Below are 129,968 nucleotides of genomic sequence, written 5' to 3'. Positions count from 1 at the left end.
GATCGCACTTAATCAACGCAAGTGCCTGTCGTTACAAGATGAAACATGTGCACAGAAAACCCGCTCAAAACATCCACTATGGAGAAAATATCATATGAATAACAGATTCCACCCAACGAAGTTCATTAGCACACCAAAATAAAAAAATAAATAAATGAAAAGAAGCTGAAAGTTAGAAATTGAGAACTTGGATTGGACATCTACTGTGATTTCAAAGAACATAAATAAAACTAGAGACGATATTGATGCCCATCCATTATGCTACAATGAACCGATTGCACAAATGATAGAAAAGTAACCCCATCCAAAAGAGAACCAAAATGTGAAGGAGCCCGACAATCATGTTGCTAACAAGGCTCTGATACCATGTTGAAACTGGAGCCCAAAAATCAATGAAGATAATAACCAGCAATAAGAAAGAGAAAAACTGAAACAAAGAACACCAGAAATATCCTGGGAAAACCTTTCGAGAATGAAGGGAAAAACCCAGCCACACAACAAAATATATCTTTATTGATAAAGTACAATGCTCATCGCTTGATGCGAATATATAACAATAGAAGAGACTCTTCATATTCTAACCGAAGGTCTCTTGAGTTTTTCAGAACTCCTATAATTAAATATGACTCTTCGAATATTCATGCCTCAATGCATGTGAATGACACATTTCACTTACATTTATAATATTACAAATTAAACTTCAAGTATCCTTTTCAGCTAAAGATGACAATAACGATAATAACGTTCATATTTCTAGAGATAGAGATCTCTATCGCAGCTACTGTCTTCAACATTTTGGAGGCAGATTTAAGGATCTGTTCTCCATGTCCCAAAAAGTACATTTGAGTATAAGGCACTAAGAGGATTTCACCATCTGATGTGAGAACTGTGGTCGTGAAAGAAAACTCAAAATTTTTGTTGGTAACTGTAATGACCTGCATCATCAGTAGTTAAAAATGCCCACTCTGTTTTTGGCCTACCTGCGATATAAAACTAATAATAATATTTATAATATTATAATACCAAAGTCTTTAAAATAAATAAATAAATAATAATATGATAGTGAAACTATAAAATTAAGTTAATAATCATAAATAACAATGTTAATGTATTAAAGATGAGGCTGACCGTATAATAATTTGTAAAGACATCAATAATAAAGATAAACTCTTTTATTTTGACCCCATAAATCTAAATGTGCAGAATTTACATTTAGAAATGGAATCAGAAATTCCGATCACTTGATGTGAGAGGAGTAGGAGACGTTGGAGCACACTCTAGTGCCAGATCTTTGCTATTTGGAACATAATGCATTTGGTTTACGAGAAAACGTGCACTTCCTGGAACTTTAAGGGGCCTTATATCATATCTAGGAACTATGGGGAATTGTAGAACAAAGCTTCTTTGCAGGTGAAAACATGGCTGCCAGTTAAGGCTTTGGGATGTTGATCTTAAATGAGCGCTGCACCATTGTTTTTTTAGGGCCTTTAGGGCCTTACTCATCTAAAGTTGGCAGAGCTGCTGGGATTTATGAAGTGACCAAGTCTGCTGAAGCTTGAACAAGTTCAGACTATCTACAGAATTTACAGAAAATACATCCAGGGTTCATAGAAACAGGGAAATTTGTTCCAGGTTTGATCTGGGTTTGAATTGGATCGGGACCAGGGGCCTGGACCAGTGAACTAGACAACATGGTGCTTGGCCCATAGTTTGTAAACTCTGCGAGTACTCTCTGAGTTGCTGAGTGCTTTATTCTTTTGCTAGGTGAGCTTTCACAACTTTTAACCTTGCCTTTTTGGCCTAAGTTACTGGTTTGAGTTCGGTTTGAAGTTTGAGAACCGGTTCACAAGTTCGTCAAAATTTTGGAAAGGGGTTTGGGTTCATAGTACAAAAACATGTAAAAGTTACCTATACATATACACTTATTTATGAAACATGAACTTGAATATTTTATTTATTATTTGATAACATAATAAAAAATAATTTTACTCTTGCATTTTTTGCCTAAGTTCCTGGTTTGAGTTTGGTTCCAAGTTTGAAGTTTGAGAACCGGTTCGTAAGTTCATCAAAATTTTGGAAAGAGGTTTGGGTTCGTAGTGCAAAAACATGTAAAAATTATGATATTGCTATCAGGACTTAACTATGTGATTTTGAGTCAAACTCATTGACCCATGTTTCATTAGTAGTGATTCAACATGAATCCATCTGTCATGAGAATAAATGGAACACTTAGCACTCATTGGATCTAGGTGATGTTCACAGGGGTGAAGCACCGGGACTTCTCGGGAGGTCACCCATCTCAGTACTACTCCAGCCTGAGCACACTTAACTACAGAGTTTCCTCCATGATTTAAACCCGAAGCTTGCAACCCCATTTGCAAAACCTTCACCAAGTGTTGTGCCTTATGAACCATTCATTAGAAAGCCCCTTAAGCTCATCAATTGATAAGTAGGAGGTAATTTCCACAGCAAGTTAAATTGTGATATTGCTATCAGGACTTAAATGTGTGATTTTGAGTCAAACTCATTGACCCATGTTTAATTAGTAGTGATTCAACATGAGTCCATCTCTCATGTAAAAATTATCTATATATATACATATTTATGAAGCATGATTTAAAATTAGAATGTAGCATAGTAGTGTAAACACATTTAAACAATAAAAACACCATAAACTTGTAATCATAATGATCATACCATCATATAGTTCAAGTAACAAGTTCAACATCAAAGGTCGGATTAAATCATCACTTGAATATTTTATTTATTATTTGTTAACATAATAAAAATTAATTTTACTCTTTGCATTTTTGGTCTAAGTTACTGTTTCAAGTTTGGTTCTAAGTTCGAAGGTTGGGAACCGATTCACAAGTTGGTTAAAATTTTGGAAAGGTGTTTGGGTTTGTAGTACAAAAACATGTAATTATCTATATATATACATATTTATGAAGCATGAGTTAAAATTAGAATGTAGCATAGTAGCATAAACACATTTAAACAACAAAAACACTATAAACTTGTAATCATAGTGATCATACCATCATATAGTTCAAGCAACAAGTTCAACATCAAAGATTCAAAACATTAAAGGTTCTCTTTTAGAGCCGTGCCAGCTGAAAGGATAAATAAAACAGGGATGCCCATTGGCTCTTGCTATATTTGTGATTGCTTCAAACAGTAATCTTTTACTTGTTGAGAGATTTGACTAATGGAATGAAAATCAATGATCTTTATCTTCCCAGTAAGGATAAATTCTTGAATTTTCAGGTTGCTGATAATACTACATTTTTGGTGATTTTAGAGCAATGAAAATTTGAGAACCTAATGTGCAAGCTTGATGGTGCTAAGAATTTCAAAAGCAAGTCTATGTTGCTAAGCTGGATCTGTTCACCTCTTGACTAGTTTAAGAAGTTTGAGCTGAATCGAGAGGGTTCCAACATGCAAGATACCTTGGCCATCACATTTGCTATCTATCCTTCTCTTAAATCAATGTGGGATTGGATTAAATTAAAATTGAAATTAAATCCTCAAATGGAATAGACACACCTCTTCTTAGCCTGTACAAGCAAGTTAAAAAAAATTATGTTCTCTTATTTTCTGTATGAGGTGTATGGCTACTTTGCAATAGCCAACTTATGAAATTCAAAAAAGAATAAGGAAATACCTCTGGTTTGATGAGGATTAACTGCATGGTTAGTCTGGATTCGAACTTGTTTCAAACCCTTTTGAAGCCAAAAACTTGCACCCTGCCTGAACCAGACTTCGAGCCAGATCCCACCTTCAAACCAGTTCGAACTTCTGCTGGTTTGTGGTCTGCAGGGACGAACCATGGTAACTTAGTTTTTGGCTGGTAAAATACTGTTAAAATGCCCTTCTCACATGTTTTTGCTGTAAAATCATGCATTTTCTCTTTTAAGGTGACAGTTTTTAGTTTAATACATTTTATAATTGAAATTTACAAAAAATATATATATTTCTTTAAGAGATTTTACTTTTTAGTACTTTCTAAGTTGCTGAGGGCTTCCCAGGTACTCTCCAAGACCATAAACTATGGTTTGGCCCATATCTTCTGCCATAGCTTTCAAATTTGAGATAATATACTTTTTACAGTACTGTTTTCTCAGGCATCAAGTTTCACAATTTCTGGCACTAAACAGGGCTTAATTTAAATTTAATATAAATAATATCATTGATATGATTTGAAATGGCATTCCTCGTAATTCTCTCCAATTTACTGAAGGAGTAGTCCTCTGTAAATTTTATTTCTAGGGGACTTCCAACTCTTAATATTAGGACAGAATGGATATTCAAATTAACCTGTGGGACCTAAATATTTATAGCTAAAGTATTCTAAACTTCCTGGTTCAATCCCAGTCTGGTCATAGTATTTGATAGAGACATTCTTCTTGTAGTTTACAACCTTTCACTGAGAGGAATGCCCGGCCACATAGCAGACAGATTCAATCACATTACCTATTCCTAGATTTAATACTTCTTTGCCATGGTGTAAATAACGTTAGGTCGTTCTGGCGACTGGAAGGATGGTGAGTGGGTTACAATACAATTATCTGTCTGTGAGCGAGCATAAAGAGTTTGCGAACTGCAGTGGAGCAGGAAGAACAGAGGGTAATACAAAATGAACCAATAGATAGTAATAGGTGAAAAGATATGTGCATCATTTTTTGTTCACCTTCAAGAACTTTCACATGTGAAAGTAGAGATAGAAAGTGGCCAGAAACACTGACAATCTGCAGTCTGCTCAATATCTTCTTCCACAGCGATATAAATAAGTTATACCAACTTCAAGGTGTCCAATGACAACGTGTTGCATTTTATCAGATCCACAGCATAAAAGAATGAAAATCAGGTGTTGCCTCTGATAATGAAGCAAAACACCCCAGCACTAGTTCCATGTTCACCATCAATTGTGCAATAGCATCATTTGTATTCCATGTGAGCTGCATATTACTAGCTCCAGTCAAAGAATTGTATGACCAACAACATGAAGTCTTCCTTTCACCTTACTATCTTAATCCTAAGCTTGAAATCCTTGTTTGGCAATCTTTTTAGTTTGTCATTGGATTTGTGTCATTTCCCTGTTGCAAGGGAGGACTTAAATCCATTAGAAAATTGTCTTATATATAAGACATCACAATTTCTGAATATGCTGCTCCAGAAGATGAAGTGTCAAACAATATTTATGCGTAACCATATGGACAGCAATTGTCCTCCCATGTATGATAAGATGATCGATATATTAGAAAAACATATATTAATAATGATCGGCGACTTTCTTAAATCATCATCTTCAAAGAGAAGGATGAGTTAGTTTTAACAAAGCACAGTTAAGTGAAAGGATGCAACTTAATAAATGAAGGGATGCATTGGTTATGTAAAGAGATATCAAGTTTGAAAAGACATATCCTAGGCTGGGAGGAAAATGTATAAGTATCAAAGGCTAGCTTTTAAGAAAGTGTTTAGAGTTTTGTCTACAATTCAGGAACTCTAATCATGGGAAGTGGATAAGGGTGGAGATGGAATGGGGGGAACAGATCAATCAAGCATCAGCAGTGATCCATCCAAAAGGACACATACCTTGTCAGAAGCATCAGTTAGTTTGGAAATGCAGCAATTAGGTTAAGAATGAATACTTCTCATCCCAAAGGCTCACAACTTCAAGAAAAGTCGTATCTTACAGGGTGATGGAAGAATATAAGAGAAAAACCAACCATTCAATGAGAACAGGGATCAATGGAGGCAAACATATACTAAACAGTGATCATTATTACAATCGTGATAGTTACTTTAGTCCAGAAATGATGGAAGCATGAAGAGGTGCCATCCTTGCTTTGGGAGCAACTCCTCCCCAAGGGCCGCCACTTAATTGTAATATTAAGATATTTCAGGGGTAGCACCACTATGGGAGAGAGCATCAATGAATAGATTCAATTCTATTTGCATAGGGACTTGTAAGATGCAGAACAGTCCATTAGATATCACCAGTCAGGCATATTGATGGAGGAACGAATTGGGGATTTCTATCCATTGCACGTAATATCATTCCAGTTCAATGATGCTATGCATGAGACACATGTACTTGTAAGATCAGAACAGTCCATGAGTCATCAGCAATTAGGCTTGTAGATGGATCAAATTGGGGATTTCTACCTATTGCAGTTAAGATTTTTCTTGTACAATGATGTTGTGCAGGAGATGCGTGCTTAGTATACTGAATTTATTGTTGCTTATCTGAATCTGCCAACATTTATGTATTCTTAATTTAATGGATAATGGACTCATTTAGGCACACACCTCTCATATAGATGGGAAATAGCCACGGTCCCAAGAGGGATACTATCGGCTGTTGGGCCTAGGGTTGAGGATTAACGGATTGTGGGCTTCTCACTAAGCACACCCTCTCATGTGGATGGCGAGAGCTACATGAGATTGAGAGGGATGGCTCCACTTGTGGGCCTATGATAGTGGATCATGGAAATCTCACAAGGTAAACCCCCTCATATGGATGACAAGAGCCACATGAGGTCAAGAGATAACATCGGCTTTTGGGCCTAGGGTAGATGATTAATGGATTATTGACTCCTCACTAGCTCCACTTCCTCATCTGGCTGCAAGTGCCACATGAGGCCAAGAGGGATGGCATGAACTCACGTCTATGATAGAGGATTGATGGTTATTGGTACTTCATTATGTACGTTCCCTTATAAGGAAGTCGAGCCATGTGAGGTCAAGAGGGATATTATTAAGCTCTTGGGCCTAGGGTAGAGGACTAATGTACTATGGACGCTTGTTAGGTACACCACCTCAACTATTAGAGTTGGCATTAACATCTTTGTTATTTTTAGTAGTGATAGAATTAAATGGTTTAAGTAAATAATTGGAATCATATGTCTTTTAGGCCCAGACATGCATCACTACCTAATAGAACTTGTTATAATGAAACAAAATAGGTAAAATGCAAAAATACTATAGTATAAGATAATAAATTATCAGTTGCCTCTTTTTGTTTTTGTAACAAGTGATATAGTTTTATTAATATTAATGGAATAAAGTACAAACCAAAGATTCGCATCATAACCAATGACAAAGCAAGCTTAAGACATTAACATGCTAGCCCAGAAAATGGACACACTGAAATTTTGCCAAGCAGATGCAGAGGATCCAGCATTGTGCCCCCAACGACGCATCATCTTTTCCTTGGTCTCATTAACCATGATTTCTCCCGTCTCCACTTTCCCTTTTTTTCTGCCCAACACTGACAATTGCCGCAATGCTGAGGAGACCCCGTCTTGCTCAGTGTGTGCTTCCTCTTCCTCTGTCGTTGCGGGTGTCTCTTCCCACTGCTTAACAAAATGCAATAACTCCACCCATGCACGACCAGTTTCTCCCCCGCGCTAGATAATAATCAGGATAGAGGAGTTGATCATTATGAATGACTGGACTTCTTCCCTGGCACCCTCAAACTGCTTCCACATTCTTTTATTTGTGCGAAATCCAACACCCATTACAGCAATCTCTAACCATTTCGACACTACCGACTCTACACAAATATCGATCATTCTCCTTGCTTCTTTCATACTCTCAGAGAGAAGAAAAGCCCAAGCGTAGAAGAGGGAAGAGATGTTGACATTCGTCCTTGGATGAAAAGCCTTGCTATTGTACTCATTCCCAAAAAGCTTGCGTGGTAAGCGATAAAATTTGCCTTTGTTTATCTTAAAGACTTCCGCTAATCATCTCTGAGAAATTTTGCCACGAAATCCTTGTCGATTTCTTCAGAGTCTACAAATAGAAATTGGCCTCACTATTCACACTGTCACTATTACTAGATGAAGACATGCGACTGTGGACCTTTTTAAAATATCCGCCCAATGTAGAAAGTTCTGTTTCCATTTCTTGTGTTACAAGGCAAGATGCAACAGAATCGTACTTTGATTTACATCTCGCCTCTAATTTCTTCGCACACGACCTCTATCACCTTTTCACTTTCCTTTTGGGTGTTTTCTTCGGTTCATTAGCACTCTAATTGATCCCTCCAATGTTGGTCATGTCAATTACTTGGGCCCATGTTGGAATTTAAATCCCTCCAAAATTCCTTTACTATCTCAACTCGATGATGTAGACTAACACCCACAATGGCTATTATGTCGACTATTACATTGTTCTTTGGTCACACTTATTAGAAAAACTGACTACCAAACAACCTGCAACGTTATTAGTTCCAACTAGGAGCTGTTTTGCATCTAACATTAGCATATTGTCCTTAGTATCTCAAATTACACAACCTACATGACATGTCGGATTTCCTTTGGAAGCCTCGTCAAAGTTACATTTCACCACCCCTCTCCTAAGCTGCCAACTCAAGCTGTTTGTCATTTGTAGGAAAATGATTAACCCTTAAAGGCCAATGAATGGGCGTAAAACGGATCAAAGGCCAATAGGATTGTATTCTCAAATCATTCCTAGTAAAAGGAATCTTAGAAACATTGATTTGAGATGTTGAATTACTTACCAATTATGATATTCTAGAAATAGAGAATACTGAGAGGGAGGAGTGAATAAATGTTCCACAAACTTTTGCCCAACTATGGATATCTTTAACAATTTTTAAGCATGTAGATATGATCAAATTGAAAATTAAGCATATCTTTAACACAATGCAACTCATAACGCTGTTATTTGTTAACTAGGGAAAATTTGGCCGAGGGAAAACCCAGGTGGGGATGGTACCCACAATTGATTCAATAATCAAAAGTATCTTGTGAAAAATATTGACCTTGTTAGGAGTTTATTATAATTGTATATCTCTGTTTGTTAGAAGACCAAGCCTTATTAGAATCTTCAATCTTGTTAGGAGTTGTTATTACAACACAAAAGTAGCAAGTTGAGCCCATTGCCCAAATATGCATATAAAATAGTACAATTCGTATACAAAAGTGTAGATACAAAAACGTTTCTAATAGGGTTGACTTCAATAACTGATTTGTCCTTTGTAGCTCTCCTTACAATAGTGATCATACATTTGTACAATATTGTACTATCATCAAGTTTGCATTAATATTGATTATATAAAGTGTGAATTTAAACATTATATTACAATTCCATGCTTATTACAAACAAAAAGTGTCTTCCTTGTTACCAAATTGCTTAACCAGTCGGTCTTCAATATTTTGCACGTTTCTTGAAACTAAAAATAACTTCTTGCTGAGTGAGGGTTAACATCTAGGGTGTCATCCTAACCTTGTTATGTCGTCGTTTTGGTAAACCAAAATAATCCCTTAACCAAAGTGCCTTTACTCTGTCATTTGCTCTATTCAGCCTGTTATGACATGTACTTGGAAAATTGCCCATAACTCTATCCGTACAAGGAATCTCCTTGAGCGCTTTTAACCACGTGCTCATTACATAATGTACTCCCTTGCCTCATCTGTGCATAGTCTGAAGTGCCTCTAGTGAACTGAGCTAAAACAAAATGTGTAACTATTCCTGGTTATCTTGAATAATACTTAGACAATTGTCTAAGTCCAAGTATCCAAAACTTAGTAATATATTTTTCTTTTTTCATAGGAGGTACAAGTTGCCATCAATGACAACGCTATATCATCCTTATGTATCCGCCTAGCCACATTGCCAACTTTCTCCCCCTTTGGCATTGATGGCAACATGTGAGAAAATTGGTTAAGTTACACAATTCTTCAAACTTGTGGTCTTGTGAAAATTTCTAAATTCGTGGATCATCTTTGTCTTATACATAAGATAGTGTACATTCATACTGAATTCCTATACTCTTCCTTTTACTATATTTATAACTCCTTACAATAAAGTATACTTAAAAATTAACAATTTTCCTCAATACTCCCCCCCACCCTCGTTGATATCAATGACAAAGGTGAGTCAAAATTTATATACATATCAACATTTTGTTACCTTACTTTTTTCAAGCTTGTTGCATGCTAATGAGTGCCATGCACTCTCCAAAGCTTTGCTTTAAGTTGGTCAACTCTTTCTCAGTCATCGTCAGAAAGATATCTTCATTGCTGTTTGTTACTTCCCGCTGATTACCTCACCTTACGCCATTCATAGTGTTGAGGATGGGAACCCTTTTTCAGACCTATTCGAGAGCATCTCCAAGTTTGGGGGCGACATCATCATCCTAGGAGATTTTAATGCATGGACTAAAGATCTCTAGACCCCCCAATATGACCGTGGGTCCGATTTGATTTGTACTACTGAGAGGGATCTTACCAGTATGGGGCTTCAGCGTTTATCCGAGGATCACAATGGACCTCTAACTTGTTATGGTCGCCACCTTCTCCAGCTCTATGAGTCCTCCAACTTGGTGATTCTGAATGGCCTCTCTTGTTTCTTGGGTTCTGAGCTTTTTACGTGTTGGCCTCATAGTGGGGGTGCGAGTGTGGTGGATTACATCCTCGTTGTTGCTTCCTTTCTCCCCTCCATCCAAAATTTTACTATCTCCCGTCTTCCCTTGGCTGATCATGCCCTTCTTAGCCTTTCAGTCCGTGTTTCTTCCCACCCTTTATCACCCATCTCTACTCACCCTGCCCGGTTCCACCCCCACACTCGTTTCTGTTTTGAGGATAGTGATCAAGACCTCTTCATTTTTCATTTGAGAAGATTCCTCTGCCCAGCTAGCTTCACGGATCACAATTAGGTGTCCACCATGTTTCACTCACTAGCTACCGCGATTTGGGAGTCGGCTCTTCTCTCTATCCCTCACCGCTCCATTTCCAGCACTCATAGATAAGCTCGACGAAATACTTGTCCCATGAATCAATGGTTTGATGATGACTGTAAAACTTTCCACCACTCCTTGTGCTTGGCTTTTGATACTCATTCCCCCGCTTTCACCAATTTACGACTCTCTTACAAACGCTTTCTTCGCCATAAAAAGCGATTATTTATTGCTTTACAGGGCAGATCCCTCTGAGACATGCTTATTCAATATCCCAAGTTGTTTTGGCGCATCATGTTCCCCAAGCGTAGCCAACCCCAGTCCACCTCGAATTTCATCTCCTTGCTTCCCATATCTCCACGTTGTATGACATTCGGGTCAGCTTGCCGCCCTTCCCAGCCTGCTCCCCCATTGTCACTTATTCTCCACCTCTAGCATTTACGAGGCCATTAGACTTATGAGATGCAGCAGGGCGGTTGATGAGGAGGGTTTTCAGGCTAAGCTCGTCAAACTTGGTACCACGATCTTGGGCCCTTATCTCTCTACGCTCTTTAATAAAGTGGTTTGTTTTGGTTTTCTGAACTCTTGGTCGAGACACATTATTCACCCGATCCATAAGTCTGGGCTGACCTCTGATCCCGGAAACTATAGGACCATCATGATTCGGCATACATTTGCCAAACTTTATGCTACAACTTTGAATACTATTTTATCCAGTGAGCTTGATAAGAGGAATTGTAGGGCTAAGGGTCAAGCAGGATTCATGATAAACTACCAAACCATAGATCATATCTTTACACTACGAGCTATTATCGAGGAGGCTCGACATCACTCGAAGAAAGTCTACTGTTGTTTTGTGGATTTTCGTAAGGCTTTTGATTCCATCCCCAAAGCAGCCCTTTTTCAGAGACTGAGAGATATTGGTATTTCTGAGATCTTATTGACGACTATTATGAGGTTATATGAGACTGTGACTCAGGACCACAGAGGGCCTCTCTGATCCTATCCAGAGCACCATTGGGGTGAAGCAGGGCTGCCCTCTCTCGCCCACCTTGTTCGGGATCTACATTGATAAACTCGAGGTTTTTCTTAGTGACTCCTCGCTTCCAGGTGATGGTTGTCATCTACACTAGGTATTGATCTCCATCCTTCTCTTTGCTGATGATGTGGTTCTTCTTGCTTCCTCTCTTGAGGGTCTTCAGAGGCTTTTAGATAGACTTGCATCTTTGTGTGATATGAGACAACTGGTTGTGAACCTTGAGAAGACTCGGGTTATGGTCTTCAACGGTTTGAAGACTTCACATCTCCATTTTCACTTCCAGGGGCGGGAAGTTGAGATTACATCATCTTACACATAGCTTGGGGTTAAGTTTTTTGGATCTCGTTTCAGCCTTAGATTAGTAAAGGGTTGGGTTCCCTTGCCATGTTCGAGAGACAGTGCTTCAGACACCACTTTCAGGATACATTGTCTAAGTTATCCCTCCTGGATTCCTTGGTAAGACCCATAGTGCTCTATGGTTAGGTGGTTTGGGGTCCTTCTCTTTTAGACTCGGATTGGGCCATGATCGAGCGTACCCAGATTATGCTCCTTTGTCGAATTATCAGATGTCACGGTTCTACCCCCCATAGTATTATTTTGGCCGAGTTCGATGCTCACCCATTCAGACTTGCAGCCATTTTTGACTTGATTTGGTTTTTCCACCGTCTTCATGGCTTTGCTAACTCAGAGGAAGGCCAACACAGATACCCTTATTTAGCCTACTGCTCCTCAGTTGCTATTGCTGACTTCGATCTTGCCACTAGAGCCCGCAGTTGGTATGCTCAGGCTACTATCCTACTGAGTTCAGTGGGGATCGACATTGATCATCTTCCTCCCTACCAGTTCTCATTGGATGCCCTTGCTCATCTACTCCCTTCTTGGTAGGAGTTGAACGGGCATGTTAGACATTTACAGGAAGTATATCACACAAACCTGGGTGGATCCTCTAGGGGGACTACGTCCAAGGATGGCTTTCTACACTGAGCACTTCTTAGTTATCTGAGATGAGATTATTGTACGCCTTGAGTACTTACATAGATACTGGACTCACGCCTTGCGTATCTCCCTTGGCTCCTTTAGGGTGGGCTTGGACAAACTCCGGATTCAGGTCGATCACCATATTGCTAGAGAGGATCGAGTGTGTACACTTTGTACCTTAGCAGAGACAGAATCTGAGATTCATTTTCTTTTCAGATGCCCCATATACTACGAGATTAGAGGGGGATTTTACTGTCTGTTTAGAGATTGCAGATCCCTCTCGGATTTTTTTAGGTACACCGATCAGCGTTGCATTGCACTCTATCTCCGCGAGTCCTTATAGCTTTGTGACCATACTTTACAGCTTTCATTTCCCAAGAGTCAGACCTAGGCACAACTTATTACGACCTTCTTCTCGCCCTTAACTCTAGCTCGAGGTGTGAAGCGACTATACAGTTTCCCTAACACGGGCTGTCCCAGATCGGTGAGACCCCGCAGGGGACCTTTTTGCGAGCAACACTCCTCTCGTAGCACTCAGCTTCATCACAGGGCTTCTGGTAGCCGCACAAATCAATCACTGTTGGACTTTTTCCCTGTGAAGATGGATACCTAATCTTTTTCGTGATGTTTCTTGCTTTCTTCTTCTTTTGTTGTGCTTGTTTTTTTTTGGACACCATTTGGTGCTCTGTTTGTTTGCTTTTTCCTTGTTGTAAGCTTATAGTCCCATAGACTCACGTTGTGGTCTTTTGTTGGACATTAATAAATTTATCTTATCTTATTTATCCATCTTATCTCTCATATATTCTTGACTGCTTCTAATATGTTGATCAATGCATATAAGTCACAGGACGCTAATTCTATTGTATTAAGATTAGAACAAACAAATCTAGCAAAGATTTCTTTTGTATCTATACATTCCTTAAGCTATATCTGCACATGATCAATTTTCAATGTGACATGTTCCCTTAAGAATGAAAACTTCTTTATAGTCCTTTCCTTTTGGAACTCAAGTAACTTTAGCTCATCATGAGCATTGCTGATCCTTTTCTCCAAATCTATGATATGTGCATTTGGATTTTTCAGTTCATCCACAATGTTCTTTAGTTTTATCTCCTTTTTGATCTCTTTCTCAATGCCTTTTGTGTACTCAAAAGATAAAGCACATTTAGCATATAAATCCTTGCCTTCTTGTAGGCATCTTTTTAGCTCCTTGATGCAAGTATCAAGTACTTATAAGTCAATAGTAATATTGTTACACACAGTGCTAAAAAAGTTACCATCATGAATGGCTTGAGCCTTCACTATTACAACTTCCACTAGTATAGAGAAATTCTTGTCAAATTCTCCTATTGTCTTTTTTGCTCTCTTCTCTACATAAGGTTGATTGATTTGTATTTGAATTGTAATCTGTATCCTCTCTGTCATTTCTCAAGTGTGCATAGTGCAATCTTGCTCATCTTGCCAGATTCTTCTGCTATTTTTCCAAGTGAAAATGTTGCTAATTGAAGATAATTTTGAATGTCCATTTTACCATCAAACATTTTGGTAACATCTTGTGGAAAATTTGTAGTTAGTTCTTAAATAGGTGATCTTGAAGTACTAGCTTGTGTAGTATTTTCTGCATTAGCAGATGTTTGCAAAACTGTTATCTGCATTTCCTCAATTGTGGGTGCTTGAACTTCGGGGGGATGTGATGGTTGGGTGTCCATCTGACCTTTCTGTTCATGATTTTCATTGTTCTTCTTTTCTTCTACTTTCTTTTTCTTCTCTTTAAGTCTTCTTCAAAGAAATAGTTATGGATGTGGCTTTCTCCACTATGTCTGACCAATTTGCTGTATAGTCAAACTTTGCACTTACAGGGGTAGGTATCAAGGACAATTCTATAGGTGTTTCCTATCTGCGCACATTTGTAGAGTTTTGTTGACTAGCCTTATTATCTTCTTCATTAGAATTAGGGTAATCCACTATATTATCCGTGACCAAATTGCCAACTTCATAATCCTTTTGTTCTGCAAAGGGGTCATCAATGTTGCTAGCAAAGTGGTCTTCAGTAGTATCAATAGTAATGTGGCTCCCCCTATCATCATATTGTCATCTTTCACATTAGGTGCATCCTCAATGTTCATCACTATATCATCTTGGGGCTCATCTTCTACTGTTGTGGCTACTGGAGTAGAGTTGAACGCGTCACTACTCTTACTACTGCCTCCTCTATTTCCTTGATTACTTCATCATACAAGCCTCCCATTATTTGAATTGCTCTTGCTTTCTTTCAAAATATGAGCCCCAACTCTGCCTTAATATTCTCTATTTGATTTTGTCCAAAGTACATGGTTTTTGAATTGCTTGCTCTTATTTTCTTCTCATTCTCATTACCTTTCTTCGTCCTTATTTTCAACCTTTCATATAATTCATTAGGTATGTTTCCAAGTACATGTATGAAATGTTGCTTGAAATCAACCATATACAATGTGACCACATTCTCCACTTGTCTCTTTTGTAATGGATCATGCAATTCATAATACTTCTTTAGATGTGTTAAATTTAAATCTTTAATGATCATTTGATTCATTCTACCAATTTCTGGTTTCCAACTTTTTCTTTTCTTTTCACTCCCCTCTGCTTGCTGTGTCTGTGGCTGAGTTTGTGGTGGGGTAATCTACCTTCTCGTTCTCTTTGGTGGAATATCTTCCTCTTTTTGTTATGTGGGCTTCCTCCCAACGTATGCCATTAACACTTTTGGCTTCTTTTTAGGTCTTGGCCTACTAGCCATTTTCTTGATCCTTTTAGATATTATAGGAGTTATTTCTTCCTTTTTCTCTTCCTCTTTTTCCTGTTTAACAAGTGCTAGTGTCACTAATGGAGAGGTCCTTGTAGGCCTTCTTGAAACTGCAAAGGCATTGATCTTACTAATTACTTTCACATCTTCCTCTTATTCTTCCTCAACTGGCTGAGCTTCTGCCACGGATGGTTTTGCACTGATAGATGCTACAGAGGTAGCTGGTGGTGGTCGTGGACTACTAGGTGCAACATACAATGGTTGAACTATTAGCATGAATGTTGATGATATTCCTACGGGGGAGTATATTAGCATTTTTGGAGAGATGATTCAGAGCTTTTGTGTTGCATTCACGATTGTATTTGTCATTGATGTCATATTGATTATTCCTTGAACACTGTTAGAGTTACAAATGTAGAGCGTTTGACATGATTCATGGATTGAAGATCAACTTATGTACAATTGAGGTTATGTTCTATAGTATGTCTAGATGCTATAGCTAAGAATGCATACAAAAATATGAATACTTGACAAAGTTATGCATATTTTAGTGAAGGTAGCTTCCAGACATCATTTTTGGAAAGTGAGTACTATTGTTTTCATTCTATATTGTCATAGGGATGGAATTGGCTTAAGCGAGCTAAGATAGAGGTTGAAGGCATGTTAGAGATGCCTTAATTAAGAGGGCATAATCAAAAGATCATCGAGTGAAAAATTATGAAGACTGTGAGTTGACAATTTGTTTGTAATCTTGGATAAAATGTAAAAATGTAATGTAACATGTATTATAATATCTTAAGATGTTCCTATATTATTATTGTAAATTGGGAAAGACTCAAGGCCGAATTAGTAACTTGTTTTAGGACTTGGTATAAAGGAAAGATGTTTTTCTTGGATGTAATGTAATGATATGTATTCATATCTTTGTAATATGTATTATGTGAACTTGATATGAAAAGTTGTGAAGATCAAAGTAGACGAGCTTATAGGGAACAATATTTGGCAAGAAAAGTTGTTGTTTGGACAACAGTTGTTTCATATTCATATCATTAAGAAGGAATGGTACTGAGGCTATTAGGACAATAGGTTTAGGTGTTATCCTTTCAACTCCTAATAGGGTTGGAATCTCCTAACATGATTCAAAGTCTCCTAGTAGGGAGTCATGTACCGATTGTATTTCATTGACTCCTAACATGGTCTATCCTTTCACAAGGAAATTTTATATTAGCACATCATTTTGTGGGTACCATCCCCACTGGGGTTTTTCCCCTGATCAAGGGTTTCCCTAGTTAACATATCTGGTGCTATTGTGCATGGTTGTCTTTCTAAGGTTGTCGCATCTATTTTTTATATGTTTTAGAATTAATAACGACATTGAGAGTTGTTTTAAGAGTATAATTGATTCTCCCCCCCCGCTCAGTTATCATGGTGGACTTTACTTGCAAACGTGAACTAACAAGATGTCACTCTGAGTGACTGCCTTCATTTGTTGTTTGCTTATTCTCAATATCTTTTTCCTTTGTCATCCTAGTGTACTTCAATATTTTCTTTACAACACTCTCAAATTCCTTCTTAGCTGCTTTCGATATCTACAATTGTTAGGCTTCAACGAATCTCTCTCTAGTTGTACCCTATCTCTCACTATCATCATCCATATGAGATCCTAGTAGTTCTTTTGCATAACTCTCAATTTCCTCTTCATTAACTTCATAACATAAGGGATCTGCAAACTTCAATCTAGTGTCAGCTGCTTTCATACATGTTTTATCAGTTTCTCTCATAAAGCATATTGTCTCCTTATACTACTCTACAACTCTTCTAGGTATCCTTATTCTTTTCTTCATCTCATATTCGAATGTTCTTATCAAATTGTTTATATTACTAGTTATGTAGTCTTTAAAAGTTTTCCTATAATAGTGACTTATCAATTCCATTGTGCACTTGTCTGATTTCCATTATGATTGTGGCATGTTTGAGAATCTCTTCATGACATGAAAGAATAGCTATGTTATCAGTGATCCAAATCTAAAAGTCACATACTGTTGGATACAATCATTCAATTGTATGTTGTCTTTGATGTTACACAAATGTCAAATATATACTGAGCAATCAATATATGCCGAGCTCACTCAAGAGTCAAAGGAAGTTCAAGTATATGACAAGTGTTTCATTGTTAACCAAGCTCAGAGTGAGTGTCTACTGAGCTCACTCGGTCACCTAGGAAAAGTTGGCATGGAACAAGTGTCTATTGAGCTCACTTGATTATCAAAGGAAGTTTGAAGGAAAGCCATTTTCTGAGTTAGTTTTGACCGAGTTGGGTTGGCTAACAAAGGATTTTCCTGTATCAATTTTGTTGGTTAGTTCAAGCCGACTCATGGGATGAATTTCATTTGTTTGAAATTATATTCAAGCCTTCTTGACAACATATAAGTATAAGGTCAACTCGAGGATTGAATTGTGAAGAAGCATGGGATTGAAAGATAAATTAAAGAAGCGAATTGGAAGGTTATCAGAGTATCTGAGTTGATTGAGCTACAAAGAACATTCTAATCAAGGAGGATCAAGTATTCAAGCCAGAACAAAGATCTGAAATCAACAAACACAATTGCATCATCATTGTTACTCTTTAATAATTGTAGCAGTGAATCAAATCTTCTAACATCACTGGAATATCATCCAACCAGGGTTTACTTTTGCTTTTGCTTTTGTGTCTACAAGATTGCCTGCAAACCGTTTGATTGAATGTTAGACCTTTGTTTGGACCCAATCACATTCCAGTAGGTACTTGACCGCATGACAAAAGTTGAGATTGATAGTGCAACCCTAAAAGGCATTGCTATTGCGACATCCTTGCTCTCTTTTAAGCTTTGTAATTCGTTGAAAGACGCTGAATCTAAGAATCAAACTCTTCGTGATAGTGTGCAGTCCCTACGTGAGACAATAAATGATTTGAAACAAATATAGACAACTCTCTCACAGGTATACAGATAGATTTGAAAGATCAATTTGACTGTTGCCTACAATGAAACCCGGTCATTGACCTCGATAAAATTCAAGATACACTCGAGCACACAATACAAATGATGGCTATCCATGATTCGAAGATGAAACAAGAGGAACTCGATAAAAAACAATGCTCTCTATAGATCGAAAGAGAACAACAGCTGAAATCATGTGCATCTATTTGCAAAAACCTCATTTCTTCCTCCCCTCCTCCTTTTTCTACTCTCTCTGGCATTGAGAAGCTAGTCTATACTAAGATAGCAGATAAAAGGGTCAAGCATTGCCTGTGAGCTAAACTTGAGGGTCCGCGGTCTCCCTCTTCCTTGCCCCGAGCCTCTTGCAGTAGGCTACTCCTTCCTTAAAGACCAATTGGATATCACCGACATCTCATTGGATTGTGCTTGGGTCGGACATGACAATACCCTCTTTATTTGGTTCCCTTCAATTGTTGATTGCCTTCGAGCGCTTAGGACAAAGAGGAAACTCTTCTCTCTTCCCATCAAGATTTGTCTTGATGAGGATCTTACCAGATCACAGGTGGCAAAACTTAAGGAGGCTCAGGCTCTCGTTGTGGCTACCAGATAGGAGGGTAAATGGGTAGTGATCAGAAACCTCAAGGCTATGATTCGTGACACTTTCCTTGCTAGTTGGGAGCCGAGATTGAAGTAGGTTCTAAAAGGCTACTAACATTTCTTAGGTGGTAGCATCTTTGCCTTTTTTCTTTCTTTCTCTTCTCCCTTTTCTCTCTCTTTCTTTCTTTGAGCTTGGATCCCTAATGTTGGCCATTCTAGATCTGTGTGACCTTGCCGGGGATCTCCTCATTAGCGACACTCCTCTCGTAGCACTTAGCTTCATCACAGGGCCTTTGGTAGCTGCACAAATCATACGTTGTTGGACTTTTCCCTACGAGAACAAATACCTATTCTTTTCCATGTCGTCTCCTGCTTTCTTCTTCTTTTATTGTACTTATTTTTTTTAAGACATCGTTTAGTGCTCCATTTGTTTGATTTTTTCTTGGTGTAAGTTTCCAGTCCCATAGACCCATGTTGTGGTCTTTTGTTGGACATTAATAAAATTACCTTATCTTACGCTATCTAACAGAGTTAGTTTAACAACTATTTGCCAAATCCTCTAACAAGGTGGCATTTCTAAATTGAAGTCTCTAAAGACCTCTAACAAGACAACTCCTAACAGGGCGAAGTAAATCCTTTAATAGAGTCACACCTAACAGTGTGTTTTGTAACCTTTAACAAGGTTGGCTCCTAACAAGGCTCACTTTAGAAGAGTGAAAACCAGTAATTAGTTGCAATTGGTGGTTTTTCCCAAATTGGGTTTCCACGTTAAATCTTGGTGCCTCTTGTGTTTATGTTATTTTCTTAAAGATTATGCAACTAAGTTAATTAAGGTTAATCACACTAAACATTTTAAGAAGCAATTATTTTTAGTGTTTGCGGAGTGGCAGTAATTTCTAGTGTTAACTGAGTGTTCCTGTGTTAACCTAATTACAATAGTATTTCAGTTTTAACAAAGTTTGATTTTGAATTGTATTGACATCTTAAGGGATTTTGGATTTATTTTTGTGGTAACCAATTGACCCCTCCCCTCTCAGTTACTCCTCTTATATTTCCAACAATTAGTATAAGAGCTTTTGGTGTTTGCAAATAAGGTTTCAAGGACCTAAGCTAAAGATCAAGACGTCTTACAAAAGGGAGATCCTGAAGTTGAACAGAGATAACTTTTAAGCATGAAATGAACTGATGAAGCTACATTTGACAACAATTAGAGACCTAGGCCTAAAATGTCTGAACACCAAGTATGTGGCATCTACTAGAACTATGACTGTGGAATAAATTATAGGAAAAAGAACCATAAGATAATGATGATTGACATTGCCTCTACTCTCAATTATGCTAAATTTGATGAAGTCAAAGATTGTGCTATTGCTTGTGAGATGTGGATCAAGCTGAACGCTATCTATGGAGGAGATGACAATGTAAGGAGAGCTAAGGCAAAAAGTCTCATCGGTCAGTTTGAGCAGATGAAGATGAAAGAAGACAAGAACATTGCACAGTACAATGAAAGAATGAAAGCTAGTGTGTGTGCAATTAGAGCCCCAAGTGGGAAAATTGATGGTGTAACAATGGTAAGCAAGGTACTCATAACACTTCTTCCTGTTTATGCAATCAAAGTGTGAGCTATTCAAGAAATGAGATGTGATCCTAAGGATGATATAACTTTGGATGCACTAGTGGGAAGGTTGACATCATTTGAGTTAGATAATTTTATTCCTAACTCTAGTAACCTTGAGTCTGCATTTCAAGCCAAACTATCACTCAAGAAGAAAGCTGCAAAATCTAAAAGTAGGAGGTTTGATAGTGAAGATGAAGATGGTTCTGATGATGAATTTGAAGTTGTTGAAGCATTTCTTGCAAGAAGATTTTCCAAGGGCAAAGGAATGTACAAAGACAAAATTCCTTTGATCTTCTTTTCTTGTGAAGAAGTTGGTCACATTACTACAAGGTGTCCGAATAGAGAAGGCAAAGAAGAAAAGAAGCATGACAAGTACAAAGATAAGAAGAATTTCGAAAGTTACAAACACTAAAGGACAAAGGTAAGAAATCTTGTTACATAGCTAAAGATTCTATTAGTGGTGAAGAAGATGAAATGGTTTATTTTGTTGTTAAGGATGAATTAGATGATGAGAATGATAAAATGACCCTCATTTCGCATGTTAGTAAGAATGATACATGGATTATTGATAATGGTTGTTCTCACCATATGACTAGTGATAAATTTAAATTTGAGCACTTGGAACACTATGATGGTGGGAGTGTCAGATTTGGAAATGATGAACCTTGTTATGTGAAGGGAAAAAGTTGTATTGCACTAATCAATGAACTTAGATGTGACAATGCTTATTGGGTTGAAGGACCAAAGCATAAACTACTTAGTGTGACACAATTGAATAACATTGGATTCAAGGTAGAATTCATGAATAGAAAAGCCAAGCTATTAGATGGAATTGGAAATCTAGTTAACATTGGTAATCAAGCAAGAGGTAATCTATTCTAACTGGATCTAACTGTAAATTCATGTTTCACAGCTCAAGTAGAAGAAAGCTAGTTATGGCATAAAAGGTTATGTAATGTGAATTTTGATAACTTGGTCAACATAAGCAAGAATAAAAGGGTTAGAGGTATTCCAAGACTAAAGAAACCTAATATGGGTATGTGCAAGAATTGTCAAATTGGAATGATGGAAAAGACAAGTTTTAAAAGCAAGAACTATCATTCGGAAGAAGTTTTGGAGCTGATTCATACAAACCTTTGTGGACCTATTGGCATACAAAGCTACACTGGAGATAAGTACTTTATTTTATTTGTTGAAGATTATTCTAGAATGATGACATGTATTTAAAGGATAAATGAGATGCTTTTTAAAAGTTCAAATGGTATTTGGCTAGAGTTGAGAAAGAAACAAGAAAGAAACTGAAGTGTCTAAGGTCATATAGAGGAGGTGAATTCATCTCAAATGAATTCAATGAATTTTGCAATGAAAGAGGAATCAATAGACATGTATTTGCACCTAATATATCTCAGTAGAATGACATTGCTAAAAAAATGAATAGATCAATCATGAATTGTGCAAGGATATTGATGATAGAGAAGAGTGTTGCTATCAAATATTGGAAGGAAGCAATCAACACTACAGTTCATACCTTATATCGAGTTCAGTTGAAAGACCCAGATCAAACACCTTTTGAATTATGGTATGGCTATAAACTTATGTGTGTTATTTCAAAGTATTTGGAAGCAAATGTTGTATTTTGAAGGAGTCAAGAAAATGAAAATTTGATGTGAAAAGTGATGAAGGCATATTGTTGGGATACTTCAATAAGAGCAAAACATACAAATGTTTGATTCTATTCACTCACAAAGCTATAGAAAGTGTGCATGTAAAGATTGATGAATTTGCAGAAGACTAACGAACAAAGCAGGAAAGAATCTGAAGACTACAAAAACTTTGTTTACTATGAGCTTGATATTTTACCCGAAGTTCAAGCAACTGATAGTCAACAATCTTCACTATCCGAGTCCCCAAAATCCCCAGTTCAAGCCAAGTTGTAGCCAGTGAAACTTGACTCACAGTTAGAAGGATTTGAGTTGCAATCAGAAGGACCCGAGTTTCAACTAGTGCAAACCAAGTCATCTAATGGATCCGAGTAATAGATAGTGGGACTCGAGCATGATTCAAAAGATCATGGTGAACCTAGTGAATTAAGAAAGGAGCCCAAACTTGTTGGATATGTCAGAACACATCATGCACTCGAGCAAATCATTGGAGATCAGTCAAATGGTACAATGACAAGGAAAAAATTAAAAGGTACATGTTTTCTTATTGAGTTTGAACCTAGAATTGTCAAAGATGCATTAGAGAATGAAAGCTAGATTGAGGCAATGAATGAAGAGATTGATCATATTGAAAGGAACAAAACTTGGACTCTTTTTCTTAGACCTAAGGACAAGAATGCAATTGGCACAAAATGGGTATTCAGAAACAAGCTAAATGAGAATGGAGAAGTTTCAAGAAACAAGGTAATGTTAGTTTGCAAGGGTTATGCTCAAGAAGAAGGTATTCATTATGGAGAGACTTTTTCTCATGTTGCTAGACTAGAAGGTGTTAGAATACTCGTTGCATATGCATCACACAAAGGATTCAAAGTATATCAGATGGATGTGAAATCAATATTCTTGAATGGAATCTTAGAAGAGGAAGTCTACATTGAGCAACCAGAAGGTTTTATTGATCTTAGCAAAAGTGACAGTGTTTGCAAACTACACAAAGCTTTGTATGGTCTCAAACAAGCCTCCTAGAGCATGGCATGGAATGTTACATAATTATTTCATAAGGATTGGTTTTCAAAGAACTAATGATAACAACCTATACATCAAAGGACTTGATAAAAAGATTGTGTTGGTAGTAATCTTTGTTTATGATACATTATTTACTAGAAATGAGTTGTGCAAATCTTTGTCTGTACAAATGATTAAGGAATTTGAAATGTCAATGTTTGGAGAGATTAAATTCTTTGTTGGCTTACAAATTCAATAGATGAATGATGATATTTACATTACTCAACCAAAGTACATCAAGGAGATACTAAAGAAATTTGGAATGCAAGATTTTAGACCAGTTGGAACACCTATGTCTACTGGACATAAGCTTCCCAAAAATGATGATTTCAAAGAGGTAGAGCATACTACATATAGATCAGTGATTGAAAAACTTCAGTATGTAGTGCACACAAGACTTGATATAGCATTAATAGTTGGTATGGTGGCTCGATTCTCTACTAATCCTAAAGAAAATCATATGATGGCAATAAAAAGAATCATGAGGTATTTGGAAGGTACTAAAGATTATGGTTTGTGGTATAAGAAAGGAGGAAACTTTGAATTGAAGGCATTTACTGATGCAGATTGGGCAAGAAGTGTTGATGACAGGAAGAGCACTAGTGGTGGAGCACTTTTTCTTGGAAAAGGACTAGTATCTTGGACAAACAAGAGGCAAAACTGTATCTCTCAGTCTACACCAGAAGCATAATATGTTGTTGTAGCAGTCAATTGTTCCAACATTGTGTGGTTCAAACGACTGTTGTTGAGTATGAAGGAGGAGATCAAGGACTCAGTTGTTATATTCTGTGATAACACTAGTGTAATCAACTTATCCAAGAATCCAGTGATGCATACCAAGACCAAACACATTGCAATAAAATATCATTTCTTGAGAGAATTGGTGTAACAAAGAGGTGAGATTGGAATATGTGAAAACAAAATAACAGATTGTAGAGATATTCACCAAGCCATTGCTTAAGGATGCATATTTGTATCTAAGGGGTAAGCTAGGGGTCATTCCCTTGTCTCAAGTCACTAATATGATTATAGTGATGCATCAAACAAACATGTTGAAGATCAAGCAAGTTGATGTAGTATTGTTAGAGCAGATTGCATATGAATCTGTACATCAGGTACATGGAAACTACATCGATTGTTTTCTTTGGCATACGATGTCAAAGAGGGAGAGTTTTGCTGTCATATATCAGAGAAATTTTTGTGAATGTCTATATATCAAAGATTTTTTTTTGAATGTCTGAGATGTCAAAGAGGGAGAATTTGGCATATCAGAAATTATGAGTTGATATCAAAGAGAGAGAGTTTGTTATTGCAGTCATTGTAATCAGAGATTGATGACAAAGGGAGTTCACATCGATAGAGGGGGTTCTCATGGATGAGAATTTGAATGAAACTAAGGATATTATCCTTACTTCTATTTTGTTCTAAAATTTTTATGTATCATGACATGTTGTGTTGCCATCAATGCCAAAGAGGGAGATTGTTGGATGCAATCATTCAATTGTATGTTGTCTTTGATGTTACACAAATGTCATATATATACTGAAAAATTAGTGTATGTCGAGCTCACTTGGGAGTCAAAGAAAGTTCTAGTATATGACGAGCGTATCATTGTTAACCAAGTTCAGAGAGTGTCTACCGAGCTCACTCGGTCGTCTAAGAAAAAGTTGACATGGAACAAGTGTCTACCAAGCTCACTCGGTTACCAAAGAAAATTTGGCATGGAACGAGTGTCAACAGAGCTCACTTAGTTGCCAAAGGAAATCTGAAGGAAAGTCATTTTCAAAGTTAGTGTTGATTGAGTTGGGTCAGTTAACAAATGATTTTCCTATATCAATTTTGTTGGTTAGTTCTAGGTGACTCATCGGATGAATTTCATTTGTTTGAAATTATATTCAAGTTGAATTGAAAAGGTAAAACATATAAGGTCAACTTGAGGATTAAATTGTGAAGAAGCATGGGATTGAAAAGATAAATCAAGAAAGCGAATTTGAATGATATTAGAGTATTTGAGTTGACCGAGTTGCAAACAACATTATGATCAAGGTGGATCAAGTATTCCAGCCAGAATAGATATTTGCAATCAACAAATATAGTTGCATAAAAAATCAGGTCATATCATTATTACTCTCTAATATTTGTAGCAGTAAATCGAATCTCCTAACAGAGTTAGCTTAACAACTTTTTGCCAAATCCTCTAATAATGCGACATTTCTAGATTGAAGTGCCTAAAGGCCTCTAACAAGGCCACTCCTAACAGGGTGAACTAAATCCTTTAATAGGGTCACACCTAACAGTGTGTTTTGTAACCTTTAACAGAGTTGGCTCCTAATAGGGCTCACTTCAAAAGAGCGAAAAACAATAACTAGTTGCAATTGGTGGTTTTTCCCAAATTGGGTTTCCACGTTAAATCTTGATCTCTTGTGTTCATGTTATTTGCTTTATGATTCTGAAACTAAGTTAATTAAGGTTAATCACACTTAACATCTTAAAAAGAAATTATTTTAGTGTTTTCCGAGTGAGTAATTCTTAGTGTTGACCAAGTGTTCCTATGTTAACCAAGTTATAGTTGTATTTCAGTTTCAACAGAGTTTGATTTTGAATTGTATTGACATCTTAAGGGCTCTTGGATTTGTATTTGTGGTAAATGATTCAACCCTCCCCTCTTAGTTACTCTTCTTACATTTCCAACTTATACTTGTTCTTTTTAATTCTCTCAAGGTTATCAAAAAGTTGTTGCTTGAAAATCTCACAAAGGTTAACTCCAATTTTATCAATATACATCTTATAAGTTGCATTTATGAAGCCTGCAAAGACTTCATCTTCTCTAGAGCTGGAACTCATTTTGTAAGAAAAGATTTTACTGATAATCTTGACATCATCTTGTTCAATCAAACTCAACATCATGCCTCTACCATTCCACTTTGTCTTAGTGTTTCCTAGCACTAATTTCTTCACATTCTTCTCATTGATAGGTATTTTGCCCTTGTTTCTTAGGCATGTCACCTCATGATTTATGTTACTTTTTATTTCAACTACTTAGTATCATAACCAAAATTAATTATCATGGATTCTTCTTAGAGCGATTTTTTCCTTCTCTATTGTCAAATTTACAGTGAAAAAAAATTGTCCACTCTTTAGTTGACCTAATTGGTTTAATTCATCTTTAAGCTCATGTCTTTGTTGCAAACCTTATCAAATTACTTAGAAATATTACTCTCTTGGGGTTTCAAATTTATAGTGGATGTAAGGTTGCACATCATCTACAACTACTACACCGTCCAAAATTTGCGGGAATGCCTTGACATGGTCATCATCCAGATGTGCAATTGATCTTCTTTTGAACTTATACCTTTGTTTCTCTATAATATCATGTAGTAAAGACACATCCATTTTACAAATTTCAAATGACTTTATAGCTTATCCTTAACAATGCAGACAAATACCTTGAAATCATAGAATTATGGATTTTGCATAAACCAAGTTGAATTTGCTTCTAAAACACTATAATTCTCATTAAAATCACTATCAAATCTACTACACAAATTTCTCTTGGATGTAAACATTCAAATGATAATTCATTACTTTTAGTTTAGTCCTTTTATTTACCAGAAATATATTATGCAATCTATTGTGCTAGTATGCAAACTAAAAAAGCTTATAATATATCTAGTAAATTGAATTTTTTTGTCAAGCTCACATATGACCAATTTTAGGTGCTATTAGCTATAACTTCTAAACATAATTTCCATGCTTCTCCTAAGTGCACAAAACTTTATTTCATCATTTTAGGGTTTGATGAATTTGTGATGTGTTATCCCCTATTTTATTTAATGAATTGATTGCTTAAATCGATAAGGGTTTATCAACTAATACAACTTATTTCAACTTCTTCTTAGATGTGTCATTTGTCTTCTCAACTTGTACTTGTGTTCTTGTAGGTGTCTTTGTTTTAATAAATATTTTGTTGAATTTTTCTACTTGCTCTTTTAAATTTTCTTTCCCTTTCATTACTATTTTCATTCATTCTTATATGGTTTGCACTCCTATAGTTCATGTTCTATGATCTCATATTTGGTGTTCTCATGTTGTTCACTCTACAAAATCTTGTTGTATGTTCCAAACACTACTAAATTTAGCCTTAAATTTCAATGAGAAAAGGTCAAAATTTTGACCAGAGTTGGTCGAATAGATGACTAAACTTGTCGATATTTTTTAGTCGATTCTTCGTCACAATCATTATGCGTCAAAATTTTGACTTAAAAAAGGTTGACTTATCGAATTTAAAAAGGTCGATTTCCTTAGTCCAACTTGAACTCTTATATCCTCATTTGCGTCTGTCACTGGTTGAATCTTCAATGACAAAAACGACCAACCATCGTTGAAATTGTGACCAAGATCCCTTCAATCTTCTATGGTGGTGCCATACCATGGACGGTAGAATCGACCAACTGTCGTTGAAATTGCAACCAAGATCACTTAATTTTCTATGGTCGTACCATACATTCAATGACAAAGGGAAGACATGTTTGTCTAAATTGAGACCAATGCTTAGTAGAAATTTAGACAGGTTGTGCTAATTATTGCAAAAGCTTTGCTTTCATAGGAGCCTTCTAAACTGCACAAAATTTGATTCTAAAGCATAATTGCTCAGTGCATGAGACTTAGGGTATCGTGCACATTTCTACCTCCACACCATTGTTTCGTTCATCACATGAGTGATACAAAACAATGAGGAAAAAGAAATGTGTATGATATCCTGAGTCTCCACTGAGCAATTATGCTTTAGAATCAAATTTTGTGCAATTTAGAAGGCTCCTTTGAGAGCAAAGCCTTTGCAATAATTGGCACAACCCTTCTAAATTTTGGTTCTTGAGACACCAGTGCTTGTGAAGACTGCAGGGAAAAATAAAATTAGGAAATAATTATTTATCATGAATGAAAGCCAATAACACTAACTAATCTCTAATTTTCAAACAGATAAATGTGACAAAAAAACATACAGTCCCAATCACATCATCATGAGAGTGCATATATAACTATAACCCCTTATTTGGCTGCTTGTTGATCAATTCCTTGGCAAGAGCATCCAAGACATAATGTTAAAACACAATCAATCACTGAGCCTATTAGCTCTTTCCTACCACCAAGTTTGGAACATAGTAACTTTGTGGATAGAATCAAAGAAAAATAATGCCATACATATGGATAACAAAGACTGCTAAGGAGCTAGAAGCTTAAGTGGCATTTTTAAAGGATCAACTCAAGGCAGATTCATGGAAGATCTTGGCTAGCCTAGTCTCAATTTTTTCAACCTTGGCCTCATTCATGAATGAAAATGTTTCAGGGCATTAGAGACTTCTATACTAGAAGTGTTGTGCATAGTCCATAATATCATAGTCCAAAACTCAAATGTGATAAGATGTTTTTCTTGGAATCACAATTTCTTGTGTCTTGTCTCCAACAAACTTGCCAAAAACTGACAGTGTTTTGATTTGTCACTTTCATAACAAAACAAAACAAAATAGTATGAAAATTCTTCAAATTTTAGAGGGAAGCTACTTAGGCTCTAACTGTCTAAAACCAACATAATTTACAAATATCCACAATCCAGATATTATCCCTTGATGTTTTTTTTAATACAAAGTTTTAACTCAACTATGTTATTGCCTTGGATGTAATACCAAACTATCATTAGGCTAAAGACAGCAACAAGATTTACAAATCCAAGGAGAACTACCCAACCAAAGTAGAAAATGACATGAAAAGTTAACAATCTATCAATTGACACCTCTAGATGAAATATTTCTAGCAATTGAACTGTACTATATAAATAAAAATTACCTTAAATTGACACCTCACCAGTTGTAGTTCATTTGCATCTATAATGGCTTCACAAAAGTTGAAAGCTTACCATTTTTCAAGAACACAAAAGGCACTTGTAGTTCAGCTGCATCAAGAAAAGTAAAGTTATTTGAATGTTCAAAAAATATGAAACTTCCACTTAATCGCTAGAAAAGCCATATCCTTAGTATACATAATCTTTGATGGAATGTTCATAAGTGAATGATTTTCTCTAAAAACTCAAACTTATGCACAAAGAAGCACCATGCTCTTGAAGATATATATATATATATATATATATATATATATATATATATATATATATATATATATATATATATAGGTTACATGACTGATATATCGAAAGGAGCACAGTGAGGGCAAGAGACTGTCAATATCGATTATGGAGTTATAGCTAGGTAAGTGATAAACATAAAAAGGTAGTACACGACACCATTTGCCATGTTCTAATATGATGAACTACCTTGGAGCTGGTTTTGAACCTTGATTGCTTAATGTTGGATTTGATCCAATGGTACCATTATCTGGTGGAGGTCCCACACCCCACTTTCCTTCTAATTCTGAAGGCTCAATGACATAAACTCCTCTGCCAGTCATTCCAAGAGCGAACTGATTTGATTCAGATGGATGTGATGCAATTACTAGAGGATAGACACTACATGAATAATCAAAGGATACATTTTGAGTTAAATCATAAAATACTTGGGGATCCATTTATCCATATATAACATAACTTTTGCCTCCTTGGGCCAACTTACCTATTCATGCCTGAAGCTAAATATGCAGAAGGTGCAATACAACATCGTGGCCTCAAGTTCTCTGCATCAAATACTCCAACGACACCATCACAGTAGCCTACAACTATGAGAAGGCTATCGCATGAATATATTGCACTTGAAATGGTAGCAGATATGGAATCATGAGTTGTCCACTGTAGTACAAACAAATGTGATATTAGTTTACACTCATATAGAGAAGGTAACTTATATCATTATCACTTACTAAATTTGAATTCTAAATTGCTGACAAAGACTTACATAATGCAAACGATCAAACTTAGAAGCATCATAAATAGCAAGTTGGCTCTTGTGAACAACCAACAAGTGAACTTGATCATTATGGAATTGTACTCTTCTATCCCCAACCGGTGGTGATGACCTTCTTCTCTCCACTTGTAAAATTTTTGACTTTCGCTTCTCCCATCTAATGCTCCAGAAACAGAGCTGCCAGAACATTGGCCAAACATTTACTAATTTGAATCTATAAACATGTGAATGTAAAAAATGAGATGGCAATGGATATACAAAAAAAAGACAAACTTGGGCATCGACCCTAGAAGATACCAATACATTCAAAGCGTGTGAAAATGCCAAGCGTGTAATTTTCTTTTGATGGCCTTTAAGCTTCATTTTTACCTGGTTAGTTTAAACAAGTTTTGAAAAGACACAAGTTAGAAGTCGCCATTTTAATGATGCACTAAATGAGTGAGCAAGAAAGAGACTCATTGATCACACCTAATCTACTCAGACATTGTATATCTAGATTGCTGAATCTTCCATCCCAATTGCAATGATATTATTATCCTTAGGGTGAAAAGCCAAAAAAGTAGCTGCATGAGGAGGTGCCATGAAGGTAGTCATAACCTACTATAAACACTCATTAGCAAGCATGCCACATAATATTTTCTTAAAACTTTGGTTGAAAAAAGGAAACAAAAAACTTGATAAGGAACCCAAGTAAGAATATAACTTCTAAATTGACTAGCTCAGCAGTCATGTTGAAGAGGAACATATTTACAAAAGATGCACCTTGAATGTCATCATATTGAACAAGGAGACCTTTCCACCAGAGGCAAACATTACATAGGAATCATTCTTAGACAAAGCTATGCAAGCATCAACTTCTTCTGGATTCGTAGCATCAATATCATTAGTCATCACAATCCCACTAGCTGGCTGCCACATGTGCATTTGAAGATTGGCAGTAGACAGTAGAGAAGATCACTCTCTTAGTCACTTAAAAGACAATTTTCTAAGAAGCACACAAAAATTCTTTCCAAATTAAGAGCATCACCTTTCTAGATGGATTCCACTCATTCCGTGGCCATTTCCACAATTTGTGGAGTGCATTTAATGCCAGTGCTAAAAGAGAATGTAATGGGCATCCCTGAATGTCCCAAAAACTAAACCAAATTGCTGAAAGGAATTATGTCAAACAATTTGCATTCAACCTCTTATTTCTCCGTTTAATGTTTTAAACTCCTTATAACTCCAGAAATCAAACATTTATTTGTTTGTTGTGTTTGTGCATGGAATTGGTATCATACAACATAAACAAGAAAGAAACTACAATAATATGCAAAGTGAAAATGAACTACAGCCAAATAAATGTTATTTTCAGAATTCATAAAACCAAATACATGGCAGATTTATCAACTCACTAATTACTTCAGCATTATTGACATAATACTCCAGCACATGCTTTCGAACTTGCTGCTACAGTACTTTGTCCTTCAATCAGTCCACTACCTTCGTAATATCATTCTCTCAAAGCGGCATAAGCGTCGGACAAGTAGTGAAGAAGATATGAGCAAAATACCAAATCTGCCTGTAGTCAGAAATGCAACTAAAATGCCTGATAATGAAGCCGATAACAAAGAATTCCAAAAGCCAAACCCCAAGGGAATGACGTCTAGAACGTTTCAAGAGAGGATAAACGTCCTCAAATGCCAAGAACGGAGCTGCAACTCACACACCAATTTCTTCTCATATTCAACCTGCCCAATGAAGCCACAAATGCTTCCTTTTATTCTATTTCCAAGGGTCCGCTCAACTCATATGGGCAATGTGGGATAAAAGATGTGTAATATATAAAACATATATTTAAATACCCCTTATGTCTCCCTTGGGTACACATCACCATAAAATAAATATTAAAGTAACACTTTAATATTTTACAATTAAATTAGACGTTACTTTAATAAAACTTCAGGCATTAAAATGCATTAGCAATTGGACTCCGAATAATGCGAGTGATAGCTCATTGGAAAGCTCTCACCGAGGAGTATCGAATCCAATCACCAAAATTGACCTGCACTGTGTCCTGCTGACTTACTAAAAATAGTAAGTATGCCTGAAACAGAGTAAATCAACTTCGTTTTGGCCCAAACTGGAAATGACTAGGCCAAAACACTCCAGGATCCCTTTAAACCCTTCGTTAGCCCTCAGGACCATGTAGAACAAGGCTAATGCACACACACTTGGTCAACTACTAAAATGGGGACATTACAGTCCGCCCCCCTTGAAATTGCTTGTCCTTAAGCAATCTCAGTCCAGCCTGTTGAATAACCTGCTCACTCTCCCATGTAGAATCTTCCTCCGGAAGGTCTTTCCATTTGACCAAATACTACTTCACTATCCTGTTTCTAAGCTTCCTCTCTCTGGTGTCTAGAATAGCCTCGGGTACTAACACAAGCTTCCCCTCCTCATCCAAAGGGGGTAAATCCGCAGAAGGCACTACACTCTGACCAATGGCTTTCTTAAGCCTAGACACATGAAACACATTGTGCACTCGATTGCCCTCTGGAAGCTCAAGCTCATAGGCGACTTTGCCCACTTTGCGAATCATCTTGTAGGGACCATAAAATTTAGGTTTCAACTTTTCAGCTCCGCTCTTCTTGAGCGATGACTGTCTATATGGTTGTAGCCTCAAGTAAACCATATCCCCTACCTCGAAGCTGCGCTCTATTCGGTGCTGATCAACATACAATTTCTGTTGATTCTGGGCCTGTTGTATATACTCTTTGAGCACTTTCAGGATGTCCTAACTATCCTGCAATAAGTTTTTGGCTTTGGGCACTCTACTGTCCCCCAAAACTAAATCCATGAAGCTAGGTGCTTCATAACCATAGAGTGCCATGAAAGGAGTCATCTTGATGGACATATGATAAGTGGTGTTATAACAATACTCTCCCATATGCAACCATCTGATCCAAACCTTTTGTTGTGTAGTTACATAGTTCCTCAAATATCCTTCCGCCCATTTATTCACAATCTCTGTTTGCCCATATGTTTGCGGATGATAACTAGTGCTAGGTGTAAGATCTGTACCACACAACCTAAACAAATCTTGCCAAAAAACACTCATAAACTTACTATCCCGGTCGCTGACAATGAATTTGGGCAGCCCATGTAACCTGAATATCTCTCTAAAGAAAAGATCTGCCACCTGTGCTGCTGTGTAAGTGGACGGAATAGCAAAGAAGTGAGAAAACTTAGTCAAGCGGTCCACCACCACATAGATGCAATCTCTTCCCTGCACTCATGGTAAACCAGTGATGAAGTCCATTGAAATAATTTCCCATTTCCTATCAGGAATGGGCAAGGGCTGTAATAAACCTGCAGGAAATGTGTGCTCTCCCTTATTCTGTTGACAAACCACACACTCCCTGACATACCTCTAAACATCATCCTTGACCCCTTTCCATGAAAATCGCTCTCAGATCTGCTTGTAGGTCTTGAAGACCCCTGGATGTCCAACTGTGGGTGCATCATGAAATGCCTTCAGTATCGCCTCTCTCAAATGTGATGACGGAATCAAATAAACCCTGTCCTGAACTCTGATCAATCCATCTATCACCTCATAGCGATCATCCTGTATAGTACCTGAAATCAATCCAGAAGCCCAAGCATCTCCGACATACTCTGCTATAATTCGATCTCTCCAATCTCTTGAAATCTCTGCCAGAGCACATAAGTGAGGTCTCCGAGATAAGGCATCAGCCACCACATTTTTCTTACCTTTGACAAACTCTATGTCAAAGTCATAAGCCTGCAATTTAGTCACCCATTTTTGTTGCCGATCATTAAGATCACGTTGGCTCATGAAGTATTTAATACTGTTGTGATCAGTCTTGATCACAAAACATCCTCCTACCAAATATGATCGAAATTTGGCCAATGCATGCATTATGGCCAACATCTCCCGGTCATAGACAGAATAACTTTTCTCAACTCCTCGGAGCTTCCTACTCTCGAATGCAATGGGATGCTTCTCCTGCATCAATATTGCTCCAATCCCATCACCTGATGCATCACAATGAAGCTCAAAAGGCTTCGTGAAATCCGGTAGAGCTAGAACTAGACATGAAGACATTACTTGCTTGAAATGATCAAAACACCTCTGTGCTGCCCCTGTCCACACGAAGGCTCCTTTCCTGGTAAGATCTGTCAAGGGTGTAGCAATCTGTGAGAATCCCTTAACAAACCTCCTATAAAAACCACATAAACCAAAGAATCCCTTAAGCTGTGTAAGGTTTGTGGGAGTAGGCCACTCTACAATAGCTCTAATCTTTTCAGGATCAACCCGAACGCCATCTACACTAATGATATGCCCCAGGTAAAGGAGCTCAGTCATGCCAAACTCACATTTAGATTCCTTGGCATACAATGACTCTCTCTCCAGAATAGATAACACCTCCTCCAGATGATGTAAGTGCTCCTCCCAGGTCTTACTGAAGACCAAGATGTCATCAAAGAAGATCAAGACAAATCTCCTCAGCTGCTTCCTGAATACCTGGTTCATACAACTTTGAAATGTAGTAGGTGCATTGGTTAGACCAAATGGCATAACCATGAACTCAAAGTGGCCATAGTGACATCAAAAGGTTGTTTTCTCAATGTCCTTTGCTCTCATCCTGATCTGATGGTATCCGGACCGCAAATCAATTTTGGTGAAGAAACATGCCCCATGCAACTCATCAATCAGCTCATCAATCCTAGGAATGGGATACTTGTTTTTAATTTTTTTCTTATTCAGTGCCCTGTAATCGATGCACATGCGCATTGTCCCATCCTTCTTCTTTACCAATACTACTGCTGAAGCAAAGGGGCTCTTACTGGGCCTGATATGCCCCATCTCCAACAAATCCTTAATCGTCTTCTCTATTTCATCCTTGTGTTTCTTAGGATGACGATAAGGAGTAATCATAACTGGTTTGGCTCCCTCCTCGAGCTCAATAACATGTTCCATCCCTCTGTTAGGAGGAACCCCATGAGGAATATCACTAAATACTTTAGCGTGTCTATCAAGTATCTTTTGGATATCTGGTGGATGACTCTTTTCTTGTGGCTCTGGTGAAGTTGGCATAATGTAGCACTCTGCCGCCCACTCTATGTCATCATGACGAAAAAGTCTCTGCATTCTCCTCAAGGACACTACTTTGCAACCTTCATCTGAAAGTCCTCTAAGTACCACAGTTCTGCCCTCATGCTGGAATCTCATCTCCAATTTCGCTAGATTGAGTGTGAACTCAACTAGTGAAGCCATCCATGTCATGCCGAGGATGACATCATAATCTCCCATGTCCACAACATAGAACTCATCCTCCAACTCGTAGCCATCTCCAAACCTGATGCGAAGATTAGATATCTTCCGAGTGCATAATAACTTATCACCGTTAGCCACTATGACTCTAAACCCATCATGCTCCTCTATCTGTAACCCTCTCTTGGCTACCAATAGTGCATCTATGAAGTTATGTGTAGCCCCAGTGTCAATAAGAGATATCACTTTCTGCCCCTGGATAGTACCCCTGACCTTAAATGTGATTGCCTTTTGGGCCCCTGTCAAGCGTGCCAACGATCTATCATCCTTAGGAATATTGCTCTCCTCTATAGTGTTACCCTCATCTGAATCGAAGTGCTGATCCTCCCCTTCTAACTCTGACTCTTCTGCTGAAAAATACTCCATTTGATTTGCCTTAGCCTTGAGAGAACATTTATGAGATAAGTCCCAAGGCTCTCTACAATGGAAGCACAACTTCTTCTTTCGAAGTTCATTCAAGGTTTCATTGTCTAGTCCCTTTGATCCTTCTTTGGGTTTGCTATACTCTTTCTGAAACGGTTTTTTGTCTTTGTCCTTGCGGTAGGAAGAATCTGTTGAATGGTTTTTTCCTTTGTATACCGAAGGGGCTAAATCTCGTGCCTTTTTAGTTGCTTCAGCTAAGGTGAGTGGATCATGTCCCTTCACCCAACCTCGTAATGGATCAGCAAGACCATCACAAAATAACACCACCAATCTCCTAGGAGAGATATTAGTAACAAGTACAGACAAGCGTTGAAACTCGGCAATGTAAGCATCCACAGAACTTGACTGTTTTAACTGTGCTAGCTCCTTGAAATGTAACTTGGGATCCTTAGTGTCAAATCTCCCAATCAATGTTTTCGTGAATTCCTCATAGGATGTAATTTGATTATGCCCCAAAGTCACCATGCCATGATGCCACCATTCATGTGCAATGCCATCCAAGTGCATAGCCGCATACTTGATAGCCTCCTCCTCAGGCATAGGATTTAGCTGCAAGTATGTATCTACCTTCTGCACCCAAGCTCGTGCAATCATCTTTCCTGAAGCATCATAATAAGGTAAAGAAAGTTTTCCAACTTTCTTCCTCAGCTCAAAATTTTGATTCCTCCCTCTTTCTTTAGGCATATGTCTCATCCTCAAGTCCATATAATCTCTAAGAGAAATATCCGCCTGAAACTCCGGTCCACTAGCCTCCCAGTCCCTCCTGAACTGATCCTGTAACTCGGTAATCTGCGGTTCGTTTACTGGTTGAACCGGATCTCTGGGTGGGAAAGTGGGTAGAAGAGGTCTCGAGTTCGCAGTCCGCGCTGGGCGTGCAACGTGCCTAAAGTTGTCAGCCTCATTCCCATTGTTGCCGTGTCCATTATTACCATTAATGTTATTCTCAGGACCATTGTTGTTGCCTTGGCCTCCATGGTTATTGTTTCCCCCGTTGTTATTGTTTCCCTCGTTGTTATTGTTTCTATTGTTGGCATCACCTGGATTAATATTGACACCCATCCGTCTAGCCATGAGCTGCAACATCATGTCCATTCACCTATTCTGCTCCTGCTGCATACGCTGCCCCTGCTCTAATGTATCCAGTAACTATCTGAACAATAACTCCCCCTCATCTAGACCAACATTTTCGCCTCCGCCTAATCCTGTATTCCTGTCATCTCAATCACCCATATTATTGTCCTGATCAAAGAATATCTCCTTTGTGTCTGTATGGTTGGATTCAATGTCCACCTGCACGGATGTACTAGACTGTTTGCTTTGCAAGTCTGAAATCCTATTTTGTCTTGCTCTGGTATCGTGGAAATTATAAGACCCCCGTCGCATGCTCAAACATAAATGCTTAGCCTCTGTTTTTATTTATTTTTGATTAAACACTTTTTCCCTCTATCCGACTGTTCCAAATTCCCTATAAGACCTCCACAGGATGGCAGGACTTATAGCTCTAATACCACTGTAATGGGCACCCCTGAATGTCCCAAAAACTAAACCAAATTGCTGAAAGGAATTATGTGAAACAATTTGCATTCAACCTCTTATTTCTCCATTTAATGTTTTAAACTCCTTATAACTCCAGAAATCAAACATTTATTTGTTTGTTGTGTTTGTGCATGGAATTGGTATCATACAACATAAACAAGAAAGAAACTACAATAATATGCAAAGTGGAAATGAACTACAGCCAAATAAATGTTATTTTCGGAATTCATAAAACCAAATACATGGCAGATTTATCAACTCACTAATTACTTCAGCATTATTGACATAATACTCCAGCACATGCTTTTGAACTTGCTGCTACAGTACTTTGTCCTTCAATCAGTCCACTACCTTCGTAATATCATTCTCTCAAAGCGGCATAAGCGTCGGACAAGTAGTGAAGAAGATATGAGCAAAATACCAAATCTGCCTGTAGTCGGAAATGCAACTAAACTGCCTGATAATGAAGCCGATAACAAAGAATTCCAAAGGCCAAACCCCAAGGGAATGACGTCTAGAACGTTACAAGAGAGGATAAACGTCCTCAAATGCCAAGAATGGAGCTGCAACTCACACACCAATTTCTTCTCATATTCAACCTGCCTAATGAAGCCACAAATGCTTCCTTTTATTCTATTTCCAAGGGTCCGCTCAACTCATATGGGCAATGTGGGATAAAAGATGTGTAACATATAAAACATATATTAAAATACCCCTTATGTCTCCCTTGGGTACACATCACCATAAAATAAATATTAAAGTAACACTTTAATATTTTACAATTAAATTAGACGTTACTTTAATAAAACTTCAGGCATTAAAATGTATTAGCAATCGGACTCCGAATAATGCGAGTGATAGCTCATTGGAAAGCTCTCACCGAGGAGTATCGAATCCAATCACCAAAATTGACCTGCACTGTGTCCTACCGACTTACTAAAAATAGTAAGTATGCTTGAAACTGAGTAAATCAACTTCGTTTTGGCCCAAACTGGAAATGACTAGGCCAAAACACTCCAGGATCCCTTTAAACCCTTTGTTAGCCCTCGGGACCATGTAGAACAAGGCTAACACACACACACTTGGTCAACTACTAAAATGGGGACATTATAGAGAAACACCATAATTGGTATATATTAGTCTTGTAACATGTACAAAACAATAGTTGCTTCCTCATGGGAATCTACTTTTGGATTGTTGAAGATACAATATAATGGCATATTACCTAACATATAAGACCCAACTTTGGTGGTAAGACATTTTTGGATTTGTATATACACTGGCAAATGACGAATACAATTTTGATTTCTATTGCATTCATTTTTGGTGCATTCCCTAAGGGGGAATCGATAGGGATAGGGGAAGCTAATGTAAATATTGAAGTCATGAATTGCAAAGAAGGATATGTGGGTCTAGTTATAGATATGACTTTTCGTATTATAGGGAGTAATGTATGGTAACACAAAGTCCATACAGTGTTTTAGAGGACACCCTTTGTCCTTGATGTCAAGGGGGGAATATATGATGTTGTGAAGAGTCCACAAGTGTTGTCATAAATGACGAAGGGGGATATTGATGAAAATATGTATGTTGGGTTGCCATTAAAGTCAAACTTGTCATTGATGTCAACTATGGTCCAAAAGGTGTGTCAACAATATTTCTACCTGTTTCAAAGTGGTTCAGTGACAAAAATGCCTGCACGAAGGAGTTCTGGTTGTCACGATATCATAGCCAAATATCTACTTCAGATTGGCATTGCTTTAGAGTATAGCTCATCTAAATCCTTCTTCAAATTTTGCATGTCTACTCACACAAGGTCCACATGGAGAAAGTAAGCTCTAGAAGTTCATGAACCTTGATCTTACTTATCTCCATACTCTCAATGGAAGATGGCAGACAAATTGATAGCAAAGATGCAGTAATAAAGGGATGATTTGGAGAAACATTATGAATGGATATGGGCTATAAGCATGAATCTAGATTAGAATGTCACATAATATCATATAGACAACAAAAACACCATAAAATTGTAATCATAGCATCATGATCATACCATCGTATCATCATATGCTTCAAGTTCAACATCAAAATAATAAAATGTCAAATGATAAATCATAACATCAAGTTCAAGTAAAGGAAACAGAGCCTGTATAACCATATTTGTTTGTCATACCCTTTTTGCAAGGAACTCATAAATTATTCAAATTAAACAAGTATGAAATGTAAGAGACTAAGAAAGAAGGCAAAGGTATTACCTCACTAGGATGATAGTAATAATGAGACAAAGAACCATGAAGACTAAATCCAAGGAGACCGGATCCGAACATTCAGGTTAATTCAAATTCAAAAATTGGTTTGCCTTCATAGCACTGTCAAGTCAAGAACATGAGCATTATTTTGTGTCTAGAGTGTCATCAATGTTTTAAAATGTAGAATGAAATGGTTGTAAGTATGCATTTCTACCGCATGCACATGATTTTGAGATATAGACCTGTGCAATCCAATCTCCCGAGGAATAGACAACACCACTTATCGCCATCTTTGCCAAAACAGGATTTTTCATAAAACGATGTTAGAATAGTTACTAAAATGGTCATAAATTATGTTCTTTATATATAGTGAAAGAATAATTTGACTTAAGAAAAAACTACACAATATTAAAACATGACATTGTGCTTTAAAAACTAAAAAGGTGTACCTGTAAAGAAGAACTTCATTTGGACTTGCTAATTGGTTGTCACTATTAACTATAAGCTTATCTTTAATGTTTGAGCTTCACTTGGTTTTGAGAATAGTTTAATATTCTCTACTAAACAAGACCAACCATGTGAAGGTGGAAGCTCATCTGGCCACTCGCCCCCCCTTCCCCCCCCAACATCACTCTAAATTCCCTATTAACATTTAATAACATTCATTCATTCATCCATTTTTGAAATATAACATTCAATCACTATAATCACATGATAACATTCATTAACACATAAAATTAATTAACACACAACATTTATGAATAATTCATTAACACAAAATTCATTAACACACAACATTCATGAGTAAGTCATTCATGAATAATTCATTAACACAAAATTCATTAACACGCAACATTCATGAATAAGTCATTAACACACAACAATCATTTCTTTTTGGCTTTCTTGCTATTTTTTCTTTTCATGAAATTTCTAAGAGGAATATCAATGTCCTTGTCATCCTCCTCCTCTACTGGTTCTAATTGCAACGCATGTCTCCTCCTCATTTGTTTAGGAACATGAGGCCATTGCACCAAAAGGGGGTCCGCTGCAATAACAAGTACTTCATGAGTTAAATTCACACCATTTTATATTAGTGAATTATGAGTTTTTATTTAAGTAAAAGAACTATAAATCAAAAAATTAATTTAAAAGAACAAAACATAGATTTTCTTTACCTGAATGTGTGACATGATCTACCCGCTGATCAATCTAAACATCCTTTGACACTTGTTAAGCACGACATGATTCTATATCCTCTAAAATATACACAGAAAGGTTACATCAAGTTCAATTAAAGATGTCAAATTGTATTAATAATTACATAATTAGTTTTAAATAGCAAATGAGTACCTCCATGGACAGTATGATGCACATCAGGGGCTTCATGATGCGACGTATGATCTGTGTCACGATTAACAGGCTGCATTGCAATGTCATGCACATTATTATCAAATAGATTGTTGCTCAAGTATTTAGTTTCTAATATGTTTTTTAACATATTTACCTGTGCACATGATGTAGGAGACTGTTCAGTTGGGGCAATGGAAGCTTGCCGTAGGTGTTCATCCACAGTTACATAGCCTTGCTTGAAGGCAATTCTTTTGTGTTTTTTTGTGGCCTCCGGATTAAAATCAACACTCTACATTTTTTTTATTAATTAACAATTTTTTTGCATTTTATAAATAATTTCTCTGCAATTCATTTACTGCTTCTTACAACTCATGCTTTGATTTTAGAATATCCCTTAGAGCCAAGTTTGTGCTGCTCAATCTTTTCCACCTTGGCCTTTGTTGCCTTTGATGTGTCTTGCAACCTATGAAAAGTTTGAAATATGTTAGATGATATAGATATAAAAATTAGTACTAATTAGTGCATTATTACATTAATGTACTAGTAGTTAATACTATTGCATACCTTCTCGCATTTGTTGGTGTAATTTCTCTTTGACCATCCCCTTTCTCCTTTGCATCCAAAATGAACTCATTCCATTCCCTCACTGCAATAAAGGGAGGACACTTGTACTTCGGGTTTAGGACGATACTCTTTCTATATGAGTCCCTCACAACCTTAAGATGTTTGCAAGCTTTTTGTAACATTTTCTTATGATAAAAAATATTAATACCAAACTCATGCTCTAAATCTTTGATGAGCTGATCTTTTAATTTTTTATCTTGCAAGTTCCACCTTTTAAGAAAAAACACAAAATTGTTAGATATAGCCAGTAAAAGAAAAGACCCGAATGAAAGGAAAAATGTTGTACCAATTAATGATATGAAAAATGAATAAAATTAGTTCAATTATGATGTTCCACCTTGTACGTATGGTGGGCCCAAATGTTTGCAGTGTGAGGTCATAAAGCTTCTTATAAAATGTATTGTTTCCTGTAAAAAATGTCATGGGATAATCAATCCAAAGCTTCTTATGAATAGGAAAATGCATATTACAATATAAAAAATAATTATTTAAAGTACGTAGAATCTTAGGACATTTTAAAGGCATCAATTCATCATTGTTAATCAACAACGACATCTGCATAGCTCCCGTGCTAGAAACACGGGTAGCTCCAAGAAATGATGGTGAATTATCACCAAGACATGGACTATGATTTGTATTTGGCGTAGCAGACGGTGCATCTCCTACCACTAAAAAAAAATCAACTATGTGATGCACCCAAGATTAAAGTACAAATTATCAACTCATAATTAACACAAAACCAAATATAGAAAAACAAAGATTTACCAGCTGGACATCCCCTTATTGTTGAGATTGTAGTCGGCAATCTTGTATGGATGTCCGTCAGCCTCCTGCACTTGATGACCTAAACAATACATTATTAGCAAAGACATTATGAAATAATAAAAGTAAGAGTTAAGAAGTTTTTGAATGTTCAAAATAAAAAATTCCTTGTAACTTGTCAACTAAAAGATTATTTTACCAGTGGCAGTTGGAGCTCTGCTAGTACCAGCCTCACCGCGTTGTCCTTGACTAGGTTTTGGATCAGTTGCCAAAAAATCTTGTAACAAGAACACATATTACATATTTTGCTTCACAACATAAAAGATTATAAAATATAAATCTTTATTGAACTTTTGTTATAACTAAAGATTCATTATTCTAATTTTTAAATTTTTTTTTTCCCTTCAACATAATTGTTACATTAGGTGTTTCTACAATATCATCATTAGAAGGGGTAGCTATTGGCTCTATACTTATTGCAGATGCTTTTCCCTTATCTTGAACATCAAATTCTGAGAGGAATATCAGTAAAACTATCATAAAAACTCAAAAATTGTAAATAAAATAACATAATAATATAACATTTTTCAACTATCTAATTTGTACAATTTCAATAAGGTTTACCCTTTCTGAAGAATGGGTAGGAGTATCATCCTCATTGCCTCTATCATGTGTGGGATCCATATCGTCCTATTACAAAGATTAAACATAAAAACTTCAGCTAATTGAAAGCAATAGACAACAAAATAAAATTTATTAACAAAATGGTATATAGTACTTACAACCCTCATGATAGTAATTTTCTTTGTATCTATGCGATTTAAATGGTAATCTATTAGTAGTTCTTCCCTTGCACTTATTGATTTTATTACACAAACAAAAACTTTATTCCCCTCACGTGCCTCAAATATGCAACTGGGTTGCTTACTAGTTGAGGAAGGTCATGTACTATTTATAAAATTTACAATATTACCTATTTCTTTTGGTCTCCCATCAATGTACATAGCAAATCTTTTACTTTGATCATTTTCTTTCCATTGTATATAATTAGCTGATAGTGCATATCTATGCATACTTTTTACATATTGAACAATCCACATCCAATCATTGTAATTGTAACATGGACCGACATACTTAAACAATTCAAAAATTTAGTTGTAACATACCTTTATCCCATCCATGGAAAATAGGCCCAAACCATGTAATGAGGATGGAGCAATGCAATATATCCTCTCATTAACACAAAAATCGAGGTTAATTGGAGGAAGCTCATTGGGTACCCATTCTTTCTCAATGTGTGTGTACCAAAAGGGCACCTTGATGTCGCCTTTGATTTCATCATCATAAGAATGTGACCTCCCATTAGCAAGAAAAAATTGCATGTGTTTATCAATTTTTTTCTAATCTTTTGACCTCTAGTTGATCTCCCTAGTGTAGCCGTACTACATGTAGAGCTTTCATCTACCATTTCCTCATTTCTCTCATTCGATGTAGATAGATCTAACAAGTACCTATTTGGTGGGTCTTGCAATCCATCAAATGGAAATTTGATAATATTTAAATAATATATATAGAATAATCAAGTCATGACTCATACATGTAGTTCTTCTTTGTCTATATGTGAGAGATATAAAATGTAGTAAGTTGAAAGTGATTATACAATTATATTTCTATACGGACCTTCTTTGTCTATATATACATTATATGATTATATAATATGTCTATTTATAACATACGTTCTCAATGATAAACAATAATAATATAAGAAAATTATGTCTATTTATTGACTTATACCTGTTGATCCATGTCACTGTGCACAATCCACGCCAAAGGGGTCAAAATTTTTGCATATGTTAATCATTTATCTTAAATTAGCTAAAAATTACATGATACACGTATACTACAAATAACTTAGAAGACAACATGAACAATATGCAACATCGTAAACATGAACAAATTTACCTTATATATAGGATGCAAGATCGTCAAAGAAGGGGTGATGATGTCTGTAGTCAATTGCTTGTTTGCAAAAAGGGTGATAATCAGACACAATATAAACATTGGTAATTAGAAATAACATATGTTGTAATCATTAGAATTGAACACAATAAATATGTAATCAAATTTCTTGCATATGTTAATCATTCATCTTACATTAGCTAAAAATTACATGATATGCGTATGCTACAAATAACTTAGAAGACAACATGAACAATATGCAACATCGTAAACATGAACAAATTTACCTTATATATGGAATGCAAGATCGTCAACAGAAGGGGTGATGATTTCTGTAGTCAATTGCCTGTTTGCAAAAAGGGTAATAATTAGACACAATATAAACATTCATGGTAATTATAAATAATATATGTTGTAATCATTAGAATTGAACACAATAAATATGTAATCATTACAATTGAAAGCAATAAATCATGTCAATCATTTCAATTATGTCATTGACTATCTTCTTCATCATTATCTTCCTCCTCCTCCTCATCATCGACATCATCACCATCATCACCATCATTATCGCCATCATCATCGCCATCGTCATCGCCATCATCACCATGATCATTTCCATCTTCACCATCACCATCATCATCATCATCACTATCATCATCATCACCATCATCTTGTTCTTCATCATCTGCTTCTTCATCATCTTCAATATCGTCTTCTTTCATAACATTATACTTTATTGACCTTCCTCTTGGATCATGTCTAACAACAAATGACCAACCTTGTTTATGTGGAACCTCTGAGTAAAAAACTTTCTCACATTGACTTGGAAGAACATAGGGCTTATCTCCAATTGGCTCAAACGACCTTGTATTAATCATTGTAAATCCATTATCATGTTGAATAACCATTCTATCTGGATCATTTTGATTTAGTCGTAACCTGTACCATTTGACGACAAATAGAACTACTTTGAAGGAGTTAAAATCGCACTCAATTATATCATCCAAGATTGCATAGTGTTGATTTTGAGATTTTTGAGGATGTATGTCGTTTCTAGATGATATATTGGTGACCTCGAAAACCGTAGTTATCCTAGAATCACAAGTTTTCTTTGTGTCATCCAACCTTTTTATGCAAAATTTGTGGCCATGATAGTACATAGCTTTGTGGTGCTTGACTTGCAATTTTTGAAGCGTGTGTAAATTATTTGCATCGTGAGTTGATACGAAACATACATCGAGTTATGATCATTAATAAATTTTTACGTACCTCTCCACCTCTTAAACCCTTTACTAGATCAACTACCATCGACGTAACATTGAAATCTCCATTATGATGAGCTTTTGTAACCAATGAAGCAACACCTTCCCATGTTAATGAGCAACCATTTTGTTGACATCGTTCAATCCATACTGTCATCCAATCAAGATTGTTCGCAATATACAAATGTATTGCATCCCACTCTCGACCACCTGTATAAAAAAATACACCAATTATAAATAAATTATATTGAAGATTTATAAGAATTAATTAACTACAATAACATCTTATATTTACCTCTCACTTTTCTCGATCTACCTTTGCCCATCAAGTACTCCCCTTCGAATTTGTTAATTGAGTTGAGATCCCAAATACGATCTACATGGATCTTTGCTGCAAACTTAGGAAGATATTCACTAATGTACACTATGGTCTAGTATACCATATATCCCTTCACCATAGAACCCTCAGGATGTGCTCTCTGTCGAACCAAGCCTTTCAAAAATTTCAAGTGCCTCTCAACCATCCACATTAACTTGGTTGGTACAGGTCGACACAATTCAATCTCCTTAACTTGATGTATGAGGTAGTGTTCTTGTGCATTGAAAAAACTTGGAGGTAGACACTTTTGCATTTCACACATAAGAAGAGGAATTTTTTTTTTCCAATATTTTATATCTTCTTTATTAATTTCTTTAGATGACAACCACCTCATGTATTTTCCAAGATCATTTATAACCTATTTGACATTGTTGGCGAAGCGGTGTGGGAGAGATAGAGGTAGAACGTACTGCAATATTTGTAAAATGATCTTGTCAATATTTTATAAAAGAATGCAATTAAAACTACATGCAGTATACAAATATATAGTGAATTCAAAATAACATGAATTACCTTAATAAATGTATGCCAATCATGTGTTTCCAACCTTGGCCCAAATTCACTTTTCTTTGGTATGAGATTGTTTATGTTTGCAGCAAATCCTATGGGAAATCATATATATTTTTTATGACTTCTTTTATAGCATTTCTCTGCTGCTCTGACAATAACCAATGAAGGGCACTTGTATCAATTTGGTCTCCATTGTTATTTGATCGAATACCATTTTTCATTGCATGGTTGGATTCTTCAATCTCACTACAAGTTTTGACAATTTGGTCTTTGTCACACCTTCCATCCAAGATTTTCCATAATGTCTCTGTTACATTCTTTCCAATATGCATAGGATCAAATAAATGCACAATCGGGAGTTGCTCGTAGTACCACAACCTAGTAAATTGCGTAGGATAAATTTTTAGTGCTTTTGGAAATTGGTCATTGATGCCTTGACAACCTTCACAAGCATCGATTACATCATCAGTAAACAAAACAAAATATCAAAATATAAATTTGAAAAAAAAATGATCAGATGGAATGACATTACCTCGATGATTTATTTTATTGTATGCCAACTTCCATAGGTGAGATGTCATTCTCTATGGCTTTGACGTAGTCTCTTCTTTCCCTTTGAAAAAATATTTTTCAGTAATTCGGTACTTATGATTTCTATGCAAAAAGTGTCTATTCTCATCAAACACCTGCTTTCTTAAACTTTTTGAATGATGAGATTTCATTTTTGGACCACAAACTAGACATGTAAATTTTCCCTTTGTCTGAAGACCTACAAGATCGTGTATAATTGGATTAAATGTGTTAACTTTGTGTTGTTACTATAATATACCAAAAAAGAGGTGTTAAGAAGAGAACATATCACAAAAATGTGTTAGCCCAGGGGAACCATGTATTGTCCATACAAACCTTGCATGAAATTGAAATTGTCTTTGTCCTATTGGTCTACATATGTCATATATAGTAACCCCATTCCATAACACCATCAACTTTTCGAGAAGGGGTTTAATATATACATTGATATCTTTAACTTGGTACTTACCTAGTTGAATGAACAAAAACATTACATAATTATTATGACCATTTTGATGGATTAGTAATAATAAATTAATTTAGATGACTATTAAATCAAAAAATGCCTGGAACAATCAGTGTCAACATTATGTGCTCTCTCTTTATGGACAACTGAGGAGGTATGTTATTGTTGATAATAAAAACAGGCCACATCGAGTAAGTAGATCTCATCTCTCCAAAAGGATTGACACTGTCTACAGCTAATGAAAGCTTGACATTACGAGGTTCTTCTTTAAAGTGTGGCAATTTTTTCTCTATTTCCTTAAATGCCTAACCATATGTAGTCATTTTCATAATATCATCCTGACTTATGTTGCGTGCATGGTAATCCATAAATAGTGCCAAGCTATTGCACCTGAATAATCATTGTAGACATGGAATAATGGAAATATACTGAAGAACCTTGCGAGACACCTTTTTTGTTAATCGATCTGATTGATATCTACTAATATGACAAATGGGGCATTGTGATGCAAATTCATGCTATTTATGACATATAATATGATCGTTCGAACATGCATGTATTGTTTGATACTCCATTCCAATATCTTTCCTGATGGTAGATAATTCTCAGTACGAGCGAGGTAGAATGTTTGATGGTGGTAACAAACACTCACCTATCAACCTACGACTGAAAATATAATTTGTTAATTTAAAGAATATTAATTGCTACACGAACCTAATGTTAATTGTAAGGGAACTGCGATACCTTAACATATGTGTCATTGCTACATTAGATAAACCATTCATAACCTTCAAGTTCACCAACAACAATACAACGACAAGAAGAATTGTTTCAGAGCCTTCATATAGGGATTTGTGTGCCTTCTCAAGTATAGGTACATCAAGCTCTGTGTCAACATCATCATCATCATCATCATCTTGATCATCATGATATTCATCATCGTGGTCTTCTTCCATGGTATCATTACCTTCTACTTCAATATTCACACCTCCATGTTCCCTCATTTGGAAATCCGCATTCTCCAAATAGTCATGGTCCATAACATGAAACTCATGGACATTGACCTATATGAAAATGATGACCTTATATTGCCCATGACCATATGTCATCATCAAATCATGTCTTATGTAATTTATAAATTATTAAAATACATACCAATGGATGATATTCGTTTCCTCCTTCAATGTGACCATGTTGCCTACAATGTTCCTCAACTGTTTTGATTAGATATCTTCGAGTCTTTAAGCCCTTACAAATTTTTCAAGGACAATAACATTTTCCATCACCTTTTTTTTTAAAGTTAGACCACAATCTAACAATCGTCTCCCTTTTTTTTGTGCGTTGATATCATCAGACATGGTCATTCTTGAATGGAATGACTCATTGGTGGAAGAATGATGATTTGTTTGCAACCTGCACATGAAGTAGTAAGAAGAAGATACATATAGAAATGAATATTAAAGCGAGATAGATAGAAAGAGGTATAGATAGAGAAATAGATTGATAAAGAGATAAAGAAATATAAAAAATGAAAAAAACAAATACTTAGTTGACCTTTCATAACTCTACCTCTACATATTGCACTTGCTACATACAAGCACTTCCTGAGAAAATGGATAGTAGAAGCCAAGAAGGGAATAGGAGAGTCCATTTGGCTCAAGAGGAGGATGCATAAAGTGACCAAGGGGCAAGAGGAACTGTTGATCCAAAGAGAGGAGAGTCTCTAATGTTCAATAGAACCCTGTTGAAGACTGTCACAGAGCAAGAACCTCCCCAAAGAAAGACATTATTCAGAATTCTCTGCAAGGTAAGAGGTAAGGTCTGCAAATTTATTGTAGGTTCTAGTTCAACTGATAATATAGCCTCAGTAGAAATGGTAGAGAAGCTTGGATTGAAGAAGTTGCCTCATCCTAACCCTTATAAGGTTTCATGGCTAAATAAGGAGCAACAGGTCATAGTAAATGAACAAGTTCATGTTCAATTTCAAATAGAGGAGTACAAAGACAAGATCTAGTGTGATGATGGTTGGAGAGAAGGAGTTTTTGAAGACCCTCAAGGTGAAAAACACCCTGTGCTTTGCCATAGTAGTAAAGTCAAAACTTGGAGAAAAAGGAAAGGAAGGCAGATCCAATGAAAGGATTGTGGGACCCAAGGAAGTAAGGTAGCTATTGGACAAGTACAAAGAAGTAATTTCAAATTGTACCAAGGGAAAATACACCAAACTCATGATGAGGAAGATGGGACTCTTCCAAATTTTGCAGAAATATGGCACAAATGCATATAAACTTGAACTCCTTGCTGACATTAGTTTATCTAACATTTTTAATGTTTTTGATTTGTATCCCTATAAGGGAACTATTGACTGTGATATAGGTCAAATGGATGGAGTGGAGGTGATTGTGATAAGGCATTTCAATTAACCATTTGTTCATTATTGAACAATTCCATAAGATTGTGATTCCACTGAAACATGATTCTGTTCTACAGATAATTATCCACAACAAAATGACTAACCTCCTCCTCAGAAGAATCCTCACTACTAGAATCTTTTGTTGGTAGCTTCTTTGTGATGGCAAGATTTTTTCATACAGGATGCTTCACCTTTATCTATAGAGCATTAACACAAAGAAGAGTACCATAAAGTCAAAACATATGTTATATTATCAATATGATCCCAAAAAGCAACAAAATAATTGGCATTCTTTAGATCTAGTATTTTTTTCAGCATAAATGTTCTAGTTCGCTCAAAGACAAAGACAAAGACCCTAGGAGAGTGGGTTCCACTTGGGAAGGTAGAGAGCCACATGTGGTAGGGCTTGGTAACACCTATGTACTAATGCATAATCTATGTTGTGCTGTCAACCATCTCAATAAAGAAAAATAGAGAAAATTTGTACTTTAAATTAGATGGAGAAAGATGTAGCACATGACTTCTGAAACCAAGGCTTGAGATCTATAGTATAAAAAGTTGGATTTTCAAGTGTAAAGAATTGAGTTTAAATGCATGCATTTTTTTTCAGTCTATAATGTATGTCAAATTCCATGCTATGCAATCAAGGGTTAAAATTGAGAACAACTCAAAATGCATAAATAAACATTCTTGCATTATCACACACAAAATGAAAAAACAAGTTTGATTCTAGAGAAACCCTCGAATAGGAAGAAAACTCTTGTAGAGTGATTACTATTCTTAATGCCACTAGATTATGGTCTAACAAGAGTAGAGGTGAAGTCTCTTATACCACAGAGGCATGGCATTATTGCCTAAGAAGTTGCTGGTGCAAAGGTGGAGTCTCTTATAACATGAAGGCTTGGCGTGAATGCTTAAGAAGCTGCTAGTGCAACTGATGTTATCTTGGTAGCCATAAAAGATGTTTCTACTTCTTGGGAAGCTCATGATTATGACAAAGATTATCACCATGAAGACCAATCTAGGGCTAGAAAAGTTGAACAGGTATTTTTCACAATCAATGATGTCTATTGTTAAACTTTTGAACATTGTAAAATTTTATTCATCATAAATGTTTTAGATCATACATCATGATCTAAAATTTAAGTTCTTCGATATTGATAACAATCATGATCTAAAATTTAAGTGTGATGAGAAATCGACTAAAAAAGATCGATGAGAAGTTGTCAAGGTTGGCATGTTATTGCAATAGTTTCTTAGGTTTGTCACAATGGGTCAAATTTTGTGTTTGACTAAAACATGAGTAGGAGGGGTCTCAAAATAGTTACATATGTTATTGAAACCAAACTTGACCCTTTAGGAGTGATCATGACTTTCCAAGTCATCAAAGTCAAAAAATTACAAAAATTGTCAATGACAACTTTGATAGTAATATTAGAAAGTCACCAAGAAATGGTTGGGGATCGATGAAGAAAGTTGGTACTTGGACAATAGAGTTATATAATCTCATTTGAAATCATTTTGAGGGGTTGGAATTTCCAGTGTATGAAATATTGACTAATAAAGAAAATTGTTACATTAAAAAACTATCACAATGATCTTGCAACACAGAACTCTATATTCGAATGGATTGAAATGAGTGGTTTGATTACATGGTTTGATGGATCATTCCAAGTAATTTATTAGTGTATTAATTAAGTTCCCATTTTATGTTTTGGTAGTTGTAAATAATTTTCTTCTTCTTGGCTAGCTCATTGGCCTAGGTAGAGTAGTTGGTGCAGGAGCTCCACGCACAACCAAACCAATGGTGCAACTTATGAAGACCACAAAGACAGCTAGAGGAAATTAGGGAATTAATTGGCAAGTTATAAGAATTAGACTAATATGATGATTCAAATATTTGTAATTTCCTTAATAGGACTAAATGAAATTCTAATGGACTGTCATTGTCCAAGCACAAATAACATTGGAGTGTTTAGCGTCTACAAATGCTAGTGATCATAAAAGATCGAAATTTGGTTAATGGTCTTTTTGTTTAAAGGGATTCCATAAAATATATGTTGACATTAGTTTGAGTTTGTTCTATTTTAAAACCAAACCATTCAACTAACCCATGACAGTTGTATTGGTTTTGAGTTAGTTTTAGGCATTTCTATATTTTTGTTTTGAGTCTTTGTTATAAGAGAGATAGTTGGGTGTACAGATAGAGGATAAAGACAACAATAAGAAAACTCTATTCTTTGCAATTGATTTCCATTACTTTGGATCTCCAATTGATTGGTTTGTATTTGAAAGACTTTGACAAGGTTTTATGCATGAACTACTATGTTTTATTGATACGTTTCATAACATTGTAGGCTTGCTATTGTACCAGTCTTGACTTAAAATAATTACTCTTGTTTTCAATTTGCTATTACAGTAACACCTTATGTAGAATGAGGATCATCCCATGAATGTAGAGGCCTAACCTTCATGGGATGAAATTGTTAACATGTATTATAATCTGCTAACAGTGCATATGGAGTTTTCTAGGGTGCAAAAGTGATCATAGGTTGAAGATATATTGGAATTGAAAGTTGTATACAATAGTAAATATTCGTCCTGAATGTGGAGTGAATCCTATGTTGGAAAAACATATAACATATTGAATTTGTGCGTAGAGGTAAGAGTTTGAGGGAACTCTAGTCTAATTAAGTTTGAGTCAAGATTCAGGAACTGTGGTGTTGCAGGGCCCGAGAGGTCAATCATTTATTAAATTTGATCATTTGTAGTCATCTCACAACTCTAGTGTGATTTTGGAGAGATAAGGATACCAGTTGTGATGTCCCTTATTAAATTGATGAATTGTCATGCTTAGATGTGGGGTACAATTATGTATAATCCTATTGGTCTATGGTAACCATGTACAATCCTTTGCTATGTTATAAAATTCTTTAAAAAGGGTATTAGGAAGTGTCTTTAGATTGTCAAACATTTTGAGGAAAACCAAAGTTGTCCCCATTCCAAGCATGAAGCATGATTGACATGTAGGGTATTTTGCATTTGAGCGAAATTTATAGAAGTATGGTATTGTCTTAAAGTCTTAAAGATCCTTGTGCCAGTCAATTGGGTGTTTAACAAACTAAGTCAACATCTAGGAATATTGTGATAGACTTAAACAAGTTAATTCCTTGAAGAATTTGAAGTTGTTGATAGGCACAAGTATCTAAGTCTCTTAAGTTTGCAACTTTTATTGTGTATTTAATACCAACCACCCTTCCTCTACATTAGTAGTTATCATAAAAATTGCTCTAATTTGATTTCTAATTATAGGAACACAAAAACCTTTAGGAATCTATTAGGGAACTATAAATAACTTGGGGTCAATATGAAATGGTCTTCTATTTTTGACATCAATCCCTAGGTGGATCCATGCATACCCGACAAGGTGACTTGATGGTTATAGGGTTTGGATAGAGGAGTAGTTTGATTGGTTTGTGCCAATCAAGGATTGGAGTATGTATAGAAATATCTAAAGGTATAGTTTCTAAGAACTAAGAAGGATTTGAATCTTTTTGTGTTCCTTTTGAATCTTTGTAAGGCTTGTCAACAAGTAAAGTCTTAAAACCCTTGTAAGTAGGCTATTTTATAGGAATGAGTTGTACAAATGGGTTGAAGAACTAAAACCTTGAAAATATTCAAGCTCTCTAAAACCATAACTTAATTGGTATCTTCTTGAGTTTTTTTTGAAATATTTTCAAAATGGAAATTTTGGAGGCCTAATTAGTGGTGCAAGGGCACCAAGATCATCTTATGAAGATGCCAAAACATACCATGAAGACTAGAGGAGTGAGTAGGACAAGGAGATATCCAAGAAATACAAATGGACTAGAATTAAAAGCTATAATGGTTTTCATAACCAAACAATGTACTCATAAGAGTTTATTTTGTAATGTCCTAAAAGGACTGAAAGTCATACTTGTAATGTCCTTAAAGGACCAAGAATTTGTTTGTATTGGACTAATGTTCTCCAAACCTAAGTTATGTTTACAAGAAGTTTAGAATGGGTAGGGGATAGGTATGGGTATTAGAATAAGGGTTGAAGATAAATTAAAAACCATTTTTGTTATTTAAAATTCAAATATTTAAAAACAAATGGCTATAAAGGTATTTGGAGGGAATTAGTGTTTGGGGTGTCTTTAGGCTTAAAATTAGCCTTCGACCGGTAAGAGTTGGTTGTGACAGTTTGGGGAAGGCTATTAAAGCATAAATGCATCTATTGTATGACAGAGATCTGGCTGTACGGACTGATAAAAACAATGAGCAATAAAATCCTCATTTTGCTATGTCATTGATTTTTTGAACTCCTCATTGTTTGGATTGACATATCTATGAATTAGGAAGGCTTATTTATTCCATTTTAATCATTTTTGAATGAACTTCACTTCATTTTGAGAAGTCTGTACACCTAGTGCAAGTAAATAAGTGTTGATTCTGTTAGTTATCTTGTAACCAATCCTAAGACCTATTACTTTATGGCCATCCCATGAATTCTAAGGGCCCAAACTTCATGGGATGTGCATTTCTAACATGTATAATTCTCTTCTAACCTTTTAATTATAGAGGAGAATGCAACATTGGTTGACTATTATGAAACAATGCAAGTTTCCTAGAAGGAATTTGTGGGTATAGAGCAACAATAGAGTTTTGGTCTAAAGGAGGAACCTATTTTATGGTTTGAACCATCTTAGTATGATCATCTAAAGGAGAAACAACTTTCATTTGTTCTTGGAATTGATCAGATACAGTGGATTTGAGAAACCCTTGGATTGAGGGTTTAGAAGTCATAAATTGGAGTTTTGGGGGTTTTTGGTGGATTGAGTCTTAACCCTTTGAGATTTAGTCATATTTATCCATTATATGAATCTACTAAGAGTTTGGAGTGATAAGGATGGGAGAAGAGTGATGATGCTTTGTTAATTGATGGGATTTTATGCTACTTAAGGGTCACATTGTGTAGACAGTAAGACCTGGTCCAAAGAAGTCTATAGTAAGGTTTGGGTATGTTAAGGTACTTGGAAAAGGGTATTTGAAAATGTTTTTACTTTACCAAGTGTTTTTAGAAAAGGTAAATTTATTTGAGTTTTAAACCTACTACAGACCTACTAGATTGTCAATTGCCCTAATCAAAGGTGAAAAGAACAATGTAAATAGTTAAATTATTTTTCAAACTTCATTGCTTAACAAACTACCCACCCATCCTTACAAAATAGAAAACTTTTGCTATTTTTTGACTCACCTATTCACCTATTCATTGGTTGTGACACGAAGCCAGGCGAGTTCGTGTATGCTCGAATGACGACCGACAGTTCAAGTTTAGGGCTACAGTATTGGCCGAAATAGGAAACTTTGTACAAATAATTCAAAGAAATTTATTTTATTTTTCTCCAAGTACGTCGGTCATAAGTTGATAAGAAAATCGAAAATACAGATAAAGAATATCAACATTGGAGTACTTCGCAGAATGTATCTTCATTCAAAACAAAATCCTTTCTTTTTTATTTTGAATGCTTACTTGATTTGCTTGATTTTTGTGGCAGGATTACCAAAAATGGCGCCTAAAGGAATTCTAGGGTTACATTGCTCACAAGGTTTCCAAATGCTCAAAGGATGTAGAATGCTGGAAATCCTCAAATTATACACGAATGATGCTCGAAATGCTCATCTCAAGTGAAATGCTGAACTGATATGGTGCTCAAGTGAAATGCTCAATTGATTTGCTTAATCTTTATGTTGTCGTGTTGGTTGCAATTGAGACCAACACAAAATATAAAGCATTGGTTGCAATTGAGACCAACACAAGCATGTATTAAAAAAAAAGAAAAACAAAGGTTTCCTTTATAATGCAACCAACCAAGCAATTTATATTTGATGGTTGAAATTTAAGGTAGAAATTTGGGGTTAAATGTACTAGTGAAATTATTGCAAATATAACATTCTATCACATTGTTTCCATATCTAGGTCCAAATTGATTAGTCTCCAATCTGTAATTTCTAGCAATATGTCCAAAATTGTTGCACTTATAACACATAACTCCATTTCTTGTGACATTTGTTTTCCCCCAATGGTATACTATCTGCAGGTTATGTACTTCATATAATCCATTATTATTATTATATCTAGGTTTTCTACATTCATTAGCTTTATGTCCATGAGAAAAACAATTATAGTAATATCCAAAAAAGGGTTTAGAATAATTACTCGTGTAGTCCTTCATGTGTCCAAGATGATTATATGCAAAACATCTTCCATTAATTTATATTTTTACTTTTTCATGTTGTTCAAGTGATTTAAGTACTTCTTTGTTCATATCTTCTTGTTGTTCAAGTTGTTGGTTCACTAGATTTTGTTCTTGAGTAACTTCAACTTTTTTAGATGATTCTTCTTCAATATATCCAATCATTGTCTTGTAATAAATAGCTCTTTGTGCCATAATTTGCTTATCAATCTTTTTTGTGTTGCAATACAACTTTTCTAGATGTTTCTTTGTTTGTGTAAGATCTCCTTTAAGAATAGTATTATACTACTCAAATTTATTATACTATAACTTTTTAGTCTCAAGTTTAGATGTCACCTTGGTAAGTTTGGATTTCAAATCTACATTCTTAGATCTCGAATTTGATTTTTTTTTCTTATCATCTTCCATTATACTCATCTTAAGATTGGTGATCTCAAGTTCATGATTTATAATCTCATTCTCTTTCTTAAGATTAGAAGATGCATCACTATCCTTGATCTAATCATGTCACTTTTTCTTCTTGGATTTAGATGATTCAATCTTCTCTTTCAACTTCTAAATGAGATCTATGCATCTTTAAGTTTGATCTTCATTTTGTTTCTTTCCTCTGTAACTACATCAAGTTCCTCAAGAGCCTTGTCAAGGTTTTTCTATAACTAATCCATATCCATAGATATCTTACTCAAGCTGTTAGGCCTCCTTTGAGTAACTATACTATGATACCACTTGTTAGAAATAGGGAATATTGAGAGGGGTAGGTAAATTAGTCTTCGAAAAACTTTTTCCCAACTATGGATATCTTTAACAATCTATAAGAATGCATATATGATCAAAATAAAAAGTAAACATAACCATAACAGAATGCAATTCATGACACCATTATTTGTTAATTAGGGAAACCATGGAAAAGGGAAAACTCTAGTGGGATGGTACCCACATAATGATCCACTAATCAAAAGTATCTTGTGAAAGGTATTAACCTTGTTAGGACTCTATTACATCTGTATAGTGTATCTATCCTTGTTAGAAGCCTCAACCTTGTTAGGAGTTGTTATTATAAAACAAAACTAGAAAAATGAGCCCATTACCCAAACCTGTATATACAATAGTACAATTTGTATACAAAAGGTGTAGTTACAAAAACCTTTCTAACAATACTGATATCTTCAATATCTGATTTGTTCTTTGCAACTCTCTTTACAAAATTGATCATACATTGGTACAATACCATACTATCATCAAGTTTGCATCAACACCAATTATACAAAGCACACATTCAAACATTATATTACAATGCCACACTTATTACAAACAAAAAGTGTCTTCCTTTATACCAAACTGCTTAACAAATCAACCTTCAATACCTTGCACATTTTTGAAAATATAACTTTTTACTAAGTGAGGGTTAACATCTAGGATGTATTCCCAACCTTGTTAAGTCATTATTTTGGCAAAACAAAACAATCCCTTAACCAAAAATACCTTTACTCTATTATGTGCTATGTTCATCCTGTTATCACTTGTACCTCGAAAATTGCCCGTAACTATATGCATACAGATTATTTTTGTACATTTTTAGGTGACATATTTACTTTGTATGTAGATCCTGAAAATGTGGAAGGTGTAAATTATTATGTACTTAGCTGCACACAAGCAAAATTCAAGTCAACTGAACCAACTACAAATGATGATAACTAGTCATATCGAACTTGTTCGGTTGTTATAGAAGGTATAGATTATCCCTTTATATGATCTATACAAGTAATTAGAAAGTGAGAGATTAATTGTAAATATTTAATTCTTTTCTATATTATTAAGAATAGTAAATGAAGTAAATCTAATTTTGTAGGCACCTATTAATAACAAACGAAAAAATGACCACAATGGTGTTAATTTTGTTGAATACATGCCTAGACAAAAAGTTTTTCATTACAACCACTTGGTTTTAGCCACAAAGATTCAATTTGATAAAGTGCCAAAAAAAGGACGTAGAAAATCAAAGTGGAGGTTAGATATTGAGGATAATGAAAAGTAGCTGGAGATTATGAAACATAGAGAGGATTCAAACCATATGTATCAGGAGCTTTATGTTAAGTAGTTATATTTTATTACTTTGATATTTTGCTTATATATCTATAGTACTTTGACATCACATGTACAAGTTACCTAGACGTCTACATGATTTTAAACATTATGCATGTTGATCTCATTACATATGTGTATACATCATGTGTACATTTATAGATGGGTTTATGATTCATATGAATATTTTAAATTTATATATACATGTATTTGTAAATATGTTGTGTTTATATATGCAAATGTAAAACTTTACTTAATTGTAAATTTGGCACATGCAAATTTATCTAAAATACTTGCTATACAAATTTCAAACACACATGTAAATTTATCTAGAACATATTTTCACAAAATTCTACAACATGTAAATTTGTTAGACATTAAAAATTATCTAAAAAATATTGTAAAGATATTTAAGAAAAATTTATGCATATTTATGTAAAAGATATTTTATAAATTTTGAAAACATGTATGCACATATATGTAAAATATATTCTATATAATTTTGTAATAGATATTCACTATAATTTTGTAAAACATATGCAACTCTAATGTAAATATCTAAGAACATGCACATATCAAATGATTATCAAATATGTCAACTATAAATGTAAATGGCCAGATAACTCATGCAGATATCAAATATGTCAACTATAAATGTAAATGGTCAGATAACTCAATGTCAACTATAAATTTAAATGCTTAGATAACTCATGCAAATATGCAATCTATCAACTATAAATGTAAATGGTCAGATAACTCATGCAAATATAAAATATGTCAAATATGAGCACTATAAATGTAAAATATCCCATAAAAGGTGTGTCTATATGAAATATAAAAAACAAGTATTGTAAATCTAAAGGATCTCATGGTAAATGAATATCAAACATCTAAAACATATGAGCCAAAGTCATGTATATGACATGTATAAATATCAAACACGATCCTATCAAACAGTCTAAGTTGAAGAATCTAAGAGATGTCTAGTGGAGATGGGATGTCAACCTCGTGATACATTGTTGGAAATATACGATAGACTAGGTTACTGAGAGGGGAGGGGTGAATCAATAACCAATAAAACTTAATCTTAATTTACCAATTAATCCTTCACATGTACTATGATCTAATTGCATATATGAAAAACTAAAAGCATTAAAACATTTATAACACTTTGAAACATAATATGGTAACCCATAAACCTTCCAAATTGAAAGTAAAACTAGGGTGGGGATGATACCCACAAGCTTTAGTACTGCAGTATAAAGTTGGATTGTTAAGGCTTACAATGATCACTTTTAATGATTTTCCCTGTTAGGAGCAATAAGGACTGCTAGGTCCACCTTGCAAAAGGATTTCAAACATACAATGAAGTATGTACTCGGTAAAGAGATTTACAAAAGATTGTTAAGTCTACCTTGTGAAACGATTTAACTATTCCATCTGCTAGGATGAACCAGTCGCTGATCTCTGATTTGCAACTTTGATTTGCTGAATGAGATTCCTTTGAAGTGTAATGATCACCTTGTTGTGATGGATACATCTTTGCTGCTCCTTATACTGCTTGTAACCTTCTTGCTTCACACTTTCTGCTCTTAGTATGTCTTCCTTTTATTCTTCTTCATGTTTCTTGGATGTGATACAATACATTTCATATATAGCAATCCAATTTACAATTCATCAAATTCAGCTACAGTACAAGTTTCACCAAAATACACAAAGTTGACCCAATTGTAGGTACTTGGATCCTGAAGACAAACTCAGTGAGGTTTTGAGACTCAACAACCATTGTCAATGCTCAACATTGTTAGGCATTTGGTAGACGTAGAAGCTCGACTCATACTAATCACTTCTAAGTAGTCTGAACTCGGTCTGCATTGGTGACTCAGTGAACACTGTGAAACATGGCATATAAACTAAATCTCTTGGTTGACACTACATAGCTCGGTCAACACTATCACTGCGAGCTCGGTATAAACTGAATCGCTTGGTTGACACTGTATAGCTCGGTCAACACTAGATTTACATTGTTGAATTTGTGAACTTGGTAAGCACTAGAAAACTTGGTTTGTATTGAGAGACTTGGTAAACATTACGAAACTTGATTTGCACTGATAATCACCAACTTGGTAGATATTGCTTGGTGTGAACTAAATATTGTTCCTAGAACTCGGTAGCAAATTTAGAACTTGTATAGCCTGAATTACTTTGGTTAACACTATAGACTACAAGATAAGCTTAGTAGCTACTAACCATTTGATTAAGTGTGTGTGTGTGTGTGTGTGTGTGTGTGTGTGTGTGTGTGTGTGTGTGTGTGACTAATTAAAAAACTTGACTGTAATGTCAACATACATATCTTTAGCTAAAGATGATGCACCATCATGACCACCTATAGATGCTATGAGTGTGTCATGTATCTATGCACTCGATTAGTAGACATCTCATGTACCTAGGTCACAATAATGGTGATCCTCTTGTACACATATCTACGTGTATTGTTTGCCACTCAATTTCCAACTGTAGCTAGCTCCAAACATTTTGGCATCACCAAAAGGTTTGGACCAATCAATGACCATTTATTAACGGGCACATGAGCATTAGGGTGTTTGAGAGAGATGAGGTTAGGGTTGAAAGAGATGAGGTTATGTAAGTTAGAGAGAGAAGGTTATGTGAGAGAGAGTGTAGAGAGATGGGGTTAGGACTTAGAGAGAGAGGAACTACGGGTTAGAGAGAGAGATGGGGTTAAGATTTAGAGATAAAGAGGGTTATGGATTACAAAGATGAGGTTAGGGATTAGAGAAATGAGTTAGGATTTAGAGAGAGAGAGAGAGGAGGTTAGGGTTGAGAGAGATGAGGTTAGATAAGTTAGAGAGAGATAGAGAGACAAGGTTAGGAGTTAGAGAGAGATAAAGAGGCAAGGTTAGGAGTTAGAGAGAGGGGGGATTTCAAGGTTTAAATTAGAGTTTCATTAGGTGAATAATGTTAGGATTTAAGGTTCAATATAGGAGTTAGAGTCTAATTTGATTCAATGTGAGAGTTTTAGTTAGAGTTTGATTAGATTCAATGTTGTTGTTTAATTACATTCAATGTTAAGTTCCAGTTAGCTACAATTTATTAGGTTCAATGTTAGGGTTTTAGTTATAATTAATTAGGTTCAATGAATGAGGTAGAGTATGATTTAGTTCAATGTGAGGGTTTCAGTTACCAGTTTCATTTGGTTCAATGTTAGAGTTTTATTTATGCTAGATAAAGTTTTCTAGTATTTTCTTTTTTTTTTGGTTTTTATAATATTTCAAGTAGTATTTTCTAAACTTTTTCCTAACATTTTCTAATGTTTTCTATAACAAACAAAGTAAAATTTTCTAAATTTTCTAATATTCTCTACTTAAAAAAAAATATTTTCTAATGTACTCTCTAAATAATGAAATAATATTTTACAATTTATCTAATTATCTAATATTGTTTAAAGTTTACAAAAATTAAAGATTTTTTTCTAACTTGTCTAATATTACACAGACTTAAAACAAAATATTACATATACTTTTTAAAAAATTAATAGATTATTTAAAAACAAAGATGTATAAAAATTATTTTAACTGTTTAAAATAGTAAAACATTAAAAAAAATCATTACAAAACTAATTTATAACTAAGGAAACATAAAATAAAATGTAAAACATAGTAAAATATTGGGAAAAAATGTTGATGTACCTGTTCCGACTGAAGTACTCATGTAGCCCCCTCTCGCTCCATAATCCCAACAACTCATTTCATTCAAATGAGCCACAAATTGCAATTTTCGTAGCTTATATAGTTTTCAACGTTCTGACCATAACTGATTTGGCCGAATTGGTTCCGAATAGAATGTTACAAACACGTGTAGACGTGTCGCATGACCCCTAATTAAATTCTGTAGATTCGATCAGATCCGGTCTAGTTGGATTGGTAAAGTTAGTTCAAAAGGTGACACAGATCTGTACTTTAACCTGGATATGTATAGTGGTGCAAAAAATGTATGCTTCCAAAATAACCTCCATTTATAGATTTTTCCATGACAGGAGAGGTGTCCTTGTTTGAGTAAAAAAGTGACACGTATTGTGCAATATTGGACAAGTATGAGCTTTATGTGGCAAGAGGAATGCCATGTGTCTCGAAGAGTGCCAAGTGTATATTAGGTGATTTCTTGTGAGGGCATGTGTCCTTAGAGGGCACATGGATGTTGCATGAGAGAGCATGTGCCATTTTTGTTTGTTAAGAAGAGTCTCCACATGCTAATGGAAAATACCCTATTTAAGTAATTAATAAAATTGATTTACATGTGACATGTGATGAGGTAGATGGGGTGAAATGAATGGGGTGTAATTAGTTAGGATGTACGATGAAATTATTTAAATGAATTAATGGTAGGTTTAGAATAATTGGGAAATTAATTACACAATAGAAAAACTATATAATAAATGAATAAATCAATTAAATAATCAATTAAAGGGATTTTTTATTGCATTGATTTAATGTGCTCAATTTTATGTGTATACAATATTCAACATATCTAAATTTGTCCTACATAGGTCATAAATGGTATTATCAATTTGATGATTTCTTTTTGGTTGAACCTTAGTATTTGACTTAATTGGTTGTAGCCATTTCTTAGGCTTCTATTTAGTGATGCCCAATGTTGTAGGATATGCTACACACATAAGGGTGAAAAAATGGTTATTTCAAAATGTTTCGCATTACCTACTTGAAGATGCCTCTATAAACATGTACCACAAGCACCCATTTTTGTTTGTAATACTCATACAATACATGAACTCTAGGAGCCGATATGTTTCCTGTAAAAGATGATTTTACAATATTTATGCATAAATGTGTCGGTAGTCTTGTACTATAAGTATCGCTAAGATTTCACAACTCACAAAATTAAAATTTATTAATTTTAATTAGAAGAGGTTGCAAATAGGAAGCTACTAGTAGGAAATTGGTAATCTCCATACAAAATGCACTAAACAACGATTAATAATTTTTGGTAAAAATTTATCAGATTTTATGTGAATTTACAATATAAGACACGAAGACCATAAACATCAAATATTAGAAAAATTCTTAAAAATCTATCGTATTACTCACATTTCCACAAATATATTTGATACGGAGAATAGCATATCATTAGTAATATAACTTTTACTTTTTATGTTTTAATTTCTTTTAACTTAATAATTTTAAAAATAAATAAAGAAAGAATAAACACTCATAATGTCTATAACAACTCATTATAACATCAATACTAATAACAACAACCAACCTCAAGCAATTTTCACTTCTGTACCTATCAAATCTAATGACGCTTGGCTATACAACTATTATTTGCACTCGTGTGACCATTTGTTGACTTCTATTAATTAGACTGAAAAGTAGAAAACAATGGTTATATAATGTTCAAATAATTAATAAATATTAATATTAGATACAATTTATTTGTCAATGCAACACCTTATTGCATAAAACTTGTGAATTGCTGATGTTCAAAATGTGCTAAAAATTAGGGATAAGAGAAATTAATTTATATATTTTATTAAAAAAATATATCTTACAACTTACAAATCCACATATAAGAGTCCAAGTCATTAATCCAATCAAAATCTAAAAAAAATATATATACAAATTTTAGAGTTAACAAATTCGGATGTAGTTTTAAAGAAACATTATATTGATAGGAAAACATTAAATAAAATGATTTTTTATTAGTACAAGAGAGTTCATATAATAACTAGTTAATATGAGTGATCCAAATAGTGTTACAATAGTACTTAGCCTATCCACAAGTACTAATTCGGGGAATAGATTTAAGATCCAAAAGTAATAAAAATATATCAAAGAAGGAAAAATGATTCCCTCCCTCCTTCCTCTTGATTAACGCTCTATCTTTGTAAGAGGATGATCTTTGAATCACGAGACTTCAATGGTTCACGTAGGCCTCATTTGTTTCCCAAATAATTGTGTTAAGAAAAAGTCAATAGTCATTGCACGACAAAGAACGTATTCCTAGTAAAATTGAATAAAGTTATCTTGATAACAAGAGATCTATCATCTAGAGATGAAATTTTGATATTAAAAAATGAGGATCTGAATGTGCTAATTATTTAATTATTGATAATCTTCTGTAAATGACTATGACTATTGTTTGGGTGGGGGGAGAGGATCTTTGTTTTTTGTTTTGTTTTAAAGTTGCTTAATACGAAAAACAAGGAATCTGTTGTTGATGAATGGGGTGAGAGAGTGAGACATACCTGTATAGAAAAGACGACTAAGAATCGACACGCACCATCGACATAGGAGACCCCGCGGAATCATTTTCGAAGTTTAACTTTACGCGGTTTGTCCGATTTCACCGGAATTTTACTGTTGTCGTGAAGCATGTTCAGTGCGATCTAGGAAAGTCCTTGTGTCGAATCGCAGGGAAATATAGCTGAGAATTGACAGGGACCATCGTTGAGGTCCGAAATGTAGTGGGAAAGCACGTTGAAACATCGGAATGAGTGTACGATGAGTGAATGTGTTGTGCTTCAATCCTTTAAAGCCTTCACACTTTCTCTAATTTCGACCAACTCAGTCGAGACTCCTCTCTGAGTTATATATTTGCATCCATCTTTGGCAATTGACTTCATGGCATCTTCCTCGTTATCTCTCAAACGTTCTCGCGGTGAATTTGAAACGGAAACGTTCACCGCATCTAAACGATTATATGATGCATTCATCAACCACCGAAGCCCTGACACGAAAGCTACTGTGGCTTTTGCACTTTACGATTCACTCGAGGAAAAGGGATTCTGTACATTTCTTGAAGATCAGAAATTACAGTTGGGAGATACAATTGAGCCCGGCTTACAAGATGCCATTTGCTCTTCCTCTGTGCAAATTGCCATCTTTTCCAAACGAGATGCGGAGTCCCCATGGTGTCTAAATGAGCTGGTTGACATGCTCAACACCAAGGCTCTATTTATACCTATATTTTGTAACGTGAAGCCTTCTGACCTTCGCTACCCCGACAAGGGAGTTTATAAGCGTGCATTTGCTGAGCATGAAGAAAAGGGGAGATTCAGCAAAGAGAAGCTTCAAGAATGGAAAGAGGCGCTCCGTTCATCTGCAGCTTTCTCTGGCTACGAATTCAACACATCGAAGGGGTAAGGCTTAGGTTATTTTGTTTCTTTTATTTTTCTTGCAAACGTGCATTCCGATTTTGTGATTCTGTGATTCTGTGTTTTTTATTTATTTCTCCAGCTATTGATTTTGAACGCTTTACAAATTGACAGGAATTTCGACGAGCTGTGTACAAAGATTTGTTTGGCTGTGGAACGCGAGGTAGGAAAGAAGGGCTTTTCAAAAGTTGCAGATGTTGCAGGGTCAACAAGTAGATTGGCACAGTGCAAGAAATCAAGTCTTCTGCCCAGAGATTCACATCCGGTGGGCATCGATTCCAAAGTTGAAGAATTAAAAGGCTTCTTGGAAAACCCAGAATTAAAAGTCTCGGGAAGACGTTTCTTCTCCAAAATGTCTACACTGCCTTGAAATCGGGTATGATTATTCAATTTGGCTTGGTATTTCTAAATCTTATTCTGTCAAGAACTTACAAGAAGATATAGCCTCCCAGATAGGTGGTTTAATGATCGAGAACTTAACTGAAGAGAGAGCGGCTGAATTGATTCAGGACCGTCTCCAAGGGAGTCGATGCCTTATTGTGTTGGATGATCTGTGGACGTTGTGGACAGAAGATTATATCTTAGATAAACTTGGTCTGCCGGATGATAAAGATTGTAAAATTGTGATAACCACAAGAAATGAGGGGTTTGCTCAAAACTTAAAAGCTCATACTTATGAGATGGAACTTTTGTCAAATAAAGACAGTTGGGGAGCTGTTCTGCTTAAATAGGGCGCCATTGCATTTGGAGGAGGTGGGTCGTGAAATTGTAAAGCAATGTGGAAATTTGCCACTCGCTATCGAAACGACAGTAGCATCTCTCGCCAACACAAGATCTCTCAGAAAATGGGAATCCAAGCAGTATGAGCTTCAAAAGGCAGTTACCCACTTTGGAGAGCATGACCCTGTCATGAATATATTAATGTTGATTTACGATTCCTTGCCTCAACATCTCAAACCCTGTTTTGTTTATTTATTTTTTTGTCTTCGCCGAGCATGTTGTTGTCAGTTTTAATTTCTGCTCACCTCCCACCATCGTCGGTAGCAGACAATGAGCCGTCCCAGCCGTTTCAGCCGTTAGCCATTCATTGTTTGGTTGCTGGAAGATGAGGACCAAAATCGGGTTATCAGAGGCAAAACTAGGTTTTGCAAAAAAAAATTGGTGTTTGGTTGGTTAAAATTATAACCTGGTTTTCAATTTCATCTTCCAATTTTGGTCAAAAATTAAAAGAAGTTTCTTCCAACAAAAAGGTGGAATTCGAAATTAAAACCAGGTTTTGAATTTTATGACAGTTTTAATAATAATATTGTAGGGTCCACAGTATATTCATCTTCCCTGTCAACCAAACAGACCATTGGCTTTCCAAACCACAAAACTAGGTTTTCGAAAATCTGGTTATAAGATAACCTGGTTATGTCAAAAAAATCATCTTCCCCAACCAAACGGGACTTAATGAATGCACTATAATATTTTATATATTATGTAATAAGTGTGGTCAGTCCTGAGGCTTATGTGATGCATAAATAGAGGCTTATGTAATGTATTTCAGCAAGGCCGTAAGGCAATGAAATAAATTTTATTTATTGTTTAGCTTTGCCTTCCGATATGTGCTTTGCCTTCAGATGCGGAGATAGACCCTGAATATCTGGTTTATCTATGGATGGCAAAGGGATTCATCCCTGGAGCAGCAGGAGAGGAGCAGTGGAATATCGCCTGGGATTGCCTAGACCGACTTGCTCAGTTGTGTCTGCTTCATCTTAGAGACGAACAAGAAGGGGATCCGTTTGGTTTAGCCAAATATTATACAGTTCATGATCTGTTGCATGATTTGGCCATAAACATTTCAAGTGAAAACAAATGTGCTTTTTCTCTTGAGGAAGCCTCCACACATAGCCATGGTGGCATTGGCTGGTGCCGGCTTTTATTGGCCTTCCTGAAAATTCAGTGATGCCTTTTTCTTCGATTTCGTTCACATCTCCCGCAAGGAAAAAAATTCGTACTGTTCAATTTCAATAATTCAGCTGGTCACAGTCGTAGTCGTGCCATTTACTTCAACTGTAATATTTTCTAGTCAATAGAAGTCGTGATCATTGGCACCTTGCAACGAAGTTCCTCTCAAGAAGCATTAGACTCCCTTCTTATCATTTATAATTTTCGACGGAATTGTGGGGCTCTGTAAGTGTCCAAAACAAACAGAGTTGGTGGTATTTTTGAATTTTTTCTGTTAATATTGCAAATTCCGAATATTTCTTGAAGGGGATAATGATTATATCTTTTGATCAGAGGGCAAAATTGAACAAACCCAAATGAAATTCTCACAGACATTGATCTGGACCTTGACGGGATTTCTGCTGTTGATGCCGATTTGTTGGGTATCTTGCTGTCCAGAAGATGAAAGAAATTCTCTCTTGGATTTCAAGCGTGGCCTTCACGACCCCTCTGGTCGACTGAAATCGTGGAGCAATTCCACGGACTGTTGCCACTGGAAAGGAATCCAATGTGATAATGTTAGAAAGCATGTTATTCAATTGGATCTCCACAATCCTTTCAGCAACAATCCGGAGATGGGTTTACGGAATTCAACCAACGATGCTCATCCCAAGATCTTTTCCAGATCACTTTTTGTTGGTAGAAGCTTCAGCCGGTTCCAGAGAAAATAAGAGACATGAAACATCTGAAGTTTTTAGTTTAATCTGTTTTGCAATGCCCAGGTGGATATGTGATTTGTCAAACCTGAGGGAATTGGCCCTAATTGGTTGTCACTGTGTTGAATATCCGGAGTTACAATCAATGCCCAATCTAGTGAAATTGGCGTTGGACGACGATGAATTGTGCAAAGAATTTCCAACGGCGTTTGGCAAGTCGGGAGCATTTCCAAACCTTCGCTTTTTCACAATCTTTGACTTGAAAATTTTAGAGAAGTTTGCCTTCAGTATTTGAACCTGCACAATTGTGTCAAATTGAAGAAGCCGGAAGGAGAATTAAAATATTTGGAAAGATTAAAGGTGTCTATTTCGTGAAATTCGTGGAAGATGGGGAATAAAAATAGTTGCAAGTTCTATCTTTTTTGTGTGCTGACATAAGCTGAAACAGTTTAGGGAGAGAGCATACCTACATTTTGTTGGAGTTTGAAATTATAACTGATTGTCTGAAGCCTCCGAATGATTTTATTCCTGAGCATCTCGTTTACTTCCGAGCAACTTGAAGGAGCTTGAGCAGCATAAGCTGCTGAACAATGTCGGCAAAATAATATTAATTGATACTTAGAAATTTTATTTCATGTTTCACCGTAACTTAGCAACTAAGTTTTTGAAGCAGCCCTATCAATTACTTAGCAGGTGAAGTTTCATGATTTATAAATAGGGAGAAGGCAACATTCCAAGGAGAGTAGCAGAGGCGCAAAAAAACAGAGCATATAGCAGACAGAAAACAGAGCAACCTTCCTCTGTTTGTCATTGAGTGTTTACAACAGCAGTTGTAGCTTAATATTTTTTGTGTCTGTACAGCAGTGATTTCTCCAGACTGTTGTAAAGCTCATAGAAGCTTGATTGAACTTGGTATGCAGCCATTGAGTGTTGGAGATTTTGTATTTTGTATCAGCAGTAGTTATTTGCTGTAGAAGTTCATTTACAGATTACTAGTTGTAATCCATTTTGAATATACATGCAAGCAAGAAATTGCACATCTCCTCTTATGATTTGATTGTCTCCATTTGAATCTTTATTCTGTTGTGCATTTGATTGTTGGAAAAGACAGAGCAACAATCCATGTTCTTGTTTTATGATTTGGGGTTTATTTTCATAGTTTACATGGTGGGTTAACACGTCTGGTTCATAGTGTTAACATTGCTCCACATTAACTATTTTAGATTGTTCTTTTGCAGAGTAAATTTGTTTCTTTCTATTGCTAAGTAAACTCAGTTTCTTCTATTGCCGAGTAGCTTATCTATGCTTATTTTTTGAAAGTTAACCCCTGATCCATTCATTTATTATTCTTTACATGGTATTAGAGCTATTAAGCCCTTCATCCTAGTGAGTTCCGGCATTTGTGTTTGTTGGGTGTTTTTGAAGATATTATGCAAGAGACATGGCTGGAGATGAGATAAAAGTTTAGCAGCAATCACCATCCTTTAATGGACAGAACTATCATGTTTGGGCGAGAAACATTGAGACCATCATGATAGCTAATGATTTGTGGGAGCTTGTGATAACTGGTTTCACAAATACCACAAACCCTGTTCAATTCATTGCCCTCACAAACAATCAAAAGACTCAATTGAGAGAGAGAAGAAGAAAAGATGCTAAGGCAATGAACATGATTGAAATAGCCTTAACAAAGGCCTTATTTTTGAGAATAGCAGCAGCTAGTTATTCCCAAGTAGCTTGGGATATTCTCGAGGCTATATTCAAAGGGACTAATCAAGTTTGTGTTGTGAAGTTGCAGATGCTTCGAAGAGAGTTTGAATATCTTCTTATGAAAGAAAATGAATCTATATATTAGAGTTCAACACTAGAGTCTCCACTTTGTTTAACCAGATGAAAGTAAATGGAGAAGAGATTGAAGAACAAAGAGTTGTGGAGAAGATCTTGAGGAGTTTACATCAAAAGTTTGATACACTTTTGATTGCTATTGAAGAGTCAAAAGAATCGTCCGAATTGATTGTTGATGAGTTGATGGGATCATTCCATCCTTATGAGCATCCTATTAATAGATTAGCAAATTATTTTCAAGAGCTCGCTTTTAGAGCGCACGCCAATGCAAGAGGCAGGGGGAGAGGAAGAAACAACTCTGGATGTGATTCTAGAGGGAAGATGATGTGGTAACTCTGGACAAAGAAACATTGGAGGAGAAATCTCAGCAAATAGCCCCCGAGGAGGAAGAAAAAATGACATCTCTAATAAGAGCAATGTTGAATGTTATTGTTGCTACAAGTTTGGGCATTATACAAATGAATGTTGTAAGAAACAAAGTGACCAACCACAACAACATGTTAATATTGCTAATGAAAACGTTGGAGAGAAAAATCAATACAACCTTTATCATGTGCAATATTGGTGAAGAAGACAGTCCTGAAGTTTGGTACTTGGATAGCGGGATATGGACTGTAGTAACCACATGAGTGGTAATGAAAGTATGTTTTCTTTCATTGGTAAAAATTATAAATCTGAAATCAAGATGGGGAACAATGAAACTGTTCCTGTGGTGGACAAAGGATTTGTTATGATCCGCACCAAGAAAGGTGAGAAGAAAGAAATTTAGAATATTTATTTTGCCCTCAGTATAAAGCACAATATAATGAGTGTTGGACAACTCATATAGAATGGATACAAATTGCTGTTAGAAAATGACCATTGTGTCATTCATGAGAAAGATGGGAGCAAGAAAGTTGTTGCAGCAATCTAAATGATGAAGAACCAAATGTTTTCATTGAAGATTGAGAATTGTTTCAGCTCTCAATCAGTTGCTACACCTCCCAAGCAAGTGACTACAATAGTACAAAATCAATAAGATTTTAAAAGCGTGATTCAAGACCCCTCCAAGCTATGACATCTATGGTATGGACATCTTGGCTATGCTAGTTTGAATTTGTTATCTAAGAAAAGGATGGTGGATGGTTTGCCAAGTGTTGGAGAGTCCAGTACCAAGTGTGAGGCTTGCATTTTTGGTAAGCAACATAGGCTGCCCTTTAATTTTGGTAATTCCACAAGGGCTAGAGAACCATTAGAGTTGGTGCATACCAATTTGGTAGGCCATGTGCAAGTTACTTCCATAGGAGGGAGTACTTATTTTATGACCTTCATTGATGATTTGAGTCATAAAATATGGGTATATTTTCTGAGAAATAAATTTGATGCTTTTAATAAGTTCTTAGAGTTTAAAACCCAAGTTGAAAAAGAAAGTGGACATTGCATCAAAGTCCTAAGGTCAGATAGAGGAGGAGAGTATACCTCCAATATTTTTGTGAATTTTTGCAGGAAAAATGGTACAAGAAAGGAGCTAACAACCAGTCATACTCCACAACAAAATGGAGTGGCTGAAAGAAAGAATAGAACTATCGTTGAGATAGCAAGGAGTATGTTGAAAGAAAAAGGTCTTCCAATTGAATATTGGGGAGAGGCTATAGTGACAACAATTTACTTGATTAATAGAAGTCCTACAAAAGCAGTTCATGATAAGATACCTCTTGAGGCATGGGAAAAACTTGGATGGTTGAACACTTGAGAGTGTTTGGGTGTGTAGCACATACACACATACCAAAGGAGAAAAGATAAAAGTTTGATGATAAAAGTGAGAAGTGTATTTTTACGAGTTATAGTTCAGAATCTAAAGCATATAGATTGTATAACCCTCTTACCATAAGGATCATTATTTCAAGAGATGTTGAGTTTTTAGAGCATGAGTCATGGGATGGCTCGGTGGATGCACCATCTAGCACTTTAAGTAAAGTGCCTATTATTGATGAAAATAATGACTTGGATGATCAACAAGATGAAGCAACAACAAAAACAAAAGGCTCCAAACAACTCTAGATTGCTCCTGACAGAAATAGGTTGAAAGAAAAGCAACAAGAGACAACTAGACAATCAACTTCGAAAACCTCCAAATAGATCTAGATTCAACCTTCACAACATAGCAGCGACAGTGAGAGTTTAGGTCCTACTCTCGCCTCCCTTCTACAAAAAAATACTAAAAGTCTTAAGGAGATATATCAAGATGAAAGGTTTAATGATTTTGATGAGAACAATAATTTTGCATTATTTTGTCATAGTGATCTAGTTTACTTTGAAGAAGATGTGAAAGAAGAAAAGTGGTGTGAGGCCATGGATGAGGAAATATATGCAATACAGAGAAATGAAACTTGGGAGCTAACTAATTTACCTCCCAACAAGCAAGCTATTGTGTGAAATGAGTGTATAATGTTAATGTTTAGCATCAGTAAAAGTAATGATGTTATGCAATTTTTGTGTATTAGACACATGCAAATTTGTAACAGGTTCATCTAATAATATTCATTGATGTTACTTACATATATATGTTAAGGTGATTGTCGTAACATATGTTTGATAACATCATCGACATGTAATATTATGTTCAGATTATTGACAAACATCTTAACATGTTCAAATTATATGCCATCAGGAGTCTTGTATTACTACTGATTATGTTGGTTTAGTTTAACTAACATTAGTTAGTTGTGCCTCCATAGAGACATAACCCTACATGGCCATGTAGAGTCATGAATCTATGGGGCATGACCCTTCTCACATCTATATAAACAAGTGCAGACCGATGGGAATGTCATCAATCCAAGGCATCACAAACCTAGCGATCTGCACTTTAATCTTGCAAAATATATTCTCAACATTTTGCTCTGCGATTTGATTTAAAAGACTATCACCATATTCATTCTACAATCTGTGTTATCAGTGATATACATTGAGGGATATTCTGCATCTCAACAACTCAAGATCATTCATCATTTGAAGAATAATTCTGCACTGCAGTTATTCAAGTAATAATATCTATTGGTATTCATATCTACTATAATAGTTTTATCTATCAGAGATCACTAAATCTAGCATGGTATCAGAGCCATTCTGATAAGAAAATTAATCACTTAGAATTAAATCTAAAGTCTCAGATTTACATAAGTTAAATTATATTCTTAAATCAAAATGGTGAATCATGCAAGGCTAGAAGATAGGTTTGAGGATGCATCAAAATTTTTATCATGGAAAATTAGAGTCATGATAATATTAAGAGAAATTGAATTAGAGGAGTATATTGAATCAAATATATCCATGCCTGAAAATGATCCAGAGAAAGTAACATGGAAAAGACACAACAACAAAGCAATGAGAATTATAATAGATTCTATAAAAGATCATATTCTTCCATCCATATCCAGTCTCAAGGCTACATTTGAGATGTTTTCTACTATAAGAGATACATTTGGAATCAACAATACTGGTAGATTATTAACCCTAAAAAAAGATCTATTATAAATAAAGATGAAAAATGAAAAATCTATTACATCCTACTTTCTAAGGATTTCTGAATTAAAAGATCAACTTGCAACAATGAAAAATTGAGTTGATGACAAAGAACTCAACATGATAGCATTAAGAGGTCTTCCTCTATCTTGGGAAACATTTATTCGAGGATTAAGCTCTCGACCTAAACTTCCTAAATTTGATTTACTAAAAAATGAATGCACACAAGAAGAATCAAGATTAGTGTCAAGAGGACTAAGTATAAATCAGGAGGGAGATATTCAAGCACTTCATGCAAATTCAAACAAGAAAATAAAATTCAAACATAATAGAAGAGAAATTGACAAATCATATAAGAAATGTGATTGGTCCAAAGTTAGATGTTTCAAATGTGACTCCCATAAATTCTGCCCTGAAAAGAAGAGAATTCAAGTAGCCTTAGCAAAAATCAAAGGAGAGGAAGTAGAGAAAGAAGAAAAAGAAAACTATGCTTTTTACTTAGCCCTTTCAAGTGAATTAAACTCAAACAAAAACACTTGGGTCATAGACAGTGGAGCATCTCAGCACATCACTAGTTTTAGAGACAAATTTGAAACTTTCTTAGAACACTCCTTAGAAGAAGTTACCATTGGAGATAACTCTACTCATCCTATCAAAGACATTGGTTCCTGTTTAATTTACCTAAATTTAGGAATTACTCTTCAACTCAAAAATGTTTTATATGTACCTAGAATAAAAAGAAATCTAGTCTCTATTTCTGGTCTTGCTGATCAAGGATTCATAATCACTTTTCAAGAGGAAAAAGTCCTATCTTGGCCAAAGAACTCTAATATCAAGAAAACCATTTCCATCAAATTCTCTTAAAACCACTTTGGGAAACCTTTGACTCTCTTCATCTTATTGATACTGATAAGGTTATCAAAGTTTACATGATGTAACCTTTTGTGCCATAGCCATACATCATCAATTTCTACAAGAAAAGTAGCACTATTCATGTCAAGATAAAATAGATTACCTCTAGTCTAATCTCCATTTCCAATAAAATTTTCATCATTGTCATAGATCTTAGCTTTCCTATTATCAAATTCAACCTTGCAACCTAAACTGTTTAGTTGTGACATACATAACATGTTATAGTTAAGTCCTTCTACATAATAAGCATTGTCACACATGATCTTATCTATCAGTCTGATTGATCACTTTCCTTTTGACAAACATGGTGCACCATTACCAAACCTTACACTATTACCATTATAATATTTAAAGGTAGTGAACTTACTTTTATCTCGAGTCATGTGATGTGAACATCCACTATCAATGGTCCATCTATCACTCTTGTTCACATAAGACACTAATGTAGTTGCCTCATCTTCATCTGAGTCATCTTTCATTGCAAAATACACCACTTCATCATCATGATCATCAAATTCTTCATTTGATTCTTCTTCAACAATATAGCATGCTTTCTTTCCTTTGTCTTTATAATCTTTTTTGTTCTCATCCCTGTTACCTCAGAATATGTCTCCACTTCTATTGATTCTTTTCTCTAGACACCATGCACCAATATGACCAGCCCCATTACAATTGAAACATATGATAGGTAACATACCTTTTTATTTGTCTTTGCGCTTGTAAAATCTCATAGCCAAAAACACTTCAATCTCTTCTAAATCTTCTTCATCTGCATCACTGTCACTGGAAACATGCTTAATCTTTTTCTTCTTCTTGTCCTTAGGTTCCTTCAATGTTACTTTAGCTTGAAAAGTATAATTAATATGTTTAGATTTGAAATTATTAATATTAGAAAGTTCAAAAGCACTGAGTCTACCAATCAAATCTTCAAGTGTAAGATTGCTACCAGAGGCACACCTTAGTTCCTTGAATTGCAAAAAATCTAATAGCATAAATAGGCAATAGGGTTCTCAATATTTTACTTATTTGATCATAGTCTCATCATCAACGATTCCATTTGCTTCTTTGATTGCATTAATAATGTCCTTGACTCTTGTGCAGTATTGTACTATGGTCTCACCTTCTTACATTCTCATTTTATCAAACTCTCCTCTTAAACTTTCAGCTTTGGCTCTTAAAACATTCTTATCTCCTCCATAAATTTTCTATATGGCATCCCACATCTTCTTTATAGTGTCACATCCCTTGATGTCCTCAAATTCTGAGTAGCATAGGGCAGATGCAATCTCCAACATTGCTTGGTTGTGCTCTTTCTTCTTTTTCAAATCATCAGTAGTAGCATCACCAGAAAGATCCACATGTTCAACATCAATAGTTGACTGAGTATAATCTCCAAGTCATCTTAGGTGAAGTTTCATCAGGCTTTCCCATACAGGGAAATATTCTATGTTGAGTTTGGGCGCCTACTTTCTATACATCTTGATCTTTAGCTTCTAGTATCTTCAAAGTGTCCACTCACAAGAACACAACTCTGATACCAATTATTGGAATGCTTAGAATAACTGAGAGGGGGGGTGAATTAGTTATCCAAGGTTAAAATTTATAGATAAACAATTTTATCACTTAACACAATCAGATCCATATACCCATCTCATTGCATGCATCATTAGATCATCCAATTTCTAAATACTTTGTAGGTTACTGTCCTAGGTCAAAATAACTTTGCAAAAATGTAAAATAAAATATAATAGAATTAAACACACATTTGACACAAGGATTTTATGTGGAAACCCAATTTGGGATAAACCACTAGTAACATGTTACTAATTCTCACTCTTACGAAGTGATGCTCTGTTAAAGGCCAAACCTATTAAAGGTTACAATAAACACCATTAAATGTGACCTGGTTAAATGATTTCAATCACCCTATAAGGAGTGAGCCTTGTTAAAGGACTTTATAAAATTCCACTAGAATGTCACCCAATTAAAGAATTTACAAATTACTGTTAATCAACCTTAATCTAAAGGATTTATCCTAAATGATAAAATTTCTAGAAAGTAACAGTATGACTATGATATGATAATAAAATAACTCACTTGTAGATAACATATCTCACATTTAGTCCTTCTTACTTCTTGGCATTCATCCTCTTAATTTCTTTAGCTTATTCACCCTTTAAGCTCTCAAATCCTTAAGCCTCCTTGCTTAGTTTTCCAAATGCAAATTCATTCACTTAGCCACCATATGAAGCAACACCTTAGACTTGCAGTCTTTCATAAATTCAGACCATTCTCCTTTGCTCCACACTTTCTTCTGGCTTGTTATCTTCTTAAATAGAGAATTTAGATCTTTTTCTACTTTATCTCAATCATACATCTTAGGGTTAGGTAGGATTCATTGAATCTAACCATCTTTCTATTTTGTTCCTCTAGAAACTTCCTTTCTTTGAATTTGTCTCAAAATAGTTTACCTTGAATTATGTGCCACCAACTCATCAAATCTATCTTCCACATGCTTCACAAAATTTAAGAAATTGTTTATGTTAGCTCAGATTCGATGAATCTTTGATTAAACTCTTTTTACTATCACTTGGCATCAACATGTTGTCACTTGGCACCGACAATATTCTAACACTTGGCCAACACTAGTTCACTCAACACACACTAAAGTTTATTGATGCTCGACATCAACTAAACTTTACTCGACTTCTGCCATTTTTCTTCTTTGCTTGACACCTATTGATTTTCACTCATATTTCATTATTTTCTACTTGGGTTGCACTAAATTTTCTCAGCTTCCTCTATTCACTCGGTCAAGCTTGGCATACACTTCTCTTTACTTAATCTTCTTCTAGTCTTTGCATGAGTAATCTTTCATTCCAGACTTAGGTAGATAAATAATACACTATATCAGCAATGTCTTACTTGGTCTTAGTATTTATTTTATATAACAAATAACTCAACCTTTCCTTAGGTTCTCTTGTTATCCTTTCTTTTCAAATCATCTTCATCAATCAACTCTAATGAGAGCATTCATACCAAATTAGCAACCAACAAGTAGTAGGTTTGACATTAGTGACAAAATAATGATTGTTCCATACAAGTTCCATCAACTTGATCTCTCTCCTCAATCATCAATCTTTCTCTTAACAATCTTATCTCAACATATAGACAATAAGTGATGAGCAATGCAAAATATACATTCAAGTTAGGAATGATACAAAATTTGAGGTAAACCATTTCAAACCGATATGTACAAGACATTTAATAGTGGTAGAGGTTGTTACAAATATTGTTATGTATTTTATGATGTGGATCACAAATCCTTATGTTTTGTAATGAAAAAATCAGATGAAGAGGTGAAATAAGGAAGCATCTAGAAAACTCTTTATGAAATCTTTAAATAGAGGAGATCTAGATCTATTGTGATACAGTGTGAGAAGAGTATGGTGATATGAAGGAGCAAACAAACTATTAGTTTGATCATAAAGTAGATTAAGTGTGATAGTGAGAGCATTGTAGAAGAGGCAAAGAAGATAGAGAATCGACCTTGTCAAATTAGTGAAGGAAAATAAAGCTAAATCAGATCAAAGATCAGATTGATGAGAGGTGATATGAAAACAACTTATCAAAGTAGACCGAGGATCAGGTACTAAATTAGTTTTACAAATTGACAGGGATAATCTCTTAACAAATCTTTGTAAATCTCCTAATAGAGTTCTTACTTTGTTGTAGTTGTAAAATCCTCTAATAGGGTGAGATTTAACAATCTCAAAATTTTTTAATAGGGTAGACCCCTCAGAGGCTAGAGCATTGGATATGGTAAAACATTGTAACCCTAACATGTTAATTTTATTACTATAGTAGTGAATATTTGTGGGTGTCATCCACACCTTGGTTTTACCTTCACCTTGGAGGGTTTCCAAGTAACCAAATCTTTGTGGCATATGATTACTTTTCATGCATGTGATTGATAGATAAGATCTATATGTTATTATAGTTTGATTATATAAGTTATGCATGCAATTATATGTGATATGGTAAATGTGGTGAATGCACTATAGTACTGTGAAAAGGTTAAAAGTGTTATAGATCCTGATTCAACACCCCCCTCTTTTAGTATCTTGGTTTCTAATTTAGAGTTCCAACACACATTACATCAAAGAATGAAGAAGCCAAGAAAGTGACAGATAGAGAGGTATGACTCCAAAGAACAAAGTACAGAAAGATAGCCAAGCCTAAATGCACAATTAGTTAGCAGCTAAACTAGATTTTAGGAGAGAGAGAGAGATAGACCTAGAGAAAATGGAAAGGTCAAGCATAAGATCTAGAGAGAGATAGAAAAATAAAATTGTAGAAAAGAAAAGAAAAGAAATGATAAAACATTTTTGCTCTCTTAGGATCAAAATCAAAATGAGGATAGAGGAGAGGAATAAATAAGATAGATCTAGATAAAATCAAGATAAATCAAGGTCTATGATGATGGATAAATGATTAAGTTAAAAGAGTGACTACCAAGAAATGAATATATGCCTCAATTTGCCTAAGTTTGACAAAGAATGATAAATCATGAGAATTAGGTCAAAGCAAGAAGAAATATGGAATGAAATGAATAAGAAGAGTTAAAGATATTAGAAATGATGAAGAAGTGAAGAAATAATTATTGCCACAACAAGATTTAAATATTAAGCCTCAAAAAGTCAGCCAACTATGCAGAAGAAGGAATGATTTAAAAACATAATTTTGAATGCAAGATTAAGCTATATTTTGATTTCAATCCTGAATATGGATCAAATATGTAAAAATTAGGTAAGGATGCAATTTTTATAGAAATGTAAGGAGTTCAAAAATTAGGTCAAACAATATTCAAGAGGTTCAAAAAGGTAGATAGATGTGATGATAAGATTAACCCTTTTAATGAAAGGAAAATAAAAGATGATGAGATGAAAATATCAAAATTAGAATCAAGCGTGTGAATGTAGTTGACCAACACATCCATGAAAGATAAAGGAGACTCTCTTGACACTCAAATGTAGGCTAAGCTAGAATGAAACTTTGTAATGCAAGATAATATGCAAAGTAAAATTGCAAGGGTTATATAAGTAGGTCTAGTTGTTATCATAAAACATTATTAGGGGCATTGTAATAATATATAATTATCATTATTGTGAACTATGAGGATATGGATATGATCTATATCGGATAGGTACGTGGGAACCCAAATTGTGCATCAAAGATATATAGGTTAAGATGGTTAGTGCAATAGAATCCCTAAGTCTAGTGTCGAAAGATTATGCTTGCATCAATACACAAAATGTTGAGATGTCCATAAGAAGACACTTGCAAAAAGTAGTCAAGGAAATAACATTGTAGATACTAAGTGTCAGGTGGGAGAAGCAAGATTCTTAAGACACCTAAGATTGACAAGGTATAACCATAGGAAAAAATCAAAGGAAAATGTGCCCCATGCCCACAGTCCTCTAGTTCATGACATACTCATGAGACTATTAGGGAATGAACATTCATAAAAGAAGCCAACATAGACAACACACCAATACAAATAGAGCTAACAAGTCTCAATTGATTTTAGTGTTAAAGTGTGTGTGTGGAAGTCACATGATTATCTCTTTAGGACTCAAGTATGCCATTGATAAATATCACAACATCCTAGACTATAGAAAAAGTATCTAACAAGTTTTGAGAAACATTCAATGTCAAGGGGAAGTGTTGAGAAACATTTTTTATCAAGATGCCAAAGAAACAACAACGCAACAAGGAGACCTTGATAAGCGATGCAGTTGTGGCCCTTAGGGATAGACGAGGGTCAGTTCCAAGATAAGAAAAATGAGATGAGTGGTTCATGAGTGCAAAATAAGATATTAATCGACATAGATGCAAGGGTTTTGAGTAACACCTATTTCTATGTTTTCATCACTTGGCAAGATTTTATTTTTAGGACTTATTATTATTATTTTTTGTATTTTTGAGATATTTAATTTCTTTGGTGGTACATCAAAGTTCCTATTGCTAGGTTTTCACTAAGATAGTCATTTATTTAAGTATATTTTATGCTTTTTAGGATTTTTTCAGCATCATATATGATTTGTGTTGCATTTTTTAGGATCATAAGATATGTACAAGCGTCGAGTAGCGAGAGCATTAAGCATAGAACCTCTTCAAGTGAAGGATGTTCTCTCTCATGTGCAGAAAGATGATAAGCACTAGATCCAAAAGTAGCAATAATAATATAAGGACCTAGGCAATTATGTTCAAGCTTGCCCTTATATTTTCTATTGTATTTATTTTTTGGATTTTCTCTACAAACAAGATCACCCACTTGAATCTCCTTAGGATGAATCTTCTTGTTATAGCTAGCAGATATCCTTTTCTGATAAGCTCTTAGGTTCAAAAGAGTTCTTATGATGATCATCTAGGACTTCAAGCTCATTTATCCTCAGAGCTCTATAATCTTCATTAGTAACTAGCCATTTCAAAGAGACTCACAAAGAAGAAATCTCAATCTCTAAAGGTAGAATAACTCCAAAACTATAAACTAGATCAAAAGTTGTAGCCCCATTAGGTGTGTGTATGCTAGTCCTATAATCCCATAGCATAGGATTGATATGTAGACACCAATCTCTCCCAAATTTATATATAATTCTATGCAAAATTTTCAATTCTGTCTTGTTTGAAGTCTCCACTTGATCATTCCCTTGAGGGTAGTAGATAGAGGACCAATGTTTGTTAATCATCAACTTCTTAGAAATCTGTCTAATCTCCTTATTCTTGAATTTTCCTCCATTATCAATAATCATAGAGGAAAAAATTCCATAGTGAAAAATAATGTCATTCAATATAAAGAAAGCACCACATTTTTTCATAGCAATATAGAGCATGATAATTTCAACCCATTTTTAGTATAGGATATATCAAAGAACATTTTACAGGCTTTTTCTATAACATACATAATAGATGAATCTAGGAAGTCTATCTACATAGAAGCACAATCTTGAAGCAGAAAATTAGCAATTTAGTTTGGAATAGTGTGTCATTTAATGACTTTATGTTAAAAATACTGAATTTCAAATTTAGATATCATCCATTTAGCAAATCTACTCGTAAGCACAACTTTACTTAGAATATACTTAAGAGGATCAATTTTGGCAACCAATTGCATAGTATAAGCTAGCATATAGTGTCGAAGCTTTTGGGATGCAAACACTACAACAAGACTAGCTTTCTCAATGTTATTTTAATTGATCTCATAAGAAACTAATATTCTACTAATATAATATATAGCTCACTCCTTTCCATTCTCATCATGTTGCACTAATGATGCCCCTAAGGAAGTGGGTGTAGCTGAAATGTATAAAACTAAAGGCTTCCTTGGAATAGGAGGTTTGGCCAAATATTCTTTATTATGATTAAGAACCTTTTCACATTCATCTACAAATTTATTTATTTTTTATTTTTGGAAAAAGTGGTGTGAGCCACTATAATGTGTTTAAAAACTTGGTTCAAAGACTCATGGAGAGAAGAACACAAGAAGAAACTCTCCAGTCGTTATCTTATTATACAATTTATTGAAACCCAAAGAAAGTTAACCAAATTTTAACTTTCAAACAATCTAAACCTAGACTACAAAGATGCAACAAAATAAATTTCAAAAAAACTAAAAAATGGGCACCATATGTATTCAATTGAGGCACAATCCCATTAGATAGATTCTAAAAATTAAACATCCAAAACAAGAAAGTTACCAATATAATATGTTATTGAAACCCTTTACTATATAACCAACGAGCATACAAAATACATCCATTAGTGGCTCACCACTTATCTGCAACCAACCCAAAAATTTGAACAAGGGTACCCCCAAACAGACAACATACTAATTACAAACTGAAAATAACACCACCTAAAACTAAGATCTTCAAACTATTTAGAGATTGCAAATAATTTCAGCATTAAAGGCTGACACCACCACCCCATCAGGTAGACCATAGCAAAGAGCCAGGAGCACCAAAAATTTCCTGTCCACACTGAAACATCAACGAGCATAAATAGGAAAACACATCAAATAAACGTACCCACCACTCCCAAATTGCCAATTGGTACATCCATAGAATTAGGCATCAGTGGATGAGGGTGATTAATTATGGTACATATCGCATTTATCTTAGATTTTACCTCCATGGTTAATAACTCTAACTCGAATTTTGATTAAAGGGCATTTAATCACATCAAAATTCACCTTAACTCACAAGTGAGAAACATAAATATCAATACTGAGAAACCCATTTTTATCTACGGGCCAAATGACTGATGTAGAGAAGGATGCCATCAAATTCAACAATAATATATGCATTAATTGCAATTTGATGTCAATAGTACCTCACTTAATCTTAGCTAACTTTTTTTTTATTATCAACGACAACATTAATCTTTCCCAACAAAATTTCATCCATGCAAAGGGACTTCGATGAATTACACTTGATCTTATTTCCCCCCAAATTTGAAAATAGGTTAGCCAAAGCATTACCTTCTCTCAATGTATGTGTAATAACCATTTTAGGAAACGTATCCATAATTTCCCAAACCTATTTTAATATTTTATCTAGCTTCCAATTGTGGATTGTTCTATGGATACATGCATTGATAATTATCATTGAGTCACCTTCGATGTGGTGATTTTCTACATGAAGAGTTTTTGCTAATTCCAACCCATATAGCAATGCTAAAGCTTCAATAATGTTGTTTGTGGCCCTAGGAATTGGACTAGCATAATGACCTAGCAAGTTGCCCTTGTGATCTCTTAAACTTGCATCCACCCCAGTATCTCCTAGATTACCTCTAGAAAAACCATCAAAATTTAGTTTCATGAACTCTTGCTTGGGTGGAATCCACTTAACTTTGGATCTATCTATTGAAGAGATTGTAGAAGTGAAGTAATTTGAATAACTAGGGTGAGGGATATGTGACCATGTATTAGCAAGATGAATATCCCAATTTGAAATAAGCATTTTCTTTTTGCTATACTTTGAATAAGCAATAACATTCTCATCTATTGAATGCTCCAGCTGCATAATTATAATTTCCATAGGCATAGCCTCTTTTCTAAAAATCTGTTTGTTTCTCTCCCACCAAATAGACTAGATAACTGAAACAACCATATGCATGCATACATATCATCTGAATGAAGAATAGGAAAACTCTCAAAAAGGTCCCAAATGGTGTTGGGAAGGGGGAAGGAAACATTCAATTTTCCAAGAATTGAAAACCAACATTTTTGAGCAAAAGTACACTGTAACAAAAGATGGTCAATAGTTTCCATAAAAAAATTACATAGGACACATGAGAAATCACAAGCAATATTTAATCTCTGCAATTTGTTTGAAGTTAGTGTGCACTTTCGCAGTGCCAACCAAGCAAAGCAACCCACTTTTGGGAGAACCATGTCATTCCAGCAAAAAGAGAAATCCCGATGCTTAGGTTTATTATCATTCATCATATTTGGTGCTTTGTATCCCTACTTTACAGAATAATGACCATCCTGGGATGGTGCCCATAATAATCTATCATCTTTTCCTGAGATGAAAACCAATCTAATTTTAAGTAAATCTAATAATTCTGAAATGGCAACAACGTCATCATTAACATTGAGAAAATCCTTCCACACAACCTGTCCTGTGTGTGGATCTGAATCCATGATATAATCCTTTACAAGTTCCCCCACCTAAGTTTTAAGAGACTGAATAACTTGTGGATGCTGAAAGGTGAAACATAAAGGTGCACCACCATTCTAGGAGTCATCCAAGAAATGTGCCAGATTTCCTAAGTTAATCTCTCATGTTACATATTTAGTAATGATTTCTTGTGCTGGGATGATAAAATTCCACATAATAGATCCATTAGGCAGGTCCTGAATAGATACAATTTGATGAGGATCTAAGTTATCCAAATATTTACCTTGCATTATCTAACACCACTTAATGTGAGAGTTACAAACCATATGCCATGCATATTTTGCCCCAAAAGCCATATTTCTCTTCCCAAAATCGTGCAATCCCACACCCCCATGAGTCTTATCAATGAACATCTCTTCTAGTGATATTAGTGGAATTTTAGAAGTTGCTACCATATTATTAGTCCAAAGAAATTTTTGAATAAGCTTCTCTATTTTATGAAGGATTCCTTTGGGAGCTGGCAATGTAGAAAATAAATAGTTTGGAATTGCTGCAAGAATTGATTTGATCAACAATATTTTGCTAGCCAGTGAAAGTCATCAATGTTTCCATGTTGTGGTTCTTCTTTTAAGCCTCTATCAAATTCCAACAAATTGGCTTGTTAAGACTAGTGAAGAAAAGGATTCCCAAATAGGATGATGGTAAGAAATCCTATGTAAATTGAAGTATTACAGAATTTTTTTTTTGACACAATAGCATTTACATTGAATAGGTAAATTTTTGACTTGGTCATGTTGATTTTTTGGCCTGAAAAATCTGTATATAAGTCAAGGACAAGTTTAATTTGTCTTGCTTCCAGTATGGAACCTACCCCAAATATCAGGGTATCATCAGGAAATAAGCAGTGCGTGATCTTAATGTTTGTCCTTTGAATCTCCACACTTCTCCATAAATCCTGAAGGTGCCAAGAGGTAATGAGAAAACCACATTTTGAAGCTCTTGCAAGGTGAAAGGCTTCATTAATTCAAAGTTATCCTGATGCGAGACAAGAGGAGGGATGGAGTCAAGAAGAGAAGTCTCCCTGTCCTCTGCAATTAGCTGAGGATCATGATGTAATAAGCCCTGGAAAAAGGAGATGCCTTCCATTTGAATATATTTTGGTTTTGAGAGAAGCTCCCCCTATTGATTTGAAATTGATAATATAGAATTTGTCACCCATTTTTGTTTGCCTCAAGCATGAAAGAATTTAGTATTTCGACTACCCTCCTAAAGCCATAATTATCTAGATTTTTTCCACCAATATATTTCCTCCCAGGGACATAATTCCTGCCACTTATCTTCTTCCTCCTTTTGTTGGACTACTAATAGAGGATTGAGACCATGCTGGGTGATGTTTACATTAATGGCTTCTAGTTCCTTTTGTACAATGTCTTTTTGGGAAAAAATATTCTTGAAGATAGTTGCATTCCAGATTTTGTATTCCAAATTTTAATTTTTCTTTTCAAGAATATAAGTTTCTTAAATGAAACTGGTACATACAAGAGCCCACAATTGAGGGATCATTTTCCCACCACAATTTGACTAAGTTGTAGAAATCTGGATGTCTAAACCACATTTTTTCAAATTTGAACGATGCTCTTAAGGTGTTTGTAAGATGATCATGGCTATGAGAAATTTGAAGCTCTATTGGGAAATGATCATACCCAAGTAGAGGATGAATATCAGATTGAAATTAAAAACCATCTAATTTCCACTGTTGCTATACAAGAAATCTGCCTAGCCTTTTTGCAATTTGGAGTCATCCCAAACACTTGTTGGTCCAAGTGAATTGATTAGACTTAGGGTAGCAATCCTCAAGATCATTATGCATTATGAAAGCATTAAAATCATCCATGGAACCCTGATGAGGAGTGATACCCCCATGCTTTTCATGTATATTCCTTATCATATTGAAATCACCACCAATAATGATATTTTGATTGTCAAATCTAAATAGCTGATTGGAAATGGAGGTCCACATGTCTCTTTTCACCACTAGAGAATGGGGACCATTAATATTAAATATCATACAGCTAGTAGAGACCACTTGCATTCAACAATTTGAAAACTAGTTGCCTCATAAATTTTTGAACATGTAGTAGTTCTAGGATTCCATAGAGTAATAATGCCCCCTGAGGCTCCAGAACTAGGTGAATTAACTGCATCCCATTTAGACCAGATCTTGATTAGCTATTGGAATGATGTATTAGATAATTTAGTTTCTTGCAATAAAGTTATGTTTGTTGATGTTGTATCAAGTAAGTTTTTCAACTGAGAACATTTATCAACAACATTGATGCCCCTTACATTCTAGGATAAGATCTTCATAAAGACATGAAGGGGCCTTTGTTTCCCTACCTTGTGCATCTTTTAAAAAGAGTGTCCTCTAAGGTGGATTGAATACCTGTTGCAATTTCTTCCTTTGCTTGATTTGATTTGCTTTTCCTCCCTTTAGTATTCAGAGTTTTGACAACTTCTTATGTGGACTTAGGAGTTTGTTGAATTAATAATGAATAAGTATATACAAAACTATCTAAATGTACATGTAATTGGGAAGTAGTTATACCAGAACCAAACAATGAGGTATTAGAGATATTTGGAGATGAGGTAGAATACCTGAGATCTGGCTTTTGATTTGTATTTAAATCAAGCCGAGTAGAGGGCTCAACCACTTCCTCCCCAACATGATTTACCAATTTCTTATATGGACTGATCTCATTTAAACTTGATCAATCAGTAATGGTATTCATGGGATCAATAATCATAGCATTAATTCCAAACATTTCTTCCTCATTTCTTCCTTAGCAATATGGTTGAATTCTACAACTGCCACATTGTGCATAATTTGAGATGCCCAAAAAATAAGAGAGATCATTAAGGAAATTGTTTTTATCCTCTTTTCCTAAGGAATCCTTAGAATAGGGATTATGCATGTCCATTAATGATTCATGTCTATCAAATGAAGGTAAGGTCATATTTTTAAAGGTATTTATAATTTCTTCCTCTTGCTCCATTAAAATATCACTTAGAGGAGGATATTTATTAGGAGAAGAAAAAACATAATGTGTATCATAGTGAAATGATATAAAAGAGGTGTCATCCATGATGCAATTATTTTTAACTAAGGTTATTTCATGAGGAAGAATGTAATCGATGTCATTATCCAAGGGTTCATACCAAATAATAGAATCATCAAAGGTAATAATTTTGCTATCAAGAAAGCACACCATGGAAGAAAAGTGAGAATAATTAAAAGAAAGTATAAAATTATCCTTACCAAAAATATCTTCATAGATAAGATCTATATTAGGAAAACTTGGTTAACATCAATCTTTAAATCTCCCTCATAAAGAGATAACATTAAGAGAGGGATTAAAATCATATTCTCTCTCTCTAATATATCCTTTAATGAAAAAAGGGAGATTCTTTAATGGGATGTAGGCCTCCAATTTGAAAATTTGTATATGAGGGGAAGAGAGAATGTACAAATATGATTCCTGAGTGAACCCAAATTAGATTAGAAAGGCCCAAAGGAGAAAGGGTGCTAATACTTAATTCAAATTCTAGGAAGGAATGTAATATAAGGAAATGCATTCTAATCCCATGTGTGATAATGTGTATGCAAAATAGAACTAATTGATTAAATACCTATTACATAAATTATTATACTTGTCCTTGTACAAATATTTTTTATAACCCATATGATGAGTCTGGATATCCCTTGTATAGTTTCAAGGAATACAACAAGCTAATACCCAAATTATCACCTGTATATTTTGTTACCAATTACTTATAGTTGATAATAGAAGATATTATCCAAATGTAGGTTCTAACCTCTATTTGTATCCTTAAATGGATCTAGCAGAGGCCATATATTACTTATTATTAGAAGGCATGTGATTCAACTAGGTTTGCATTTTTCATGCCACTATCATCCATTGGTGATTTTTGAGGCAAAAAATGGAAGGAGTCAAAATTCTCACAATCTTCCTTTGAAAATGATGATTTTGAAAATATAGCACAAGGAGAGAAAAAAATCACTCCAAACTCCCATATTTTGTGGCTGCACCAAAAAATAATAATTTCATCATAGAAAATGGAATCAAAGTAGTAATACAAGATATTGCAACCATTTTCAAGTCGTGAATAGTTTATTAAATGAAGTAAAAATACTTTAGTATCTCTATGATTACCAAAGACAAATTTAGTATCTCTACAATTACAAAATTTGTTATCAACTGGTTCGCTGCTAAAATACTGGCATATCTTTTATAACATGTCTTAGTTGACTAACCCTTGTGTAAGGCCATAGTAATGGTTCCCACTTTTCATCACGAAGAAATTAGATGAAAAGTGGGAAATCCAAATTTTAGAGGCTTCAACTGACCCCTCCAGAGGGTTTTGAATGAAGCCATGTGGTTGGGGGCTTCGTGCGAAGCCACAATCTTTTCGTGAAGGTTGTTTAACCCACTTAATGCATAAAGCATTGCATGAAGCCCTTATTTGACCACAAAAATTCTTTTTAAGTGTTGGTTTACCTCTTTTTTGCCTCATTCTTATTGTTGCAATTCAATGGAAGGGCTTAGAGAGAACTTCTCGATGTCTTGGGTTACATCATTATTCTCATCTATCATCTTTGACCTCCTTCGAGCATTCATCATACTGAGTATGTACATTTTCTCCATTTTTTGTGTTTTTATGAATATTTAGTTATTTTTTATTTAGATTTATATTTAGTTATTTTGTATTTTTAGTATATGTTAATTAGCTTTATGTTTACATTTTGTATTTTAGTTTACATGTTAAATAATATTTAAAAAACACACTTAAGATTGTATTTGGAAGAAACAAAGGTTTAGAAATATCAAATGCTAGGTAGATAGAAAACAAAATACAAAAATGATTTAAAACTCTAGATAAATGAAAAAAACAAAAAATAGAAACCTTGGACATCTAGAAAACAATTTAAAATAATTCTCTCCCCCAATGTTTTCTCTCTTACCACTCTAGATGTCTCCTCACTCTCTCCTCACTTTCTCTCTCCTTTGTCAAACACTTTTTTTCACTTTTAAATTTGTCCATAAATGCTCCAACATTTATCTCCTCTTCAACATATTCTAATCTTTTGGATTCTTTCCCAAATTTAGTTTCAGCCCTTACATACTTGTAACCCTTGCAACTTATCATTTTTGTGATATCAATATTTTTTTTTTCAAAGTAATAAGAGCCAAATTAGCACATGTGTCTCATGTTCCTCTAATGCAATTAATTTGACCAACAAGATTATCCGTATTGTCACATTAAATAGATGAGATGAACTCACTTATTCTACTAGGAACATTTTTATAACCAATTGTTTCTTCTATAAATTTTTGATAAATCTGATAGTGGAGATCAAATTAAATATGATAACGACAACAAAAAGTTTCAAACACTTTGTTTCTCCTATAAATATGGCTTCAATCTTTCTAACAATGTTTGTCCAATATTTATATCATGATTTGAACTGCAAAATGAAACATACATTTCATTTTGTGTTATGTCCAACTAATATTTTGTAGGGTTTTTTACAAAGATCATCTCTAACTTTGTGTCTGAGAACATCTATAACATTTGATGAAGGATGAGTATTATCATTCCAAAATGGTATTACAAACTTTTTAATTCTATTGTCAATCCCATCACAACAAAGATCTCTACTCATAATTGCTCAATTATAAACTACTATCATCCAAAACCATTATCCTCTTAACATATTTTTATATAGTTTCTCCACTAAAAATAATCTATGATAAATTGAAGACATTTATCTATTTTGAAATATAGTGCTACCAAAAATAGATGTCAACATAACTCATTGTGTCACGATCTTATCTTTACTTCGAGTTTTCTTCCCTACAGATCTCAAACCTTTCTCAACATTTTCAATAATATCACTTTACATGTTAGCAAATTTTGTCTTTTTTGATGTTGTGTTATACCCAACAATTTCAATGGCTCTTGCAAGCTTTTTTCCTATAAGAACATGAGAAACTACTTGTGCTGTTTCAAGTGTTTATAAATCATTAAATTTACTTGTTATTTCTTTTACTATCTTATTCAAAATTTTATTTTCAAAAGACTTAATGATTTAATATCAACAAGTGATTTCAATTTTTAATATCAACAAGAGAATTCAATTTACCCACATCCATTGCAAGTAAATGATCCAAATTTCTATGAGCGATATTTTTCTTTAAACTTGTAGCTAGTCTTATGCGTTCATTCATACCAATTTGAGCAACTAATGCTTCATGTCCTGAATTGTCATGTTCCAAACCTTCTCCAACATATATTTTCTCATCTTCTGATTGTTTTTTGTGAGCTACATGCATATAAATGAATAAAACTAGAAAATTACTTAGAAAATTAAAAAATACGTACATACTATTAATTTACGTGTACATACCTTCTCTCTTTTGATGATAATTTGCTATTGGTTTTTCATGATTTATTTGTTCTGCACCAGGTGCTATATTTCTTGTAGATTTAATATGTCCTCCTTTCTTTCATCACATCTTTGATCTTCACAAAACTATCAAAATATTTCAAATCATCTTCGGTCTTCATAAAACTATCAAAATATTTCAAATTATCTTTGATCTTCACAAAACCATTACAATATTTCAAATAGTCTTTGGTCATCTTCCTATTTCTTTAAAAAAATTCTTCTCAGGTTTTCTTTGAAAAATAAAGGAAAAATGATATGTATATGAATCAATAAAATAAAATTAAAAAAATTATTGGCTGAAAGGCTTTGAGTGAAGCCCTTCGAGGGCCCAATGTGGCTAATTGGGGCTTCATTTGAAGCCCCCTTAGCTCAAATTTGGCGGCATGAAAACACCACAGGTTGTGGCCTAGGGGACTTCACTCGAAGCCCTCTAGATTGGAGTAAAATTAGCAGGGGGCTTTGTACGAAGGGTCATAAAATAAGATCTCATTACTTCTAACAAGCTCAAATATTTGAGTGATTTGAATAATTGCATCTTTCTTACTTATTTTGTAAATAAGGTACCTAGTCCTATATCAATGCCAAACTTTTTGGTCCATATGGAGTTGTTTACATGTTTTTAAAGGTTTGCAAAACTATCTCTGCATTTTTATGTTTTCCAGATGACTATTATGTCTATACCTACAAATCCACCAAGTAGCTTATTGACATTCAACAAATTTAGATTTCTAGAGGAATTGCTTAGAGTGAAATTTTATTAATGCATGAACCCATAATATATAGGATCACATGAAGAAAGAAAATTCATATTTATTTTACCATTTCTTGCAAAGATATAAACAAATCTTTGACATATTAAGAAAATATTTTGAATTACTAGACAAAGTCAGTTAAAAATAAGTACACAATGATATCCCATAGAAGCTTTAAAAAACTCTATCGAACCCTCAAGTCACACAAAATTAAAAGCTATAAGACAATATATTATGGTACCCATTGCTTCCTTTTATTTTGAAAAAAATAAAGAAGCTTATTAAACTATGCTTCAAATGTTTTGGAATACATAGAAGTTCTTGGAAAATGATTAGAATCTAAAATATAGAAAATGAAATAATATTGGAGTAAATTGGTAATGACCATCATCTAGATGTGTAAATCATATCCTAGCCTCTTTTTATGATAGTTAATTGTTGAGTTAGAGGGTTAGAGCAAAAACTGTTCAGTCTAGCAACTTGCAGGATGGTATAAGGATAAGATCTATTAGGTCTCCCTTATAATATATCAAATTATTTTTAATGTTTAATGAATTAGTCAATAAAGTTTTTTAGAGCTTGTAACTAATAATTTTATTTGTGTGTGTGATTTTATCCCATTTAATAGTACATTATCAGGTGTAGACTTCACTTTATTATATTTAAAGTTTTACTTAAGAAATATTTGCAATTTTATTGTTATGATATGTAAGAAATCTGGAAAACATTAGCAAACATTTGCAAATCCTTGATATTATTTTATTTGTACAAACCTATATATATTTTCTTGGCTAGAAAACCGTCGACCTTTTATGTTTTCTTTTATGATTTTAAAATATGGACAAATATCATAAACTATTTCAAGTTTTAAGAGTAGCCATCTGACGTTCTCCACAACCTGAAAGATGCTATTCAAGTGTCTTCAGGTTCTGACTTGCCTTTTGTGATGATCTTTTTATAGTGGCTAGCTATAAACCATTTAATCATTTTGTTAAGATAATATGGTTGCAATCATTAGAACTTGAATTGCATGGATGAATGCACTTGTGGTCTTTTTCTAGGCTAGGTTTTTTTTACCAAAGACTTGATTTTTAATGTGGAAAACCTACTCTAAAAAATGAAGTATGTAACACCCCGCTCGGGAACCCAGGAGAAATAAACTTAACATGTTAGAATTTTTATTGAACTATTTTAATTTTTTCTAAACAACATCAAGATAACATTAATGCAGAAGCAATATGAAAATACACATCAAATACACATAAGAAATTATAAATATAATTTCAATTCCTCAAGGGTTCCTTCATGTTGAGCCATGTCAATAGGTTATATTAATTAGTTTAATTCTCAAGTACAATGTCTCATGATCATAATGAAATAACAGATACATAATTGCATATGCAAATGCATAAGTATAACTAATACAATGAAATTACATCCAATAAATACATCCAGTGCACATGTCACAGGGTATGTGAGAATATATACAATACATCAAAATACATGATAACATATATACATGAACTAAAAAGAAGTCTCTGAGACAAGAAATAAGAATGACAAAGGTACATCTCCTACAGTGAACATCCAATAGCTGGTAATGTGGGGGGGACCCAAATGGTAAGAAGACACTACCTCTTGACCACGTGGTCACCTAATTAGGCTTCCACTCTCACCATGTAGGGAAGATAATGAACAATCCACATACGACTAATCGATCAAGAAACATTCCTAGGAAAGGAATTCCTAGTAGCCAAAACTACCTCAAAGGTAACAAATACTACTCAAGAAGATAAGATACTCCAAAAGAAGAACACTCACACCAATACCAACACTGCATTACAAAACATCATTCACAAACCAAGAATAGATAAAATCTCCAAAATCATAAGATAAAATCAACGAAATATATTCACCTCAAGTCAAGAACCACATGTCAAAAGTACATTATCCATGAATCACCAATCATCACTAATGAAAGTAAATGACCTCCTTAAGAACATCCAACAATAAGTACACCATCAGAGGTACAAACAAAAACTACAGAGGAGACTCAGGGTACATTCTAGGGAGTGTCATCACATGGTCAAACTACTTGAGTTACCCTGGATTGATCTCTCAATAGACCATGGACCCTCAAGCGTTGAGTTACCCTAGGCTGGTTACTCTAAACCCCAGACCCTCAACGTAACACATGTAGAACCAAAAAACCCTCTCATGAAGACAAGGCAAACTCGTGAAACTGTCATCTTATTCCCATCCTTAGTCTATACAAGCACTCAAGGTATGGGCAAGGCAATATCTCTAACTTATCTTTTTAGTGTGTTTCCCAAAATATTAATTACTATATTATCACTTATTACATTACTTACAATAGGTTACCCTAGTACTAACCACTTCGGGTCTCGAACCCCTATTGTAAGCCACTCCCAAGGACATGCACCTAGACAACTTGTCCTAAGAATACACTCACTGTTGTGTCCCATACCACAAGACCCATAAGATCAAACTCGATTCCTTAATAGGCAACCCGAAAACAAGTTGGTTCCCCCAACCTAAACACAATGCATCACATAAAAAATCTCATAAATGCAACTTTTATTTTAAAACACAAAACTCATCACAAAGTCTCAAAGAGATAAACATCATAGAAGAAGTCATGAACAAAAAACCTCTGGTGTACATTCTGGTTTGACCAACTAAACAATTTAAAACTCATCACAAAATAATAACATCACAACTCCAAAATACACCATAACTTCTAGTAAAGCATCACAAAAGCTCTTAAATCAACTATATATAAAAAGCATAAAGTATTAAAATTTATTAATTAAATTTATTTTTTAAATAAATAAAATATCAATACCAAATGAATAAAAGATCAATTTATTTCTAACGTTTAATTTGACTACAAAACATACTAGTTGATCATAAGTCAACAAATATAATAGAAGTAAATCTTACCCATAAATTTTATTTTAAAAACTACCATAATTAGTTTAATAATTACATATAAATTCTGCTAAAAATTTAAACATAGCTCTAAATGTGATTAAGTAATAATCAATAATAATAAAATATTAAACTTAAAACTATCAATTTAATTTTATAAATTAAAGGAATTCACATATCTCTAAAGTAGAATAGATTTAAAATAAGTCATTTCAAGTTTCTGAAATAAAAGAAAATGAATGAAATTTAATATTTAAAAAAAAAAAAAAACTACAGTTTCTCCATGAAAGATTTTCCTTGGAAAAAGAACCATTTAAACCAAACCCCAAACAAGTCACAAGAATTTTAATAATATTAAATATGTGAAAGTAGAACAAACACACACAAAATAAAGAAAAGTCAAATTCCTTGTTTCTAGGCGAATTTATTGGAAGCATCCGAAAAAAGTGCATTAAACTAAAGATAAAAAAGGGAAATTGACATTAACTAATATCAATCAATCTTTTGAATACTAGCACTTGCAAAAATAAACTAACACTAATTAAATATCATGCCCAAGTTTTAAGTGCATGACATATGCATGTGGCTTATTTATGGTTGCATACATATTTTACAAAATTAATAACAATTGCCAAACGTAGCATAAGATTTAGGAATTATATATATATATTTGTTTATATTAAAAAAAAATTAAAAAAATGATTTTATAAATATATATATTTTTGTTTTCCTGTTTCCCCATCTCAATCAATTACAAAACTAATTCCATCAATTTTAGTTCTTTCTTCTTTGTTTCTTAATTTATTTGTATTCTTTCATATATATATATATATATAATCGAAATGGAAACGTAATTCCAACAATTATAATGTACTTATTTTTACTTTTCCAATAGATCTTTTGTAAATGAAATTTGTTTTCTCTTTAATGTTTTCCTTGGTAACACAAATAGGAAACTAATCCCATTTAATCAGATCTAGATAAACAAACAAGATGGCTGACAAAATTTCAACACCCAATCAAGTACATAGCAAACATATCTTTTTCTGAATTGAAAATGCATTCACGAGATTTCAAATCTTACCTCATGTTGATGCTAAAATTTGATAGTGGTGAAATTTCTATTGCAACATAAATCCTTCAAGCCACAAAATTCCATTCTTCACCAAACCCTAGAGTTGCTCTCCAAAACCTGTGTGTGGAATAATGACCCAGAAACCCTCTAATATATAATTTTGATTACATTTTAGGGTTTTTGTCTCCACCAGTTCTAAATTGCACTTATTTTATATTATATTATTCCTTTCATACATAATTAATCAATTTTTTAATTAAAATGTGCATTTACTATTATTTATTTATTTCTCAACTTTAATATTTAAAGTTAATTCATAAAAATATATTTAATTATATTATTTAATTAATAAAGATAACTTAAGTGCATTATTTAAATTCCACTAATTTTAAATCTTTATTAATATAATAATTATGCTATGCCATAATTAAAGTTTAACATCTAATTTTTTTTTTTTTTTGTAGTTTTCTAAAATTAGGAGTTTTAAATTAAATCTTTTAATTTAACTAAAAATCCATTTAATCATAGTAATTCTAAAAATGCAAGATCATCTTATTTTAACAATTTTCTACTTTTAAATTAAATAATATTTGATAAATCAATATTGATCCAATAATCATAAATAACTAGTCTATTAGGCAAACCAACAAGTCAAACCTCAAGAAATGCATCAAGAAAATTAACCAAAGAAAGAATCAAACCACATACACACAAAAGACTCATGGGTTTAAAAAGGGTAGACAGTCTGTTACAAGTCCTCCTTGTAGGACAAGTATTTAGGCTATGTTTGGGATTGGACCTGATCATTATCTTCCCATTCTCACCATTTGAGTATTTGTAATAGGGTACACTCATCCTAGCAATTCAAGGAAGTCGATGCCCAATACCTGCATCCTGCATAAAAAACAAGCATGTACATGTACATAAATATATATAAACTAAACAAGCAATGACAGGGAGTGGTACATTGTGTAGATCTCGACTAGCAGACCTTGACTATGACTCCCTCCCTTAACCACGTCAAACATGTCAGACAAAAAGATAAAATAGACACGTGCACCATATACATGCAAGTATGGGGTAAGTATCATAATAATCACAAGTCAAACATCAAATGCTCAGTTATAACAATGCATCATTAGGAATATGAAATAGTCATCATTATAAACATAATCTCACATCGCTATGAAAGAAATCACATTTATTAACTACAAATCATTAAAGCATCATTAATGCACTAGTAACCATAGTCAATAAACAACACATGAAATATAGTCAACCAAGTTATCATCACTGATATATCAGTAATCCAAGTCATGAAATAATATCATAATACTGTAAATCTAATATCTCTAAAAGTAATCAATGCATAAATAGGCCTAAAGGAGTTTGACAATCAGAACATAAAAGCAAACTATGGGTGGGCATTATAAAGTATTTCATTAATGAATTTGACAGTGAAATGATGTTTGTGGGTATAGTAATTTTTTACATCATTAATGTATACTTCTAAATGTAAAAGAAAATGAATATCTATGAATAACCCTAGCTAATTTTCTTTATTAAAGTCTTCATATTCAAATAAATCATAGAAAAAACTAATGGAATTTGATTTCACGTGCCATTTGCATTTGTCAATTTTTTTGAAAACTTTTAAAGCTAAAGCAACAGACCAAACAAGTAAGACATGTCCTAGAAATGATTATGCAAGAGATTCAAATCAAACAACTACCTTCGATATGTTTTACACAACTCAAAGGAAAAACAAAAAAATTAGTTTTTGAACTTTTGGGTATGCATAATTTGCAAGATACATGTAACGGGTATAAAAAAAACTTTAATAACAAATTGCATAGGTCTATCTATCAAACCTAAGATATGTCATAGTGAAGAAAATTTGAACAAATAGAAACATGTAGGTACAAATGAGAAATAAAAAGAGGTTGTAGTAAAATTAACATGCATTTATTGGACTTCAATAATACAATGTACTATTAGTGGCTCCGAGTTAATCCACACTTGTAATCATGCCACTAACTTATTATTTTTAGTGAGAAAAAAATAACTTTCTTATTACTAGTTCCTTTAACAATCAATAAAAAAAGATAATTAAATTTTCTACAATTACTTAAATATGTATAAATAATTGAACTATAGAAAATACAAACAATTTTTTTTTAACAATGATTGACTAATTTAAACAAGAGCTGTTGGTGAGTTGGAGTTAAAGAAATGGGAGCAACAATAAAGTCATGAGTTTAATTATATTTTGGACCATACTCCTTATTCATCATTTGATAATGTCAAACAATGAAGTTGAAAACTATCATTAATTAAATTGAAGAGAGTAAGTAGAAGGTATTCAAACCATTTTTGGATTGAATGAGAAAGAGATTAGTAGGATTTATAATTTTGAAATATGTAACAAAAAATATAAAATAGCTTTTTTATTTGCAATATAGTAACTAAGTATTTGTGAGAAGAAGGGTAAACTATAAGTGTACAATTATAGAAATATTCAAAAGTCAATTAATTATATAACAAGTGCCACGTAGTGGCATGTACTTCCTGTAATAATTTAGGAACTAATTGTAAAATAATTTTAATTCTCAAATAAATCATAAATTAATTTTAATAATTTACATAATTAAAATTTTAATAAAAATTAATTATATAGAATTAATTGATTGATTTGATTTGATTTGATTTGTGAATGAAACAATAGTTACCATTAGTAAAATAGTAATTCATTGAATAGTAGTAATGATATACATATACTTAATTCCCTTTTTATTTTTTACTAACATTACTAGTCTACTTAATGAAAATTAAATATTTATGCTTATCATGGATATTTTGAACATATAGCTATAATTATGATTTTCATAAAATTAAATCTTAGATTTATGACAAAAAATATTATTATTAGCACTAAATTACATTTAGCAAATGTTCATACACAAAATATGCTGAAGAAAGTGGAATATGGAGGAAGCCTTGAAAAGGGGTCCTATAACACAAATTCATTTAAACCAATGACATTTGATTCATTTTAACCAATGACATTTGAAATAAATAGTGTATTTCTTGAAAAAATTAAAAATTAAAAATTAAAACTTTACAAAAACTATGACTATTTCTAAAATTAAAAAAATAAAGATGTATTATTGGTGGAAACTAATTGAATAATTGGTAGAAGTAAATGCAATAATATTGCCTTACGCAAGTACAAAAATGAAAGCTTCTAATTTATGAAATTAAATATTGAATAATCTTAGATTATTTGATATATTATTGTGAAAATAGAAAACAAGAAAATGTTACAAAAATATTTAAAAATAAATATGTAAATGTAAAATTAAAAAGTAAATATATTTTTAAAAATCTATTTATATAATCAATGTTATAAATTCATATTTAAATCAACATGAAATAATAAAATAATTTTACATAACCATCATTTTATCTTTAGCCCAATAAATATTTATAACATTCTCATCGCGATCTTTTTTTGTTTTTAAATTCTCCAAAATTTGATTTTTCTCCGGAAAATTGGTCTGGGGCCAATAAAAATTAAGAAATTAACATGTTCTAAATGAATTTAAAAAAATTATACCAAAACCTTTGCTTTGAACATTATAATTGTGGCATGAAAAAATTAAAATGATCAAACAGAGGTCCAACGAGAACATTAATTGGGACTAATAAACTATTGCATTCATACGTTTAATAGGAACTAACAAATCCCTAAATTCATTAATAAGAAATTCATAACATTATGATTTTGAAAGGATTTTATGAAGAAAGAAATTTATAACATTATGAATTTGAAAGGATTTTATGAAGTAAGAAATTTATAACATTATGAATTCTTAAAAAGATTTTTCGTAGCAATTTTCACTTTTCAATTGTTGGTAAACAGATTTGTCACAGAAGAATTGCCCAACGGAATGTGTGGCAAACCGTTCACAACAGTTGGATAGGCCCTTGATATCTGACCTTCCTCTGCGTTTCGAGGGGCAGCTCCCTCATATGATATAATTTTGAAGCTTTTCAAATAGATATAAAATTAAAATGAAAGGGGAGAAAGCTCATGATGACAAATGCACCACACGACTTCAAAGCTTTCTCAAACTACTAACTTAAAATTGCTAATAACAATGATCAAGATCTACGCTTGAAAAACTATTACTAGCACAACGTTGATCCACAGATTCATAAACATCTACACCATACCGTGAGAATGCTCACTACAAAGAGAATCAACATTTGAAACAATTTAGATTTGAAAAGAGGGAACTCAAACTGCACATTCCATTATTTTCTTGCACTAAGAAAGCAATAGAGATTTTTCAATTTAGAAAATAAAAAGTGTACATACTTTCCAAAATTTATCCCTGGATCAAAATTTCAGCATGGTGTTCCCTTCTTCTAAAGCCAAAAAGTCCCCTTTACAAAGCCAAAAGGTGTCCTTATATAGACATAGAGGTTAATAACTACCTCTCTGAGGTTAATAACCACCTCCGAAATATGAAATTTTGGAAGGTTAATTAACCTCAAGAAAATTAACTTATACAAGGAAACTCGTAAAAACAAAACTTTAGCTAGAGTTCCTAAAAACGTTTGCATATACAATCACCAATTTTTCTAGCTACTAGCCCTATCTATCCGGACACAATTGATATATCTCGGAAAGCTCTGTAAGCATCTCGGATGAGCATCATTGATTCATAGTTTGGAATGAGCACATTTTCCATCCTGAGTTTGGCTGTGAGATATCTATCTTGGATTTCTTCTGACTCCTGCCAATAAGCTGAAATGTTACAATCTCCCAGCGTGACTGCAACTAGGCTAAGCTTCATCATAGTTTCAGCATCTGATACACGGTTCTCTATTTCTGAATGAATCTGAACACTGAAGGAATCAAGGAGAAACTGACAATCAACATGCTGAAGATCACTTACTGGCACCCCACCTGTGATAGTGGAGATTAATTCATCTGTACTTTTTGCTTTCAGTCGCTCCAAAGAAGTTATTAACTTTTCGAACTCAGTGATCCCTTTGTTGATGTTTATCATTTTCCAACCAACACTTTTACTCCAAATACGTATTTGGTTGTCACTTGGATCAGCAATAATTTTCTCAAGGAGTAGGGTGCTCGTATCCAACTTGGCCATTTCCTTTAATTCATCAGCTACTTTTTGCCAGCTGTATTTATGTTCTTTGCTATTTTCCAGCTCCTTAGAAATTTCTTGTATCTGCGTGATGGTTTTCCCACATATCTCTTTTACTCCAGTTATAAGTTTTGAAGCATCTTCTATCATCTTGTTTATCCAAGCCTCGATCATCATACTATATGACTTTTGTTGGTCGATTCTTTGAACAACAGTATGATCTAAAATACCATCAAGACCTGTTAGAACCGACGGGGTGGCCACGACTTGGGTATTAGAAGGATTGCTGATTGAATTAACATAAGTTACCATCATCTGAAGTCAAAGACCAATCAAATATTTGAAAGTTTGAAAATATTCTGTCTGGATTATAGCTCTTGGGCAGCACAGTCACTCCCTGTTCTATTCCCCATCTTAACATAACCTGGGCTCTAGTCTTCCCATACTTCTGAGAAATCTCATGGATGATGGGGTCATCCATCACCAGATTTGAGCCCTATGGAGTATTTGGAGCTTCCAAAGGACAGTATGTACTCACATGAATGTTATGCTTGCCACAACACTCTCTCAGCTTCTTTTGCTGCCACATTGGATGCATCTCCACCTGATTAACTGCAAGAGGTATCTTAGCATGGGCCAATAGGTCTTCAATCTTCTTGGAGGAAAAGTTACTAACTCCAATAGCTTTGGTGAGCCCCATCTCCATGTAGTGCACCATGCCCTTCCAAGTAGATTCCATGTCTAAGGGCAAAAGGTCTTCTTCCTTGGGCTTGGACACGCAAATTGGAAGTTCCTTTCTCATATTGATAGGTAAGTGGACAAGATAAAGATCAACGTAATCTAGTTGCAAATTCTTCAAACTTGTCTTGGTTGCAGTGACAAGGTCGGAATGTTGGGTACTCCATAGTTTGGTGGTGACCAATATATCTTCCCTCTTAACAAGTCCATTTTGAAAGGCTGTATGCAGAGCTTTTCCCAGTGGCCACTCTGACCTGTAAACGATTGCTGTGTCGAAATGGCGATAACCTACTTGCAAAGCCGTAATCACGGCTGCCATAATCACCTCCTCACTCTAATCAACACCATCAGTTCCCAGACCAGTCAATAGCATTTTGGTTCCCGTATAAATGGAGTAAGAAAGAAGAACGACTTTGGGGAGCCGCTCATAGCAAACTGGCTACCGCTGCTTCATTTCGCTCTTATATAGATCTGACGTCATTGATTTTGTTTGGAACCCGAGACTGCATTCGTCCTTGCTCACGCATGCAATTTCTAAGTTTGGCGCTGAAGGTTTGTTCTTCAAATTCTCTTTGAAATGCCTTGACCAAACTTATGTCATGATTTGGCTTCACACCATCTAGCTTGCCAAATCGTGAAGTATCCTGCTACTGTAGTAGGAGAAATAACCGCCGGTTGAGCAAGCATGATATGGGTTTTAATTGCTTCTTTAAAGATATCTTTATTGTGCACTTGGTGAAGAGGATGATCTGCACGTGGTCAGATATGTTCCAACCTATTTCCTTCATAAATCTGGACTCCCATAGTTGATGGCAAGCATTCAAACTTCAGTATCACACCCGCTATATTCGAGCCAAAAGAATTTACATATGGTTTATACAATTTGGAAATTTTCAAGCAGGTTAATAACCGTCTCATGGAGGTTAAGAATTACGTGTTTTTAATCACTATCATTAACCTATTGGAGAGGTTAGGAAAAACGTATTTTTCGTTGTTAACATTAACCTTTTATTTGGAGGTTAAGAAAAACACGTTTTTGATGGTTAACATTAACCTTTTAAGAAGTTAAATGTTAAGAAATACGTGTTTTTGGCGGCAATCATTAACCTTTATATCTTGAGGCTCAGAAGCTGGATTTCAATGATCTCAAGCGCTGTATGGAGCTGGGAACAAGCCGGGGACATGGAAGTTTGGAGACTCACAAAAATTCAGCGATAAAATGGCCAATTTAAAGCTTAAAATTGGACAATTTAATAAAAATTAACCAAAGCTTATAAAATTGAAAGAATTTTATAACCGGGCAACATCAATCTAATCTTATGTGTCCTGTCTCACAAAAGTTATCAATTTGTGATGTTCCACAGGTAATTGAGGAACATCCCATTGTCTTTCTCGTTTCTTTAAAAGATAAATGCGTGTGTACAAATATCTCTTTCACGGACAATGACACAAAGAAAAGTCACTAGCCACAGCATGAGCCAAGAATACGTTATCTCTAATATCGATAAAGTCATTTGATTTTCTCTGCGCAACTTGACTTTGATTCAGAATTCACACGACAAAGGGGTATGTTAACGACGACAATGGGTCGGACACGTCAGTAATCCGTGCAAAATGGAGACGGGTTACAGCTATACTTGTCTGTGAAAGACAGCTGAGAATTGACAAGCACTATCCTAAAGTACCCACGAAATTTCCACTGCAATTCCTCCTTTTCGAACTCCGCGTTATTTTTACGCGGTCTGAATGTTCCAGGAAAGTCATTGTGTCCTATCACTAGGAAATATAGTGGTAAAGCACGTTGAAACATCGATGAAAGTGTGAATATGTAGCGTCTGTCATAATTAATGCTCATTGCACTCCTTTAAAGCATTCAAGTTTTTCCTTAGTTTTACCAAATCCAGTCCAGACTCCACTCCCATTTACATCTTCCATCGATATATCTTTGACACTTGAGTTCATGGCGTCTTCTTCCTCATACCGCAAACGTTCTTTCAGTGGACTTGAAACAGAAACGTTGCCTGTATCAAATAAATTATATGATGCATTCATCAGCCACCGAGGCCCTGACACGAAAGATACTATAGCTTTTGCACTTTACGAATTACTGGAGGAAAAGGGTTTTTGGACATTTCTTGATGTTCAAGAATTACAACCAGGAGACTCTATTGAGCCAACCATACAAAATGCGATATCCTGTGCTATTGTGCAAATCGCCATATTCTCGCCATGATATGCGGAGTCTCCTTGGTGTCTAAATGAGTTGGTTGACATGTTGAAAACCGAGGCTCCATTTATGCCTGTATTTTGTGATGTGAGATCTCATGACCTTCGCCACCCTGACAATGACAATGGAGCTTATAAAGACGCATTCGCTAAACATAAAGAAAAAGGGAGATTCACCGAGGAGAAGCTTAAAGACTGGAAAACAGCCCTCTACTCCTCTTCACTCATCTCCGGTTACGAATTCAACACATCGAATGAGTAAGGCTTAGCCTATTTCGTTTCGGTTCTTCTCTTTCAGTCCATTTTGATTCTGCTTTTAATTTTTGTTTTTAGCTACTTTCCGCCTCCATAATAATTTTGAATTCATTTGAAATTCAGAAATGTCGAGGAGCTGTGTGCAAGGATTTCCCTGGATGTGCAACGAAAGTTTGGAAAGGCATATAAGGAATTCCCAAGACATTTGGAAGATGCAGAGGCAGGAGCGTCAACAAGCATATCAGCGCAGGTGAAGGTGAAGAAATCAAGTCTATTGACCAGAGATTCGCATCCAGTGGGCATCGATTCCAAAGTTGAAGACATTGTAGGTTTGTTGGAAAACCCACAAGTTCAAGTTGTAGCCGTCGTTGGTATGGGCGGCTCCGGGAAGACATTTCTTCTCCAGTATGTCTACAGAGCCTTGAGATCCAGGTTTGACATTTCTATTTGGCTCTCTATTTCTAATTCTTATTCCGTGGAGAAATTACAACATGATATAGCCTCCCACATAAGTAATTTAGATATTGCAAGTAAGAGTGAAGAGAGAGCAGCTGAAATGATTAATGAGGGTCTGAAAGGGAAAAGATGTCTTGTTGTGCTGGATGATCTGTGGAGGACGTCAAGAGAAGACAATCTCGTCGATAAGCTTGGTCTTCGGGATTGTAAAATTGTGTTAAGCACAAGAAATAGAAAGGTTGCCGTAGATTTAAGTGCTCGAACATACGAGATGAACAAATTGTCAGACGAAGATAGTTGGGAATTGTTTTGTGTCTACGCTTTTGAGGGTTGCGAGCGAAATAGAGCGCCATTGCATTTGGAAAAGGTGGGGCATGAGATTGTAAAGCAATGTGGAAATTTGCCACTAGCTATCAAAACCACAGCAGCATCTCTGGCCAGCAACACAGATATCACAAAATGGAGGTTCAAGCTCCGTCAGCTGAACACGTGTGCCTTCTGGTGACCATAATTCTGTGATGGATATTCTAAAACTGAGTTACGATTCTTTGCCTGTACGTCTGAAAGCTTGTTTTGCTTATCTTTCATTCTTCCCTGAGGATGCGGAGATAGACTGTGAATACCTGGTTTATCTATGGATAGCAGAGGGATTTATCCCAACAGAAGCAGGAGAGGCTCAGTGGGATACGGCGTGGGATTGGTTAGACCATCTTGTCCAGCTGTGTCTGATACAACTATGGGAACCAGGGTACGAGTCATATAATCGTTGGGAGTTACCCAAATATTTTATGATGCATGATTTGATTCGTAATATAGCTATACAGGAATCGATGAAAAATAGATACCGCTTTACCAAATATTGTAGCAGTCATGATCTGTTGCATGATTTGGCCATACAGATATCGAGACAAAATAGATGCTGCTTTTCCCTAAAGGAGACCTATACACATACAAGTGGTGCCTCTGGCTGCTGTCGGATTTTAGTAGCCAAGAAAGATATAAATGATGATGCCCTGTCACGCTGTCGTCCTGCCTATCTACGCACACTGTCACTCTCACAGAATACCAATCTTACAAGCATTCCTGCAAGCTTCTTCACCTCTCTGAGAGGGTTGCGCGTTCTGGACTTGAGAGATACAGGGATCACTACTTTGCCCAAGTCAATTGAAAAGATGATCCTTCTGAAAGTCTTGAATTTAAGGGGTACACAGATAGAGAAGCTACCGGAGAGTGAGAGTGTGAGACATCTGAAGAGTCTCTTGTTTCTTGCATTGCCTGCGGTATATTTTAATGATTTGCCAGTATGGATAAGTGACCTTAAATGTCTTCAGCATTTGGAATGCGTGAATGTTTGTCGCATGCCGAGGGGAATATCAAATATTGTCTCTTTGAGAACATTGCGGTCAGGATACTTGAGGTTGTCCACTGAAGAGGACGAATTCATGAGGTTAGAGGATTTGGCCAAGATGACTCAGCTTCATGATCTAAGTTTACAAGTTGAAAATGAGTTGCAGTTGCGGAAGGTGGAAGAAGGAATCCTTGCTCCGCTCATGAAGATCCGTTATCTCAAGATGGCTGGTTATCAGATTTGTTATTATCCGACGAAGCTTCTGCGGTTGCCGGAGAAAATTAGGGCAATGGAACACATTGAAAGTCTTAAATTAAGTAACTTTGCTCTGCCAAATTGGATATGTGATTTGGCAAATCTGAGGGAGTTGTGTGTAGATACTGGTGAATTTACTGGTGGATATTGGAAAAGAATTAAAGACAGAAATTCTAATCTAATTATTAGAGAGAATTAATGTTTTCATTCGAACCCTATTTATTAGTTTGAGCAATAAAAAATTTAAAATTTCAAAAGTTTGATGTTCTTTTATTTTAAAATTAATTTATGTGTGTTAATTTCTCTTTTTTGATTGGTCATCTCCAATTTCATTGGGGGTTTCAACTATTTTCTAATTTCATAAATAAGAAAAAATTTATAGATAAAAACATTGCATTTATTAACTTTATTAATGTTTGTCAGTTGTTTGCTAGCAAGGTCTCTCCATGCAATTACACGATTTTAATTAAAGGATTTTAATGCACACATCCATAGATAGAAGAATTTTCCAGAAGTAACAAGGTGGCACATTATAGAGAAGTGGCGATAGAGATTCTTTTCTTTATAATTTATTAAGTTGCTTTCAATTTTTTAATAGCATTTATATTTAAATTTCTATGGAAACAATGTAATATGTTGGTTATTGAAATATAATTTAATATTATTCATTTTTTATTTTTATTTGAGATTTCCTTTATCTATTGCTATAATACAATAACTTTGCACAAATAAAATAAATTTTTTATTCATAATTATTGGAGTGTAAAAATATATAACGTCTTAATTTAATCTTATTTATTATTATATTTATATAAACATAAAATTGAATATATTTTGTTTTTTAAAAAAATTACTAAATTATTTTTGTATAGGATTAAGATTAATATATGGCATACATTTTAAGTTTCTAAAGCTTCAAAACTAAATAAATTAGTATGAAATTTTGACAATTAACTATTTTAACCTTTGTAAAAAAGAAATATGCGTGATCAAGATAAACCTAATATTCAAAATTATTTTCCCTATTTCTAAATTATGCAAGGCAGGGACTCATGCTCTCTAGAGCTCTTGTTGATCCCACATTTTACACAGGGAACTAGTGTTTTCACCTACCTCATACCATATTAAATTTAAATTTGTATAACAATTCAAGTGTCTTATTTAAAGTTTATAAGGTTAGATTTTTAAAATAATTATTTTGTGCTAATTTCTTATTTTTGATTGCTCTATTGAGAATTTCCTAGGTTTTTATTGAATTTTGGTGGGCAAAAGAGAGAGAGAGAGGGGATCAAGTGGGGAGGATAAGGAGGCATTAATGGTATGTCACGATAGTTGGTAAGTACTAGAGGCATTAATGGTGCATCAAGATAGTTGGTAAGTATTGAAGATGAGGACGCGTGGAGGATGTCCTTCACTAGCTTCACGAACAATTTTTTCTGTGTTGCCTTTTTCAGCATTGATGCTCTGATTTTCTTTGGTTTAAGAGTCTATAGGAAACTCAAAAGTAGGGAATGTGGTTGTTTGACTTTCAACAAGCAAGGATTACATTAAAATTGAACTTGGTAATTAATTTATACGTTTGTGGAATTGTAATTGGAAAATATGAAATTATGTCATTGGTCATCTGCTTTATAACCCAACAAAAAAAAAAAAAAAAAAAACAAAAAATAATTTTAATCCTAGCTTAAAGAAATAGTGCTAGGGATTTTGAAGAAGCAAATCAGTACAACATTTTTTCCTATGGGTGGAGCTCGCAACTCAAAGGTTTTTCAAACTATATATATATATATAGAAGAATATTCATTTATGGGTTTATTGAAGGTTTCAGATGTTGTGAATTAAAATGATGAGTAGAAGTTTGGGGATTCTAGTGAAGTTGTTGCATGAAGCGACATGTCATATTGTGACGATGGAGCTCATGAGTAGGGATATCCTTTTACTCACCAAGGCTTTTCTACTATGGTTGTTGATTGCAGAGAGTATACCATCACAGAATCTGTTTCTTATTTCTTATTCTTCTTGATTAGGTGTGTATCATGAACTGTAGAATCTGAGACATTTATGTGATCTGTATGCATTGGGGACCTATGTTACTCGAAACAAGAACCAAGAAACATAACGACAACAACAACGTGACAAAAAAAAAAATTTAGAAGTTGCGTAAAAGAAATGTGTGTGTGTGTGTATCATTTAAAATTTAATTAAAATATTGTAAAATAAATTAGAATAATTTATTTCTAAATAGATATAATATATTACTTAATAATGTATCGCTTAGTTCTAAATGACATTCATAAATTAAAAATATTTATATTTATTACATATTTTATAGCATATTAAATAAATACTTATTTATAATAACTAAAACTAGAGTATATTTATTACATCTTTCAATAGAGAAATAAATTAATGAATACTTATACTATAATAACTAATAGTGCACCCAATTATTACTGGAAGTTATGTGAAGTCAATTCAAATTTAGATAAAACTAGTACTTCACTTATGACTTTACTTTCTTTTGAGCTTACTCGAGAAATTTATGCTGAAATTTTATTTTGCAGGAAATTTTTAACTTAAAAAGTATTATTTTTTCGTAGCTCAGAAATGGCCATTTCGTGATGGGAAACCTGTTTCTGTAGTTGAAACACAGAACGGGGTTGTCTCGTCATGTTTATGGTAACTAGGCTTTAGAGTAGATCAATTTGGGTATATGAATGCAAAATAACTACTCGTTCTAGCTATTACAAGTCAAAAAATTGGTGTGCAACGATGGTATTGTCATGAGTGTTACCAAACACACTTGATTTGCATTTTCATGTTGACCCAAAAACCCTATGGCTTCCTTGGAAGGAAATGCTCTTGGTAGCTATAATGTTATTTTAGGGACCAGACTGTAGATTTTCTTCTAGCTTGAAGTCTCTCAATCTCTACAAATTTTGTACATTTTTTTATAGAAATGATAAGAAATGTGATTATCATAACAAATTTTTTGGTGGCATTTGAAGGAGAGTTGTAATGGAATGGTGGGAGGTCAATTTTACAAGGTTATAGCCATATTTTTGAAAAAAGAGGGGTAAAAATTTTATTGAAAATTTAGAACAACAAAATACAAAATAGGAAAGGGCCAAGGCCCCCGGGAACACCAAAGTCCCCAGTCCCCCAACCACAATAAACATCACTCCCTAGTACCACTGTTATCATCAACTAAAATCCTCTCCAAGTCCTGACATAGCTCATAGGGCATTTGCTCCCACTCCTCAATCTTTCGGCCACCTACAACTTCTGACGCCCATTTTGCCAAACAATCAGCCGCCCTATTCCATTCCCTTGGAATATGGGCATAAGATACTGAATCCATTAAAGAACTAACTTGTAATATCTACTGCACTATCATAGACAATTGCCAGCTAACATCAGAAGTCTTCCTCTCCATCAACATATTAACTAGGACCTGAAAGTCAGCCTCACAAATCACCTTCCACCATCCTAGAGCATGAGCTCGCTTCAAGGCATATAGGATAGCCAAGCCTTCCATCCTATTAATAGTATGTATCCCTTTATTGACCGAGAAAACAAAAACCATAGACCTAGAGTAATCCCTTCCAATCCCACCAATCCCATCTCAACCTGGGTTACCCCTAGAGGAACCATCAGTATTAATTTTCAAAAAACCTTTTGGAGGGGGTAGCTAATTCCCCAACCTTTGGACTCTTTGCTTTGCATGTCTCCCTCTCCTAACACAAGCCGAGACTGGAGAGATGTCTTGTATACCAAACCTGCCAACTATTTTTGCATCACCTTTCTCCAGTGGCAACACAATCTCACTCTTGGCTTCAACAATCTCTTGGATCATCCCCAGAATTCTAGTCCAAACCTATTGAAACCCCAAGTTTTCCCCTCTAAAGATTCTATGATTCCTTTCCAACCAAACTTGCCACAACAAGAAGATAGGACAAGCATACCAAGCATCTTGTAGGATGGAAGCCAAAGAGGGTGGCCTTCCCAATCTCATCCAAAACTCTACCAAGGAGGATGCATGAGTGCATGGACATTTCCAAACATCCCACTAGTAATGCCATAATTGCAAGGTGAAAGAACAATGGAAGAATAAGTGTTGTACATCTTCCTCTCCAACACCACAGAGAACGCACCTCGAAGGGCCAATAAAGCTCCTCTTCTGAATATTATCCCAAGTCAAGCACCTATTCCAAGCCAAAGTCCAAATGAAGCAATTGCACTTTGGCCAAGAGAATTTATTCCAAACCTTCTTCCACTAGTGAACCTCCCTCCCAAAAAATTGTTGACAGAGCAGCTCTTGATACCCAATAGACACAGTGTAGACACCCTTAGGATTAGGGGACCAAGCCAGCACATCACTCTCCATAAGGGTGCTGTAATCACGACCACAAAGAATATGATAAAGCTCACCGCACTCTAATTCCATCCCCAAATTAGGCCACTCCCTTGGGTTCTTCCATCTTACTTCCACCAATTGTCCCTGAAAGGAGAGTGATTTGAAATCACTCACCTTGGTCCATCTCGCATCACAAAACCGTTGGGACAATAGGCCCAAATGAGGATATTGGACAGCTATGGGAGGATGGCCATCCCAAGAGTCATGCCAAAAATGTGCCTCTAATCCCCTCTTACAAATCTAGAATAGGCCTCCCTTTATGAGCATAGCCCCCTTCTTGAGAGTAGTCCAAATCACCGAGCCTTTCCCTATCAAGCTATATCGGGGAATATCACTCTGTGGGATCCCAAAAAAATACTTATGAGACAAAATTATGGCCCACACCCAGTCCTGTTCCACACACCAACACCAATACAGTTTGGTTGCTAGAGCATTACTAGACAGCAATGACTGTCGTAGGCCAAGACCACCGAACCTTTTTGGGCTACAGACAATCTCCCACTTAATAAGGCTCCTCTTAGTTGAGGATAAATTTCTAGCCCATAAGAATTGCCTAGCTAAGGTGTCAAGATCCCTAAAAAAACTCATCGGTGCCACCTGAATCATACACCTATAAAGAGGAAAAGCTTGCACCATAGATTGAATCAGCTGGACCCGCTCGGCAAAAGATAACTAGCGATGAGTCCAATTATTCACTTTGTCCCAGAATTTATCCAAAATAACCTACCATGATTCCCTGGATTGCCTGCCAGCTGATATAGGGATCCCGAGGTATAGCAATGGGAGGCCACCAATTTGGAACCTGAGAATATGAGCAACTCTTCGCTGAATGGAAGGCGGAGTGTTGAAGAAAAAAATGGAGAACTTACCCTCGTTGATTAGGTGTCCTGACACAGCCAGGTAAACATCCAACACCTTACGCATATTCGAAGCCTCCCTAATGGTAGCCATGCCCATCAAAGCCATATCATCCACAAACTAGAGGTGAGATTGTACAGGAAGACCCCCTCCCCATTGCTAGCCCTGAATGAAGCCCTCTTCCACATTCCTTTTAATCAATTGTCCCAAACCTTCCACAAAAAGAAGAAATAGGTAAGGAGAGAGGGGGTCACCTTGCCACAGACCTCGAGAGGCCCCAAAGAGATTAGAATGCTCCCCATTGATCAAGACTGAGAAGGAAGTTGAATTAACATAACTCATGACCCATGGAATCCATTCCTCCTCAAAACCAAAAGCCCTCAAATTCTTCTGAAGAAAGGACCAACGCACTCTGTCATATGCCTTGGCCATGTCCAATTTGATAAACATAGCCTTTTCCTTGGAATTAGCCATGGAATGAATAGTATCAATGGCCACAACTACCCCATCCAAAATTTGATGCCCCTCTACAAAACCACTTTATTCTTCAGAGATAAGCATTGCAAGACACTTCTTTAGCCTTTCAACAATCAACTTAGATATAATTTTATTAGTTACATTGCATAAAGAGATAGGATGAGATTGACTTAGCTGATCAACCTTCTCCCCTTTGGGAATGAGAGCAAGGAAAGTAGAGTTCAAGGCTCGAAGAATTTTCTTATTCTTCTGGGATTCTTAAACAACTACTAATAAATCTAATTTTATGATATCCCAAAATTCCTAGAAGAATTCTATCGGGAAGCCATCAGGGCCAGGTGCCTTCCCCTTTTTCATCTGGAAAATAATCTTCTCCAACTCCCCCAACGATATGGCGCTCATAAGATTCTCTTTCATTTCCAAAGAGACTAAGGTCGGGATACAGGAAAGGACCTAGGTCTCGACAGTCGAATCCCCCTGCACTTCTTCCCTAAATAAAGAGTCAAAATACTGCAAAGCTTCATGCAACATATCCTGAGTAGAGGAAATAACCTCCCCCCTATCAGTAACCAAGGATGAGATAGAATTACCATGTTGTTTGGCTTTCACCGAATTGAAGAAGAAAGCAGTGTTCTTGTCCCCTGCCTAGAGCCACTCAACCCGAGCTTTCTGTTTCCAGAAGATTTCCTCTCTCAGTTCCCATTCCTCCAAAGTTTTTAGAGCCTTGGCTTCCTCCCGCAACAAATACTCCAACACCTCATCCTCCCTAATCAACTTGGTAATATTGTTCAACTCAAGGTTATAACCATATTCATCTCTAGATATATAAATATTTATACAATTTATTCTTGTCTATTATTTATTTTTTATCATTATTGGTTAACGAGTACATTGTATATATCTAAAATTGACAAGCTATGGTTTTATTTATATCTGAAACTTAAGCAGTGAGACGTGACATAGATTTAGAGAATTTTAGGGTTCATTATTATTTTATTAAAATTATAAATTTAAGTTTCATAACTTAGTAAAATTATTAATAATTTATTGAATATAAATATGCAATTCGATAGAATAAATTTGTTAAATGTGAATAAATAGAATACGTTTGTTAAATCTAAATATTTTTTATATTGAATTGTTTAAATTTGAAATTATATGGAATATATTAGTAATATATCTTAAAATATGATTAAACTTACAAATGTACAACTATTTCTTATTTTTATTATTTTATCTATTTTATTTTCTAATGTAATTAATAAATTAATTAAAGATATTTATAATTTTTCAAATTTCTCAAAAAAAATTATAGATCACATTTTATGATCTATCAAGATGTTATAAATTGCATTTTACAATTTATAAATTTTTTTGACTTAATAATTCTACATTGATCATGTATTTTTTTTTTTTTCCATTTTCTATATGCATGAATAAAAAGTTTGCGCTTGTTTTTTTCACTTTTCAATCTTCACAAAAGGTAGGGACTCTAACTCAACACTTGAGCTCTTGTTACATCACAATTCAATAGAGTATATTTTTAGGAATGACACTTTAGTGTTCAATGAGTATTTTGAAGATATGGGAAAGACCTCTTAAAATAAGGAATAAAATTGTCAAAGTCTCTATCTTTAATAGTGGTAATGCATAATTGAGTAGTGACACAGAAGACATTCTATTATAAAAATTATAAACTATGCTATGATGATTAATATTGTTTATTCCTTCTTCTTACCTTTTAAATATATATACTAAATGTATAATCTATTACTATATACCAATTTTTTGTTTAAATTAAGTTATCAATTTTTTCGACTTGTGAATACTGGACCTATAGTCTCACATTCCTTGTTTATTGATTACAAGTTGATGTTTATTCAAAATTTTAATAGTTAATATAGAATTTGGTACCCATAAAAATTGCTCCTTGCCATTGCAATTCCCCTCAAAATCATTTCCAACATGTCTCTGAAAGAAAAGATGTCAAAAGTATTCTAGACATTTCAGACATTTCTTTATTCATAAAATGTACTTGAATCGCTATGTAGCAGTCCAAAAATGGAGCATTCCATGAAAAGTGTGTGTCGTTGCACACATTTTGGTGTAGGTCAACTCCCCTATGCCCTATCAGACAAAGGGGTTGCATCCAATCCCAGCACAAACTAAACCTGCAAGATTAATTTAAAAGACAAGAGAAAGAAATGCTCCACACACATAAAAAAATTTCTTGCTAAATAACATGGAACACAACAAGCACAAATGGATAACACGAAAATGTGAATGCCCACTCATATAAAATACAAACATGGAAAAGAAACTTTAGATTCTATTATATTTCAAATGTTGTTTACATACATTCTTTGAGGAGATCTACTCTCTTACTCTCTAACCCTTAGCACCTGGTCCTCAACCTCTTTAACAATATGGAGTCACCAATAAGCTTCCCCTTTCTTCCTTCTTCTCCTTCAAAACTCTCACTTAATCTAAAACTTAGAATATATACACTAGATATTTAAAATGGCATACTAATTAGAGCACCCAAACCTACTTGAAATTCAAAATAGAGCGCCCAAGTCTAGATGCTTCAAAAATTCAAACTCTTTCATTAAATGCTTCAACTACCACTAACAACTCCTACACAATCATTTAACACGACATTCAACAAAGAGTTAGACCAGACCACATATAGATCAATGATTGGAAAACTATAGTATCTAGTACATACAAGGCCTGATATTGCATTAGCAGTTGGTATGGTGGCAAGATTCTTAGCAAATCCCAAAGAAAATCACATGATGGCAATGAAAAGAATCATTAGATATCTGAAAGGTATTGAAGAATATGGCCTATGGTACAGAATAGAAGGCAATTTGGACTTAAAAGTATTTATTGATGCTGATTGGGCATGAAGTATTGATGACAAGAATAGCACTAGTGGTGGAGCATTCTTTCTTGGTAAAAGACTAGTGTCTTGGATAAGCAAGAAACAAAATTGCATGATCTCTCAATCCACAACAGAGGTAGAATATGTGGCAATAGTAGTTAATTGTTCAAACATTGTTTAGTTCAAACAATTGATATTAGGAACAAAGATAGAGATTAAGAATCCAGTAGTCATATACTGTGATAACACCAGTGCAATCAATATATCAAAGAATCTAGTGATGCATACCAAAACAAAGCATATTGCTATAAAATAACACTTCTTAAGAGAATTTGTGCAAGGTAAAGAAGTCAAATTGGAATATGTAAATACAAAAGAACAAATTATAGACATATTCACCAAGTCACTACCTAAAGATGCATTTCTATATCTAAGAGGTAAGCTAGGGCTCATTCCCCTATTTGAAGCTCACTAATTGAAGATTAGTGATGCATCAACTAGAGCATGTTGGAAATCAATCAATTGGTGTAGTATTGATAAGAGCATATTGCAAATGACTTAGTACTTAAAGTACATTTACAACTCATCATTGTTTTTGGCATGTGTTGTCAAAGAGAGAGAAGTTTACTGTCATATCTCATAGATTTTTTTTTAGAGAAGTTTGTTGTAAGGAGAGGTTTGAAGTTAGATTAAACTTGGTCTAATATCAAAGGTAGAGTTGGCTATCAAAAGAAGTTGCTACAAATAAAAGTTTTCTAACAAAGTGAGAAACTAAAGACAAAAAGATTTCACACTGATAGAGGGAGTTCTCATGGATATGAATTAGAATGAAAGTAAGGAGATGTTCCTTACTTTATTCTTATTATAAAAAAATCATTGTGTTATGACATGTTATGTTGCCATCAATGCCAAAGAGAGAGATTGTTGGATACAATTGATTAATTGTGTATTGTCTTTGATGTTACACAAATGTCATATCATTATTAGTCAGTGTATGTCAACCTCACTCAGGGATTGAAGACAACTTTCTGTGGCTATTGAGCAATCTAAATTAGTTTGCCTAGTTCAGAAGGTGGTGTCTACCGAGTTCACTCGAGCACCAAAGGAAAGTTTGTGGATGATGAGTGTTAATCGAGCTCACTCGGTTAATAAAAGAAATGTTGAATGGAACCCTTGCTAACCAAGCTCACTCGTTACCAAAGAAACTTTGCTGGTATGTAGTGTTGACCGAGCTTCACTTGGTTAACACATGAAAATCGCTTCTGAGTTAGTGTCTACTAAGCAGGGTTGGCTAACGAAGAATTTTCTTATTTTGGTATATTAAGTTTAAATGATTCATCTATTGGTTCTTGCCAATTGAGAAGATGAATATTAGTTATTCTAAGTTGTATTCTAGCCGACTTGACAATGTGAAAGATATAAGGTCAAGTTGAGGGTTAGAATGTGTGAAAGGAATATGTGAATACATTGAAGAATCGATAATGCTAAGAGGAAGCTAATCAAAAGGATAAGCAAAATATTCTTGTGGAGTTGAAAGGATATATTCAATTAGGAAGGATCAAGTACAAGCTAGAATAGAGATTTGTAATCAACAAATTCAGTTGCATCTAGATCAAGTCATTTCATTATTACTCTCTAACCATTGTAGTAATGATCTAAATCTCCTAACAGAGTTGGTTTAACAACCATTTGTTTAATCCTCTAACAAGGTGTCAGTTCTATTGAATTGTCTAAAGACCTTTAACAAGGCCACTCCTAATAGGTTGATTAAATCCTCTAATAGGGTCACACCTAACAATGTATTTTGTAACATTTAATAGGGTTGTCTCCTAAAAGCGCTCACTTCAGAAGAGTGAAAATAATAACTAGTTGTACAATTTGTGATTTTTTTCAAATTGGGTTTCCACTTTAAATCTTATTGTCAAATGTGTTCATGTTATTTATTTTCTATGTTTGCAACTAAGTTAAAGTAATAATAATCACAGATAGAGATCTGCATGTTAACTAATTACCCAACATTTCTTTGTTTATTGAGCATCAACATAATTAAGTTTTGACAGAATTATTTTACTGACATCTAAGGGATCTAAGATGTATTTTCGTAGTAATTGATTCACCGCTCCCCTCTCAGTTACTCCTCTTATATTTCCAACAACACATATGTTTAAAAATAGATCAAATAGGCTTTGAAGACAATGATGAGAACTCTACTCCTACACATGCAATGAGATGTAAATGACATCAACTCATTTTTGCGTAAAATCATGTACATTTATCCCAACATCTTTGTATACAATCTTATTTCAAAATCTTTTTATCTATATGTTTTGCAATTGCATATCCATAAAATTTTCTTTGTATTACCAAATATTCGAGTACTACTATGCAGTATTTACAATGAATGCTTTTTGAAAGGGTGCCATGAAGAGCTTCTAGATTCACCCATTTGTCTAGTGAGTATCTATGGTTGATTACCGAAGTTGGAGACATTACTATTCATAAAGAACATTAAGAAGTTGGGAGTGACAATGAGTAGTAGTAGCACCAAAACAATCTTGGTAGAGATTCTAAGGTCAAAAGTGTGCTAATTATGTTGCATTTAAATTTATCATTTCCTAAATATTGTTCATTGTACACTTTATTTTTAATCTTCAACAAGGATTTTAACTGGAGTAAAATAGGGGAGCTTTTATTTAGAGGGACATGAGGAAAAATTGTTGGCATCCCATTTAGGTTTTTTGTTTTGTTATTGAAGATGGTGGATGAAGATATATTTCTCACCATTAGAGAAAGTAAATAGTGGTTGATGGAATGGTTTTTAAATTCTAAAAGTAAGACTTACCTATCTATTAAATTTCAATTGGCAATAAAAAAGTTATAAAATATAATCTAATATAACCATTATATATTGAAATAACCTTGGGTACTTTGGACTTAGAACATATATCTAAAAATTAGATTGATCTCATTATATGACTGAAAAATATGATATATCTAATCTTTTATATTGCTTAAAATTAAAGAACATACTTGTATTTGTACAAGACATAGCTCACATTACTAGAAATCACTAATATCAATGAAAAAATAAAACAAGTTAGGGTCATTAAATTAGATTCAACTTATTCTCATGAGATGTGTCAAGTCTTGTTCATTTTGCATGAAAAAATAATTCATCAATTTTTAAATCTTGCATTCATTATATAATGTATATATACATTTCTTTAAACAAAGGAATTAATTGCTCTTAAACATTCCTTCTTCATATCCATGACTATCTCCACTTTTGTGTTCCTCTCCATCTCTATTTGCTTACTACTCTACCTCTCTTTCTATCCCTATCCCTCTCATTATCTCCCTCTCTCATCATTGTAACATAACATGTACTTTTGTATTGGAATGCGATTAACTTATTGATTGAGAGATTTTGTTTTTGATTATGTATGTGGATATATAATTAATTTAAAGTTATCACTTGTCTAAAAGAGATTTTCTCTATATGGCTTTGAAACTCATTTTCTAATTTTGATTTGACTCATTTAAAATGAAAATGAAAATGTTTAGAATTTGTCCATACCAATTCTATTTATGACTCAAATTTCTACATGCTATATTTTCGGACTTAGTAGGTGTTCAACTATATTTGACTAGACTATGTTTGACCTTGACTATGGTTCGACTTGAGCCAAAAACATTATAGACTTTGGTTATACTTTATTAGTCGATGCTAGTAGATAGGTGAATTTAATTTACTAGTAGTTATCATAATATTGTTGTATGTTCGATTCCATGAGATAGAGACATGGAGGTAAATGGTAGAATATATTTACATGTGATTATATTTTGTTAGATTATGTAAATGATTGATTTTGTTTAATGTTCAAAGTTCATGTTTAAATGAATGATGTGTGTTTAAATTCATTTAATAGAAAAATTGATGGAATCATGAAATTACATTTATGAGATGTTTATTATTTTATTGTAATAATGTCATCCTTTTTTCATGATGTTGGCAATGGTATGTTTGGATTTGGTCAGTGTGTAGGTACTAAAGGTAGAAGCGTGGTTGAGGTAGAGGAGTTTAGCTCCTTGATAGGGTTGGTATGGGACTGACTAGTGTAGGCACACACACACACACACACACACTCAATTTATTTATTTCTCTCTACACGACAATCTTTTATCGTAAATTTAGTTGGAATGCATGAAACATTTTAAAGATAGTTTGATGAACCTGTTTTGCAAAATTGTTTAATTATTGATTTGAATTAGAAATAATTGGTATGAAATAGAAGCACTCTTTTCATTACTTATTTTATTATTTATGTTAGAAATTTACATGTTTTAAATATTTAAATATGTGATAATAGTTGTGAGTTTTAAATAAATGCATTTAATAGATCAGTAGAGAGGGAAAGTAATTTCTCCTCAAACAAAACTCAAGTTTTCTAACTATGTCGATGGGAATGAAATAAAAGGCTAAGACGTGCATTTACTACCATACGGTTAGCTAGCAAATAAGAGGGAACACAATTATGGGGATTCTACCCTTAAAGAGACAGAACAACAAATGTATCAGGGAGTCAATTGGGAGAAAGGAGAAGATAGTCAACAGGGACTCATAGGAGGAAGGATAAGAGGGATTCTGAGTCGCCTGCAAGCAATCCAGGTTCCTCTTGTTTCCGCTCTTAATCATGTAGATGTTTAATTTTATAAGAATGTCTATAATGTTTAAATAGAAACTTGATTGAAATAAAACTGCCAATGGAGAGCTCGTAAAATTTGTTCTTCTTGTTAACCCATCGACTTATTTCATTCCCTATCTGAATATTTGTTTCTCTGAGAAAATAGGATGGTTGGAATCGATTTCAAACATAGTTCATTTTTTTTAAAATGTGAAATTTTCTTTGGGCAATGTTTTTTTTTTTTTTGAAAAATTTTAAACTGCAGGAATCAGGTGCAGCAAGGCCACCTCTATATACTGCAGTGCGCCGGGTAAATTTTTTAACGTGACCGGTAGCGCTGGCGCGACATGCCCACCGGTACCACGGGGACGAGGGAGACTAGAACCCGTGACCAACTCCCTCCAACAAGAAAGATTTAGGGTAATGTTTAATTTGAAACGCATTTTCCAATTTTTAATCCATGGTTTTCCAAATCATTGACAGTCCAGTATATAAATAAAACTACTTTTTAGTTCATCTATGGCTTATTCGTTTGACTGAGCAAGTTTTGGTTGTGAGGGACAGTCCAATATCATGTTTTCCTATTCCAAGATGTGTCTCCTTTTAGGCTGCTTAACTCAGAATTGAATAGATATATGACTGTTATCACATTGGATTAATCTCATGTAAACTACTCTAGCGCTCTGTAGTTTTATGAAGAAAAAAAAATCTTGATAGCAATGATTTATGTCAGAAGTCTTTCGAATACCAATTCTTTTGGCTCTGATCTCGGTGATAAACTCACTAATGTTCAAATTTATCAAAGACAAAGAGATTAATTTCTAATGTCTGTAGAATCATTCTTCTTTAACTAATTTCCATCTTCAGAGCAGCCCAAATTTTAATTCCAGGAAGAATAGATGCATATATTTTTGACAGCCGCAGTCTTAAATTGTTGGTTTTCAATTTACCATATTTTCATCGATATAAAACGCAAATTATCGCTTTAACAAATTTAAAACAACGTTTGTACTATAGAAGTGGTATGACATTATTTCTTATATTCCGAAGTCCTAAATCGATGTCATTTCATAATTTTGTCAACTCTATCAGTAATCTTTCTTTTAAACAAAATTATTTGAAGTAAATTTTTCCATCTTTCGTAATTTCTTGTTAGTGAACAGACTTCAAGCTATTGCACATGTTGTATAAGGCTAGACTGATTTATGAATCGTATTTGTTTTTATTTTATTTTTAAAATAACTTGGAAGATGGCATTGCTCATTTTTAAAAATTTTTTTTTTTCTTTGTTCACATGTCATACTACCGTAATGATGTGTTTTCCTGAACTGGGCTGGGAAAATTAGTGGAGGCATTTGAGGAAATCGGATTTTGCTTGTTATTTAGACTGATAAATTTAGATAAAACATTTCCTCTCATTTAAAGATGTGATTTTGCTTGATTTTGCTTGAATTTCCAAATTGATATATATTTTGATGTTGTTTAGAAAGAAAGTGTCCTGGAGAAAAATACTTACATCTGCCTGTTTGGTGAAATAATTGTGATAAGGTAAAGCTAGAAGTTCCATGGAAAGATCTTAAAGTGATAAATTTTATTTCTTGTTAGAGAAGAAGATTAAGTAGTTGTTTTCTTTTATTTTTAGTAAATACATTTTCACTAAAATATATAGGTGAAATTCTTTTACTTGCCATCAATGAAATGAGTAAATAGGGATGGGTGTTGAATGTGGGCATAAAGGGGAAGGTAGATTTCATAGGAAAACTTATGATGTTTTTTTCTTATTTGTTGCTTGTCAGTCTTTTACATTTATGTTGGTTCATGAATCTTGGCAAAGCTCGGTAAAACAATTATGCATATGTTTGAAATGCAAGGCTAATTATTTTTTTTTTCCTCTTCGACATCCTTGTGTTTTTTCTACTAGGAAAATGTGTAACTAGAATTAGGCACTTGGTTGCACCATATCCTTCTCATCCAATTGTGTCGAGTTGTTAGTCTTCTCGTGCTAGGGTCAGGTAGTTCTTAACCGGAGAATCTCATGGAATTAACCACTCTATGGTTGGATGGTAAAAGCACCTAAACCACTCTTCTGTCCCATGATAGCAAATGGACCGCACTCTGACAGCTTGGGGATTGGACTACATGCAGATAGGCACACAAGTCTGATGGCATGTTATCTTATGTGCTTTATGTTATTGCACGTATATATATCATGTGATGTACTCATTATTGTTATATTCAACATGCAGGTCGACATGATTTTTGACACAAGTTTGATGTGTTTATATATATATAGTATTTTGTGCATTTTTAGTACCGACATGTGATTGACAATGTAATAACGTTTGAATAACAATGTTTTGGTGCTTATTTGTAATAATGACATATGATCCTAGGTTTCGATTTGACATAATGTCGTTGTGTATAATATCTTAATGGAATCAATTTCGCAAATATATTGTTGTCTTGATTTTTCAAAAAAAAATCTGCATATGATGATAATTTTCTTAAGTGGCATCTTTTAGAGAATTCAGTTCTTACACATTCCTTCTTCATATCCATGGCTATCTCCTTCACTATCTCCACTTTTGTGTTCCTCTCCATCTCTATTTTCTTACCACTCTACCTCTCTTTCTATCCCTATCCCTCCCATTATCTCCCTCTCTCATCATTGTAAACATAACATGCACTTTTATATTGAAACGTGATTAACTTCTTGATTGAGAAATTTTGTTTCTAAGTATGTATGTGGATATATAATTAATTTAAAGTTGTCACTTTTCTAAGAGAGATTTCATATTCTAATTCTGATTTGACTCATCCAAATTAAAAAATAATTTTTTATAGAATTTTTCCCTACCAATTCCAATTCAATTATAGAAAACAAACGGACCATGAATTTGTGATCCTCTATTCTTGAGGGAGATCTCAATTTCTTTCACAAATATTTGTGTTAATTCTTGAGGGAGATCTCAATTTCTTTCACAAATATTTGTGTTAACTTTAAGAAATGTCAGTAGCCATAGCACTATAGGGGAATAGATTGTCACTAAAATCGAATAAAGCTTTCTTGTTTTTCTCTGCACAAGTGGACTGTTAATGATGGAAATGCTTAAACATGTTAGTAATCTATACAAAGAAGAGATGACCAAGAATTGACACGCACCATCGTAGGAGACCCCATGGAATTTTTGGTATGACACCTTATTTTCTAACTTCACTTTACTTTACACTGTTTAAACTTCACTTATTTTTGAAACTTCAATTTTCTTTGCTAACATGATATTTCGCTAAGGCCTCGTTTGTTTGCTGGAATTAATCTGGAATAGGAAAACGGGAATAGGAAAATTGGAATAAATCTTATTCCAATTTTGACCCAAAATGAAAATAAATCGAATTCCAGCAAACAAACAGGACTTAAAGGTGTAGAATCCCCATTAATTACAACCCCTCTATCTCGAACACGTTCCTTGAATTCCCCTAAAACTAAATCCTTGCTATTATTCATCCAAAGAAACGGCCTCCAATTCAAACCCTAACCTGGCCATTTGATCCGATTTGACGTCTCCGACGGCAACGCAAAGAACCGATTGGGGATTTTGAAAATCCAGCCAGTACTGGATAGGTAGGGTATGGTCATTTAACAGGCATGGTTGCATGAATAAGGAGCCAAAAGCCAAAGCGGACTTGCTTGTTCTCTCATTGATCTTGCTGATGTGAAGGATCTCCAAATCGTACAATGTATTGACAACCGCACCCCAGCTTTGCAGATTCAGAAGCCTATTTTCTCGAAGAAATTTGGATTGGCGTCAAATTTTTGAAAAATGTGTGTAGATCAAGATATTTGCATTCAGCAAAAGTGAGATTTGGATGGGAAGATCAGGCAACAGAAAGGGTTTGTCGTCAGATTTGATGGACAAATGAGGGAGCTCGATCCAGAGTGAATTCTCAACGTAAACGGAAAAGGCTCTGGTCAATTTTGAGTTTGGACACTAGGGTTTCAGTCCAACCAAGATAGAAATCACAGATTATGCAATTCACTAGACTTTTGGCTTTCTTCTTTTTGTTCCAGTGCTTGACTAGATCATGGTATTTTTGAACTTTTAATTTCTCCTAGAATTTTATAGTAGTCGTATAGCATGTTAGTGCGATCTAGGGAAATCCTTGTGTTGAATCATAGGAAAATATGGTGGGAAGCACGTTGTATTTTAATTAGTCATGCTTCTTGATGAAACTGCATTATGAGTCTCTACGTCCAGTGTTTTAGTCAGGCTACACATTGTAGCACATCCCTTTTGCTTCACATTTTCTGTTCATTTTTTGCATCACTGTTGCTTTAAATCCAGTACAATTTTGTGTTTCTATGTTTCTTGTGGGAAAGCACGTTGAAACATCAATTAGAGCATGTTATGAGTGAATATGTAACATTTCAATGAAGCTACACATCACATTTCTTTTACTTTGAACTCTCCAAATTTTCTCTCCTTATATCAAATCCAATCCAGACTCAACTCTCAATTATATTTTTGGTCCTTTTTTGGCACCTAAGTTCATGATGTCTTCATCCTCATCTAACACAGCTTCTGTCAACGAAGCTGAAAGGGAAGCTTTCAGTATGTCAAAAAAATTATACGATGTATTCATCAATCGTACTTTCCAGCTTTCATATCTTTTATATAATTCTATCAAATCCATTTTCCTTTTTATTTTCCATCCTGCTTTGGTACTTGAGTTCATGGTGCAAATTGATTTTTAAGATTAACAAAAGCATTCACAATACAAAACAAGTTAACACTCATGATAGAGCGAAGGCAAACATTATGGAGGGAAGCAGACCAAGAATGTAAGCTCTTCAAATGTGTTACCTATGATAACATCGGTATGCCCCTGATGGATGAGGGATGTATGCTCGATGGGGTGTTTATCAAGCATGGAGGATCCAACAATGGAGATGAAGATGGATTTTAACGTGGTAATGGTATAAAGTGGGTATGATGTAGTGGTCAGTGAGGCATTATAAGTTTGCATGAAAGTTGATATGGATTTGTGAGAGGGAAGGTCTTTGTTTATAGGCTAAGGGGTAGTGAGATGGAGGCTTAGGATGTAAGGATGGAAGAATGGTGAGGGAGGGCTAGGATGCTTTGAAAGGGGAGCACACAGATTGTGCTTGTTTGTAGCCAATCAGGGAGTGACACTTGTCACAAGGAGGATGAGTGTGAGGGGATGGGCAAGATAGTTGGTCAAAGGGAGTAATGAGGGGGGAAGAGTGTGTAAGAGGGATGTAAAAGACATTAATGGCATGTAAGAGCCATTAATGCTCTTGGATAGGGATGGAAGAGAACAAGGGAGACTTATTGACTTTGGCTTAGGTTAGCAAGTCTTAACCCTTGCTTAAAGTTGTGCACATGTTTAGGAGGGAGATTAGGCTTGGCTTAGGAGGGGGGTTAGGATGTAAGTGGCTTAGCCTTGATGGGATGGGTTAGTTAGGAGGTTAAGTGAGGTTAATATGAGTGAATGAGTTGGATCAGGGGTAAAGATAAGTTTTCGGGATGGTTTAGGGATTAGGAAGATTTATTAAATAATTTATTTAATAAAGAGGGGGATGTAGGATTAAATTAAATAGATTTTGAGGATTTATTTAATTTAATAAAGGAATAGGGTTTTAATTGATAAATTGATTTTGGGTTATGATTTGATTTTATTGATTGGACTATAGTTAATTAAATTAATTAATTAACTAGAGGATGACAATTAATTAATTAAATAAGAGATTTAATCAGTAATGTTTTAGGAGATGATTAAATAACATTACATAATGGTGTAATCAAATTTGGGTATCCACATTTTGCCTCTCTTTGACATAGTGTTGGGACAACACTATTTCAAAAAAGTTCGAATATAAATGACACAAAGAAGACTTTTTTAAAACAACATAGTTGTCTTGCTTTTGAATAGAAGAAGAGAGACTGGATTACATGATGCCCCCTCAAGAAGGCGGCGAGGAGAGAAAATGAATCTCAACGACTTACTGAAAGGTAGAAACAAAGGGACGGGGGGAGGAGGATGTAGAAGAGCAAGAGGAGTAGGAAAAAGGAAAGGAATGATAAACATAATAGGGTGGGAGGAAGTGACGGGGGTGGGAGGATGCAGAGAGGGGCAAACGGCACCACCAAAGGTCTATAAGGGGGGCTAGGAGGGGTAGAAAGGATTATTGGCTCTCATACAGATGACAACATATTGCTATTTGGAACTCTGATTTGGATGATACGATAGTTGTGCATGGATGACTAGAGCATCAGATAGATGTGGTATGGCGAGTACGAGTGTGACGGACAACAAATCGATCGGTAGGGTCAAAAAACATGTCTTTATCATTTATGTCATGATGTTTTTGGCATTCCCGCAATTTATAAAATGTGATCCCGTGGGCTCAAGTCCGCCAATATTGCTAGAGAGATAGGCAAGATCATGATCCCACAAAAACTATTAGAGGGTAGGGGTAAAAATAAAGTTCAAAAACATTTTTCACAAAATTGTGAAAGTAGGAGGAAGTTGGCGCAAGAATAGAAATCCATCAAAAAAAAATTGCGGGTAAGCGATCTTGTCAGCAGAAATGCGGTCCTGGTGGTAGGAACATGAATTCGCAGGCATGGGTAGTTATGAGGAGAAGGTCAATGCAAGAACGGGATAAGATTTGATTGGGAGGGGTAATGGGGTTGGCATATTCCCACAATATGTTGTGGTTGTAGGAATGTGGGGGAAAATTTGGGATTACAGGAACACAGGATAGGATTGGACTAGGAGGGAAAATGTTAAAGAATGATCCTACGATAAAATGTGACGACTGGATTGTGAGGTGCTAACATTCGTGGGAAAGCACCGGCTGGAACATGGGAAAAGGGGTAAAGGGGAAAGGTGTGCGAGAAGAAAAGGGACTTGGTTGAGGTATGGAGGGGTTTTAGAATTAGGTTACAATGTGTACAAAAAGGAAAACTAACATGTTGTTGGCTTGTATGCAATGGTCCCTAGATGCGCTAGTGTCACAGGAGTGGTAGGTGGCCATACTACATGCGGGAGAGTAGTTCACGCTGGCTGAGTAGGTGAGGATTGATGGTATTAGCTTGGGGTACCTAGCAAGATTGTTGCACACACGAACCTATATGATCATGGTGACAACCCTAAGTGAGTGGTGGCACAGTGAGATTGGCACCTTTCATCTGCTGACAAGAGAGATGATAGTGACATTAGAGGATGTTTATAGGATCTTTAAGTTACATGTGTGGGGGATGCCAATGATGGTGACCAAGGATATGATAGGAGAGGTAGCAGTACAACGATTGGTGGGGCCTAGAGTGTCGTATCGTATCTGGAGTGGTCAATTTCCCTTAGATGAGCACCTGGATCAAGTAGCTATAGAGAGGAGGATTTATTTCTATGTTTGTGGGCCAGTGTAAGGATATATTGCCCCAGATATAGGTAGGACAGGATTTACCTTGGCATTGATACCGACCATTATGTGGATTGTGGATGTCGGAGTCCCTACAGCATGGGGTTCGTTGATGCTGGCATAGTTGTATCGGGATCTACATCAAATAGTATATCACGGGCAAGGCGCTAAGGGAGGAGTGTGGGGTTTCCTACATTACTACAGGTGTGGGCGTGGGAGCACATCACGACATTCAAGCCAATTGAGCAGAGAGAGAGGCAGGTAGAGGAGCCAATGGTGTATAGCTAGGGGATCCATTGACATACCATCATACAGAGGAGGTGGACTACTGGAGAGTGCAAATAGATGAGGTCCAGGTGGTGACATGGAGGCCATACATGGGTCTCGGGCCATGGGTAGAGGAGAGGCAACATTTTCCATATAGTATTTCACCTTGTTTTATTTTTGGGCAATGGGAGTATATATTGCAGAGCAGTACCGGCCAAATAGGGCCTTATGACAATTTGGATGGTGATAGGTTGCCCCAAGGGAGCCAAAATGGTATCAGCACATGACACGAGAGCCAGTCATGATGTTTGGGCCTACACTTCAAAGGGAGGGGTTGCTACAAGCATGGTGAGACCTAGAGCCATAGGAGTGGGATTGGTTTAGGGGTGTCGTAGATGTGGGCTCAACATAGGAGGATCAAGATGGTTTTGAGAAACTAAGGCCAGTAAGCCAAGCTCAAGTTATGAGAGCAACAATGGTGGCATGGGAGATTGCCTATGCAGTGAGGCACGGGAGATATGTAGCCAAGGGATTATGACAGTGGGCAGAGGCAACAGTGCAGGAGGAGATGTCACTGAGGTAGAGGTAGAGGATTGTGAGGGAGGGGATGTAGGAGGATGTGAGGCCACAACATGAGAGGGGAGAGGAGAGGCAAGTGGAGGAGAGGAGGCCACAGGAGGAGGGTGGGCAAGGGTCACAGGGGCCAATAGGTAGAGGAGAAGGTGGTGGGGGGTGGAGGTGGCTCATATCAGGAGTAGGGGATGATAGACTGGTGAGTAGATATGCATCCCTGCAGTAGACACACGAGGTGATGAGCTAGCTACTAAGGAATGCCCAGCAGGAGAGGGATTAGCTCAGGATAGAGTGAGATCAGTTTAGACATGAGCGTGATGTAGTGTAAGGACAGGCAAGTAGAGCAGGAGTAGAATTGGGGACACTATGGGTGGATATCAGGTGCTTGAAGGGGAAATTGGAGGTGGTGACACTAGAGACGCACTATATGTTGCAAGCAAGGATGGAAACTATCCAATAGGAGAGGGATAGATTGGTGGTGGAGGTGGTGACCATGAGGGCATAGGTGGTGATAGGTGGAGGATTGGAGGAGTTGAGGAGGTTGTGGGGGGAGGTGGAGGATCTGAGGGAGAGAGTGGGATTTTATCATGGGAGATATCATACAGCGGTGCCAACAGATCAGGTAGAGCATTATAGACAATCAACATGGTCAGGTATAGCTGGGACCCACATAGGCATCTAGGGAGGGGGAGAGAGTGGATGGAGCACTAAGGGCTCTTAGAGGACTTGTGGGTCTCAGGGCACAGGGCAGATCCATAGGATAGGGCAGAGTCATAGGTGAGATGGGGGGGTTAGTGGATAGAGGGATGAGGTAGAGAGCTCGGGTACTAGAGGAGGACAAATGAGGCCGCCACCTCCATTAGTAGTAATGTCAGATGTAGAGAGAGACACCTATGAGTCTGATGATGAGGAGGCAATGGATGAGGGTGATCAATGATATGTTGGTTTTGACAAAGTATTTTGGATGCACCATTGGATTTATTTTTCTGGGCACAGACCCAATGTATTGATGTAGGCTTTTGTGTGTATATGGATATTGGATATCTGGACTATGATGGACTTTGGTATTTTTGTAGGGATGGGTGATTTATTCTTTATTCCTTGTGGATGAGATATATATAGATCTGATCATTCTTTGTGTTGGGATATGGATGTATGGATTTATAATGTCATGATTTGTTTACTACATGTATGTTTATATATGATTAGATGTAGAATAGATATAGATATGGCTTTATGCAGGATGTGATTTTTATGAGATATATGATGTTACTGACATGTTTATGATGCAGGATCTAATTATGTTTTATGATGAGTTGTTGGATGATGTTGACATGTTGTGATGCAGGATATGATGTTTATGATGAGTTTTTTTGGATAGTGCTGATGTGTTGTGATGCGGGATATGATGTGCTTAAGGATGAGATTTAAAAAATTGTGTTTATGATGATGTTTATGATAACTACGAAAATAACTAAGAATGAACCTAAAGTATGCTGACCGATGTTATGTGTTTTGACTTCTAGGTTGAAAAAAGATAAATGGAAATGAACTTTTTAAAATGAGGGTAGTAATAAAAATGTAAGCCAAGAAACGAATGTGAATCATGCCTAAAAATAGGATAAAAGCAGATGCAAACTATGATGATGAATATGCTAAAATAAACTTTAAACTATGATAAAAGATGATAAAAAGGAACATAAACTATGATAATGACTATGATGAAATGAACACAAACTATGATAAAATGAACATGAGATTTATGATGATGGAACATGATGTAAAATGAACTCCAACTATGATGATAAAATGTGATAAATGAACTCAAACTACGAGGGGGGAAACATGATAAGATGAATTTTTAAACTATGATGGTGAAATATGACAAAAAATGAACTGCAAACTATGATAAAAGGAACATAAACTATGATAAAATATGATAAAATGAACTTAAGATTATGATGATGGAACATGATTAAAAATGAACATCAACTATGATGATAAAACATGATAAATGAACTCAAAGCTATGATGATCAAATATGATAAGTGAACTAAAAACTATGATGATGAAATGTGATAAATGTACATAATTTATGATGGTACAACATGTCATAAATTTACATAATCTATGATGGTGCAAAATGTGATAAACAAATGGAATCTATGTTGGTGAGACCTTAGCCTAGACCTTAAGATTTGTAAGTGTGGGCTAATGACAATGAGCTCAATGTTTTATGATAAGGAAAGTGAATCGAGAGATTATGATAAGGGAGGGATCCAAC

At 34.8% G+C, this 129,968-nt stretch overlaps 1 long non-coding RNA gene and 4 pseudogenes across 3 annotated transcripts; 3 read left to right on the top strand and 2 right to left on the bottom strand.

The window, feature by feature from the left end:
* Nucleotides 1–10,974: 10,974 nt before the first annotated feature.
* On the bottom strand, nt 10,975–64,879 carry LOC149565809 (protein TOPLESS-RELATED PROTEIN 2-like; annotated as a pseudogene).
* A 119-nt stretch (nt 64,880–64,998) lies between these two features.
* LOC149565807 (disease resistance protein Roq1-like) lies at nt 64,999–69,435 on the top strand (annotated as a pseudogene). Its single transcript, XR_016362068.1, has 2 exons — nt 64,999–65,709; nt 65,839–69,435. The product of XR_016362068.1 is annotated as a disease resistance protein Roq1-like (transcript).
* Nucleotides 67,385–69,435, top strand: LOC149565808 (uncharacterized). The gene has a single exon (XR_016362069.1). It is a non-coding gene; the product is annotated as an uncharacterized LOC149565808 (long non-coding RNA).
* On the bottom strand, nt 68,040–101,870 carry LOC149565806 ((1S)-1,7-diacetoxy-luvungin A aldo-keto reductase-like; annotated as a pseudogene).
* A 1,539-nt stretch (nt 101,871–103,409) lies between these two features.
* Nucleotides 103,410–106,333, top strand: LOC149565805 (putative disease resistance protein At1g61300; annotated as a pseudogene). The gene is made up of 2 exons (XR_016361516.1): nt 103,410–104,020; nt 104,141–106,333. The product of XR_016361516.1 is annotated as a putative disease resistance protein At1g61300 (transcript).
* The last annotated feature ends 23,635 nt before the right edge of the window (nt 106,334–129,968 follow it).

The sequence above is a fragment of the Cupressus sempervirens genome, chromosome 3 (assembly GCF_028749045.1).
Source record: "Cupressus sempervirens isolate cs-2001-9-10 chromosome 3, ASM2874904v1, whole genome shotgun sequence".
In the NCBI taxonomy this organism is placed as follows: domain Eukaryota; kingdom Viridiplantae; phylum Streptophyta; class Pinopsida; order Cupressales; family Cupressaceae; genus Cupressus; species Cupressus sempervirens.
This window is presented reverse-complemented; position numbering and strand designations above follow the sequence as displayed.